The following is a 103974-nucleotide window of genomic DNA, read 5'->3' on the forward strand; positions in this document are numbered from 1 at the left end:
CCAAACTTTACAGAAGCTCACCTGCGAACCTTGCAGAACTAGCACTCCTGAAAGAAAGGATATTGCGGAGACACGGCTTCTGCAAGGTTCGCAGGAGAGCTTCTGTAAAGTTTGGAAGGTGGGAGACGAGTTACTGCCAGAAGTAAAGCTGTGAGTACCGGGCGTGAGTCGTGCTTCGGTAGCTCAGTTGGAAGAGCACTTGCCCGCGAAAGGCAAAGGTCCCGAGTTCGAGTCTCGGTCGGGCACACAGTTTTAATCTGCCAGGAAGTTTCATATCAGCGCACACTCCGCTGCAGAGTGAAAATCTCATTCTGGAACTACTTGGCTACCAGCAGAATACAGGCCATAACCATTGTAATAAGGTAAAATGTCCTTGAAGTGATACTGACAGACACGCCTGCCATGGATGCTCACCGAAATCAAGCACCCCAATGGTGAGGGGGAAGGCGACTCATCGAAATCGAGCATCCTGATGGGAGCAGAAGTTATTGCATCCACGTCTTTGTTCCTGGATCACGCTAAATGTAGTTTTCAACTCGACGTTGAAAGGGCTAACCATATTATACCGCACAATAAAATCTGCAACACTAAAGCAAATTTTGTACATCAGCTTCGACCGTTAGAACACAGAGGTTTACTTTTACATTGTACATGGAATGTAGAATCAGATGAGCCGGTTCTTAATTCAAAAACAGTCACACCTGATATTTGTCTACTACAGCGCCATCTCCCATGATTGGGAAACAATGGTTTGAGTAAACCCTACGTATTTTTTGGCATAGAATCCGAATATGTAATAAAAATTGGAGTTTCCTACTTGAAAATATAAACCTGATCCCGCCCATGCAGGAGGGGTGGTTAGGAGGTGGCCATTTGTAGCACAGGCATGTGTCCCATTTACTACACTACTGGCCATTAAAATTGCTACACCACGGAGATGACGCGCTACAGACGCGAAATGTAACCGACAGGAAGAAGATGCTGTAATATGCAAATGATTAGCTTTTCAGAGCATTCACACAATCTTGGCGCCGGTGGCGACACCTACAACGTGCTGACATGAGCAAATTTTCCAAGCGATTCCTCATACACAAATAGCAGTTGACCGGCGTTGCCTGGTTAAACGTTGTTGTGATGCCTCTTGTAAGGAGGAGAAATGCGTACCATCACGTTTCCGACTTTGATAAAGGTCGGATTGTAGCCTATCGCGATTGCGGTTTATCGTATCGCGGCATTGCTGCTCGCGTTGGTCGAGATCCAAAGACTGTTAGCAAAATATGGTATCGGTGGGTTCAGGAGGGTAATACGGAACGCCGTGCTGGATCCCAACGGCCTCGTATCTCTAGCAATCGAGATGACAGACATCTTATCCGCATGACTGTAACGGATAGTGCAGCCACGTCTCGATCCCTGAGTCAACAGATGGGGTCGTTTGCAAGACAACAACCAACTGCACGAACAGTTCGACGACGTTTGCAGCAGCATGGATTATCAGCTCAGAGACAATGGCTGCGGTTGCCCTTGACGCTGCATCATAGACAGGAGCGCCTGCGATGGTGTACTCAACGACGAACCTGGGTGCACAAATGGCAAAACGCCATTTTTTTCGGATGAATCCAGGTTCTGTTTACAGCATCATGACGGTCGCATCCGTGTTTGGCGACATCGCGGTGAGCGCACATTGGAAGCGTGTGTTCGTCATCGCCATACTGGCGTGTCAACCGGCGTGATGGTATGGGGTGCCACTGGTTACACGTCTAGGTCACCTCTTGTTCGCACTGACGGCACTTACGTTTCAGATGTGTTACGACCCGTGGCTCTACCCTTCATTCGATCCCAGCGAAACCCTACATTTCAGCAGGATAATGCACGACCGCATGTTGCAGGTCCTGTACGGGCCTTTCTGGATACAGAAAATGTTCGACTGCTGCCCTGGCCAGCACATTCTCCAGATCTCTCACCAATTGGAAATGTCTGGTCAATGGTGGCCGAGCAACTGGCTCGTCACAATACGCCAGCCACTACTCTTGATGAACTGTGGTATCGTGTGGATGTTGCATGGGCAGCTGTACCTGTACACGCCATCCAAGCTCTGTTTTGACTCAATGCCCAGGCGTAACAAGTCCGTTATTACGGCGAGAGGTGGTTGTTCTGGGTACTGATTTCTCAGGATCTATGAACCCAAATTGCGTGAAAATGTAATCACATGTCTTCTTGGTGTAGCAATTTTAATGACCGGTAGTGTAATATTAATACTTCACTTAAAACATTTTTTTCGTATGATGCTTCGTTTCCGAGGTATTTAATTGTGTGAAATTAAAACAAATAACCATCGTAAGGTATAAAAATGGAATTCTGAAACATCGCTACACTTATCCCAGCGGACAAAAAAGCCCTACCAGAAAGTCTTTGGCTTTACGTGCCCAGTTTTTAAAGGTGTTACTGGCTTCCTTCCCTGTATATACAGCATAAGAAACGGCAACCATTTTTATCTCCGACACTAACACGTGCACAGCTGTTCTAGCCCACGGTGTTACGAGACGGAATACGCTTAGTTTGTGTTTGACTGTCAAAGAAGACAGCGTGGCGAGTCGGCATGTGTGTGCGCAGCTGCTTTGCGTGACCTTAATTCAGCTGCTCCGACAGGTCGCCGCCCCGTGATGGCTCCCCAAACTTCATGTTGCATTCCACTCACTCTGCTAATCGTTCGCCACTTTCTGATAATCTCTGTTGAACCATCGTGAATACGAGACAGCGGCTGGTCAGATATTTACCAAAGAAAAATTACCAAACAGCCGTATGTTTTCAGAAGATAATATTTTATTTAGACGACCAGTGTCGGCATCTCGTGAATGCCATCTTCAGGCCACTACGCATATCATGTATAGAAAATCAGGTAAATCTATGGATGCGTGACTGGAGCCATCACTACCTGGATTCAGTGAATTTTTTTGTGGAATGTATACTTCAAAGACTTGACAACGGATACTGATGGCTCCAGTTATGCATGGATCGATGTATCTGATTGTCTATACATGGAGTGCATAGGGGCCTGAAGATGGCATTCATGCCATGCAGAAACTGATCTTCTAAATAAAATAACAATTTCTGAAAACATACGGCGGTTTGGTGATTCTTCTTTGGTAAAAGTTTTCTGGTAATGAAACCTTCTCTAGCATTTGTTCTAACACTCTATTCTCCCGAAAAACGTTCTGACTGGTGGTCTTTCTCTCTGTTCTTAACTTGTTGTGTGATTCAGGTTAATACAAAAATGTAGTGATACAGAAGTTGCACAGTACCACAGGGAACGCTTGCACAGTGCGCCATACTGTCTATAATTGATCTAATGAGTTTATTATAAAGATATGTTTGTTTAATGCAAATTACAAAGTGTTCTATTTGTTTTTACTTGATACAGGTACGTCGGGGAGTTCTGCTAAGTGCTGAAAGCTGTACTTGGCGCGCCGCGTGTTAATGCGTCGCCGAACACAGGAGCCAGCTGGTCGACCGCAGGCCACTGCAAAAAGACACCTAATGGCTGTACAACATTTCCTGTGGCGATTATGATCGGATAATGAGATAATATAGCAAATATTCACTGTATTGTGTGTATGTAAAATTGTGTTCGACGTCTTCTCGCCGCGCGGGATTAGCCGAGCGGTCTGGGGCGCTGCAGTCATGGACTGTGTGGCTGATCCCGGTGGAGGTTCGAGTCCTCCCTCGGGCACGGGTGTGTGTGTTTGTCCTTAAGATAATTTAGGTTAAGTAGTGTGTAAGCTTAGGGACTGATGACCTTAGCAATTAAGTCCCATAAGATTTCACACACATTTGAACATTTGATGTCTTCTCCCCCATTTTAGAATCAAAATCATTATTATGAAATTAGTTATGACTTTTATTACTGGCCTACCACTGTATAGCATTGGTGACAACAAACGATTTGAACGAGTTTTATGTGAAACAACTAACATTAATTGAATGATACATGATACTTGACTGCTAGCATAAGAAACAATGAGTCACCGATTTTGTTGAGTGCTTGTTTAAACTGCATCGTTGGTTGCCTGAGAGACGACGAAAATCAGTTTGTGACCATAGACGTAAATTAAAGTAAACTTATTACATATACGGGTCACTGTCTTTTCGCGACGATGTCGCAGCTTGTGAATTGTATAACAATATCTAAAGGTGTCTGTCATAAATAATTTTCATTTCCTTACAATATTCTTCCTCAAATGAAAAGAATTCCGGATATTGGTCAAACTGACGATATGCAGTCACCTAGTATGAGACAAAGTTGTGGTAGTGACGCGGCGTCACACGGTCAAAACTATATTCTTTGCCCGTTTCGTAAGCAAAATGTACATGTTAGCTCCTTATCTGTATAAATCGTTACAGTCGTATCCGCTTTTAAACGTTACCAGAGTAAAGGTGTAACAAGACAAAAAATCTCACAGTTTGAATTGGGCTCCAGGACCAATGTCAGGACCATTGTCCGTATGGAGGGAAGAGCGCCTAACGTTTTCCACATGCTCTGCGCAAAAGGTTCTAACATATTCATCTTGATCCCTCTTAACTATGGTGTGCGATGTGAAGTAAGCAGCCTTTTTTTAAAAAAAAAATACTTAGAGCTCATCATGGCAGAGCTGTTGTAAATCTTCCATCATTTTGTATTGTACACATACTACCCAATTCAATGTCTTGTTGTTTTACCTGACATTAGTAACAGGAATATCGTTATCTCTCTTGAACACTCTTCCAATGAAGTCTAGCATTGACGTTTCCGCGATTCTCTATGCGGTTCTCAATTTCCTCTTCGCAAATTCACTAGCGCGGGTAAAAGTCAAACAGGAATGTAACAAATGGTCTAAAAGTCTTTCGTTCAAGTCCACTGACGTTTTGACTCCAAGACAATCAATTTTTTTTCCAAACGACGTTTATCCCAGTTTTATACAACAGCAAATTTTAGCTATTGTTCACTAGCTCACGGAGGTATACATGCTCTTCAATTGTCACTTTGTGCCGATTGTCACATTTCCACTCCCCTCAGACTTACTGAGCTTCAGTTTCGACTCTAAGATGTTTATCTTAATCTCAGGTTCTCCTACTTTTTAGGCCTGAAAGTACAGATTGCAGTTCCTTAAATAAAAAGAAATACAAACAAAATGAGACACTGAAACTGAGTAGTACGTATAGCGTGAGAGGTGGTACCTAGATCTGCAGTCAAGAAGATGAACCAGACCTGTATCGAACCTCACACTGGTTTAACAAGGATACCACCTAGCTGAGATTTCGAACCGTTTATCGAGACACATTTTGGCGAATAGTTTGCTGCATCTCAGAAACGTAACGCGCAAGCATTAAAAAAGGTGTTACTCTACAAAGTGGTCAAGGCCAGGACAAGAAATGAATTTCCATTAGTTAAAAGTATGTGAGGCAAAACTTTATTATAAAGTTTACATCACTTCTTTTTCTTTTCCTGTTTCAATTTCTTCTTTTCCTCTCGCCTCCTTTCCTTCTCCACTTCACGCTGGAAGATCTTATACGCGAGGAACACTGTAAGAAAAGAAAGGTGAATAATTATATTACATCAACTACAACAAAGGGTGTAAACAAAAGGAATGCTCATACTAAACCAATTGAAATTTTTTCAAAACTAGGCTGGCTAAACCAGCAGCAGAATTGTGTAATGTCAAGTGCCACACCACATTTAAAAAGAATGTGTCCTTCAGAGAAGTTTTCAGCTGTAAACTGCTGTAAACATTTGGAAACCGGTGATTCGAAGATGCAAATCTGGCAATATATTCGGTCCCAGCGGAGGTTCAAGTCCTCCCTCGGGCATGGGTGTGTGTGTTTGTCCTTAGGATAATTTAGGTTACGTAGTGTGTAAGCTTAGGGACTGATGACCTTAGCAGTTAAGTCCCATAAGATTTCACACACATCTGAATATTTGACAATATATTCGAAGTACCAATCGTGATTCCCTCCCCCCCCCCCCTTTGTTTGTTTTCAAAGCAAATCACCCAGGAAATTAACATTTTTGTAGGATAATTAATTCTCATATACAGGGTGTATCATAATTAGTGGCGTAAATGCATACAGTTGAAAGTACACAATACTAGAAGCAAGTAAGTCTCCGTAAACACACGGTCGAAGCAGCATACTTTAAGAGCTATGAGCACTTTTTCATCTTCGCTACTTTGAAACACAGCTCTTCTAATGAACAAATGCTAATAAATTTTAAGTTTTAAGGTATGCATTTTAGAGCACATGTCTACTGGACTTTTTTTCTTGTTTTGGTCCATACTGACACTTCCCAAAGTATGGAAAGCAAAGAGCTTGCAGTAGAAGAGAGATGTTTCACAGCATCGAAGATGAAAAAATTGCTCGTAGCTCTTAAGGAATGAATTTTCGACCCTATGTTTACTCAGAATTTTTTTGCTTCTAGTATCGTGTACTTTCAACTGTATGCGTTTACACCATTAATTATGATGCACCCTATAAACCCTGTGGCAACGGCCTTGCCGCAGTGGATAATCCGGTTCCCGTGGGATCACCGAAGTTAAGCGCTGTCGGGAGTGGCCGGCACTTGGATGGGTGACCAACCAGTGGTCATGCGCTGTTGCCATTTTTCGGTGTGCACTCAGCCTCATGATACAAATTGAGGAGCTACTCGACCGATTAGCAGCGGCTCCGGTCAAAGAAAACCATCATAACGACTGGGAGAGCGGTGTGCTGACCACACGCCCCTCCTATCCACATCCTCCACTGAGGATGACACGGCGGTTGAATGGTCCCGATGGACGACTTCTGGCCTGAAGACGGAGTGCTATATACCATGGCGTTCCACATGTAAGTGCGGACAACTGTCTGACAAAGGAAGTACATCAGATCGAATGGCGAAAACACAATACAACTGATTTTAAAATATCTGTTCCACTAACAATCAAGGTAATTTACTTTTTTAAACTCTACAGCTGTGTACAAACCAGGTTTGAAGGTCAACGAATCCACAGATTACACAAACCCAAGCTCCTGAATAAAGTGTACCATGTTGCAAACAATTATGACCAGCAGATTCTACAGAGTCATACATGAGGTATTATTTGGCACAAAGCTGAACATTTGCTCGATATAATATAGGGTACGTTAATAAGAAGTACTGTCGGAATTATATTTCCCTAAACAGAAGTTGCTGTTTTGTTGTACGTTCTTCCCTTATTCGTTACCGAAATGTACAAGTGGTCGATGATGTACTCACTGAGGCTTTTGATATTGGAGTACCTCTGTGCTTATACACCAAAAATGATATGGCAATACCACATGTTTTCCTTGTCAAGGGTGCATAGTGTTCCACTCCGCTGCGTTATAAACACTTCACTGAAACTCCGCATTTGCATTTCCATGACGAATAAGGGAAAAACATACGATAAAACAGCATCTTCCGTTTTGGAAAATATGAGTCATACGTAATTTGTGTGTAAACACATCTTGTTTCAAACAAATCTTCACTTTTTTCCAAATAATATGCCATGTACGACTCTTGTGAGTCTGCTGGCCATAATTGTCTGCTATTGTTCTTAAGTAACTCGTATTTCTGTAGACTTCAGACCCGATAATCTTCGAACATCTATTGCTCTCAGATACAAGTTTACAGAGAAATGATCTTGATGCGTAACAGAACAGGTACATCTCCGTATTTCAAACTACTTCTCTTGTGAGAATGAGAAAGCCGAACAATATAATTGGTTTCCAGTGCCATTTATGTGTTTTCAAATCACTAATTTATGGTAATATTGGTCACTGCAGCTAAAAAAAAGCACCCAAGAATTGTATGGATTCAGATGTCTCAGATATTAAAATTAATCTCGTAAACTTCGGGTTTCAGTAGTGAACAGATTTATAATTGCCTTTTGGGCATGTCACCAAGTTTTGTGAATTGACGTATTCAGGCATATATGTTTGAGTAGTAGCAGAAAGCGACTGAAAGACAGGGGCGACCTTTTGAAGATAACGAAAGAACGTAGCGTAGCGAAGAACTTATCAGATCAAAGGAAAAGACAGATTTCGAAGTGCCAAGACAAAAGGACGATCATTCATACTGCAACGCTTAACTGGTAGGAAGCGATAAATGCTGGTTGTGAAGAACAGTGTTTAATAAATTCGGTAACGAACAAAGCAGACGATTAGCTACTCAATTTAGAAGGTTTCGTGCAATGTGAAATCGAACATATGCGAGGCCATAAAGTGGTACAGACAATTAAAAATGTTTACTTACAACAGATGGGAGTAACAGCACCTAGAGTCCACGGTTTAGAAGAGAGTGACGGCGGCAATACTATAAAAAAACTGTGGGTGTAATCAGCGAATGCTCTAGGATTTTTGGCGAGTAGTTTATGGAATCCTCAGACCCCAAGATCGCACCACACAATCAGTCAAAAGCACCTGAAAAGGGGATCCCGAATCCCTATTCGCCCCTCAGCCCTGTTCTGACAAGGTTGCTGGTAGAATGAGAGTGACTTCTTACTCCGGTAGTCCTCGGCTGCAATAGCTGATGATTTTTCTTCGAAATCTAAGCAATGGCTGAGATACAGAAACTTCGGATTGGTGGTCAAAGAAACTACCCCCCCCCCCCTTACCAGGACCCCAGTTCCGAGAGATTCGCTTCAGTTTACTTCCAAAAATGAGGCAGTCGTCGGCGATGTCATTATAGAAAAGATATACGCTCCGAGTGGACGTACACGTGGAAGGAAAGGTCTTGTACTGTTTCACAAGAACCGTACTGGAATTCGCTTCACTCAACATTGGGAAACCATTGAAAACCTAAATCTGGTGGGTTGGACGGGGATTTGAATCTTGCTTCTCACGAAAACAGTCCAATAACTTATCCATTACGCCTCTTCCGCCGTCGGAAACACACGTAACACGGATGCGGTGACGAAATAAGGTGCTGGAACAGTGTGAAAGCACGAATTGTAGAATGCTGTCACAGACGGAAGTGCTTGTCTGGTTGGTAGAGGAAGTACACTTACACAAATTTGAGAAACTTTTACGTTTACATCTGCACTCCGTAAGCCATGTTACTGCGTGTGGCAGATGGTACTTAGCGTACCAAAGCTATTTCTCACCTTTCTTGGTACAGTTGCGAATGGCTTGTGGGAAGAACAGTTGTTGGGAAGTCTCCGAATAAACTCAGATCTCTGATTTTACATTCATGGTCTTTTCTCGAGAAGTAATCAGGAAGATATTGGTTGACTTTTCCAGAAAAGTAAGCTCTTGTAACGTTAAAAATAAACAATACTGTGACGCAATACGCCTCTCTTGCGGCTTCTGCCTCTGGAGTTGGCTGATCATCTCTGCGACGCTTTCGCGCTTACGAAATGAACTGTAACCAAACGCGCTGCTCTCCTTTGTATTTTCTGTTTCGTCTATCAATCTGGTACTGATTCCAGATCGACTGGTGTCTATATTACCTGAGATTAGTTTTTTGTGGTCGTTCCGCATTAAATCGGTCCATGAGCAACCTACTTGATATTTTATGGATTTGACTGCTTCCAATGACTGTTCTGCAAAAGTATAATTAATCGACAATGCATCTTTCTTCCTTTTTATCCGCAACACGTAAAGTTTGTTAATGTAGAGGGACAAATCCCAATCCCTGCAGCTTCGGTCTTCTGCAGGTCTTCTTTGCATTTCTGTACAAATTCCTATCGTGGTTACTTCTCTGTATTCAACATCACCCGCAAAAGCCTCAGGGAACTTGTGACGTTGTCCACTAAGTCATTTATACATATGGTGACAAGTAACAGTCCTATAATGCTCCATTGGGGTACGCCCCAAGTTACTTTCACGTCGGAAGATTCCCTCCGTTGAGAATGACATGCTGTTTCCTAGGACATTTTCAATCCAGTCACACGACTGACTGCTAATCCGTATGATATTATTTTGTTCGTTAAGCAGCAGTGCGGAATAGTATCGAACGCTTTCCGGAAGTCAGGCAACACGGAATCAACCTCGGTGCTGGCTGCTTTCTGAGGGTAATGGACGGACAGAGCGAGCTGAGTTTCCACAGTCGTTGTTTCTGGAACCCATGTTCATTTCCACAGAAGAGTTTTTAAGTCTCCAGAAACGTACATGGTAAGAAGAGCTAATACCCATGCAAAAAAGGGTGTGAACAGATGTGAAGTAATGCACTCAGCCTCGTGATGCCAATTGAGGAGCTACTCGACCGAATAGTAGCGGCTTCGGTCAAGAATACCATCATAACGACCGAGAGAGCGGTGTGCTGACCCCACGCCCCTCCTATCCGCATCCTCCGCTGAGGATGACACGGCGGTCCGATGGTCCCGGTAGGCCACTCGCGGCCTGAAGACGGAGTACCTGTAAGTAAGTGAGGAGAGCTGGAAACTCAAACACATTCTACGAATGTCCGAAAGAACAGACAACAAGCAGCATCCGCAGATGTGAAACATATTTCTTAAACTGAAGAAGGACGAGGGAGAAAGAAATGGAAAGGGATAGGATTACTGATGTCAGATGTATTGGGACTTTAAACGGAATCAGTTGCGACGAGTGAAAATGTGTACCGGACTGGGATCCGAATCCGGGATCTCCCACTGCACTATGGAGTCTGCAGCTGCGATAGATTACATGTAAATTGAAGTAGGAGGGGGAGAAAAAAAAGGAAATGGGAGGGATTATTAGTGTCAGATGCTCTGGGACTTTGCCGCGGAATCAGCGACGTAGAGTGAAACTGTGCGCCGGACCGAGATCCGAACAGATGATTACACGCGTAAAGCTGAAATACTAAACACCTTTTTCCAAAGCTGTTTCACAGAGGAAGACCGCATTGCAGTTCCTTCGCTAAATCCTCGCACAAACGAAAAAATGGCTGACATCGAAATGAGTGTCCAAGGAATAGAAAAGCAACTGAAATCACTCAACAGAGGAAAGTCCACTGGACCTGACGGGATACCAGTTCGATTCTAGACAGTGTACGCGAAAGAACTTGCCCCCCTTCTAACAGCCGTGTACCGCAAATCTCTAGAGGAACGGAAGGTTCCAAATGGTTGGAAAAGAGCACAGGTAGTCCCAGTCTTCAAGAAAGGTCGTCGAGCAGATGCGCAAAACTATAGACCTATATCTCTGACGTCGATCTGTTGTAGAATTTTAGAACATGTTTCTTGCTCGCGTATCATGTCGTTTCTGGAAACCCAGAACCTACTCTGTAGGAATCAACATTGATTCCGGAAACAGCGATCGTGTGAGACCCAACTCGCTTTATTTGTTCATGAGACCCAGAAAATATTAGGTACAGATTCCCAGGTAGATGCCATTTTCCTTGACTTTCGGAAGGCGTTCGATACAGTTCCGCACAGTCGCCTGATAAACAAAGTAAGAGCCTACGGAATATCAGACCAGTTGTGTGGCCGGATTGAAAAGTTTTTAGCAAACAGAGCACAGCATGTTGTTCTCAATGGAGAGACGTCTACATACGTTAAAGTACCCTCTGGCGTGCCACGGGGGAGCGTTATGGGACCATTGCTTTTCACAATATATATAAATGACCTAGTAGATAGTGTCGGAAGTTCCATGCGGCTTTTCGCGGGTGATGCTGTAGTATACAGAGAAGTTGCAGCATTAGAAAATTGTAGTGAAATGCAGGAAGATCTTCAGCAGATAGGCACTTGGTGCAGGGAGTGGCAACTGACCCTTAACATAGACAAATGTAATGTATTGCGAATAGATAGAAAGAAGGATCCTTTATTGTATGATTATATGATAGCGGAACAAACACTGGTAGCAGTTACTTCTGTAAAATATCTGGGAGTATGCGTGCGGAACGATTTGAAGTGGAATGATCATATAAAATTAATTGTTGGTACGGCGGGTCCCAGGTTGAGATTCATTGGGAGAGTCCTCAGAAAATGTAGTCCATCAACAAAGCAGGTGGCTTACAAAACACTCGTTCAACCTATACTTGAGTATTGCTCATCAGTGTGGGATCCGTAGCAGGTCGGGTTGACGGAGGAGATAGAGAAGATCCAAAGAAGAGCGGCGCGTTTCGTCACAGGGTTATTTGGTAAGCGTGATAGCGTTACGGAGATGTTTAGCAAACTCAAGTGGCAGACTCTTCAAGAGAGGCGCTCTGCATCGCGGTGTAGCTTGCTGTCCAGGTTTCGAGAGTGTTGTGACTTGGCAAGACAGCCAAGCCACTAAGAGGTAGCCGAAAGGCACGCGTTTAAACTCACGCAGGCTGGCGTGAGGTCTGGAACAGTTAAAGGAGTTGAGTCTAGTAAAAAAAGTACGCGCTTCTGGAATACTTAACTTTAATCCATAATTGGTGAACATCGGTCTGACGGTACATGCATCACAAGATAAATAGCAATTGATAATGGCGCCTTGCTAGGTCGTAGCAAATGACGTAGCTGAAGGCTATGCTAACTATCGTCTCGGCAAACTAGAGCGTAATTTGTCTGTGAACCATCGCTAGCAAAGTCGGCTGTACAACTGGGGCGAGTGCTAGGAAGTCTCTCTATACCTGCCGTGTGGCGGCGCTCGGTCTGCAATCACTGATAGTGGCGACACGCGGGTCCGACTTATACTAACGGACCGCGGCCGATTTAAAGGCTACCACCTAGCAAGTGTGGTGTCTGGCGGTGACACCACAGAGAGGGTGCGTTTCTGGATGAGGTATCGAATATATTGCTTCTCCCTACTTATACCTCCCGAGGAGATCACGAATGTAAAAGTAGAGAGATTCGACCGCGCACGGAGGCTTTCCGGCGGTCGTTCTTCCCGCGAACCATACGCGACTGGAACAGGAAAGGGAGGTAATGACAGTGGCACGTAAAGTGCCCTCCGCCACACACCATTGGGTGGCTTGCGGAGTATAAATGTAGATGTAGAACTTCCTGGGCAGTTGCGTTAACCACTGCACCACCCGGGCAAAGTGTTTACCAGAACGCGCTCACTGTTTCGGCATCCCTCTCGGTCGACCCACAGTCCCACCTAGTGCCACCTATCGGCAGTCCCTGTCCATGTCCTCTGCAGCATAACGGCGCACAGCATTTCGCGGCCAGGAGTCGAACGGCGTTCAGCTCACTGCCGATAGCTGGCGGCACCACCGCCGCTTAAGAGCGTAGGCGCAACCATCCCTAAGCCGCTTCTGCTGTAACCCCAGCAAGGCTGGGCGGCGAACATACGGAAAATACACTCATGCTCATAAGGATAATGCTGATGCATGGTGAAAAAACGCTCTGGTGGGCTGTTCGCGGGTTTAAATCACCTCGGGGTATGACCATGCAGTGCATTTGACCTGCAGTCGTCGCACGGTGGCGCTGGCAGCAGTCCACAAACACAGAGGTTTGTTGGTGCAGCGAGTTAGTGTGAAGACGTTTTCAGACGTGCTAGTTGTGACTGTGTGTTGAAAATGGCTCAAAGAACACACATTGATGACGTTATGGGGTAGAATACTAGGGCGACTGGAGGCTGGTCAAATACAGCACGGGCCCTCTGTGTGCCACAAAGTGTGATCTCAAGATTATGTCAAGCAGACAGAAAACGTGTCCAGCCGCTACAGTAGGGACGTCCACAGTGTACAACACCGCAAGAAGACCGATATCTCACCATCAGTGCCCGCAGACGGCCACCGAGTACTGCAGGTAGCCTTGCTCGGGACCTTACCGCAGCCACTGGAACAGTTGTCTCCAGACACACAGTCTACAGACTACTGAACAGACATGGTTTATTGGCCCGGAGACCTACAAGGTGCATTCCACTGACCCCTGGTCGCAGGAGAGCCCGTAAAGCCTGGTGTCAAGAACACAGTACATAGTCATTGGAACAGTGGTCCCAGGTTATGTTCAGGGACGAGTGCAGGTATAGTCTGAACAGTGATTCTCGCCGGATTTTCATCTGACTTGAACCAAGAACCAGATACCAACCCCTTAATGTCCTTGAAAGGGACATTTATGGAGGTCGCGGTTTGATGGTGTGGGATGGGATTATGATTGGTGCACGTATACCCCTACATGCCTTTGACAGAGGAACTGTAACAGGTCAGATGTATCGGGACGTCATTTTGCACCAGTATGTCCGCCTTTTCAGGGGTGCAATGGGTCCCACCTTCCTCGTGACGGATGATAACGCCGGCCCCACCGAGCTGCCATCGTGGAGGAGTACCTTGAAACAGAAGATATCAGGCGAATGGAGTGGCCTGCCTGCTCTCCAGACCTAAACCCCATCCAGCATGTCTGGGATACTCTCGGTCGACGTATCGCTGCACGTCTTCAAACCCCTACGGCACTTCAGGAACTCCGACAGGCAATGGTGCAAGAATGGGAGGCTATACCCCAGCAGTTGCTCGACCACCTGATCCAGAATATGCCAACCCTTTGTGCGGCCTGTGTACGTGTGCATGGTGACCATTTCCAATATTGATGTCGGGGTACATGCGCAGGAAACAGTGGCGTTTTGTAGCACATGTGTTTCGGGACGGTTTTCTCAACTTATCACCAATACCGTGGACTTACAGATCTGTGTCGTGACTGTTCCCTATGTGCCTATGCTATTAGCGCCAGTTTTGTGTAGTGCCACGTTGTGTGGCACCACATTCCGCAATTAGCCTTAATTTCTGAGCATGAGTGTAGCAAGTTACCGACTACGGGCCAATCATGCCATGCCACGCCACCGCGGGCTCAACGTCGACTTGTGTACTCCTGCGTCCCTGGACTAAAAAGCGCACGCCCCGCTGCGAACGGCAGTGTGAATTTAGGCTGCGCGAAGTGTTTGGACTCGCCGCTTGTAACTACGGACATATACAGACTTAAGTGTCAGTGTTGCATGACAGTGATAAGCAGTCAGTGTACATTTCCGTCTGACAGTTTTTGTATCCGAACGAATAGAAAAATTGGTAGAAGCCGACCTCGGGGAAGATCAGTTTGGATTCCGTAGAAATGTTGGAACACGTGAGGCAATACTGACCGTACGACTTATCTCAGAAGAAAGATTAAGGAAAGGCTAACCTACGTTTCTAGCATTTGTAGACTTAGAGAAAGCTTTTGATAATGTTGACTGGAATACTCTCTTTAAAATTCTGAAGGTGGCAGGGGTAAAATACAGGGAGCGAAAGGCTATTTACAATTTGTACAGAAACCAGATGGCAGAGTCGAGGGACATGAAAGGGAAGCAGTGGTTGGGAAGGGAGTGAGACAGGGTTGTAGCCTCTCCCCGATGCTATTCAATCTGTATATTGAGCAAGCAGTACAGGAAACAAAAGAAAAATTCGGAGTAGGTACTAAAATCCATGGAGAAGAAATAAAAACTTTGAGGTTCACCGATGACATTGTAATTCTGTCAGAGACAGCAAAGGACTTAGAAGAGCAGTTGAACGGAATGGACAGTGTCTCGAAAGGAGGATATAAGATGAACATCAACAAAAGCAAAACGAGGATAATGGAATGTAGTCGAATTAAGTCGGGTGATGCTGAGGGAATTAGATTAGGAAATGAGACACTTAAAGTAGTAAAGGAGTTTTGCTATTTGGGGAGCAAAATAACTGATGATGGTCGAAGTAGAGAGGATATAAAATGTAGACTGGCAGTGGCAAGGTAAGCGTTTCTGAAGAAGAGAAGTATAGATTTAAGTGTCAGGAAGTCGTTTCTGAAAGTATTTGTATGGAGTGTAGCCATGTATGGAAGTGAAACATGGATGATAAATAGTTTAGACAAGAAGAGAATAGAAGCTTTCGAAATGTGGTGCTACAGAAGAATGCTGAAGGTTAGATGGGTAGATCACATAACTTATGAGGAGGTATTGAATAGAATTGGGGAGAAGAGGAGTTTGTGGCACAACTTGACCAGAAGAAGGGATCAGTTGGTTGGACATGTTCTGAGGCATCAAGGGATCACCAATTTAGTACTGGAGGGCAGCGTGGAGGGTAAAAATCGTAGAGGGAGACCAAGAGATGAATACACTAAGCAGATTCAGAAGGATGTAGGCTGCAGTAGGTACTGGGTGATGAAGAAGCTTGTATAGGATGTAGTAGCATGGAGAGCTGCATCAAACCAGTCTCAGGAGTGAAGACCACAACAACAACAACAGTTTTTGTATTTATATCTTGTGTGAACTTCAATTGAGAGATTAAACTTGGTTTTCCGCTCACGCCTCCAGCCTTCGTTGTTCCGCACTTTCCGGATACATCCTCCAAGCTCACTATTTGAGATTCCCACAGGATGTCAGATGTAATTGTACATCCGCACTGAAGAAAGTGAATTCATTGCCCATTGAAGTGAATCAATTAGATGAATGCGTAGTGTCTGTTCTTTGGGACATGTAAGAAACAACAGACACCACGAAGAAATAGCAGCTGTTACACATTATATGTAAACTGAATGAGTGTGGGTCGCACTGCCTAGTAAGTGGGAGATCCGGTTTCGGATGCCGATTTGGTGAAGATTTTCACTCGTCGCCGCTGATTCCCAGTAAAGTCTCGATGCAGTTGACATCAGTAGTCCCTTTCCTTCCCTTTCCTTTCTCCCCCGACCACCTCTACTTTCAATTTACATCAGATACATTCTATTACCATGTACGGGAGAGCCGATCACAGTGAGCAGGCTGTGGTATTACTATTTTTTTAAACTGGACAGCAATAGACGGAAAGGCCTAGAAATGGGTATTATGATCTACAACCACTGAAGTAGAATATGGAATACAATGAGATTTTCACTCTGCAGCGGAGTGTGCGCTGATATGAAACTTCCTGGCAGATTAAAACTGTGTGTCGGACCGAGACTCGAACTCGGGAGCTTTGCCTTCCGCGGCCAGGGGCTCTACCAACTGAGCTACCCAGTCACGACTCACGCCCCGTCCTCACATCTCGCAGGAGAGCTTCTGTAAAGTTTGGAAGGTAGGAGACGAGGTATTGGCAGATTTGGTGAAGGACGGGCCGTGAGTCGTGCTTGGATAGCTCAGTTGGGCACAGTCTGCCGCCGGCAGTGCTGCGAGGCGGTCACGCGCCAGAGCGCTGCGGGCGAGGCGCGCACGGTGTGTTTGTGTTTACTTCGGCCGCTGTAAGTGCCGTTTTCCTTCTAGACCACCATGGCGCACAACTATCGGAAGAAGACATTACGTTTCAACTTTTGTTCCGACTTCGCCCGACCCAAGGCCCTGGAGGTAGAACGGTTTATACGCGATGAAGTTAAAATACCACCAACGGATCTAATTGGTATCCACTTGTCCATAGTTAGCAGTACAGTCTACGTCAAAATGATCAACGATGCGGCGTGCGACAAGGTGCTTCAAGAGGCAAAACGTGGACTGCGCTTCTGTCATTCCGACGGCAACGTCGGAGCCGTTACCGTCGATCACGCAGGTCTCGGCACACGGACGATAAGGATCTTCGAACTGCCGTTCGAACTACCTGCAGACGTCGTCATCGAGGCGCTCCGTCCCTATGGCAACGTTCTGGAACATGTTGCCGAACGATGGGTCCAATTTCAGACCTATCCAGTTTTAAACGGTGTTAGACAGGTCCGCATCGAGTTGCAGAAACACGTGCCTTCCTATCTACGTATCGGAGGCTGCCGTGCCATTATAATGTACGACGGCCAACCTCGGACCTGTTCCGGTTGCGGGAAAGAAGGTCACCTACGGTCTGAATGCATTCAACGCCGTGTCGCGCAGCTCCCGTTGTCGGAAGCGTCCGTCACACCCACGATGACCGCCCTACCGGTCACTTACGCAGCGGCTCTTGCCACGTCTACAGTTTCGTCCAGTCCGTCGCCCGGTCCTTCCGATCGGCACGTCCCACCGTCCCAGTCACCAACGGACGGTACAGACGTCCCACCTGACAACCTTGCCGCCGAACAGGCTCCCGCACCGGACGCTGAGGAGACCAGTACATCTTCACAACACCTGTTTGACAATTTCATTGTACCCACCGACGCCTTCGAACCAGGTCGACGCTCCTCCTTGCCGTCGTCCGACACTGAGGAACACGTGCGCAAACAACGCTCGCCACGTAGGCGCAAACGCCGTCGCCGTTCACCCACGGGCTCTCAGAGCGTTGCCACCCGCGACGACGAAGACGACACCCAAGCAGCCGACATTTCCACGCAGAGGTCGGCGGACAACTTTCACGATGCACAAGACATTTCGCAGGACGGGACCACTATGGAGGTCGCCACGCACAATGTAACAATCGGTGCGCCGGTTGAGACGCCTGTCTCCCCGCCGACAGCTCCAGATCTCTCTCGCCACGACGCAATTCCCATGGACATTGGACAGACCCACGGCACAGGAGCATGGGCCGACGACATTGAGGAAGGTACGCCCCCTCCTCCGGATGAGTTACCTCCGCCGGACGAGGCTGCCTGTTAACATCAAAAGCGAGGCATTGCAGCTGATGGGACGGGACTTCCTGTCGGTGCCTTCCTCTTACTTCCCTTGGTGATGGTAGATGCGCGTCCACCACCACTGAAACAAACATACCGGTTTGCCACACTGAACATCAACATGATCGGCACTGCACCCAAGCTGCAACTCCTATGTGACATGCTTCGGGCCTCTGACGTTGACGTCGCCCTTCTTCAGGAAGTACGCGTTGCCACACTACCACCAGTCTACGGCTACGACTCATACACGTCCACATGTGATCAATCAGGGCGTGGAGTGGCTTTCTACATACGCGAAGGAATCCCACTCACGGACACGACAATCCTTCCCTGTGGAAGAGGCATGGCTGTTACCATCTTCGACACGCGCGTCATCAATATCTACGCTCCGTCTGGCTCCACGAACCGTCGGCAGCGGTCCACTTTCTTCGGACATGACGTGGCGCCCCTGTTTTCTGGACGCTATGATCGCCTTATCATGGGAGGCGATTTCAACTGTGTTCTCCATCCGCAGGACCAAGTACCTGGTTATTCGCCATGCCCGGCGCTGCTCACCTTAATCGAAGATTTTCATCTAGTGGACGTTTGGGAGAAAATTCATGGCAATACCCCCGGTTTTACCCATTATACAGCACATTCTGCGAGCAGACTGGACCGGTTTTATGTCTCTGCTCACCTCGGCAATGAAGTCGCCCAAGCTGAACGATGGCCCCTTGCATTTTCGGACCATTGCGCCGTCATTTGCTCCCTGGCTCTGCCACCTCAGTCAGTGTGGCGCAGCAGAGGTTACTGGAAGCTTAATACCTCCCTCCTTAATGACCCACACTGCCGACAATGTATTGCCACTACATGGGCGTCTTGCGAAAGACGCCTTCCGCAGTACACATCCACGTTCCATTGGTGGCTCAAATGTGCCAAACCTGCGATCAGAAAGGCCTTCATACAATGTGGCAAGGAAGCAGCAGCATGGCATCGAGACACCACAAATTTTCACTACGCCGTCCTCCGTGAGCTCGATGCGCTCCCTCCATCACCTGACACCCACAGGGAACGACAACGTACTAAAGCTCGTCTCCTCTCTCTCCAACGTGCACAACTGCATGGTGTCGTGGTGCGTTCCCGACGACAAGACCTCCTCCACGACGAAACCCCATCCACAATCCATGCCGCATCCGACCATAGTCGTCGACGTCGGCTTTTCGTCCCCAACATCACGACCTCCGATAGTGTTCACCACACAACACAGGCGGCGGTCGTGTCCGCCTTTGCTGAACATTATCGCCAATTTTATGATGATGAACCGATGGCGACGCCGATTCCTGATGACCTCCGTCCTTCCCCTGATCGGACCCTCACCGTAGCGGAGTCAACGTCCATGATGTCTGCAATCACCGCAGATGAGGTGGTAGATGCGATCAACAAAGGGGCCAAGAACAAATCACCCGGACCAGATGGTCTCCCAGTGGAGTTTTACCGGGCGTTCACCACGTTAATGCTTCCCCGCTGGACGGAAATGATTCAGGAACTCTTTACTCCGTCCTTCCCAATTCCACCTGAATTCGTCACTGGCATTCTTCTACCTGTGCCCAAACCGAAGGGAGGGTCTCATGTCTCTGCATATCGCCCCCTTACACTACTGAATGCAGACTATAAAATCTATGCACGCCTCTTAGCAGCGCGCATACGCACCGTCTTACCTACGGTCCTTTCACCTGAGCAGACTGCACGTGGTTGTGGGGCCACCTTACAAACAGCCCTAGGAGAATGTCGTGACCTCATTGCACTGGCGTCGGTTTGTCACCTTCGTGCAGCATTGGTATCCGTCGATTTCACGAGTGCCTTTGATCGCGTTCGACACCCATTCCTCCTCATGGTGGCGACACGTATGGGGTTCCCATTGCTTTTTGTCGATGCCATTCGCCGGTTACTCCTTCCCGCGGTCTCGATGGTACAAGTCAATGGGAGGCTTGTAGGACCGATTCCTATACGCCGCTCTGTGCGTCAAGGATGCCCTATGTCTACTTTACTGTATGCCATTGCACTTGAGCCCCTCATCACTGGACTTACCTCTAGACTGCAGGGCCTCACTTTGCGTGACCACACCTTTCACTGTAGGGCTTATGCGGACGATCTCCTCTTTCTCACCTGCTCCTCCACGGAACTCAATGACGCCATCCAATGGATCCACCAGTATGGACGTCTTTCTGGTAGCATTCTTAATGTCCGTAAATCGACTATGATGCACATTGGGCGCGGCCTCCCGGCTATGGTGCCGACCCCACTCCCAGTTAGTACCACCCTTCGTTACTTGGGTATCGAATTTACGAGCTCCACACACCGCACAGTGGCCCTGGCTTACCGGCGGCTTTTGCAGTCGATTCGGCACCATGTCCGTGGTCAAGTGCACCGTAACTTAAACCAACTGCAACGTGTGTCCTATGTCAACATCTATGTCGCCCCTAAACTGGTACACGTCGCCCAGATCCTCCCAATGCCGTTACTCCTTGGCCGCCGCATCCAATCAGCCTTTGGATATTTCGTGTCAGCAGGGGCACTTTTCAAAGTCCGCTACAACACTCTAACACTGCCTCCTGCAAAAGGTGGCCTCGGACTCATCAACGTGCGGGCACGCTCTTCAGCACTCTTTGTCCACACTCTGTTGCGGCACTGGCAGGGGCCGGTCCCGTCTTTAACACGCAGTCTCTTAGATATCCTCCGACCAGCTTCTCTCGATCCACCGATCAATGTGGCACCTATTTCTCCATTATTGTACTACGTCGCCAATTGTTTCGTAGAACTCAGCTACGTTCGGGCCGATCTTCCAGTCACCCGTCCTCCCCGTACAAAAGATTATTATCGTTTGTTTATGCTGTCCAACCCTTGCGACCCCATGGTGCTACAGCATCCTGACATTAACTGGCGCACGGTTTGGGGGTGTGTGCATGCACCCTTTTTACCGTCGTCTGTGTCTGCACTCTGGTATGTTTTAGTCTATGGAAAATTCCCGACTAATAGTCGACTTTATCGCATAGGACTGGCCACCTCCCCATTCTGCCCTGACTGTCAGCTTGAAGACACCGACGAGCACCGTCTTACGTGCCCCCTGAAACAAAACGTATGGCTCCTCATCCAACGAATCGTGGGCTTTTACCTCCGTGCCCCGCCAACGACGGTAACCCCGGATTTCCTGTTGTTGCCCCAGACATTTCACTACCCTCTTGCTAAGCACCATACCCTACTCTGGTTTCGAGGACAGGCTTTAGAATATCTCTTTCGAAGTGGTCCGCATACAGTCCTTGACTTCTGGTACAAAGTTGTGACCGCGCATAGCACCCTCACCCGAAGACCATCTTACCGACAAACTTTTGCCGGTTATCTCCGCAGCGTCTTCCTTGACCCCCCTCAAAGTTGGGGTGTACCATGCCTACCTGTCACATGATGCAACACCCTTATCCACGTTCTCATGCATCGACCAAACACAAACAAAATTTTTTTTTTTATGGAAGAAGACAGAATATGTTATATTTTGTTGTATTTAATGTATTTCTTTTTTAATATTTTTTTGTTTAACTAACAATCATTTGTATATTTTTAAATGGTACCTTGAAGAACTCTTGCATAGTGAATATATATGTACTTTTAGTTTGTTCAATACAAATTTTTAAACAAAAAAAAAAAAAAAAAAAAAAGAAGGAAAACAGGATATGTTCTAATTTGTTGTATTTCATGTTATTCTAATAATTTGTTTACCTAACACTCCTTTGTATATGTTTAACTGGTACCTTGAAGAACTTTTGCTTTGTGTATATATATATGTACTCTCCGTTTGTTCAATAATAAAGATTAAAAAAAAAAAAAAAGTTGGTAGAGCACTTGGCCGCGAAAGGCAAAGGTCCCGAGTTCGAGTCTCGGTCCGGCACACAGTTTTAATCTCCCAGGAAGTTTCATATCAGCGCACACTCCGCTGCAGAGTGAAAATCTCATTCTGGAATTAATATTGTGAACAAACACTGGAATAAAAAAACATCTGAAAGAAAGCCATGTTTCAGCAATTTTGAGAATTTAACTTATATGGGAGTGAAACAGTGGATGAAAGTTTTTTAAAAATAAATCGTTATTAAAGAGATAGTAAAGCATTTTTGAAAAAAAAAAAAAAAAAAAAAAAAAAAAAAAAAAAAAAAGGTTGGTAGAGCGCTTGCCCGCGAAAGCCAAAGGTCCCGAGTTCGAGTCTCGGTCCGGCACCTGGTTTTAATCTGCCAGGAAGTTTCGGAATGTGGAATAGTTTAAGCACCTATGTATCAAATTATATATTTTACAAAATTCAGTTTTCACAAAGTGGAAGAATGGCCCCTTCATCTGACTCAAAAATAAAGGGTAAAAAACTAAAAAAGAACTGAACAAACTTTATTGTGAAACATGATTAGAATTAAATTATTTACACTTTTCACAAACAAAAGCCGAACTGCGTTCCTCAATTTTAGCACAGAGTTCGTCGCCCAGAGGGAGCACAGGTGGCACTTAATGCACTGCTGGTCTGGCCTTGCAGTTGAAAATTTTTCTTCGCATTACATGCACTTTATGCGTTCACCTTCATTGTTAGCGCCAAAAAGAGCTCGACTAGGGTTGTTTTCTGCTATCTCTAATTTTTTTGTTGTCTTTCTTCTCTCCCTACTTCCTTCTTTTTATTTTATTTTTCTTCTCTTTCTTTATTTGCCGCTTTTAGGTCACTGTTGTAAGGATTTCGACTTAGTATCGCCACAGACACCATCTTTTCGGCCGCTGTTGTTACGTTTTGCCCCTACACAAAATCGCCAGAAGCCACCGATGAGATGGCCACTTTGCCTGCATTGACGCTATTACACAAAAGCTGCAGTACCTTTTAATAGCATGACCGAACTTTCAATAACTACAATAAGATTATGGAGTTAAGATACGATAGTTTCAACACAATTTCATTAAAAAGACATAGGTCACATTCTCTCTCCACACTAAATACTCAAACTGACCATTTACCTTAAATCGGAACAACTGAAATCCACAAAAATTATTATAACCCCGAATAGCGGCGCAGCGAACAGGTTAGACTTCATGGGGTGATTGGACCCTACACGGATAATTAGTGAACGAATTTCTAGCTCCATGCCAGCACATCATAAGCTTCCGGGACCCCAGTAGCCACTTTGCCTGCCATGACCACAATGCCTGATGCTCCCCTAATTTCGGATTTGTGGTTGATGGCAGGAAAATAAGTCCAAAATGGAATTAAAGAACTTCTGAAGGTATGCTCTACAGTACAGAAGTAAACATCAAACAATACTGAGTTTCGTTTAGTTCTGCGTCGCATATCATAAAAGTTTATCTCGTTATCCAATTTACAATTTAGTTCTGTGTGCTTGACAGTGGGTACTTTTTATAATATGCGACTGGCCAACAAGAGTTAGGTTTCCAGTGATTTCCCTAAATCGCTACAGGTAAATGTCGGTTGAAAGGGCATGACCGATTTCTATCGCCATCCGAACTTGTCCTCCGTCTCTAATGACCTGGATGTCGCCGGGACGTTAAACGAAATCTTCCTTCCTTCCTTTTTATAACACCTTAGAGCTTCTTCTTATTCCATCGTGGAGTAAGGAAAGAGTAATTATTTACATGCATTTGTCTATGCCCGTATTAGTCTAATTTTATTTTCACTCTCCCCATGGAGACGAAAGGGAATGAATATTGTTTTTAGATTCTGTTCTGTTGGCCTGTTCTCGAAACATATTAACTTGACAATACTTAAACCGAGTTATAAACTGGTATGCAAGTGCAAGTTCTAATGCTGTAATATTCCTTGTCTCTTTCTTCTTTACCTACTACCATCTCCCTTTACCTTAACTTTTTAGCCTCAATTTAGTTTCAAAGACTAATAATGGTCATAAGAGACTCATGACTAACTGTTGGACGATTTTCCCTCGTCTCCACTTTATTTGTGCTGTAAAGGCACTAAGTATATTATGACATATGGTGTATTGGTATCTAGTCAGAACAGTTTGCTAATATGCCGTAACTTAAGCAGCTCGTGAGAATAAGTGAAGTCACTTTCCACTTTTCGTGAAGAAAATTCAGGTATCGGCAATTCTCATACTCAAAGACGTCATTCTCGACCGTAAAAACGATCGAATTATGATGATCATAATTATTCACAAATCTAAACGGACTGATACCATCATAGTCAAGAGCGGGGCATATTAAGTGGCACTAGCAAAGGGGACAGAATTGGATGACAATCAAGTAAGACGAAGACCTTTGTCCACCATACATTACATGTGTGTTTTAGTGTGTTTGATAAGATGATCAGAACATTCATAGCTGGATGATGAGCTATTCCGAAACCAGGTGCTGTATTATCTGAACACTGCCGTAAAGTGTGTCGAATTCAAGTAAGCCATAACGATTAAATATAACAATCGCTGTCTCAGATCCGCAGAAATGGATAATAACATTAAATTTCATCTGGCATTGTGTCAGCGTACAGCAGACCCACTTGAAAATACCGTATACCGCAATCAATGGAGGAATGAGTTGTTAGTTAGTTACATGTTCCATACATCATTTGAACAATTTTTTATCCAGACGATGTGGAACGAGTCGGTTTACGGGATATGTATACATGATTAGTTTTAACGTTAATGACCATACTGTTTTTAGTCTTACGAATGAAGCTACAAATTACACTTAAAAGTAGTTTTTTTTCTTTTTCGTCTATGAAATAGAAGTTTTTCAGAAGAAATGATTTTAGGTTACATTTAAAACTTGCTTTGCTTCCTGGCAAGTATTTTATGTTGTTGGACAAATGATTAAAAAATCTTGTTGATGCAAATAGAACTCCTATCTAAGCAATTGCAAGGTTTAATAATGGGTACGTAAAGGTCATTTTTATCTAGTGTTGTAGGTGTGGACATTACTATTCTTCTCAAATTATGATGGATAATTTATGAGGCATTCCATTAGCACACACACACACACACACACACACACACACACACATATATATATATATATATATATATATATATATATATATATATATATGTTCAGTTTAAACACCTAACACCCTGAAGAGGTACCTACAGTCTAACTGTGGGTAAACACAACATATTACCCTCACTAATCGCTTCAGTGCAATTAATACTTTCTTTCTAATTGTAAGTGATGGGTTACACTAGAAAATTATTCTAACACAAATTATCGATTGGAAATAGGAAAAATATGTGAGGACGTTGATGCATTTATTTCCAACACTAGCAATTGTACGAATAGCAAAACTATTTGAACCTAATTATCTGAGCAGCAGAGTGATATGTTTCTTCCAGTTCAAGTTTTCATCAATAAGTACACGCAAAAATTTGGAGTATTCTACCTGTTTATTGACTCCTTTTCATGTGCTGCATCAGTTGTTGGTATGACTATTTGTTGTACAGAACTGAATATAGTGTTATGATATCGAAAACTGCCATTTTGAGACCATAGCTATGTACAAATTGTAAACTGATTCTTTCAAAGAAAAACACAGCAACCATCCGCTATTAATAATGCTGTTTATTGCAGTTTGTTTGAAGTTTACATAGGTTTTTTGCTCTTTTTGTTGTATAAAAAGACCTACGTAAAATTCAAACAAATGTGCATCTTGTGAATAGCCTTCTGGAGATGAACCTGTCGAAAGGTGCTAGTCATTGAAATAAACAGTATTATTAATAGAGGCTGGTTGCTGTCTTTTTCATTAAAAAAATTAACCTATACTACGACAGTATGCATTCTCAAAATTTAGGAAGTATCGATTGTCAGGGAAATATTTAATAATTCCTTGCTAAACATCATAAACAATTTCTTCTGTTGCTTTCTGTCTAATGGTATTTATTAAACCACTAGTATCGCTATATAAAATACCAACACGGTTCCATGAATGTTAAGAGGAAGGTCATCACACACACTGAATAGCCAAAGAAACTGGTACACCTGCCTAATACCGCGTAGGGCCCCCTGAGCACGCAGAAGTACCGCAACAGGACGTGGCGTGGACTTAACTACAGCCTGAAGTAGTGCTGGAGGAAATTGACACCATGAATCCTGCAGAGCTATCCATAAATACGTAAGAGTACGGAAGGTGGCGATCTCTTCTGAACAGCACGTTGTAAGACATTCCAGATATGCTCAATAATGCTCATGTCCCGGGAATTTGATAGCCAGCGGAAGCTTTTAAACTCAGAAGTATGTTCCTGGAGGCACTCTGTAGCAATTCTGGACATGTTGTGGTGTCGCATTGTCCTGCTGGAATTACCAAAGTCCGTCGGAATGCATAATGGACATGAATGGATGCAGGTGATCAGACAGGGTACTTACGTACCTATCACCTGCCAGAGTCGTATCCAGACGTATCAGGGGTCCCATATCACTCCAACTGCACACGCTCTACACCATTACAGAGTCTCCACCAGCTTGAACGGTCCCCTGCTGACATGTAGGGCCCATGGATTCGTGAGGTTGTCTCCATACCCGTACACGCCCATCCGCACGATACAATTTGAAACGAGACTCGTCCAACCAGGCAACATATTTCCAGTCATCATCAAGGGTACATGAGTGGGCTATCGGTTCCGAAAGCCCATATCGATGATGTTTCATTGAATGGTTCGCACGCTGACACTTGTTGATGGCCCAGCATTGAAATCTGCAGCAGTCTGCGGAAGGGTTGCATTTTTGCCACGTTGAACGATTGTCTTCAGTCGTCTTTGGTCCGGTTCTTAGAGGCTCTTTCTCCTGCCGCAGCGATGTCGGAGATTTGATGTTTCATCGGATTCCTGATATTCACGATACACTCGTGAAATGGTCGTGCAGGAAAATCCCCACTTCATCGCTACCTCGGAGATGCTGTGAACTATCGTTCGTGCGCCGACTATAACACTACGTTCAAACTCACTTAAATCTTGATAACCTCATTGTAGCAGCACTAACCGATTTATCAACTGCGCGAGACACTTGTTATCTTATATAGTCGTTGCCGACAGCAGCGCCGTATTCTACCTTTGTACATATCTCAGAATACGCAGGCCTGTACCAGTTTCTCTGGCGCTTCACGTGTACAGAGAATAGGAGTGGACACAAAATTACATCCTGTGGGACTCCCTGATTTCTCCCTAGTCGCTAAAATTTTTTTCTCCTTCCAACATTGTCTGAATTATTTAGCACAATTCTATGTATTCTGTTTGTTAAGTATGAGTCAAACCAACTGTTTGTGAAGCAATTAATTCTATAAAACTTAGCCGCGCGGGGTAGCCGTGCGGTCTATGGCTCCTTGCGACGGTTCGCGCGGCTCTCCCCGTCGGAGGTTCGAGTCCTCCCTTGGGCGTGGGTGTGTGTGTGTGTTGTCCTTACTGTAAGTTAGTTTAAGTTAGATAAAGTAGAGTGTAAGCCTAGGGATCGATGACCTCAGCAGTTTGGTCCCACAGAACTTACCACAAAATTCCATAAAATTTAAGGTTTTCTAAGAGAGTGACATGGTCTACGCAATGAAACGCCTTGAAAAGACGAGCAACCCTTCTAGAATTCAAATTTTGATGTGCTGAGTAAATTGTTTGTTCTTAATCGTTAGCCTCCTCTTGAGTATACAACCTTTTCGAATATTTTGGAAAAAGGTGTCGGTCAGGATGTCATATCCCTGTCTGGCAAACATGTTGACATTTCAGTAGATACTTGGTTCAGATCCAGCTGGCTATTACTACAAAGTTTATCAACCAAAGTGCGTTCGTTCTGCGCATCTGACGTCACAAAACACACTCAGCCAATGAACAGAGAACGACGTTGCCAGAGCTCCACTGCAGTGCAGATCACGGACGAGTGTCTTCAGTTTTAGAAACGTTCAGTCATAAATAAAGTAATTGAACAAAAGCAATGTCTTGATAGCAGACTTACTTTTATAGAAAGTTTGGAAAAAGCATTCTTTATACCAATTGCTTCATAGTCTATTAATTAACTAAACCAAACAAGCAATAAGCCTAATTCAGGCGATAGCAAGGAAAGGTGTTTTTATCATTCCCACTAACCGCCTTTTCGCAATAAAGAACAGCGGTAATTGTTTATTTCCTATTGTACTTCGACGAAACGTCAGTAATTCATAGTCATACCAACAGTGTTTGTAGGTATTTTGCGTGACATTATAAAGTCCTCCGGGAGATCTATTGGATAACGAGCTGCGTTAGCGTAATGGTTAAAATGTTTGGCTATTAAGCAAAAGGTTCTGAATTCAAACCTTGTATGGTGCTTAATATTTTCTTTATTTGAAAACAATATCGAAGTGTCTTACTTCATGAATTTTATTCGTTTGAATGTAATTTTTTGAAATTTCTAATGGCAACTAAAATCGGTCATACGGAAAGTATACGCTATGGACTTTTACCTCTGCAAACTCTTGAAAATTTCGTGCAATGGTTTACTACATCTAATGCTGCACAATAACTGCGTTGAACATCGAAACAAAATTAAGTTATTTATGGGGGGAAGGTATCAGTCAAGAAGATTTGTAAAAATCAAATTTTTGGGCCAAATAGTTTTTGTGAAATCGAATGATAAAGTGTGTCAAAGACGTCGAAACACCATGTTTCTGCACAGGCGAGCAGTGCAGTGATGACAAAATCGATCACAGCGCGGAATGCTGGGAGCACGTCTTTGTAGCAGCGAAAGGGTTAATGCGGCCGTGATGGCTTTACTTCATAAACTGTGCGCTCCCCCCTAAACGTAAGTTTGCGAACTATACTATAGCGCTGCTTCTCTTGGTGCGTGCAGCTGGCAACGCAGCAATCTCCCGCGTCTGGGCGGGCATGCGCGAACCGCCAAGATACGAGTAAAAGAATTGAACTATAATACTTCTGGATACACAACTGCGTCATTCTGTTGGAAGTCACATTTTTACATGTCAAGTATAAATAAGATCACAGAAGCGTGGGCGAAAATGGAAGAGCTACTTACGGAAGATCATGACGACGATGGTGATGGCGACGATGACGAGGGTGTAGGGGGAGAGCAGGATGGCCCAGACGCCCTCTGGCTGCGCCTGCTGGTCCAGCAGCGACTTGAGCAGTTTGGCGCGCTTCTCGGCCGGCATGTCGGCCACCTTGGTGATGAGGTGCTTGAGCCGCTCCGCCAGCTGCTCCTTGTCCAGGTTCAGTCCTTCCAGCCCTTCCCTCGTCGCCTCTCCCAGCTCGTCCAGCGGCACGTCGGCCATCTCGTCCATGGTTCGGAGCCGCTGAAGCACAGACAGCCGCCCATTGCACCACACCGGCCACTAGGACTGTCGATATTTTTAAAAATATCTGGATTCCGACGTATCAGTTTTAAAAGAATATCATTATTGGCTCTCGATACATCTAGAAAAAAAGTCGATATATGGGCGTATAAAATAACGAAGTACCTACCTATAAAAATATACTGCCGGTTTTAGAGCTGGCCATTAAAATTGCTACACCAAGAAGGAATGCAGATGATAAACGGGTGTTTATTGGACAAATATATTATACTAAAACTGACATGTTATTACATTTTCACGCAGAATCAGTACCCAGAACAACCACCCCTGGCCTTAAAAGGGACTCGATACGCCTGGGCATTGAGTCAGAGCTTGCATGGCGTGTACAGGTACAGTTGCCCATGCAGCTTCTACACGATACCACAGTTCATCAAGAGTAGTGACTGGCGTATTGTGACGAGCCAGTTGCTCGGCCACCATTTACAAGACGTTTTCAATTGGTGAGAGATCTGGAGAATGGGCTGGCCAGGGCAGCAGTCGAACATTTTCTGTATCCAGAAAGGGCCGTACAGGACCTGCAACATGCGGTCGTCCATTATCCTGCTCAAATGTAGGGTTTCACAGGGATCGAATGAAGGGTAGAGCCACGGGTCGTAACACATCTGACATGTAACGTCCACTGTTGAAATTGGCGTCAATGCGAACAAGAGGTGACCGAGACGTGTAACCAATGGCACCCCATACCATCAAGTCGGGTGATACGCCAGTATGTCGATGACGAATACACGCTTCCAATGTGTGTTCACCGCGATGTCGCCAAACATGGATGCGACCACCATGATGGTGTAAACAGAACCTGGATTCATCCGAAAAAATGGCATTTTGCCATTCGTGCACCCAGGTTCGTCGTTGAGTGCACCATCGCAGACGCTCCTGTCTGTGATACAGCGTCGAGGGTAACCGCAGCCATGGTCTCCGAGCTGATAGTCCATGCTGCTGCAAACGCCGTCGAACTGTTCGTGCAGATGGTTGTTGTCTTGCAAACGACCCCATATGTTGACTCAGGGATCGAGACGTGGCTGCACTATCCGTTACATCCATGCGGATAAGGTGCCTGTCATCTCGACTGCTAGTCATACGAGGCCGTTGGGATCCAGCACGGCGTTCCGTATTACCCTCCTGAACCCACCGATTCCATATTCTGCTAACAGTCGTTGGATCTCGACCAACGCGAGCAGCAATGTCGTGATACGATAAACCGCAATCGCGATAGGCTACAATCCGACCTTTATCAAAGTCGGAAACGTGATGGTACGCATTGTCCTACTTACGCGAGGCATCACAACAACGTTTCACCAGGCAACGCCGGTCAACTGCTGTTTGTGTATGAGAAATCGGTTGGAAACTTTCCTCATGTCAGCACGTTGTAGGTGTCGCCACAGGCGCCAACCTTGTGTGAATGCTCTGAAAAGCTAATCATTTGCATATCACAGCATTTTCTTCCTGTCGGTTAAATTTCTCGTCTGTAGCACGTCATCTTCGTGGTGTAGCAATTTTAATGGCCAGTAGTGTAAGTATTGATTCATTACTAGATATTCTGCACAAGCTAGCAACCCGCCAACCCCCTTTCGAGCAAGAACCGAGAGGGAAACGATGTGCGTTCGTCCTTGACGATAACCACTTTGCTAACAATGGTATAACTGCATGTAAGTGGCACAATAAAAAGGTGTCCGATGGGTCCATCGTTCGGTATCGTCACATATTGAATTTGTCTGGAACACTTCGTGCTGACTTGCCTGTTTTTTTTCTCATTTCTCCAATATCAACTACTTAGTAGCTGCAGTGTCAAAATTGCTTTGGTGAAGCTAAACGTTGCAGTTTCTGTAGGGTAGCGCCCAGCGACGATTACGTCAGCATTTCCCCTCACACGTATATGGCCACCGCAAAGACCAAGCTCATCAGTGGGATTTTTACTCATCGTTTGCCGCATCTGTTTTTAAATAATGCCAATGTGAAGAAATGGCATCCCAGTTGCGTTGAAAACTGTTTTGTTTTCCATTTACACCGCCACCCCCCGCCCCTCCAACCCCTAGTGCAATCGGACTTCTTCTGTTGTACCACACACAGTTGCTTCACAAAGTCAAAGACAAAGACTGGACGTCATGAAATCTCAAAAAGTCGTTGGTCTCCTCCACACAGTAAAACTAAAATTATGTTCTACTACAATTTCAAAAGAACAACTTCAAATATTTGTCGAAAACTGTGAAAAACTATAATATAAAATAACAATATCGGCACTCCATATTACCACTTTGATATCAATATATCGACATATCGGGGGGAAAATGACGCCGGTACGTATAGATACTTTCTGGAAGAATATCGCTACGCCCAGCGACAGTTTGTAAGCGTATTATACCTACTGAGGCCAAGTTTATTGGACACTTTAAGTGCTGACATGTGGGGTTCCTGATTCGAACTCGTCGACATTATCGAGTCGTTAGAACCAGATAGAAGGTGAATGTTGTTCGAATTTTGAGGACCGATGTTATGTAATCAATAAATATGAACTGACAAGTGAAGCCATTAAAATGTGATGATAGGAAGAATATCAACTATACGAGGCCTGTTGAAAAAATCGCAATTTTGCGCCAATGGTGTGTTGGAGCGAAATGCTATTGTCATCCCTGCGCACACGCCTGTCTTCAATGTGTGACTACCGGCTGTTTCATTCTTGTATGTCTGTTAGTTATTGTATTGTATTGAGTAGAATGTTGTGTCGCACAGTTTGCGTATCTCTAGATGGTAGAGTTAGAGGAGCACCGTGTCTGCATTAAATTTTGCTTGAAGCATAAGAAAGCCTTTCCAGACGTATACCAATTGATGCAGGAAGCCAATGTTGATTACTCTGTGTTACGAAAGATTCACACGGTTCAAACATGGACGGACGGAAGTTAAAGATTACCCTCGTTCAGGACGCCATTCGACATCTACCGACGACGTTCATGTCAGGAACGTCAACGACATTACGCGTGCCTATCGAGGACTGATTGTCAGAGAGATTGCAAAAGAATGTAACATTTCAGTTGTCTCACGCCACGAAATCCTGACACAGCATCTGGAATGGATCATCTTGACGCCAAGTTCGAACCATGGCTCATGAGTCGAGACCAGAAAGACCTTTGTCTCGCAATATGTGAAGAGATTTTGGGTCGCGCGAATGAGAACGAGATGTTCCTTAAGAGAATCATAACTGGTGATGAGGCGTAGATCTACGGTTATGATGCTGAGACCAAGATTCAATCTTCACAATGGGTCGGGAAAGGTTCTCCAAGACCAAAAAAAAGCTCATCAGGTCAGGTCAAGCCATGCTAAAAGTTTTCTTAGAAGAATTAGTTCATCATGAATTCGTATCACAGGGACAAATTGTTAATCGACATGTTGCGACGCCTACTAGAAAATGTGAGGAGGAAACGGCCCGAAATGTGGCGAGACAATTCATGGCTCTTGCATCACGATAACGCACCCGCAGTTTCATCCCGTTGGTGCGTGACTATTGCACAAAAAACGAAATCACTGTGATGTCTCATCCTCTGTACTCTTCGGACCTAGCCCCTGCGGACTTTTATTTATTTCCAAAGTCGGAAATCCCGTCAAAGGACGAAGATTTGGAGCGACAGACGAGATAAAAGAAAATTCTCAGACAGCGCTTCGCCCGGTTTAGCAAGAGTCCCACCAAGACTGATTCCGGAAGTGAAAACGGCGTTGGGAGCAATATATCATTTGTGGAGGATAGTATTTCGACGTAGACCATGCACAATAAGTAAAAGGTAAGCGTAGAAAAATTTTGTGAACAAAGCTCCGGATTTTTTTGAACAGACCTCGTACCTGATAATAAAAGACAGCTAGTTGTTTACAGGATCGTTACAACAGCAACAGCCAATCACAAATGAGCTTGATAAGTCCGGATATATTGCCCACTGTTGTCATATCTGTGGTGTCACCGCCAGACACCACACTTGCTGGGTGGTAGCCTTTAAATCGGCCGCGGTCCGTTAGTATACGTCGGACCCGCGTGTCGCCACTATCAGTGATTGCAGACCGAGCGCCGCCACACGGCAGGTCTAGTCTAGAGAGACTCCCTAGCACTCGCCCCAGTTGTACAGCCGACTGCTAGAGATGGTTCACTGTATACAGGCGCTCTCAATTACAGAGACGACAGTTTAGCATAGCCTTCAGCTACGTCATTTGCTGCGACCTAGCAAGGCGCCATATTCAGTTACTATGATTGTATTCTGAATAGATAATATTGTGAATCATGTACCGTCAAGAGGGACATTCATCATTAATGGATTAAAGTTAAGTGTGAAACTAATTACGTCCGCTTTCTGAATTCTAATTCCTTGTCATGTTCCAGACCTCACGTCAGTATAGTCCTTCCCTCCTCAGGCCAGCCTCCGCTAGTAACACGGTGTTGGCTCTTCTGCCAACACAACAATATCTTGTCACATCGCTTTGCTTTCTCAGCAGCCAGTTGCAACAGTCAGCTGGAGACGACGCTTGCGGCTGGTAACGTAACAATTGTAATTCCTTTACGTTGTTTGCATTGTTTCGCGAGCAGCGTGTTTGTGTGTGCCACAGATAAGACCATTACCACATTGCTAAGTAAACCCAAAGCTGCATGTTTACGGGCAGCGTGTGAATGCATCTAAAATGGGACCGCCCAGCTGTTTCAACTGCAGCCATATTGTATGCCCAGACAACTGTCAACCGACAACATCACCCTCTGTTGTTCAACTATCGATCACTTTGTTATTTTGATCGAGGTATAGTCATATTAACTAGTAATGTACATGAAAAGATGGTAATAAGAAATAAAAGAAGTAATGTTCTGGTTTAAAGGGATTCACAAGCGATAAAATCAACATCTATATATTAATGATGAGAAACAGTAGCGTAATTGTCATACAGAATGATTCTTCCAAATATTCGTTCTTTTTCGTGGGGAACAATCTAGAATTTCGCCGACCACAGTGAAAACGGTCCTGTAACAATAATGATCTTGTGGTGTCACCGCCAGACACCACACTTGCTAGGTGGTAGCTTAAATCGGCCGCGGTCCATTTAGTACATGTCGGACCCGCGTGTCGCCACTGTGTGATCGCAGACCGAGCGCCACCACAAGGCAGGTCTCGAGATACGGGCTAGCACTCGACCCCAGTTGTACGACGACATTGCTAGCGACTACACTCACGAAGCCTTTCTCTCATTTGCCGAGAGACAGTTAGAATAGCCTTCAGCTAAGTCCATGGCTACGACCTAGCAAGGCGCCATTAACCGTATCTGAAGATAGTCTTATCTGTATTATCAAGAACGATGTACCACAAGGACCATATAAAGTTAGCCGGCCGCGGTGGTCTAGCGGTTCTGGCGCTGCAGTCCGGAACCGCGGGACTGCTACGGTCGCAGGTTCGAATCCTGCCTCGGGCATGGGTGTGTGTGATGTCCTTAGGTTAGTTAGGTTTAAGTAGTTCTAAGTTCTAGGGGACTTATGACCTAAGATGTTGAGTTCCATAGTGCTCCGAGCCATTTGAACCATATAAAGTTAAGTATTCGAGGAGCTGCATACTTTTCTTATTAGCATTCACTCCTTATCCTGTTCCAGAATTCACGCCCGTCTGCGTTAGATAGCTTCCTTTTCGGCCTCCTCTATCTACAAGGTGTTGGCACATTTACCATCACATCAGATCTACATCTACATCTACATAGATAACCCACAAACCACCTTACGGTACGTGGCGGAGGGTACCCTGTACCACTACTTGTTTCCTTTCCCGTTCCACTCGTAAAAAGAGCGAGGGAAAAACGACTGTCTGAGCCCTCATTTCTCGTGTCTTATCTTCCTGTTCTTTACGCGCAATGCATGTTGGCGCCAGTAGAATCGTTCGACAGTCAGCTTCAAACGCCGGTTCTCAAAATTTTCTAAATAGTGTTTCTCGAAAAGAACGTCGCCTCCCCTCCAAGGATTCCCATTTGAGTTCCATCTCCGTAACACGTGTTGTTCGAACCTACCGGTAACAAATCTAGCAGCCCGCCTCTGAACTGCTTCGATGTCTTCCTTCAATACGACCTGGTACGGATCTCAAAAGACTCGAGCAGTACTCCTTTACAGGTGAACTACTCTTTCCTAAAATTCTCCCAATGAACTGAAGTCGACCATTCGCTTTCCCTACCACAGTTCTCACATGGTCGTACCACCTCAAATCGCTTTGGAATGTCACGCCCAGATGTTTAAACGACTTGGCCGTGAGACTAGGGCGCTAGTAATACTGTACTGTAGTAATACTGTATTCGAACATTACTCATCCGCATTAACCAGTTAGGGCCAGCTGCCACTCATCACACCAACTGAAAATTTTGTCTCAGTCGTCCTGTATCTTCCTACAATCACTCGACTTCGACACCTTACCGTACACCACGGAATAAGCAGCGAACAACCGCATATTGTTGCCCTCCCTGTCCGCCATATCATTTATGTATGTGGAGAACAACAGCGGTCCTATCACACTTCCCTGGGGCACTCCTGAGGAGACCCTTGTCTCTGATGAACACTCGCCGTCGAGCACAATATGCTGGGTTCTATTACTTAAGAAGTCTTCGAGCCACTCAAAAACCTGTGAACTTATTTCAGATGCTCGCACTTCGTTTTCAGCTTACGTTGGGGCACCGTGCCAAATGCTTCCCAGAAATCTAGAAATATGGAATCTGCGAGCGAGCGAGCGAGAATGCGGACTGGAACTGTCAGGTTTGAAATGTTTGACGAATAAATGGTGAGTATATTCACGTACTTTGTTCGTTCTCAGTTATACAAACCATGCGCATAGTAGTGTCTAACTGAATTAAAATTAATAGCAATCAAACTTTATTTAAATCGAGTAGAAAAATGGGATGGGTAAAATGTGCACGAAATAACTTGGTCTGTATCTGCAGAGATAGCAAGGCATGGGAGGGGTCAGGAGGGGTCAGTGGCCCAGTGGCAGTGATGGTGGAGGTGGAAAGGGGGGAGGGTGTTCCATTGTGGATGGCCATGGAGCTGCAGACGAGGTGCAGTTCTACAGCTGAAGTCTGTGCACAAACTCATTTCTCGCATAACTTGTGAGCTACAGCTAACAAATCAGGAAATGATCATATTAAAAGATTATATCAGTACAGTCTACTATCAGACAAATAAAGATCCTCAAGCTCAACAATGTCTCACTTGAGTACCGAATATAAATAGTCAAATAAACAGAGGATTAACCAAAGCAAGAAGAGTCCGACCATGCGCTGCAAAAGGGGAGTCTTCTCAAAAAAGTGAGGCCTTAGGAAGTACAGTTACTCACAGAGTTTCAGTGTGGGCTGTAATTATCGTATGGCAGCGAAACTTGGTAGATACGCTAATGCGTAAATGCGGAGCCATCTTATGCTGGAAAAACATTAGTTCCATTTGTGATCGCCAGGTGCAATCTGGTGCCGTACGCTGTTCGTATGACAGTATACATCCACGCTGTCACTTGACAAGCCATAATGTGAGTAAACAATATGGCTATCGAGAAGAGAGACCATGCGTTGTCAGCGAAGCCGTTGTTTGAATGTGAACGGCAGCAATTACAGTGCTGCAGTGAGAGAGCGTCGCTGACTGAAAGGCTGGAGGACAGGCGTGAGGTCATTAAATGGCTTAAAGAAAATGATAACGAAATTCCAAATCAAGGCTGAACTTGGTGCGGCATCTGGAAGGGGTAGGAGTCCTATCCGAGTGGAAGCTATTAACAAGGTTGCTGTTGATGGAAATGACCATTCAGCACAGGCTCAGGTAGTGCTTGTGCTCGTGTAGTGTCACGAGAATTGTCCATCCCTTGATCAACAGTACAGAAAGTTTTGCTGCCTATTTTACGAGATCCAGATGGTGCAGTAGCTGAAACCTCATGATCCGCAGCAGCGTTCTGAATTTGCTCTTCAGTTTCTGGCATGGATCGAAGCTGACGAAATGTGGCTGGGCAATATTCTATGGAGTGACAAGACACAGTTTATACCACAGGGTACAGCGAAAACACAGAACTGCCGAATTTTGGGATACTGTTAAACCATGTGTTGTGCACGAGGAGTCATTGCACTTGCCATATGTGACTGTGTGGTGTGCATCCAAAGGAAGGAAGAAAAAAAAATTCCCTAATTCTCGGTCTGTTCTTCTTTGAAGGGAATACACGCAGGGCCTCTCTGGTGTTTGGTGACATCTGCCAGTTATAGAGACCTCCCTGCACCTTTGGAACAGGGCACCTGTGTGGAAACCTCTGTTTTCATACAAGGTGGGGCAACAGTTTCATGTCGCTCGCCCAGTGAAAGGTTTGCTTAATGTAGCTTTCCACAAATGTATTATCTCCAGAGGCTTCTAGGTGCATGGCCTTCAAGATTACCTGATTTGAATCCACGTGGGTTTTGGCTCTAGTGATATGTAAAACAGCGCGTTTACAAGGAATACGTTCGGTTCCTACTCGATCTGAAGGACAGTATACAGGGACACATGCTCAGATTCCATCAGAACTACTGCCAGCAACTGTTGATCACGTCGTTTTACGAATTCAGCATCTCGTTGACGTCTCTGGTGCTCAGAATCAACAAACTGTGTAAGTGGCAGTTGATAATTATGTCAAAATTATGCCTTTATCTCTTGTTTGACCTTTTCTGCCCACATTCCGCTCCTAATCCACTACACATGGAAACATTTATATGTGTCTTTCTTGCTTTCATGGCACCAGATTTACATCTGGTGGCCAAAACTGGGACTAATTTTTTTCCATCGTAAATCGATTCCGCATTAACGCATTAGAACATCTACCAAGTTTCGCTGTCATACGATAATTACAACGCACACTGGACCTCTGTGAGTAGCTACAATTTAATTACAGCCAACCGGTACCTGCACTATGTTTCTCCCCTCCTTTCTTATTCTCTTTATTGTGCGACTTAAATAGGTAGCTGCTCTTGCAATCCTCTCAAGCACTAATTTTAATGAGATTTTTGTTATGCTGTCTGCCTCTTCTGCCCAAAACTTAATGCTATTGCATACAGTCCCATGTCCCTTACTGGAAAAAGTTTCCCTGTATTTACGATGCGTGAAGACTGTGATGCCACACTATGTGAGAAAGAGGTGCTAACGATTGCGGTGGAAGCCCGCAGGTCGTCGGCGACAGTCAACTGTGCGGCCGCCCCTTCGGAACAACAGGATGGACTCGCCCAGCGCTCAACACGACACTGCGTTTCTGTGCAACTGCCACGGTATTTTGTGTGAGAGCACTATTAGGCACACAGCCACAGCTCTTAAACCTTCGTCCGCAGCTCGTGCGGTAGCGTTCTCGCTTCCCGCGCCCGGGTTCCCGGGTTCGATTCCCGGCGGGGTCAGGGATTTTTCTCTGCCTCGTGATGACTGGGTGTTGTGTGATGTCCTTAGGTTAGTTAGGTTTAAGTAGTTTTAAGTTCTAGGGGACTGATGACCATAGATGTTAAGTCCCATAGTGCTCAGAGCCATTTGAACCATTTTGAATCTTAAACCTTCCATGTTTAATCCAATAAAAAAGATTCCTGTTGCTTTAATTAAAACTGCGACTGGCAATGTGAATTGCGGTGGATGCTTACAAGTTTTGATACATACTACTGCAACACTGCCAACCACAGGAAAGTGTTACTCCTGGATTTAATACTTATCAGCTGCCACCAGTTATTACTATGCAAAAATCTTAATTATCCTCTAATAACTGGCTATAGAAAGGGTGACCCAAACCATTAGAGTCAAAATTACACTGCCAGTAAAAGGTAGAGGATTCAAAACAGAGTACTTTGAGACAGGGTAGCAGTGGTCGTCAATGAATACACTATCTGATCAAATGTCTCAAGATACCTATTAGTGATCATCAATATGTGGTGTCACCACCCTTTGCCTTTATGACAGCTTGAACTATGCTGGAAAAACTTTCAATGAGGTAGCCATTGTGCTTGCTGTAATGATGGTAGCATTCAGATGATGTCTGTTCACGAATAACAGCCCATTCTTCATCAAGAGCCGAAACTAGAAAAAGTAGTGATCCAGCAGCGGCAGACTAAAACTGCGTGCAGAACCGAGACTCGAACTCAGGACCGCTGCCTTTCGCGGGCAAGTCCTCTACCGTCTTTTTTTTCATTTTGTTCGTTGTTGATCGTTATGTTTGATCGTTGCGGACGACACATGACATCCGTTCAAGTTCGTCTGTTGATCCTTCCTCTCAGTTTTTTTATTACAGAGGCCAACCAGTTCTCTGACCGAACACGCTGAGCTACCGTGCCGCCATCCGAGCTACCCAAGCGCGGCTCACGGCCCGTCCTCACAGCTTTAATTCTAGCAATACCTCGTCTCAGGCTTTCCAAACTTCACAGAAGCTCTCCTGCGAACCCTGCAGAACTTGCGCTCCTGTAAGAAAGGATATTGCGGAGGCATGGCTTAGACACGGCCTGGGGGATGTTTCCAGAATGAAAACTCTCACTCTGTAGCGGAGTGTGCGTTGATATGAAACTTCCTGGCAGATTAACACTGTGTGGACGGCTTCTGAGTCGTGCTTAGTTGGCTTAGACGGTAGAGAACTTGATTGCAAAAGCCAACTGTCCCGAGTTCGAGTCTCGATTTGCCACACAGTTTTAATCTGCCAGGAAGTTTCATACCAGCGCAAACTCGGCAGCAGAGTGAAAATTTCATTCTGGAAACATCCACCCCCTGTGGCTAAGCCATGTCTCCCCAATACACTTTCTTTCAGGAGCGCTAGCTCTGCAAGGTTCGTAGAGAGTTTCCGTGAAGTCTGGAAGGCAGAAGACGAGGCACTGGCAGAATTAAAGCTGTGAGGACGGGTCGTGAGTCGTCCTTGGATAGCTCAGTCGGTAGAGCACTTGCCCGCGAGAGGTAAAAGTCCCAAGTTCGAGTCTTGATCCGGAACACAGTTTTAATCTGCCAGGAAGTTTCAAACGCTGGCGTCTGAAGCAAAGCCAACGTTCTAACCCCTTCCAAGGGCGGCCCAGTGGGTTCAGGCCGGGACTCTGGCTAGGCCAGTACATTTCGGGAATGTTATTATCCACAAACCAGTGTCTCACAGATGCTGCTTTATGACAGGGTGCATTATCATGCTGATATAATCAATCATGCTCCGCGAAATTGTTCCTGTACTGTACTCAGTACACAGTACTGTAAAATGTGATCGTACCCTTCCGCATTTAGCGTTTCTTAAGCGCAGAAAGGGGACCACACCGCAAACACGAAAAATATACGTACAGTAACGCCATATCCTCCACACTTCTTATTTCACTATTGGCGTTACGTATAATGGCACGTAGCTTCCTCCAGGCATTCGCCAAACCCATATTCTCCCATCCAACAGCCACAGTCTACAGCGTGATTAATCGCTCCGAATCACTTTCCAGTCATCCACTGTCCAACGGCGTCATTCTTTACAGCACAAGTATCGCTTAGCACTGACTACATAAGCTATGTGATCAAAAATATCCGAATACCCCCAAAAACATATGTTTTCCATATTAGGTGCATTGTGCTGACACCTACTGCTAGGAACTCCATATCAGAGACTTCACTAGTCATTAGACAACGTGAGAGAGCAGAACGAGGCGGTCCGTGGAACTCACGGACTTCGAACATGGTCAGGTGATTGGGTATCACTTGCGTCATACATCTGCAAGCGAGATTTCACCACTCCTAAACATCCCTACGTCCACTATTTCCGATGTGGTAGTGAAGTGGAAACTTGAAGGGACACGTACTGCACAAAAGCTTACAGGCCGACCTCGTCTGGTGACTGACAGAGACCGCCGTCAGTTGAACACGGTCTATCCAGACCATCATACAGGAATTCCAAACTGCATCAGGATCCACTGCAAGTACTATGACAGTTAGGCGGGAGGTGAGAAAACTTGGATTTCATGGTCGAGCGGCCGCTCATAAGCTACACATTACGCCGGTAAATGCCAAACGACACCTCGCTAGGTGTAAGGAGCGTAAACATTGGACGTTTTAACAGTGGATAAACGTTGTCTGTAGTGACGAATCATGGTACACAATGTGGCGATTCGATGAGAGGGTGTGGGTATGGCGAATGCCAGGTGAACGTCATCTGCCAGCGTGTGTAGTGCCAACAGTAAAATTCGGAGTCTGTGGTGTTATGGTGTGGTCGTGGTTTTCATGGAGGGGGCTTGCACCTTTTATTATTTTGCGTGGCACTATCACAGCAAAGGCCTACATTGATGTTTTAAGCACCTTTTTGCTCACCACTGTTGAAGAACTATTCGAAGATGGCGATTGCATTTTTCAACACAATCGAGCACCTGCCTGTGGCGGAGTGGTTACATGACAATAACATCCCTGTAATGGATTGGCATGCACAGAATCCTGACCTGAATCCTATAGAACACCTTTGGGATGTTTTGGAACGCTGACTTCATGCCAGGCCTCACCGACCGACATCAGTACCTCTTCTCAGTGCAGCACTCCGTGAAGAATGGTGTGCCATTCCCCAAGATACCTTCCAGCACCTGATCGAACGTATGCCTGCGAGAGTGGAAGCTGTCATCAAGGCTAAGGGTGGGCCAACACGACACTGAATTTTAGCATTACCGATGTGGGGCGCCACGAACTTGTAAGTCATTTTCAGCCAGGTGTGTGTGTGTGTGTGTGTGTGTGTGTGTGTGTGTGTGTGCGTGTGAGTGTGTGAGCGTATGGCATTGGTGGCAGGGAGACCCCTCGCGGGGCGGTTCGGCCGCCGCTCCACAAGTTCTTTAACGCCACTACGGCGACTTGCGAGTGAATGAGGATGAAATGATGATGAAAGTCACACAACATCCAGTCATCTCGAGGCAGAGAAAATCCCTGCCCCAGCCGGGAATCGAACCCGGGACCCCGTGCGCCGGAAGCTGCGGACTTCAGCCAGGTGTCCGGATACTTTTGATCACATGGTGTATATCTATTGCTTATGCGAATATGCTCGACCATTGCGCCCACTCATTTTAACTTCCCAGATACAGTCATTATGTAAGCTGGACTGCTTGCAGCACTTTTGAACTCACGAGTGATTCCTCCCGCTGATTTCCTGTTCAAATGTGTGTGAATTCCTAAGGGACCACACTGCTGAGGTCATCGGTCCCTAGATTTACACACTACTTAAAGTAACTTACACTAACTTATGCTAAGAACAACACACACACACACACACACCCATGCTCGAGAGAGGACTCGAACCTCCGGCGGTAGGGGCCACGCAATCCGTGCATGTCGCCTCAAACCGCGCGGTTACTCCGCGCGGCGCTGATTTCATGCGAGCTTTCATAACCTCCCTCATTATGCAGTGAGTTGCAGATTATTTCAAACATTCCCGGATCATCTCGTAGATGTTAACAAGGCTGTCCGGACCATTGCTCCATTTCTTCAGCCGTATCAGTCGGACTGCTGTACACCTCAATTTTGAGATGACCGCGACAAAAAATGGCAAGGATTAGTGTTAAAAAGAGTAAATCTCCATTTGACTGTGTGTTACTATATTTATCTTTTATATTATCTAGATTTCGGCTTTTATGCCCTTATCAGGTACAATACTAAAAGTTGTTAGATCATCATGAAGTCATATCTGTTAAGGCAGTCAAAAACAGGTGCACAAGAATAACACGTGTCAAATTCTTTGATAGTCACATCTTAAAGACATGTGTTAGTCTTGTTTACCTACTTCGGACTGCCTTAACAGATACGACGTAATGATGGTCTAATAACTTTTAGCGTTGTACTTGATAATGCTATAAAATCCGAAATCTAGACAGTACAAAATATAAAAATAGTAATACACAGTCAAATGACAGTTTACTCTTTTAAACAATATTGCATGACTGTGGCTCGACGTCAGCGGAAACTTCGTAAGGATTGATGTCAGGTGACATTGGAGCCCAAGGTACAACCTCTCTCTCTGACATAGCTATCTTATACCACACTGGTGCGTCAGATGTCGGCTTAATATCGATACCAAATGTTCCTGTGTTCCATCATGCATGTACCACATTCACATTCATCAAATTTCGCAAGGTAATGTAGACCACGGGTGACATGTGCGCACAATTAGTTGGAGACTTAATTGGAAGCTTACATTCCAAATATACTTGTACTAACTAGGACAATATTTCATACTGAAGTCAGTAGCGGTCACGTAATCATTTATTCGCAATTATCCCGCAAACGGCTTGTTTGCTATCGCAAATGTTACCAAAACATTTTTGTTTCTAGGAGTATTACCGTATATTTGCATCCGTGTCAGTTTCCGCTACTAATTATGGTACACGATGTATACAAAATTTGCACTTGGGGGCCCGTGGGGTTCGTCTCATCTTGACTCCCAAAGCGGTCGCTTGGCCCTTAAACCGAATCTGCACACGCACAGACACGCACGCATTGTGGAATAGTGGTAATCAGCTTAACAGTCGCACTCGAAATTCACCTTTATCGACTACCGCGTAATGAAAATCAAATACAAGTTCCTACCTAAGAAATGAGCAGGGTTTTCCGGTCTGGTCGTAGCTACGCGCGCGCAGGAGCTTGAAGCAGACACTGGACAGACTACTGTGGCGACACTGCAGGACGGGACATTTCAATATGGAATCCGCTGCATATGCAACAGCCACGTGGACCGTCTAGCGCGGGACCCGTATGTACCAGCTCCACCTTGACTTCCTTTCATGTCTGTCCGTTCAACAATTCATACAGAGGTGCACGTAAAGTGGGGAACAACTTTCTACTCTTATTTCGGAAATTATTCGAAGGCATTTCATACTCTTATGCAAGGTGTTTCAAAAATAGAGTGGTGATTTCAGATACGTGTTTCCCATATACGAAAGTCCATTGCAACATGTGTCCGGAAATATTTGGTTTACAAGTTAAGGCCTTCAAAACAGTGATATTCACCGGCACGTTTTCCTTGCCGCGCGTAGCTGCCGTGACACAAGATACTAACAGCACAGTTGATTCCGAGGCGGAAGATAAATTCAGTGTTCTGTTCGACGTTCGACATGTATTAAAATCAGGAACCAGTGCTCTCTATGCAAGGTAAAGATAATTGCAGAATGTGGTGCCACACAACGTGGCACTGCACAAAATTGGCGCTAATAGCATAGGCACATAGGGAACAGACACGACACAGATCTGTAAGTCCACAGAATTGCTGATTATTTGACAAAACAGTCTCGAAACACATGTGCTACAAAACGCCACTGTTTCCTGCGCATGTACCCCGACGCCAATATGGGATATGATCACTATGCACACATACACAGGCCGCACAACGGGTTGGCATACTCTGGATGAGGTGGTCAAGCAGCTGCTGGGGTATAGCCTCCCATTCTTGCACCAGTGCCTGTCGGAGCTCCTGAAGTGTCGTAGGGGTTTGAAGATGTGCAGCGATACGTCGACCGAGAGCATCCCAGACGTGCTCGATGGGGTTTAGGTCTGGAGAACAGGCAGGCCACTCCATTCGCCTGATATCTTCTGTTTCAGGGTACTCTTCCACGATGGCAGCTCGGTGGGGCCGTGCGTTATCATCCATCAGGAGGAAGGTGGGACCCACTGCACCCCTGAAAAGGCGGACATACTGGTGCAAAATGACGTCCCGATACACCTATTACAGTTCCTCTGTCAAAGACATACAGGGGTGTACGTGCACCAATCATAATCCCATCCCACGCCATCAAACCACGACCTCCATACAGGTTTCTTTCAAGGACATTAAGGGGTTGGTATCTGGTTCCTGGTTCACGCCAGATGAAAACCCAGCGAGAATCACTTTTCAGACTATACCTGGACTCGTTCGTGAACATAACCTGAGACTACTGTTCCAATGACCATGTACTGTGTTCTTGACACCAGGCTTTACGGGCTCTCCTGTGACCAGCGGTCAGTGGAATGCACCTTGCAGGTCTCTGGGTGAATAAACCATGTCAGTACAGTCGTCTGTAGACTGTGTGTCTGGAGACAACTGTTCCAATGGCTGCCGTAAGGTCCCGAGCAAGGCTACCTGCAGTACTCCGTAGCCGTCTGCGGACACTGATGGTGAGATATCGGTCTTCTTGTGGTGTTGTACACTGTGGACGTCCCGTACTGTAGCGCCCGGATACGCTTCCTGTCTGCTGGAATCGTTGCCTTAATCTTGAGATCACACTTTGTGGTACATGGAGGGCTTGTGCTACGACCTGCTGTATTTGACCAGCCTCCGGTCGCCCTAGTATTCTACCACTCACAACGTCATCAGTGTGTGTTATTTGAGCCATTTTCAACACAGTCACCATTAGCACCTCTGAAAACGTCTGCACACTTGACTCGCTGCACCTTGCTCTGACATGCACCAACAAACATCTACGTATGTGGACTGCTGCCAGCGCCACCGTGCGACGACCGCAGGTCAAATGCACCGCAGGGTCATACCCCGAGGTGATTTAAACCCGCAAACCGCCCACCAGAGCGTTGTTTCACCATGTATCAGCATTATCCTTAATTTATGAACATGAGTGTAGTTTGTACCAGGAGAGGTATCCACAGAGAAAATGTCCAGGTGGGAAGACATCTGAGCGTCTCAATCGCCGTGTGTCCGCTCATCCGAAATTTACATCTTCTGGTTTGGGGACGGGACGACCGAGATCCACAACACCAGATGTACTGAAAGCGATTATGGATTTTGTGCACCCGACTTCGTCTATCAACATATATAGGTCAAGTTAATGTTGCTCATACAACTGTCTGGAGACTAGCGAGGGCAACAGTTCTACATGGCGGTTATAATTAAACTTTCAATATTTGAGATGTTAGTGTCGTGACTTGCCGTTAGGCGCCGGAACTGGTACGGTGACGTAGTACTGGAAAAATCAGTGTGCATTACAGTTGCAGCCACTCAATATGGGTCAGTCGAGGCAAGATACGCAGTGCTTTACTCGTAAAGCTGTTTCATCAAAACAACAGCAGTAGTGTTGCTGCAGTTGCCGAGTATCGACGCATTAAAGGATTACGGAGAGGTCCTCTTTCAGCACCGTTGTCTAAGAACACGATCCGGAAGTTCAAATTAACTGGCGTTTTCCGCATAGCTCCTGGGAGAAGCCGACGGCCAATTGTACCACAAATTGTTGAAGAAGTTACTGTTGCCATGGCTGCGAATACTTAAAGTAATGTGTTTATCTTCAAGCAATGCACGAGCTTTGTCACGACAGCTGACCATTCCAAGGTCCATCGTTCCAAATGTAATGTTTCAGGCAGCTGTAGAGCAATATCTAGAACAGTTTCAAGCTATTGTGGATGCAGATGGTCGTCACATTGAGCAACGTTTGTAACCTGGAACGTAAACATGGAACGCGATTAACGAATGTTTTCCTCTGATATGGAAATGGTTTATTTGTTATTTCTCTCCCGCACGTCCTTACAAATGTTTCCACGAAGTTTCATTGCCCTACGATCACTCGTTTCTCATGGGAGCTTTCTCAAGCAGCGAAAATGTAATTACAACCACCCTGTATTCTTATCATTTGCAACATCTAGAGGCTCTTTCACCAGCAGAGTACCCGGCACGAGTTATGTTCTGACAGTGGTTCTGCCAGCAGTGTGCTACAAATCCGAAATTTGCTGCTTAGAATTATTCGCAGATGAAGCACAGCTCATGCGATATGGTATTACGAACTTTCATAATCGGCATATATGGGCCTGATATGGAATGGAATCTAATGTTGGTGTGTTGTGCAGAAATATGCAGCACTTTTAGGATTGAGGATCGTGTTGATAGAGCCACGATATGAGAGATGTATTCGAGTAGGAGGTGGACATTTTGAAGATCTTTTGTAAACCACCTGTGGGAAGAAAACTGATCTGGTGAATATCACTGTTTTGAAGGCGATAACCCGAAAACCAAGAATTTCCAGACGTGAGGTAATCAACTTTTTTTATTTTCTATATATGTGGAACACATACCCGAAATTTGTGCTCTCTAATTCTGAAACGTCCTACATGAGAGGTAGCATATAATAATAATAATAATAATAATAATTATTATTATTATTATTATTATTATTATTATTATTATTTATTCCTGGTATATGTATCAGTCACTTTATAGTGATATTACTTATGGTTCAAACTTTTCATTAATGATGAGAGCCATAATTTAGCCACTGAAAATAACAAAGAGAATTTCTTGCAGAAGACGAAAATGTAACCCCCAACGAAGTTTACAGTTGCTCAACGTTTTGACGTTACATTGAGCATAAAAAAGACAAATACCACAAATTTCAGTGTGAAAAGGAAAAAATGACACGCTTTTGTGTGTACCTCTGTAGATGGCGTAATTAAATCAAAATTTCTGGGAAAGAATATTGATTATCAGTGGTATGAACACACATAGATAGTTGTCAATAGTACGTCATCAACACTTTATGCTCTTAGGGTTCTGTCATCAGTGTTTAACAGTCTGTTGGTTACATAATGTTCGTACATAAACTCAATTCTTAGCTGTGGTATTCTTTTGTGGGAAACAAATGCCGAAAATATGAACTCAGAAGCAGTTCGTAAGAGCAATAGCCAAAAGTAGTAATCTGTTTTATTGTAAAGATCGGTTTAAAACATTTGAGATTTTAACAGCGCCATGTGAGCACATTTCCCAATCAGTTGAGCTCGTAAAAAAACAGACAATTACTGTATAAACAGCCCTGTAGGTGGCCACGCAACAAGATCTATGCTGAAATTACATTTACTAAGATAGAATCTCGAGACAGCACCCTCTATCATGGAAAAAAAAATTAACAAAGCATGGAATGTGAACATTTTGGCTGTGATAGGAAATCTGTAAAAGGAAATTCAAAGGCTTATTCTTGATTCAGTAGGAGTCACTGAGGTGAAATGGAAAGCACATAAAGACTTCTGCTGAGACTAATATAGGGTAACATGAATAGCAGCAGAAAATGGTACAACGGCAGCAAGATTCGTTATGAATAAGAAGGTAGAGCGGAGAGTATGGATAGGGATGTTCCAATCAGCTGATCGACGAAAGAAGGAAGTACCAAAATGTTTACGGAAAGATAAGAATACGGCAATATAAGACACTTAGGAATGAAAGAGATAGTATCTGCAAGGAATCAAAGGCGAAATGGCTCCAGAAACCCGGCGAAGAGATCGAAAAAGAAACAGCCGTCGAAAGAACTGATTCAGCATATAGAAAATTCAAAGCAAGCTTTAGTGAAATTAAATGCAAGGGAGGCAACATTAAAAGTGCAATACTAATTCGATTGTTAAACTCAGAGGAGAGAGCGAATAGATGGAAAGAGTGGGTAGCATGCCTCTGCTATGTGGAAGACTTGTCTGATGACGTGTTAGAAGATGAAATAGACGTTTTTAGAAGATGAAATAGACGTCCACTATTAAAGCCAATTTGACAGAGACTTGGAAGCCTTGCAGAGTTTCTAAAATCATTGGGAAAGCGGCAACCAAATGACTCTTCAAGTTGGTGTGCAGAATCTTTTGAGGAATGAGACATGCCATCAGACTTTCGGAAAAATATCATCCACACGATCCCGAAAACAGCAAAGGCACATGAGTGTGCGAACTATCACACAGTTAGGCTAACAATTCGTACATTCAAGTTTCTGACAAGAATAACACACAGAAGAATGTGAAAAACTGAGGATCTGTTAGACGACGATCAGTGTGGCTTCAAGAAAGAGAAAGGCACCGCGGAGGCAGTTAAGACGTTGTGCTTGATAGTGAATACAAGACTGAAGAAAAATCAAGACACATGGATAAGATTAATCGACCTCAAAAAGTGTTCGATAAAGCGAAATGGTCCAAGGTGTTGGAAATTCTGAGAAAAATAGGAGTAAGGTGTAGGGAAGACAGGTGATATACGAAGGCAGTTCAATAAGTAATGCAACACATTTTTTTTCTGAAACAGGGGTTGTTTTATTCAGCATTGAAATACACCAGGTTATTTCCCAATCTTTTAGCTACACAACACTATTTTTCAACGTAATCTCCATTCAATGCTACGGCCTTACGCCACCTTGAAATGAGGGCCTGTATGCCTGCACGGTACCATTCCACGGAGCCAACGTCGTACTGCATCAATAACTTCTTCATCATCCGCGTAGTGCCTCCCACGGATTGCGTCCTTCATTGGGCCAAACATATGGAAATCCGACGGTGCGAGATCGGGGCTGTAGGGTGCATGAGGAAGAACAGTCCACTGAAGTTTTGTGAGCTCCTCTCGGGTGCGAAGACTTGTGTGAGGTCTTGCGTTGTCATGAAGAAGGAGAAGTTCGTTCAGATTTTTGTGCCTACGAACACGCTGAAGTCGTTTCTTCAATTTCTGAAGAGTAGCACAATACACTTCAAAGTTGATCGTTTGACCATGGGGAACGACATCGAACAGAATAACCCCTTCAGCGTCCCAGAAGACTGTAACCATGACTTTACCGGCTGAGGGTATGGCTTTAAACTTTTTCTTGGTAGGGGAGTGGGTGTGGCGCCACTCCATTGATTGCCGTTTTGTTTTAGGTTCGAAGTGATGAACCCATGTTTCATCGCCTGTAACAATCTTTGACAAGAAATTGTCACCCTCAGCCACATGACGAGCAAGCAATTCCGCACAGATGGTTCTCCTTTGCTCTTTATGGTGTTCGGTTAGACAACAAGGGACCCAGCGGGAACAAACCTTTGAGTATCCCAACTGGTGAACAATTGTGACAGCACTACCACCAGAGATGTCAAGTTGAGCACTGAGTTGTTTGATGGTGATCCGTCGATCATCTCGAACGAGTGTGTTCGCACGCTCCGCCATTGCAGGAGTCACAGCTGTGCACGGCCGGCCCGCACGCGGGAGATCAGACAGTCTTGCTTGACCTTGCGGCGATGATGACACACGCTTTGCCCAACGACTCACCGTGCTTTTGTCCACTGCCAGATCACCGTAGGCATTCTGCAAGCGCCTATGAATATCTGAGATGCCCTGGTTTTCCGCCAAAAGAAACTCGATCACTGCCTGTTGTTTGCAACGCACATCCGTTACAGACGCCATTTTAACAGCTCCGTGCAGCGCTGCCACCTGTCGGAAGTCAATGAAACTATACGAGACGAAGCGGGAATGTTTGAAAATATTCCACAAGAAATTTCCGGTTTTTTCAACCAAAATTGGCCGAGAAAAAAAATGTGTTGCATTACTTATTGAACTGCCCTCGTACAATATGTACAGGAACCAAGAGGAACCAATAAGGATGGAAGACCAAAATTTTGTTGGCGCAAACCTACATTGGGAGAAACGATAACCATCATAAAATAATCAGAACTCGCACTGAAGTATATAGATGTTCGTTTTTTCCGCGTGCCGTTCGACAGTCGAATAATATAGAATTAGTCTAAAGGTGGTTCGATGAACCTTCTGCCAGGCACGTAAGTGAGATTTGCAGAGTACTCATGTAGATGTAGATGTGCAGAGATGTGGCGAAACCTTATGACTGCCTGTTTAATAGCTTGTCTGTCCGTCTTTGGAACGATATGCATCACTCATTCTTCCTATCAGGGATCCAACAATTTGTTGGTAGTTTTTTGGGGATATGCGGCATTGGATGTCTGCACGCAGGTCATGCAAAATGGTTCAAATGGCTCTGAGCACTATGGGACTTAACATCTCAGGTCATCGGTCCCCTAGAACTTAGGACTACTTCAACCTAACTAACCTAAGGACATCACACACATCCATGCCCGAGGCAGGATTCGAACCTGCGACCGTAGCAGTCGCGCGGTTCCGGACTGAAGCGCGTAGAACCGCTCGTCCACCGCGGCCGGCCAGGTCATGCAATTCGCGTAAATAACTGGCCGCTGATTTGCGTACGCGGTGATGGCGCCCGTTAACGACTTAGTAGGGTTTAATGGGATTTACATCAGAGCAATTTGGTCAACGAGACATCAACGTGAGTTCACCATTACGCTCCTCAAACAACTGTAACACGGTTCTGGCTCCGAGACAATCACGATTATACTGCTGAAAGTTGACATCGCCGTCGGGGACACATCAAGCATGAAGGGATGCAGGCGGTTCACAGCTGTTAACGTGTCTTCGATTCCTAGCGTAGGTTCAATGCAAGCGCAGGAGAATGTCTCATAGCAAGTGCTCCCACCAACCTGCGTCCGTGGCGCGCTGCACGTTTCAAGCCACCGTTCACCTCGATGACGACGTTTGTGGAGGCGACCATCGACCTAGGGTAGCATAAATGTGATTCACCCGAAGTGCCGACACGTTTCTAATGTTCGTCGATCGAATCCCGATGGTCTTGCGCCCACTACAGTTGAAACTGACGATGTCGTTGGGTCAACGTGTGAACACGTAGGGGTGGTCTGCTGCGGAGCTCCATGTTCAACAATGTAGGATGAACGGTGTGCTCCAAAACACTTGTGCGTGCTCCAGCATTGTGCTCTTTCGGCAGAGATGTCATAGGTCACCATCTATCCTACTTTACTGAGTAGACAAGCATCCGAACCTCACGTTCAGTGAAGAGTCGTGAACGTCCAACTATTTAGCACCTAGTGGTAGTTTCACTGTTCTTCTACGGGGTGTTCAAAAGGTCTCTCCGCAGTGCCTATGGTTGTTAGACGCGCGTGCCGTATGTCGCAGTGAATATACCGAAATGAAACTCAGTGAAATACAAGTTCTTAATTTATTGAATATTCATTTTTACTTACAAATTTTCACATTAAATTTTGAAAGCCCCCCCCCCCCCTGTTGTTGAATACATAATTCAATTCTTCGAATCACGTTTCCAAACACAAGCTGTAACATTTCTTCTGCAACAGAAGCAGTGAAAGTGGATATTGCAGTTTTCAATTCATCAATGGATTCAGGACGGTTTTTATAGACAGCTGCTTTCGCTGCACCCCGGATGAAAAAGGGCAAGTGGTGTTACGTCAGGCGATCGTGGAGGCCATCACCAAAAACGTCAGCAAGCAGTGACATTGAAACGCGAGCTGTATGCGCGGTTGCACCATCTTTTTGAAAATAACCGTTCAGTATTTCACTTAACACAAGTTCTGCTATGAATGGGTACAGAATATCAGTGCAGTATCGTTGTGCGTTTATTGTTTCGTTGAAAACTATGGGACCCACAATCCGACGTCTAGAAATTGCAATCCAAACTCCTATTGTCACAGAATGAAGTGGTTCCTCATGAATTCACAATGGATTTGCAGTACTCCACATGCGAGAATTTTGCGAGTCCGTGTACCCGGATAAATGAAACCACGCCTCATCAGTGAAAAATGTTTCATTAAGAATATCCTTCCATTTTGTTGAACGAAATTTTTGAACCATTGACAATAATGCAGTCTCTTGCCATGATCAGTATTTTTAAGTTTTTGCACGGCTGTCACTTTGTATGGGAAAAGTTCTAATTTTTTCCTTACAGCTGTGTGAGCCGTTCCGACGCTAACATCGATTTCCTGGGCGAGTTTTCTTACTGACTTGTTCGGATTCATGGACATTTTATCGGAAATATCGAGCAGTTCACCCTCAGACAAAACGCTAGGACGACCACTCCTCGGTGCATCTGTCACTGAACTTGTTAATCAAATCTCGCACAGCATCGCGATGTGGGAATGTTGTCTCCGGGAAAACTGAATTAAATGTTTGACGAACTGAAACTGTATTTACAGCCAGCTTCGAGCACTTGTTCGACTAAAGGCACACGTTCTTCAGTGGTTAGCATTTTAACAGTGACAAAAACGAAACAAACGAACAAAGGAACTAAACTTAAACGTTCACGTCAACACGTAACGACACACACCAACGATACTACTGACGCTGGCTGAGATAAACGAAACAGTGGAATGTTGAGAGAGTCCACTTGAAGGGAAGTAGCCCAGACAGGCCAACAATTATAGGGCCGCGCGGCTAACAGTCACACGCCACTGCGCTGAGACTTTTTGAACACCCCGTATCTCTTTCCGTAGATGCTCACGACAGTAGCATGTGAACATTCGACCAGCTTCATCGTTTTCGAGATATTCGATCACAGGCTCTGCGTAATAAGAATCTGAAGAATCTGCCCTTTGTCAAAATCGCTTATCTCAATGGATTTCCCCGTTTGCAGCCCCTGTCTTCGCTAGACTGACCCTCCGTCTGTCTCTGCTCCGCTTATATATTTTTGCTACGGCGGCACGTGCCCGCAACGTCACCAGGCGGCATCCACCGTCATAGTGAGCAGTGGTCATAATGTTTTGGCTCATCAGTGTATAAGCGCTCGGATTGAAATGGGTGTAAGACAGGGATACACTGTTCGAAGAAGTAACGACGGAAATAAAAGAAGGTTCAAATGGCTCTGAGCACTATGGGACTTAACATCTAAGGTCATCAGTCCCCTAGAACTTAGAACTACTTAAACCTAACTAACCTAAGGACATCACACACATCCATGCCCGAGGCAGGATTCGAACCTGCGATCGTAGCAGTCGCGCGGCTCCGGACTGAGCGCCTAGAACCGCTAGACCACCGCGGCCGGCAGTAAAAGAAGGGTTCAGGAGCGAGATCACAATACATGGTGAAAGGGTATAACTGATAAGACAGGCAGAAATGAGATCAAAGTAGAATTTTACTATTTCATTGGTTAGTCAGTCCTTTTCCCATAGTCACCATCCCCTTGGAGTCCCCTTGACGATCCAAATTGGGCTAATCCGAAATCTTTTTTGGGACCTTAATGCAGAAGTTTTTAGTTAGTTAGTTAGTTACGTGTTCCATTGCTCAACAACACTGAAAACCGTTATGATGTGGAACGTGTCAAATGCACAAGAAATGCGCACAGGAAACAAGTTTTTTTTGTTTACATTATAGTGTTATACCTAAATATTTCTATTATCTATCCCATTCCCTTAAATGGCACAAAATGCATATATTATATCTCCAGATTTATTTATTCATATTCAAGAATTCATCTGTGGTACAGAAGGAGTTGTCAAGGATGTATGATTTCAATTTGTTTTTGAAACTATTACTGCTGTCTGTCAGACATTTTATTTCATCTGGTAATTTATCAAAAAGTTTTATAGCAGCATATTTTACCCCATTCTGTGCCAAAGATAGTTTAAGTAAAGGATAGTGTAGGTCTTTCTTTTTTGTGGTATTGTAATCATGGATGTCGCTGTTGATTTTAAACTGGTCCATGTTGTTGAGAAAAAAATTCATTACTACGTAAATGTACTGTGAAGCAGTTGTAAGAATTCCTAACATTCTAAACAGAGACCTACAAGATGTGCGACTATACACCCCACACATTATTCTAACTACTTTCTTTTGAGCAGTGAATACCTTTTGCCTAAGTGTTGAGTTGCCCCAGAATATTATTCCATATGACATCAGAGAGTGGAAGTATGCAAAGTATGTTAGCTTACTAATTTATACATCCTCAAAATTGGCTATTATTCTGATTGCAAAAGTTTCTGTACTTAGTCGCTTTAGGAGATCCAAAATATGAATTTTCCAATTAAGATTCTCATCAATATGTACACTCAAAAACTTAGTATGCTCTTATTCTTTTTGCAGCAGAAAATTGGATGTACTGTGTTTTTTCGAAGTTCAGAGAAAGCCCATTCGCAGAAAACCAATTAATAACTTTTCCAAAGAACTTATTTATATCACTTTCTATCGGAATTTCTTTTATTGGATTAATAATTATGCTTGTATCATCAGCAGTGTCAGTTCAGCATCTTGTTTCACATAAGAAGGGAGGTCATTCACATATATCAGGAACAGGAGGAGATCCATGATCGAACCTAGTGGAACACCTAATGTAATTTCACCCCAGTTAGATGAAGTGTCAAACTCCTTTGAATCACTTGAAGCATACGAAGAGACTTTTTGCTTCGTGTTCTGTACATATGACTTAAACCACTCATATGCTGTTCCATTTATACCATAGAATTGTAATTTCCTTAACATAATGTCATGGTCCACACAATCAAATGCTTTGGATAAGTCACAGAATATTCCTACTGTTGACATTTTACTACTTAAAGACTCTATTACGTGGACAGTGAAATTATGCATTGCTGTCTCAGTGGAACAGCATTTCTGAAATCCGAACTGGGATTTATTAAGTATCCCATTACTGTTGAGATGGCTAACCACTCTTATTTGAAAATGCTGTAAGCCAGGATATTGGCCGGTAATTATTGACATCTGTCTCCTGCACCCTCATGTCGTTGATCACAGCTGATTTTGCCATATTTTAGGGTCAGTTTCCCACTCTAACGGGAAAGAGGGTAACTCCTTAATCCAGGACTCTTAAGCAGCCTTTGCTGATGATTATTATTCAAAATTCAATCAGTGTATGAGTCTGAAGTCAGGATTCAGGACGATTTGACTACTACTCAAATGCGCTACCGTTAGACCATGAGCATTTTCGATTTAGCGATTCGAAATGACATCTTCGTGCGTTTAAATTCAGCATCTCCCACTATAAAGGAAATAAAACTGGAAAGTATTCACTAAAGATATTTTTACTGATATATCAGTAATGTTATGTTGATACTGAACGTTCAAAAGTCTAAAAAATAAAATAGCCTGAGAAAACCCTGTTGGCTGTCAACAAAAATAGCCATAAAAATGATATTTATTAATACTCTTCAAAGTGGAGTAAGCGGGAATAAAGTTTAAAACACGTTTATTCAACTTTGTTGCCAACTACAACAGCCCCAACACTGCTTGCTTGCCGAACTTCGCCTCTAACTGTGTTAACGGATTAATTGCATTGCTTTCGCACCATCGTTTTTTAATGTTCTCTGAAATACTTAATGCTGAAGAAAATAGGTTTTCAGTGCTACTTTTTTCGGTTATTTGCGTAAAGCGCACGCCACTGACCGCAATCAAACCTCCCACAACAAGTCTCAAATTAACCGATAGAGCCGATTGCTTGGGACTATTCAAGACAATAATCGTCTCCCCAGTTTGAGACGTTATTGGAGAATTCGTTACTGTAGAATTCGTAACTCTAAACTACGCTGTGTTCAAGCAGACCCCAACTCTTGGAGAGTTAATTTTTTCGACATTGAAAACTCATGCGTTTTGTTTCTCTGTTCTAGACAAATGACAAAATACTGCGCATTAAGTTGTGTCAACGACCGTGCCTAGATTGATACACAGGTTTGCGACAGATCACCGAAGTTAAGCACAGTTGGGCCTGGCGAGTACTTGGATGGGTGACCTATCGGTACGCTGCGCGCTGTTGACAATTTTCCCCACTCCTTTACGGCGGAGGGGACAGGACGGGTGGTGGCGTAAAGTCCTCGATCATCAGTCTTTGCGTCAACGCCCTGGATGAAATTCCAAGTCTCTGTGCAGTGTCTCATGAAATGAGGGCATGCGACAGTGTAGATGGTGATCTGTCTCTCGGATGAGGACGTCGACTTTGGTGTTCAAATGGCTCTGAGCACTATGGGACTTAACATCTGAGGTCATCAGTCCCCTAGAGCTTAGGACTACTTAAACCTACCTAACCTAAGGGCATCACACACATCCATACCCGAGGCAGGATTCGAACCTGCGACCGTAGCGCACTTTGGTGTTCTTCGAGAGGAGCAGGCTATGAGCCGGCTTCGGGTTTCACCCTCTCCTTTCTCATCATCGTCTCCAGCACAAACATGACGATATACACACACCCAACACAGTCGCCTACACGTAACAAATACCTTTACGCACACAGTTTTTATACTTCGCTAAGGAAAGGACCCTGCGAGCGCTAAGGGTACGAAATATCTTTCCAGTTAGACGGCTCGGTGTCTCCCAGTCATTCGTGCTATACGACTTTACTTTACTGATTAAGTTGTATTACAAGGGGAGGGGGATGGATACCCTGGTAGGAATTACGGACGGGTGTCGGGCAGTGTACTGCAACCGTGTTTATTTCATGCGCCAGTGTGGTGGAGCGATCTCTATGAGCAGCTAGATAAGGGCTATATGTGGGAAAGAGTAGGAAGAGAGGAAAAATATTGGAGATTCTATTTCGGCAACGCTCTGCGAAGGTTTGCATCCGCTTCGACCCTTCACCGTCTCAAGGAAATTGTGTAATTTCACGTGAGCGACTGGATAAGCAAACAAAATCAAGTTATATAGCTACTGCTATGAGCACAGCATTTCTGTCTACTTTTTTTATCTGAATCAAAGAGAGTCATTATCGGAAATACGAGAGAATCCCGTAGGGTGCCTAGGAACACGTGATGCTCGATGGCTCGTGTTTCAATCTAGTGACCGATTTTAGAATCACGTGGAGGAACACGTACTAGACGTCGCCGTAAGCAGTTTCCGGCATTTTCTACTGATTTGTTGTTGTAAGACATGAAGTTGTATTTTGTGCATCATTCGTAAATATTTTTGGTTCTACATTTTTAACTGCTATATAATATATCTAAGCTATTTGGAATGTATCGTTTCTAGCGAAGCAGGGAAAGTAGGAAGGGGGAAGGAGTATATAGAGGATCTATACAAGGGCGACGTACTTGAGGACAATATTATGGAAATGGAAGAGGATGTAGATGAAGATGAATGGGAGATATGATACTGTGTGAAGAATTTGATAGAGCACTGAAAGGCCTAAGTCGAAGCAAGGCCCCGGGAGTAGACAACATTCCATCAGAACTATCGATAGCCTTGGGAGAGCCAGACCTAACAAAACTCTACCATCTGGTGAGCAAGATGTACGAGACAGGCGAAATACCCTCAGACTTAATATAATAATTCCAATCCCAAAGAAAGCAGGTGTTGACAGATGTGAAAATTAACCGACCTATCAGTTTAATAAGTCACGGCTGCAAAATGCTAACACGAATTCTTTACAGACGAATGGAAAAACTGGTAGAAGTCTACCTCGGGGAAGATCAGTTTGGATTCCGTAGAAATGTTGGAACACGTATGGCAATACTGACCCTCGACTTATCTTAGAAGATTAAGGAAAGGCAAACCTACGATTCAGAGAAAGCTTTTGACAATGTAGACTGGAGTACTCTCAGATTCTGACGGCGGCAGGGGTTAAATTCAGGGAGGTAAAGGCTATCTGCAATTTGCACAGGAACCAGATGGCAGTTATAAGAGTCGAGGGACATGAAAGGGAAGCAGCGGTTGGGAAGGGAGTGAGACAGGGTTGCAGCCTATCCCCGATGTTATTCGATCTGTATATTGAGCAAGCAGCAAAGGAATCAATAGAAAATTCGGAGTAGGAATTAAAATCCTTGGAGAAAAAATAAAAACTTTGAGGTTCGCCGATGACATTGTAACTCTGTCAGAGACAGCAAAAGACCTAGAAGAGCAGTTGAACGGAATGGACAGTGTCTTGAAAGGAGGATATAAGATTAACATCAACAGAAGCAAAACGAGGATAATGGAATGTAGTCGAATTAAATCGGGTGATGCTGAGGAATTAGATTACGAATGAGACACTTAAAGTAGTAAATGAGTTTTACTATTTGAGGAGCAAAATAACTGATGCTGGTCGAAGTAGAGAGGATATAAAATGTAGACTGGCAATGGCAAGGAAAGCGCTTCTGAAGAAGAGAAATTTGTTAACATCGAGTTTAGATGTCAGGAAGTCGTTTCTGAAAATATTTGTATGGAGTGTAGCCATGTATGGAAGTGAAACATGGACGATAGGGTCCGCAGCTCGTGGTCGTGCGGTAGCGTTCTCGCTTCCCACGCCCGGGTTCCCGGGTTCGATTCCCGGCGGGGTCAGGGATTTTCTCTGCCTCGTGATGACTGGGTGTCGTGTGCTGTCCTTAGGTTAGTTAGGTTTAAGTAGTTCTAAGTTCTGGGGGACTGATGACCACAGAAGTTGAGTCCCATAGTGCTCAGAGCCATTTGAACCATCTGAGCCATGGACGATAAATAGTTTATACAAGAAGAGGATAGAAGCTTTAGAAATGTAGTGCTATAGAAAAATGCTGTAGATGGGTAGATCATATAACGAATGAGGAGGTACTCAATAGAATTGGGGAGAAGAGAAATTTGTGGCTCCATTTGACTAGAAGAAGGGATCGGTTGGTAGGACACATTCTGAGGCCTCAAGGGATCACCAATTGAGTATTGGAGGGCAGCGTGGAGTGTAAAAATCGTAGAGGGACCAAGGGATGCATACACATAACAGTTTCAGAAAGATGTAGTTTGCTGTAGGTACTGGGAGATGAAGAAGCTTGCACAGGATAGGGTAGCATGGAGAGCTGCATCAAACCAGTCTCTGGACTGAAGACCACAACAACAACAACAGCGACATCGTTAATTCTTGTTACAGAATTTTACCGTGAGTAAAATTCTGTACAAACTAGCTATATAGTGTGTGAAGTCAGTTACGCAACAACTTGTTCTTTGAAACGAAAGAAAGTCTTCTACCATGGAACGTGATGTTCACAAGCGACCTAAATTTCTTTAAAGCCTTAACCATTTTACTTGTCTTGGAAATGGATATTTGCGTTAGTTTTTATAGGTAAGTGTTTTTGACTTGTAACTGGTTTTTGATAATACATCTGCTTACACTGCGCTGACAGAAGTCTTGAGATTCCTCCTAACATCATGCCGGACCTCCTTTGCCCAGAATAGTGCAGGAACTCGACGTGGCATGAAAGTCTTTGGAAGTCCCCTGCAGAAATACTGAGCCATTCTGCCTCTGCAGCTGTCCATAATTGCAAAAGTGTTGCCGGTGCAGGATTTCGTGCACGAACTAAACTCTCGATTATGTCCCATAAATATTCGATGGGATTCATGTCGGGTGATCTGGATGGCCAAATCATCCGCTGGAATTGTCCAGAATGTTCTTCAAACCAACCGCGATCAATTGTGGCCTGGTGACATGGCGTACTGTCATCCGTAAAAATTCCATCGCTGTTTGGGAACATAAAGTCCATAAATGGCTGCAAATGGTTTCCAAACAGCCTCAGTCGAAGATCGGTTCAGCTGGACAAGAGGACCAAGCCCATTCCATGTAAACACTGCCCACACCGTTACAGAGCCACCTCCAGCTTGCACAGTGCCTTATTGACAACTTGGGTCCATGGCATCGTGTGGTCTGCGCCATATGCAAACCATCAGCTCTCGCCATTTAACCAGGCCACGGTTTTCCAGAGTGCCTTGACAGTCGCTGCAGGCGATATCGTGCTGTTAGAAAAGGTACTCCGGCCGGTCATCTGCTGCCACAGCCCATTAACGCCAAATTTCGCCGCACTGTCATAAGGAATGCGTTCGTCGAAAGTTCTACATTGATTTCTGCGGTTATTTCTTATGGTTTTGTTTGTCTGTTAGCTACATCGCTACTTTCGGTCGTTAAGTGGAGATCGTCGGCCATTTTGTTCTCCGTGGTGAGAAGTAATGACTGAAATTTCATATTCTCGGCAGTCTCTTGAAACTGTGGATCTCGGAATACTGAATTTCCTAACGATTTCCGAAATGAAATCTCCCAAGCGTCTGTCTTCAACTACCATTCAGCGTTCAAAATCTGCTAATTCTCGCCGTGCGGACATAATCATCCGAGCGCAAATGACAACTGCGCCAATGCACTGCTCTTTTATACCTTATGCACGCGGTACTACCGCCATTGTATGCGTACATACTTTTGTCACCTCAGTGTAATACGCTTTAACTTCGTGATAATGTAACATATTAAATACAGTATTGACAAACTGCTCTCGATTGCAGTGGTTTTAAAAATTCAGTGGAATATTTCATCCAAGGTGCATGACCGTGTTGCACCTTGGAAAATTGTTACACATTTGGAAAACCTTACTTTTACGTAGTAACTATTGTAATTTCAGAAAAAAAACTACAGCACACAAAAAGTGAATTCTACCATTTAAAATGGAATAAGAGAATGTATTAAATATCTGTTACAGAGTTGGCTAGAGGCGGACGGCTATATCCATTATTACTAAATAACAAAGATTTGCCCACAGCGTTGCTAATCCCACCATTCTACCAACTCCTCGTTACAGCCGCCATTGCTTTCAAAATTTCCCGTTTCCCTGTGTCACACTGTAGCTAGTATTCTACGGAGTTGTAAACAAGTCTTGTCAGTGTTTAGCGTCCACTCAAGGTTTCCGAGCACTGACATAGACTAACGATGTAAGTCTGTTCCCGGGTTCGATTCCCGGCGGGGTCAGGGATTTTCTCTGTCTCGTGATGGCTGGGTGTTGTGTGCTGTCCTTAGGTTAGTTAGGTTTAAGTAGTTCTAAGTTCTAGGGGACTGATGACCTAAGATGTTAAGTCCCATAGTGCTCAGAGCCATTTGAACCATTTGATGTAAGCGCGGTTAAAGGCGCTTCAGTCTGGAACCGCGCGACCGCTACGGTCGCAGGTTCGAATCCTGCCTCGGGCATGGACGTGTGTGTTGTCCTTAGGTTAGTTAGGTTTAAGTAGTTCTAAGTTCTAGGGGACTTATGACCACAGCAGTTGAGTCCCATAGTGCTCAGAGCCATTTGCAGAATCGTTGTTAGCTGGTGAAATTTTGCCAGCTACTGTTGCTGGCTCATGTTAGACAGCGAAACAGGCGTAGCAAGAGAGAGGAATGTTTAAGTACTATTATCGTGACGCAGTGTGAACATTTGGGGAACTGCGCCAAAGATAGAGATTTCAACAGTGTGCGAGTGCTAGCTAAGGAGAGCAACATTTGTAGAAGGAAAGATCGAGAAACGTCTGAGATTTCTAAGAATTAATGTAATTTCATTAGAGAAGACAGATAGGAGTACAAACTACGGCCAGGATGCTACCTATGCGCCATTCCCCTCTCTTTCTGTTTCTGTTTCGCTATCTATCCAATGACGATGGCTCATCAATAATAGTTTGAAAAATTTCACCCAATAACACTAGTTTCTCAGAATAAGCACGGTAAAACTCGCTTTCGTAAGTGAACGCAACACTGATCTTAACTGTGTTCAGCTAACTGCAAACACTAGATTCCGAGGAGCAGAGTGGCCCAAATTGTGATGCGGTCTAACAACCTAGAGGATTTTACTTTCATAGACTAATATTTTTTAAAAAAACGGACGGCATTTCAAGACTGTCACGAGTGGAATTGTGCAATACGAATGCAGCAAGAGAACCGGTTGTGGATCTCGCTGTGACGACACGTCACGGCCGTTGAATGCAGAGTAATGCGCTGTCGCAGCTGTTGTGTCGTCAGCGAAGTCGCAAACAAAGCGTGTACAGACAAAACACGAACGTCTCGCTCTGCTGTTCTCGGCCGCGTCGATGCGGGTTTGTCGCTACTGGCAACTACTTTCCGTTTGGTCAAATATACAGGTTTCAGCGCACAAATTACGGACTAAATTCTACAAAATTTAGCGTTACTTATTTGCCCGTAGCTGGTATTCGACCCTACTGGATGCTATAACAAGCCGTTTTACATACATTGCGATTTTCAAGCAATTGTATACTGCCGTTACCTAAAGTCATTTTGATGCAATCGGACGTGTTTTACGTTAAAATTTTGGATTAAAACAGCCTAGTTATTCTTTTATTAACGTAGTTTTTGTTCTTTATGTCGACTTGCTGAAATGCTTAAAAATTACCATGTATTACTTTTTATGTTTAGGGCCTATACATTTGATACTGAGTCTGGATTGTTGGACGGAAGTATGAATGAAGTTCACAAATTATACAAAACTTAAAGGAAATCAGAAACAGGGTAGGCATAGGATAAGTCCGTGTCATCTTTGTTATGTTGACGTGTTAGCCACACTACAGGGAACAGACTACACATGGAAACTACGTAGATCTAAAAGACATTATTGTTTGCGAAAACTTCAACAATATGAAGAAAAATAGCAAATTATATAAAAAAATGGTTCAAATGGCTCTGAACACTATGGGACCTAACGTCTAGGTCATCAGTCCCCTATACTTAGAACTACTTAAACCTAACTAACCTAAGGACATCACAGACATCCATGCCCGAGGCAGGATTCGAACCTGCGACCGTAGCAGCAGCGCGTTTCCGGACTGAAGCGCCTAGCACCGCTCGGCCACAACGGCCGGCAAATTATATAAAACTTAAAGAAAATTCGAAGCAGTGTAGAAGAAGTAAGTGAGTACAATGAAAGAGTGGCAGCTTCTGCGGACGTTGATAAGCCTCTTGTGAGAGGTCGTGTAAGGCAATTACGAGCATATAAGGGACAATGGAGGAGTCATTAATTTTTAAGTAGCATTTCCCATTTGTGATAAACATCGAATAAGAGGACGGTCGCTAAATCTCGTCGACTACGAATGACGACATTATAGCATGTTAAAGAAAATACGAACCTAGCGGCATTTAAACTTTGGTGCTATAACATGACACTAAAATAGTGAGCAGATAATCTACGAAGTGATGAGATTATACAACGAATGAGAATGGAAGAAGTCAGGCAAAATTTCTTAAGTTAGAGAACTCGACGACGAGTGTTCATTAGAGACAAGGGCATCATCAGGAGTGCCCCAGGGAAGTGTGATAGGATAGCTGGTTTTTACATATAGATACATGATGTGATGGACAGGGGAAGCAGCAGCCTGCAGCTTTTTGCCGAAAAAGCTGTAGTGTTCAGAAATATGTCCTCGTTGAGTGACTGTGGGAGGCTACAAGACGACTTAGACGAAATTTCTAGTTGGTGTGACGAATGGCAGCTGGTTCTAAATGTAGAAAGTTGATGCAGATGAATAGGAGAAACAAACCATAGTGTTCGAATACAGTATTGGTAGTATGTTGCTTGACACAGACACGTCGATTAAATATCTAGGTGTAGCGTCGTAAATCGGTATGAAATAGAATGAGCATATAAGGACTGTAGTAGGGAAGGCGAATGGTCAACTTCGGTTTATTGGGGGAATTTTAAGAAAGTGTGGTTCATATGTAAAGGACACTGCGTACAGGACACTAGCGCGATCCACTGTTGAGTACTGTTCGACTGTTTGGGATCCGCACCAGGTTAGATTGAAAGAAGACATCGAAGCAATTCATAAGTGGGCAGCTAGATCTGTTAGTAGTAAATTCGAAAACATGCAAGTAGTATGGAGATGCTTCGAGAACTCAAATGGGAATCACTGAAATGAAGGCGACGTTAGAGCAAACAAAATCAAGTTATGTAGCTACTGCTATGAGCACAGCATTTCTGTCTACTTTTTTTATCTGAATCAAAGAGAGTCATTATCGGAAATACGAGAGAATCCCGTAGGGTGCCTAGGAACACGTGATGCTCGATGGCTCGTGTTTCAATCTAGTGACCGATTTTAGAATCACGTGGAAGAACACGTACTAGACGTCGCCGTAAGCAGTTTCCGGCATTTTCTACTGATTTGTTGTTGTAAGACATGAAGTTGTATTTTGTGCATCATTCGTAAATATTTTTGGTTCTACATTTTTAACTGCTATATAATATATCTAAGCTATTTGGAATGTATCGTTTCTAGCGAAGCAGGGAAAGTAGGAAGGGGGAAGGAGTATATAGAGGATCTATACAAGGGCGACGTACTTGAGGACAATATTATGGAAATGGAAGAGGATGTAGATGAAGATGAAATGGGAGATATGATACAGTGTGAAGAATTTGATAGAGCACTGAAAGGCCTCAGACTTAATATAATAATTCCAATCCCAAAGAAAGCAGGTGTTGACAGATGTGAAAATTAACCGACCTATCAGTTTAATAAGTCACGGCTGCAAAATGCTAACACGAATTCTTTACAGACGAATGGAAAAACTGGTAGAAGTCGACCTCGGGGAAGATCAGTTTGGATTTCGTAGAAATGTTGGAACACATGAGGCAATACTGACCCTCGACTTATCTTAGAAGATTAAGGAAAGGCAAACCTACGATTCAGAGAAAGCTTTTGACAATGTAGACTGGAGTACTCTCAGATTCTGAAGGCGGCAGGGGTTAAATTCAGGGAGGTAAAGGCTATCTGCAATTTGCACAGAAACCAGATGGCAGTTATAAGAGTCGAGGGACATGAAAGGGAAGCAGCGGTTGGGAAGGGACTGAGACAGGGTTGCAGCCTATCCCCGATGTTATTCGATCTGTATATTGAGCAAGCAGCAAAGGAATCAATAGAAAATTCGGAGTAGGAATTAAAATCCTTGGAGAAAAAATAAAAACTTTGAGGTTCGCCGATGACATTGTAATTCTGTCAGAGACAGCAAAAGACCTAGAAGAGCAGTTGAACGGAATGGACAGTGTCTTGAAAGGAGGATATAAGATGAACATCAACAGAAGCAAAACGAGGATAATGGAATGTAGTCGAATTAAATCGGGTGATGCTGAGGAATTAGATTACGAATGAGACACTTAAAGTAGTAAATGAGTTTTACTATTTGGGGAGCAAAATAACTGATACTGGTCGAAGTAGAGAGGATATAAAATGTAGACTGGCAATGGCAAGGAAAGCGTTTCTGAAGAAGAGAAATTTGTTAACATCGAGTTTAGATGTCAGGAAGTCGTTTCTGAAAGTATTTGTATGGAGTGTAGCCATGTATGGAAGTGAAACATGGACGATAGGGTCCGCAGCTCGTGGTCGTGCGGTAGCGTTCTCACTTCCCACGCCCGGGTTACCGGGTTCGATTCCCGGCGGGGTCAGGGATTTTCTCTGCCTCGTGATGACTGGGTGTCGTGTGCTGTCCTTAGGTTAGTTAGGTTTAAGTAGTTCTAAGTTCTAGGGGACTGATGACCACAGAAGTTAAGTCCCATAGTGCTCAGAGCCATTTGAACCATTTGAGCTATGGACGATAAATAGTTTATACAAGAAGAGGATAGAAGCTTTAGAAATGTAGTGCTATAGAAGAATGCTGTAGATGGGTAGATCATATAACGAATGAGGAGGTACTCAATAGAATTGGGGAGAAGAGAAATTTGTGGCTCCATTTGACTAGAAGAAGGGATCGGTTGGTAGGACACATTCTGAGGCCTCAAAGGATCACCAATTGAGTATTGGAGGGCAGCGTGGAGTGTGAAAATCGTAGAAATTGAGAAAATTTAGAAAACCGGTATTTGAGGCTGACTGCAGAACGATTCTATTGCCGCCAACATACATTTTGCGTAAGGACTATGGAGACAACATTAGAGAGATCAGGACCCTTACGGAGGCACATAGACAGTCGTTTCCCTTGCGCTGTGTGCGAGTACCCAGCGCCACGCACCGTACGGTGTTTGCGGAGTATGTACGTAGATATAGATGTTGATACAAGTGCGCGAGAAGGGCAGCGATAACACACTTGAAAAAGAGGAAGACTAGGATTTAAAGTTATGTCCGTGAGGAAGGCGTTAGAGACGAACCACCATCTCGGATAGGAAAGAGTTTTGGATGAAATTGGTTGTTCCCTTTTGGAAGGAACAATCTCGGAATTCGCCTCGATCGTTTTAAAGAAACGAAGGAAAGCCCAAATCTCGACGACCTGTCGGAGATTTGTTCCACTCTTCACTTCAGCGCCTTAATCACAGCTATCTCCATTCTGTTGCACTGGGGAGAAGAGGCATCCGTCCATCCACACACATTTGGGTATTTCGTGAGTCCCCAAATCTTTTAAGGCAAATTTCGCTATGATTGCTTTGCACTTATGTCCAAAAGTTAAGGTAGTGAGCAGGATTAAAGTGTGTAATACAGATTATTAACATATTGGGTGTATTTATCTACAGACGAAAGGTACATGGGGGGATGTGATCGCTACCAAACATGAACTCTTCATCGAGACCACCCCATGTAACATTTTGTTCATAAAAAATGTATCAAATGTACACTGGCATAGTAAATGTCGTGGGATATTGGGCGCAGGTGTGTTGTATGCGCACCACACGCCCCCTGTGGCAGCTGCAGTTGTATAGTAGAACTTTCGAGAAGTTGTTGTGCGACTGATTCGTGTAACATGCAACGTAATCGTGAGCTGACGCTATTCAAACGGTGGTACGGTTGTCGGTGGCCGACGGATGAGAATTTCGACTTCCGCAGTGGTGCAAAAATTCAGCTTCACACGTTCAACAGTGTCCAGGGTGAATGGTTGAATGAGGGAGTCACAGTCCGCGACAGACGAACTACTGGACGTCCTGCCACCCTTGATGACGCTGACCGGTGACTTCTGAGACGGCTCGTTAATATTGGTAAGGACAACAGTGCAACAAATCACAGCTCAGTTCAACACAGGGCGTGCTAGCATGGGGTATGGGAGCTGGCGCCGCACACAGATGGCACTGTCAAACCAACGTCATCAGGCACAACGATTTGCATTTGTCGTCAATCACGAGGGATGGACACCGGAACGAAGGCAGAACGTGATGTGGTCGGACGAATCAAAATTTCAACTGCTCTATGGCGATGGGAGGCACGGTGTGTGGTACAGACCACATGAATCGATGTATCCCGTCTGCCAAGTAGGTGCGGTCCAAGGCGGTAGTGTCTAGGGTGCATTTCCCGGATATGGAATGGGCCCCCTACTTGTTCTAGTAGGCACTTTGAATGGTCCGCGGTATGTTGAGCTGCTTGGGGATAATATCCACCTATTTTCGCTCTCTCCTTACGGTCTTCTTACGGTCTGCGGTGTTTCAAGATAATAACGCGCCGCCACACCGCCCCACGTCGCCCAGCAATTGTTCCAGGAACATGCACGGGAGGTCCAAAGACTGAGATGGTTACGCCGGAGCCCAGATTTGAACCCCATCAAGCATATCTGGGAAGCCATAGAACGCAAGCTCCTTGCGATGGATCCTGCATCCACTAATACTGAATTGAATTGGCTGCCGCTCTGCAAACAATTTGCTGCCAGCTGCTTCCAGAGGGCTGCCGGGAACTAGTAGAATCACTGCAGTCCTCAGGACCAGAGGAGGCACCAAGCGATATTAGATGCCTATGCGATGACATTTGCTAAGTCAGTGTATATTTCGCTTTTTTTAATGGAACTTCAGCAAGTTCTGCTGCTAATATTGTATATTTCAGAAGCGAGATAGGAGGAGCAGAAATTACGGCAGTTGTAAGTGAAAAAGCGAAATTTATACCGTTGTCCTTATAATTAACGTAGGTATGAAAAGAGACATACATACACTACCTGACAAAAACAATGAAGCACTCAGAAGACATTATCAGGTGTCAACGTAACTTCGTACATGTACACACCTTCGGCGGGTATGTAAATTATTAGAAATGCAAACCTCTGAGACAGGTAGAACGGCCACCAGAGTTAATTGGTGTTGTTCGTATTTAGTGTTGTTACCAGGCCTGGAGGATATGTAAAGGGCATGAAGAGCATCAGACATTGAGTCATCACTGTAAAGCACACGGAGATGCAGCGCACTCGTGTGAGACAGCGTTATCAGCAGCTGGCACACACTGAAAGGGACCTCCTTGTAGGTCTCAGTTTGGTCGGCTGGTCGAATCGTGCAATACCCAGATTTGTGGGGTATTCGGGAGTGACAGTGATCCGATGGACTGTACGGGGACGTGGAGGGCAGGCGTACTCATACTCAAGGTTCCGCTGGACCACACCTGACCACCATAAGGCAGGATCGCCGTATTGTACACCAAGCACATCGTAACCCGTCACTTCTGCCTCTCCCATCAGAGAAAAATTAATGGACTGCCTGCTACAAACTGAGAGGGGTGTTCGATAAATAATGCAACATATTTTTTTTGTGAAATGAGGTTGATTTTATTCAGGATTTCAATACACCATTCTTCTGGCTACAAGACCCTATTTTTCAACATGACCTCCGTCCAATGCGACGACTCCTCGCCACCTTACTGGAAAGGCCTGTAGGCCCGCATGGTACAACTCTATTAGTCGAAGTAGGAGCCTGCATGTTGCTCTCCGTCCAATGCGACGACTCCTCGCCACTTTATTGGAAGGGCCTGTACGCCCGCATGGTACAACTCTACTAGTCTAAGTAGGATCCAGCATGTTGCTGCATCAATAACCTCTCCATCATCCACGTGCTGCTTCCCGGAGTGCACCCTGACAGATGGAAGTCGTTAGATGCGATATCTGTGCTGTAGAGTGGATGAGGAAGAATGGCCCGGTAAGTTTTATGAGCTCCTCTCCGATGCGCAGGTCCGTTCATCACATCGAATGAAAGTGCTCTCATGTTCCAACATTGCATGCAGGAACGCGGGCGGTCGGGCAGGTTCGCGACCTTGTTGCGATGATGACAGAAGCCTCCCAAACGAGTCACCGTGGTTTTGTTCACTACCAGGTCTCCGCAACATTCTGGAACCTACTATGAATATCTTCGATGCCTTGGTTTTTCACCAAAAGAAACTTGACTGGCAGTTCTCTGCCAGTTACATACTAAAGACTCGATTCTGAAGGCTACGTATAGCGCTGCCACCTGTCGGAACTTCATGAAATTATAGGGGCTGAAGCGGGATTATTCCACGATCTCTCACAACAAATTCCGCTTTATTTCAACGCAAACTGTCCGAGAAAAAAATGTGTTGCATTAGTTGTAGAACGCCCCTCTTATGTGATCCGGTACCATTGGTCGCAGAGCAGTTGCAGCCATGCTGAAATGTTATTCGCCTTTACGCCTCTCAGTGTTAAGCATACATTTCCTTCCGATTCACATCCATGTGAGATAGCCAGCTCTTATTTTCACTGGCTGGCTCTTAGCACTATGGGACTTAACATCCTTGGTCATCAGTCCCCTAGAACTTAGAACTACTTAAACCTAACTAACCTAAGGACGTCACACAACACCCAGTCGTCACGAGGCAGAGAAAATCCCTGACCCCGCCAGGAATCGAACCCGGGAACCCGGGCGCGGGAAGCGAGAACGCTACCACACGACCACGAGCTGCGGACTCTTATTTTCAGGTGCACGTGTTATTTATTGATTTCGACTCGCTATCGCCCCCATGAAGTGCGTATCGACCGGCTGGCGAAGTAATAACGCAGATAACAGCTTCTGAAGAGTATTTTTGTCGTAGATATCTACATGTCTGGCGATTAGCGAAGCTACTACTTGTGCCAGCCCTGGAGGCTCGCCTTTGATAACTGTTATAGTTTTCAGCGTCTTTAACATGTGTTTTTAATGTAGCTTATATCCGAAAGACTTCTCAAGCCGGTCTAAGAAGCGAGCTCTACGCTCCCGCATACATTGAGCGACTAATTTAGGTATGAGGGAACATTTTCTCAATATAGTGTCCATTATGATATATTTAGTTTCGGAGGTTCTACCGTAATGATGTTTGAAACCTTGGAAGAACAGAATGAAATTAAAGAATGGGAATACTGATGTGTTTCGTTTACAAGTAAGACAGTAAGATATTAAATGTAGATGTTAAAAATTAGGCCCAACCAGTTATTTACACGTCCAAAACTGTTTATTTTTGTTTTACGACATGTTCCGACTGTCTACATGTTCACGATCATGTGGACTGAACAAATTGTGATACAAAGAGGAAATTTTTTTTTGCACTATTTATGGGCGACCAGGCTAGTTGTTCATCCAAAAACGTGCGAATATATAAGTTCCAGTTGTTCAGTCTATTTACCTGCAGCTGTTCACATATAAGTATTGTGATGTGATAGTCGATGCCATATGTTAGTCCAATAACCGAAGCAATAAGTTGTAACTAATTCCGAAAAGCAACCAGCAACGACTAAACGACAGACCCATAAACTCCTGCATAAAAATTGCTTCCGCTGAGTAGCATCAGTTCAGTAAACCTAAGGTGGAGACGCAAATTTGATTTGACATTAGTTAGTTTCATATTCTGCGGATCATTTATACGATAAACCTTAATGGTGTCTTGAGGGTATTTTTGTTCTGTCGTTGCAACTACAAAAATGCGTAGTTTTTTTTAACCAGACGCGTTTCGCTTTATTGATGTTTTTGTAGTTGCAACGACAGAACAAAAATACTCTCAAGAGTTGTAAAGCAACTACGGACAACATGGGCACACAAATGAAGAACTTAATGGTGTCATTTTGCACTAAATTGTAAATATGGCTACATGTTGGACATTTGTAACTTTTTTTATATGTGCAGATGTGAGTTAGTAATTCCTACCCACCACATTTTACACATTACAATAACAGAAATTTTTCCACGGAGTAGGAGTTGTCAAGGAGAAATTTGTCCAGTTTGTTTTCAAATTTTTCTTTGTTGTCTGTCACACATTTTATTTCACTGATCAAAAATTTTAGTAGAAGCATTGCACACCCCTTGCAGTTTTAAAAACAATTTTACTGTGGAGAAATGGATGTCATTTTTTCTGGTGTTGTAATTATGTACATCGTCGTTCCCTTTGAACTCCAGTGGATAATATCAGTGAACTTCATGACGGAATTAATATAGTCTGAAGCAGTAGTCAGTATGCTAAATTCCTTAAAAAGATGTCTACAAGATGATCGTGGGTGAGCACCACATATTACTCTTATAGCAAGATTTTGATCAATGAAGACTTCCTTCTTTAAAGATTACTGAATGAAAATAAGCAAACTATGTCAACTTGCTGATCTGTTTCTCCCTTATTCTTCTAGGAGTTCCAAACTTTACTTTTCCGAGTTTAAATTCCTATCAATGTGGACAGGTGAAAATTTGGATTTTCGACCTTACTTATTATTTCCTCACCATCTGTGATAATTATGTTTGATGTAGTACCTCTAAATGTGCAGAACTGAATACGGTGTGTCTTTTTAAAACTGAAAGTGAGATCATTCTCAGAAAACCAGTCAGTGACACTCTTAAGAATATTTTTTACCATTTCTTCTGTTGTTGCATGTATGATTTGATTATAATACTAATGTCATCCGCCAAAAGAACTGATTCTGTTTTTTGTATTTTAGACGGAAGGTCGTTTACATACAGGGTGTCGCAAGCCTTTTGGGTCAAAGTGAAACAGTGGGTCCACAACCGATTATACTGAGATACGGAACCAATGGCCGGCCGCTGTGGCCGAGCGATTCTAGGCGCTTCAGTCCAGAACCGCGCTGCTGCTACGGTCGCAGGTTCGAATCCTGCCGCGGGAATGGGTGTGTGTGATGTCCTTAGGTCAATTAGGTTTAAGTAGTTCTAAGTCTAGGGGACTAATGACCTCACATGTTAAGTCCCATAATGCTTAGAGCCATTTGAACCATTTGGAACCAATGTTCGTAAATGTATATTTATTGTGTTATAGTCATACACAGTATACACCGCATATCAACATCTTAGCTCATAGTACTCGTTCAAAGTGACGACTGCCAGTCTCAGTGCATGCACGGCAGAGGCGCATAAAGTTCAGGCGTAATCTGAAAGATTGCTGGTGTCAGGCAGCTTAGCCCCTAGAGGACAGGTCTTCATCGCGGCTTCCTTTGACCAAGTCTTGACGTAACCCCAGAGGAAAAAGTCCAGAGGTGTGAGATCTGGCGAACGCGGTGGCCTTGGGACAGGACCTCCCCTTCCAGTTCAACGATTGGCGTAGATGTTGTTCCGGTGCACGTGGACGTTAATATCGAAGTTGGCTTCCTTTCGAGGAAAATAAGGGGCACAATTTCCTAGAACTGTGGCAGCATATCTCCCAGTGACACCAGCTAAAGTGCATCAGTCAAACGGGGAGGCAATAAATAAGGTGCTATTGGGTGATCTTGGACAACTCTCGCCCATACGTTGACAGAGAATCGTTGCTGGTGGCCACCGATGTGGTTTGCGTGGGGATTGTCCTCACTTTACACATGGCTGTTGCGGCCACTAAAACGCCATGGCCTCATCCGTGAACAGCACAACAATACAAACTGTACGAGGCTCGGCTCTTCAGCACTGCAGTAGATAATCCATTTACAGAAGTGAACGCGGGTCGCAAAATTCGTTGGTCCAAATGTTTGCACACGTTCTTTGTGATAAGGATGTAATACCTGTTCCAGCAGTACTCTCCAAATAGTATCCTTCGAAGTGTGTGTGTGACAGGCGTGTTGATGGGTACGTATTGCTGTGTGGTAGATCCAACACCATTCTCAAACTCTCGTGTTTGGACATGTCTTTGGCAGGAATCCTCGCCGGCTCTCTGTGGTGTTAACGACACTGCCCCTCGTAAGTTGGTAACCACGGAGATAAACTTCTTCGAATTATGATTACGCCTATTTGGATAGCATTCTCTGTACATCCGTGCTGATTTACAGACACTACATCCTGCCAGACCATAGATTAGATGTATGTCTGCCAGCTCTCCTAACGGGTATAGTTCTGTCTTTGACTACGTGCCATGACCTTTCCACAGTAACACACCTCACCATGGACACGTCAAAAGTTGTCTGATGCAATGGACATCTGGCACCAGGGATGGTGGCGTGCATGCAGCGCAAGTTAATGCGCCGGTCCGGTGCATACGGTTGTCACATGGCACTCGCGCTATTAACCAAGTTGTGTACAGTACGTCTGTTTGGTGGTCAGAAGTGTATGCTGTTTATCACCCGCTGCCTGTTCCAGTGTACATCAGACACCCGGGATCTTTACGAGAGCGTTTCAGAACTGCATGCACCATTGCAGTACATGCATTGATACTGGCGGTCGTCGCTTTGAACAGTTACTCAATGTAAAATATGTGTTAACTGCTGTGGTCATCAGTCCCTAAGCTTCCACACTACTTAACCTAAATTATCCTAAGGACAAACACACACACCCATGCCCGAGGGAGGATTCGAACCTCCGCCGGGACCAGCCGCACAGTCCATGACTGCAGCGCCTTAGACCGCTCGGCTAATCCGGCGCGGCGAAAAGTTACTATGAGCTACGTTGTTGAGTCTTGGGGATGCTCATATGTGATTTATCTACAGTCTGTAGACTTTCCCCTGACTGCATCGGTTGGATTACTAAGTACCACTTCCTGAATTCTTCTGATAAGACATTTTCCATTGGTTGGCTGTAGTATCAATTCCATAAAACCTAGTGTATGTAGGAGGATATTATAAATCACAGATAGGTGTCCTAGATAGGTCACAGAAATTACCAGCCGGAGCTATTCTGTTATTTAATCCTTGTAAAACGTGGTGACTGGACTGATATTTTGGGCGTACTATTCTAGAATACATCACCTTCTTAAAAATTTTGGAAAATTTTGTCAGTAATGAAACAGGACGTAGTCGTCTGTCGGAAACAGCGAAAAATCCATATGAGCTATTATTTTGTTGAGAGAACATATAATTTTCTTAATTTCAGACGGAGAAGTGGGTGATACATTCATATAACAGAATTTTATGAGGGCCGCTTTTTTAACATACTGCTGCGATTTTTTCTTTTGAACTATTTGTCCCCCTATTTTCTACTATATTTAACAAATGATCATTTAACGTATTTACTATCTGTGACTCATCATTTATAACCCTTCCATTTAATTCAATAGCTTTTTAAAGGAACACACCGCCATTTGACTGTTTTACTGTTTTTTAAGTACAACCCAGGCTTCTGTCTTTTATGCCATTTCCAAGTATTTGATGTTATGTCTATAACATATATTGCAGGAAACTTAACAAGTTGTCAATAGTGATGTTACCCTGTTCTTTTTCAGGTTGTCCTGTCTCCAGTATCACAAAATTCAATATATCCTTAAGTCTGTTGTCGGAATTCCTGATTTCTGACATTGATTTTTTAATAGCTTTTCTTATTATTTTGGAGCAGTTTTTGTACTGTGCAACTACTGCACTGGATCTCTACTTGACTTTTCAACAGATACATTTCCCTTTTCCTTTCACAAGATGTATACTTAAATCAATCTAATGACCCAAGGTTGCCGGCCGGAGTGACCGTGCGGTTCTAGGCGCTACAGTCTGGAGGCGAGCGACCGCTACGGTCGCAGGTTCGAATCCTGTCTCGGGCATGGATGTGTGTGATGTCCTTAGATTAGTTAGGTTTAATTAGTTCTAAGTTCTAGGCGACTGATGACCTCAGAAGTAAAGTCGCATAGTGCTCAGAACCATTTGACCCAAGGTTTTTTACATATCTTTTTAATGTCCTTTGTGATTAGCGTATGTGGAATGCTGTTTTCAAATAATGACGTGAGTTTATCGTGAACAGAATAAATTTGAATATTGTTTTGTTGTATTAAGTGATACGAAAGGTAATCCACAGCCGGCCGCGGTGGTCTCGCGGTTCTAGGCGCTCAGTCCGGAACCGCGCGACTGCTACGGTCGCAGGTTCGAATCCTGCCTCGGGTATGGATGTGTGTGATGTCCTTAGATTAGTTAGGTTTAAGTAGTTCTAAGTTCTAGGGGACTGATGACCTAAGATGTTAAGTACCATAGTGCTCAGAGCCATTTAAAGGTAATCCACACTTTCCTAAGAATAATCTAGGTAATCTACACGCTCATAGGAGTACTCTAGGGAATCTACACTTTCCTAGAGTTCTTCCAATAAACCGAGGTCAACCATTCGCTGTTCCTGCAATTGACCATAAGTGCTCGTTCCATTTCATGTCTCTTTGCAATGTTACGCCCAGGCATTTAATTGCTGTGGCTGTGAGAAGCTCCGCATCACTAATACTGTATCCAAACTTTACGGGTTTGAGTTACCTACTCATCCGCATTAAAAGGACATTGTATGTCCTATGCCGCCAATGTTAAATTATCGAATTTTGTGGTCCATTATCTTGAAAACTTTTTAAGACACCAACTTACAATTTTTCATAATTATTGAATGCACCCTTCTAGATTCACTGAACTAGAATTATTACTAAAATTGTATTGTGGGGCATGTTACCTTTTGTTTCAAACACTTAATGTTTTGGCAGAATTTTGTGAATAAAAACAAAACAACTCAAGATATTTTAATTGTTCTAATTCCATATGTGTTGAATCTCACACTTGGCATGCTGTGAAAAATTCATGTTCCTAGCATCAGTACTTTTTTAGAAAACGGGTCATTAATTGCAACAAATGTAGTTCACGGATATTGACATTTAAAACTTTTTTATTACAAATTCTTATATAGACTTACATTTCTGCGTCTTTTATGCACTAGAATTGCCCTGGCCCATAGTCTGTGCCTTCTTCAGTGTCACAACAGCCCAGTGCTTGCCTCCTCCTTTTCTTTCTTGCTTCTTTTGTCATTTACTGAGCAGCTGACTGCTTCACGTAAACAAAGCTCGTCCAGTTCCCGCAGTTCTTTAGCTGTGTTCTATCCAAATCTTACCCCTAACTTCTCCAGAACCTTAATTCTTTCATAGTTCCCACCATTAAAAGTTATTACAGCATCAGACACTGCTAACTTTAGAGTCATAAGGCCAACAAATACATTTTTAGGCACACGGCACCACACAACATTATTGAAGGACTCCTTCACATTCTGGGTCTTCCCACGTAAACACTTCTTTAGTAGCTGAGGATTTGCCAAATCTTTGTAAATAGGTTTGATTGGCTTCATTACTCCCAAAGGAAGAGAATGTTTGTGTGTAAATTCATGCAGGGTACCAGAAAATTCAGCTTGCATATATTTACACCAAGCATTTTGTGGAGGTGGACACAAAGCATGACATGACTTTTCATCGGTTGATATTCGATGAGAGAAAGTGCTCCACACAGCTCTTTTCATCTTCTCTTAATTGTCACAGTTATCTCTAATGGCCTTCCCATAATATTCCTGTAATTCATCAATTACTTTGTTCCGTTAGTCTTCCAGCACATTTTATTGTCTTGCCATCAGACAGTTTTTTTTTTTTTTTGTTTTTTTTTTTTTTTGTTACCCAGCTGGGTTTTTAGGTTACGCAGAGGTGTTCCCATCCTTATCTTGACATTTTCTACGCACTCAACACAAAACAAAGCAATTCACAGCCTTCTAGACTGTGTAGCTCCCAAGATAAGACTGCTCAACTGTGGCAGTATATGCGTAGCTGCGAAATTTGACAGTAACACGTCAACATAATACATTAAAATCAGACATTTGAAAGTCTCACAAATGTCTGATTTTAATGTATTATATACCAAAATTTTCGAGAAAGTCCAAAGTGCATTATGGAGTAGGAAAGAGAAAATGTCAAATTTCACATACAATGTTCCCTTAACTTATATTTTCCCACTCTTAGAGCAAGCTGGCATTCCTTTCACAAGATAGAAGTTCTGTGTCGTCCTACAGTCACTCAACGACGACACTTTCCCGTACACTATAGCGTAATTAGCAAACAATCGCAGGTTGCTTCTCTCTCTATCCGCCAGATCGTTCATGCAGAGTGTCAGAGGTATGTGTCCAGATATTTCTGTTGGAGACTGAGAGACCAACATTAGATCAGTATTTAATTCAACGGCAGACTAATAAACATAGCTGTTAAGAGTAGTATGTTTTTAGGTTAAATACTTCCAAGTACATGTGACAGGAGCAATCCATTAATGCTTATTTTCACCTGGGCAACAGGTCAGGTGTTGAAGAGTGGACGCGTCGACGCAAAATGGTTAGCCTGTACTGACAGGCGTAGTCCACTTAGTGGTGCAGTTAGAACCATGCAGAAACACGAGGTAATAAATTATGTTACATAATATGGAAAGACTGTTCATCGCTTAGAAAGAACAATCAGTGCACTGATGTGTTTATATATTAAGGTTCCACATACAAAAATATCCGAACGTATACCCTGTTTGTATAGAGTACAAGAGCAGTTCTATGGCACCTGGAACACACTTGATGCAATGTCTGCAATGAGCACCCACCGTCCTCGACAACGTACTGGTTTCTTTTGCGTGAAAAATCTTCGAGCTACTCACATATCTGAGAATCTAATCCGTATGCTCAGACCTTCTTTAACAATCTGCAGTGTTACACTGTGTCAAACTCTTTCTCCAAATCTATGTGGATGCAATCTGCCTGTTGTCTTTCATCCATGGTCCACAGGATGTCGTGAGAGATAAGGGCAAGCTGTTTCTCACGAGCTATGCTCTTTAAGTACATATTGACTTGACACTTTCTAAAAAGGGAATGTATGTATATATAACGAAGCTACTGTGAACATCCCTAGTTCCTTAAATAAATGTTTGCAAAATGACATTGGGTGGGCTCCAGTTATTATTTCAACTACACGCTTCTGTAGAATGGATACGTTTCTCATTTATGATGAATTACCTCAAAGTATGATGCCATATGAAACCAGCGTATAAAAGTAGGCGTAGTAAACTAATTTACTGATATGTTTATCAGCAAAATTTGCAATCGCCCTAATAGCATATGTAGTTGAACTCAAACGTTTCAGCAGATCATCAATGTGCTTCTTTCATTCAGGCTCTCATCAGAGACAGCATGACAATGCACAGTGTTATAAGGCATCATCTTTGAGGCAATGGCACGTGCACAATAGCATTCCTGAAATGGATTGGCCTGCCTAAAATCCCGACTTGAAACCAACAGAACATCATTGGTTTGAGTTCGCAAGTGGACTTCGCTCCAGTCCCCAGACTCCAAAATCACTACTTTCTCCGGTTTCGGCTCTTGGGGAAGAATGGGCTGCCACTCCTCGGCAAACATTTAGACACCTCACAGAAAGTGGCCCCAGCAGAGCTGAAGACGTCATTAAGGCGCAGGGTGGACACTTCTCATATCAATGCCCGTTAATAGGTCTTCAGATACTTTTGATCAGATATTGTATGCGAGACGCAGAATTTGAACATACGTTTGTTAATTATAATGAGTTATGTGTAACACATAAATGGTTTACTTCAGAACGAACGTCCTACCTGTGCAGCGTATAAAAACCATAAAACACATTTTCAAAGAAGTAGGAAAACTAAACTGTCGTATTGGGGTCTTCAGCCTTTAATGTCGTTGAAGTCTTTCGTATCATTTATGGGATTCTTGAAATGTTCAGCACTAGCTCATGAGACAATCTCCAAAGCTCCTTCCAGTGCTTATCAGAATCAATCGGCTGCTGTTTATCTTCCATATTCAAGTGGCTGTCATTTTTCAATATCTCTCGATAATTGGCTTTCATGATCTCGAATAATATTTAACCATAATTCATATCTGCGTCTCTTACACATTTAATTCATAGACAAAATACAGTTTACCGGGACTGTTCGAAGAAAATCCGGGTGCTATGCACAGTTTTGATATTTTGTGAATAAAACCATCTGGATCGGGATAAAACCATCTGGATCGCTTGATATATTACATTATTTGTAACGTTGTTTCGGTAGCCGACTTCATCATCAAGTAAGACATCATTCTCGCAGTCAATAAAAGCTATGCCTTGGCGGGGCATCGACACTTAATAAATAAAATAATATATTAAACGATCTTGACGGTTTTACTCACAAAATATAAACAGTCTCATTCAGAAAATTTGTTTCCTTTAGTAAGAAACTGTGCTGATTTATCGGGTAGTCTACACAAGGTTTAACTAATATAAGAACGTAGGCTTCCGCGGCCGGTGTCGTAATGATTAAAATTCTTCTGGGTATTATGCAGCGTCATTGGTAAAAACTAACAACAATAATGAACTAAAGCCGACGTTTCGACCGAATTGCCCTGAGGGAGGCCGTTGCAATTCGGCCGAAACGTCGGTTTTAGTTTATTATTGTTGCTAGTTTTTAGCAATGACGCGGCATAGTACCCAGAAGAATTTTAACCGCTAAGGTGTAACTACTCGTAAATTCCCTTTACAGACGTTGACGACTTGTAAAGGGGAAAATAAAATTGAGGATGTATTAGATGAAGACCAATTTGGCTTTAGGAAAGGTAAAGGCACCAGAGAGGCAGTTCTGACGCGGTTGATAATGGGAACAAGACTAATGAAAAATCAAGACACATTCATAGGATTTATCGACCTAGAAAAAGGGTTCGATAATGTCAAATGATGCAAGATGTTCGAAATTCTGAGAAAAATAGGGATAAGCTATAGGGAAAGAAGTATATATACAACTTGTACAAAGGACAAGACGCAACAATAAGAGTGGAAGACCAAGAACGAAGTGCTCGGATTAAAAAGGGTGCAAGACAGGAATGCATTCTTTCGCCCCTACTGTTCAATCTATATGTCGGAGAAGCAGTGATGGAAATAAAATCAAGGTTCGAGAGTGGAATAAAAATTCAAGGTGAAAGGATAGTAATGATAAGATTCGCTGATGACATTGCTATCCTGAGTGAAATTGAATTGACGGGATCTGCTGAAGGCGCTGAACAGTCTAATGAGTACAGAATATGGACTGAGAGTAAATCGAAGATAGACTAAAGTGATGAGAAGTAGCAGAAATGGGAACAGCGAGAAACTTAACATCAGAACTGGTAATCACGAGGCACATGAAGTTAAGCGGTTCTGCTACCTAGACAGCAAGATAAACCACGACGAATGGAGCAAAGGGGACATTAAAAGCAGACTAGACAAAGAGGGCATTCCTGGCCAAGAGAAGTCTACTAGTATCAAACATTGCTCTCAATTTGAAGGAAGAATTTCTGAGAATGTACGTTTGGAACACAGAACTCTATGGTAGTGCAACAGGAACTGCTGGAAAACAGGAACAGAGGAGAATAGATGCATCTGAGATGTGGTGCTACAGAAGAATGTTGAAACTCAGATGGACTGATAACGTAAGGAACGAGGAGGTTCTCCGCAGAATCGGCGAGGAAAGGAATATATGGGAAAAATTGACAAGAAGAAGGGACAGGATGGTAGGACATCCGTTAAGACATCGGGGAATAACTTCCATGGTATTGAAGGGAGCTGTAGCTGGTAAAAAACTGTAGAGGAAGACAGAGATTGGAATACATGCAGCAGATGATTTCCAGTGCTACTCTGAGATGAAGAGGTTGCCACAGGAGAGTGATTGGTGGCAGGCCTCATCAAACTAGTCAGTAGCCTGATAACACAAAAAAAGTAAAAAGTGGGGACCATGATGGTTGTTTAGCATAGGAACTCATACCTGTAAACGTGCTGTTTCCCCGCTACAATCAGAATACTACAACACACGTTCAAACCTCTCGCATTTTCGGCGCCACTGGCCTGGATATTACGTACAACATTCACCAGTCACCTGATGTCCCATGCTCATTGACGGTTTGCTCATATACTATTCAGTTGAGTTTGTGATTTGTCGAGAGGGGTTTGCACCTGCTGTTGTGCTTGCACTAATGTAGAGTATTAACTGTTAACTACAGTATAGAATGCAAGCTGTATGTGCGTTTCATTTTTTGTATGTTGCTATTGACAATAGTGAACTGCTCCTTTGTGGTAAACGCCTACACGATGTTATTGAACTCCAAAGCTCGGTGCAATGGGAGGGCTGCTCGTCAGTTGTATGTGGAGGGTTTTCCACGCCACCAGACACCTTCGCACTCTTTCTTTGCTATGGTGTACCAGCGGGCCTCACATACTTCACCATCGGCAGGCTGTAGTGGAACATGGTGCGATGGCGGGTACCAGATACGTTGCAGGTAGACTGAATGTGGATAACCATACTGCCTGGTGTGTTCTGTACGATCAGCAGTTACACCTGTACCGCCCCCCAGAAGGTAAAGGCAATGCAGCCTCAGGATTCTGTGACACGAACCCACTTCTGCAGGTGGTTCTTGCACCAACGTGTGGACGAGCCCGACGTCACACGACGGATTCTTTTCACGGATGAAGCCTCCAGGAAAGGAAGTCCTCCATTCCCACAACAGCCATGTGTGGTCCGATGGAAATCCGCATGTTGTGCGCCCCCAGGGTTTCAGGAACGGTACGTTGTGAACATTTGGACAGGGTTGCTGGATGAACGTGTGATTGGGCCGCGTCTTATTCCACAACATATCGCCAGTGCCGCATACTTGCGGTTCCTTTATGGCGTGTTACATGGACTCTTGGGAAATGTGTCACTGCTCATAACATGTAGTTCCAGCACGATGGCGCAACATCTCATCTTTCAATTGCAGAAGGAGATCATCTGGACCAACGATTTGGGTAACAGCAGATAGGTTTTGGCTGCCCGATTGCTTGGCCTTCACGTTCTCTCGACTTGAACTCGCCAGACAACTCCTATCTACTGGGCACGTGAAATCCTTGAGCCGCGTGGGGTAGCTGCGCGGTCTAGGGCTTCTTATCACGGTCCGCGCGCCTCCCCCCGTCGGAGGTTCGAGTCCTCCCTCGGACATGGGTGTGTGTGTTGTCCTTAGCGTAAGTTAGTTTAAGTTAGATTGAGTAGTGGGTAAGCTTAGGGACCGATGATCTCAGTAGTGTGGTCCCATAAGACCTTACCACAAATTTACAAAAATCCTTGATTTACGAGGCCATTGCGGCATCCGAGGAAGACTTACTGGCGCGGGTTATAGCTGCGGTGGATGCTGGACAACCAGGAATGGCCGTCTGTACCGGATCATGGTAGGGAGGTACAGTATCTGTGCTGACGTCGATGGTCGTCACATCGATTCCTACTTGTAAATGAACCCAGACGACAAGTAGCAGGAGTCAGAGAGCGACGTGTGTTGTGGTATTTTGCGTGTAGCGGGAAAACGGTACGTGTGCCAACATGAGTTCCCACACTAAACTTAACCGTCTTGGTCCTCGCAAAAGGTCGTTAAAATTCGTAAAGGGAATTTTGTTACAGCCTTTGAGTTTGCCAGTATTATGTCACAAAATAAAATATTCTCGTTTGTCTATCAGCAGTTAACACTGAAGCTTTGTTCTGTTTTCTTTCTCGTTTAGTCCATTTGCCTAGAACGGAGTCACCGTTCTCAAACTAACGTGAAAAAGCTTTATACACTCCTGGAAATTGAAATAAGAACACCGTGAATTCATTGTCCCAGGAAGGGGAAACTTTATTGACACATTCCTGGGGTCAGATACATCACATGATCACACTGACAGAACCACAGGCACATAGACACAGGCAACAGAGCATGCACAATGTCGGCACTAGTACAGTGTACATCCACCTTTCGCAGCAATGCAGGCTGCTATTCTCCCATGGAGACGATCGCAGAGATGCTGGATGTAGTCCTGTGGAACAGCTTGCCATGCCATTTCCACCTGGCGCCTCAGTTGGACCAGCGTTCGTGCTGGACGTGCAGACCGCGTGAGACGACGCTTCATCCAGTCCCAAACATGCTCAATGGGGGACGGATCCGGAGATCTTGCAGGCCAGGGTAGTTGACTTACACCTTCTAGAGCACGTTGGGTGGCACGGGATACATGCGGACGTGCATTGTCCTGTTGGAACAGCAAGTTCCCTTGCCGGTCTAGGAATGGTAGAACGATGGGTTCGATGACGGTTTGGATGTACCGTGCACTATTCAGTGTCCCCTCGACGATCACCAGTGGTGTACGGCCAGTGTAGGAGATCGCTCCCCACACCATGATGCCGGGTGTTGGCCCTGTGTGGCTCGGTCGTATGCAGTCCTGATTGTGGCGCTCACCTGCACGGCGCCAAACACGCATACGACCATCATTGGCACCAAGGCAGAAGCGACTCTCATCGCTGAAGACGACACGTCTCCATTCGTCCCTCCATTCACGCCTGTCGCGACACCACTGGAGGCGGGCTGCACGATGTTGGGGCGTGAGCGGAAAACGGCCTAACGGTGTGCGGGACCGTAGCCCAGCTTCATGGAGACGGTTGCGAATGGTCCTCGCCGATACCCCAGGAGCAACAGTGTCCCTAATTTGCTGGGAAGTGGCGGTGCGGTCCCCTACGGCACTGCGTAGGATCCTACGGTCTTGGCGTGCATCCGTGCGTCGCTGCGGTCCGGTCCCAGGTCGACGGGCACGTGCACCTTCCGCCGACCACTGGCGACAACATCGATGTACTGTGGAGACCTCACGCCCCACGTGTTGAGCAATTCGGCGGTACGTCCACCCGGCCTCCCGCATGCCCACTATACGCCCTCGCTCAAAGTCCGTCAACTGCACATACGGTTCACGTCCACGCTGTCGCGGCATGCTACCAGTGTTAAAGACTGCGATGGAGCTCCGTATGCCACGGCAAACTGGCTGACACTGACGGCGGCGGTGCACAAATGCTGCGCAGCTAGCGCCATTCGACGGCCAACACCGCGGTTCCTGGTGTGTCCGCTGTGCCGTGCGTGTGACCATTGCTTGCACAACCCTCTCGCAGTGTCCGGAGCAAGTATGGTGGGTCTGACACACCGGTGTCAATGTGTTCTTTTTTCCATTTCCAGGAGTGTAGAAACCCGCGATAATTTTGATTTTTGGATTTGCCTAACGAAAGACGCGTCAATCCCATCACATCTAAACACACTTTGACTGCAACGGAAACTCCAGGTAGGAATATCAGCAATGTGGGAAAAGACAGATTGCTACTTACTTTAAAGAAGGCACGTCAAGTTGCAGACAGGCACGATTAAAAGACACTGACACACAGCTTTCGGCCACAGCAAGCACACCTCACGCACACACGACCGCCAACTCCAGCATCTCGGGCCAGAATGCTGGAGTTGTGAGTGAGGTGTGCCTCCTTGTGTGTGTGTGTGTGTGTGTGTGTGTGTGTGTGTGTGTGTGTGTGTGTCCTCTTTACTGACGGAGGCTGTGGCCGAGAGCTATATGTGATTGTCTTTTAATCGTGCCTGTCTGCAACTTGACGTGTATTCTTTACGGTAAGTAGCAATCTATCTTTTTCTACATTGTTCATACTTACATTGGAATGACCAAAAACAGATACCAAATACACTGACGGAAAAAATGCAAGAAAGAGTTGTGAGACATAATCGAAAATTGGTAGGCGTGTTTCTACTCTGAAAGATGTTGTCCTTTCAGATTTCGCACCAGTCGTAAAAGAGTGCAGCACTGTGAGGATGCAAATCAGGTTTGCTTTAAATGCACGCTGTAACGGTCGTGAAAGTTAGTTACCTTTGACATCGGAAGTGGTGAGTTCAAGTTAGTCAAGAATGCCCTTAAAAACGACAAGGACGCCATTATCAACACCTCACTGAGTTTGAACGAGATTGTCTAATAGGGCTACGAGAAAGTGGATGTTCCTTCTCTGATACTGCAGAAATACTTGGCAGGAATATAGCCATCGTACATGATTGCTGGCAGCGGTGGTCACGAGCATGTACGGTCTCAAGAAGACCGTGCTTTGGACGGCCACACGGCAGTTCCGATAGGGAAGACCATTGCGTTCGGCGTATGGCTCTGTCGCATCGTACTGCATCTGCAGCAGCAATTTGAGCAGCAGTTGGCACCACAGTTACACGTAATATAGTTGAACAAAAAAGTCACTCGTCTTATTCATACGATCATCATCACTTTTCCAATATTTAATTCAACACTTTTAACGTGCGACTCAATACAGGGCAATAGGTAGCATAGCATAATTTTGGAGTACGAAATGTGTTTATTCGTTGTGTACTGTGACAAAGAAATGTATTTTTCTGATGATACATTCGACAATACGCACTGGGAGCAACCACCAATCGTTCATCACTGCGCTGGGACATACCTGCTTGCAGTGTTTTATCGAGCTATGCTGCAACACAAGCCTCACGTAAGGGCGTTAATATCAACATAGTCTTTTGTTTTTTCTATGCGGAACAGACTACTTGTTAGTAGCGAGTTGCATCCATTTTGAGCCACACTACAAAGCTGCATATTTCACGCGTAACTCAGTAATCGTGTGAAAAAAAATCTTCAGATAGTCTCTTTTTGCTTTAAATTCTGCCTGTTAGTAATGGTACTATTACAGAATTTTTCAGGCAATTCCGACAAACAGAATGTTACACAGTGAAGTTAAGAAGGAGTTTCCAGGAAAATAATGCCAAATTTCCGCTATTTCAGTACTGTATATCTAGTTTTTGATATTCCATGTGACAGATAAACGGGAACTGTTGCAGAAACATACATAATTTTGATTTTCGTGGGAAAAAGGAAGGAAGGAAGTAGATATTGAACAGACTGTTAAGTTCGTACAACATCTGGCTCTTTATATTAGTAATTAAAGTTTTATCTGTATTACTATTTGAAACGTACTATTTCTGTAGGTTTGCTTAGACGTGGAGAAATAGATTAGAAATATATTGCAACATTAGCACTGGTCAGCGGACTTGGTCGGCTGACAAGTGGCTTAAGAGTTGCCGACCCTTAGGCTGCCTCCTGTTCGTAGTATCGCACTTGGAGCCTCCGGATTCTAGACGGAGGAATGAGATTGCGCTATCGGTGGAAATCTTTTATTTATTCTATAAATCAATATACTCGTGAACACAGAAATGTTTATGTTTAACGTTAAAGTAGCCCATCTATTCTTCTTATTTGAGTAAAACTGCGTGGAACTCCTTTATATTATATTGTAAACATAAATGGCATATAGACATCTCAGAGGTAGCATATAGAATGAAGTTCGGCAACTAGCAAGATAGATCCTTAAGCAAGGACACGATAGATTCATCCAGCATTCTAGTTAAGACAGGCAAGCTCTGTCTCTAATCTCGGTGGAGACGGGATGCTACACGCTTACCTACCTCCATCCGAAAAACCAGCGCTCTTTAAGCTAAAAATGTGATATATCACGCCAGAATAAGACAAAACAGTTGAGTAATTCTACAATGTTGTATTTAAATATAGCAAAGTCACCTCCCGCAACTAAAAGATTCTTAAATTTGACGGATTATTGACAACAGAGGCTACCCGTTCAATCTTAACAAAGCAGAACAACTTGTTTTCTCTGTAGATAACATTAAAAATATTTTCTTCTACCAGTATCGTTGTTCAAAACGACAGTAAATTGGTTTTTCTTATTACGCAAATATGTATTCCATAATCCGTAGGGACCAGTGCACTTATTTACGTTCCTCTTCTCTAGCTTACTTTTTTTTTCCTTCTTCCGTTTAACCAACCAATATTAATTGTTCACTGTGAGAAGAATTACGCTGAAATGGCTGACAGGAGTAGCTGTTTCGCTAAATGTCGAAAGAATCTGTATGACTTCAGGCCTATATTTAATTGTTTCCATTAGCGATCTTGCAACACTAAGTGCAAAGAGGATCTTCATTGAACAGAACAATAAATTTAAATCATTTCAAATTTAATCACATCTCAGATTCCTGTGATCTCTAACCGTATACGCTGCGTGTGCTCTTGTTTATTAGTACATAGCCGCAATGAACATACTGTCGTCTGCTAACTAAGGTTGCCTAGGTTGGCTGCGCCGAAACTCTGACGGGATCGACCAAGGACAGTCCACGTCTGTCGATACAGCTGCTGCCGTACTTCATCGCGCCGTAACTCTTCTTATTGTGTGTAAATGGGATGCATGTAGTTAACATACATGTGGAGGTAAATGGGATTCAATAATAGCTTCCGCACCCTTGTGACAGTGTGAAGCTATTACAGAACAAAGTCCATTCAACACCCCCATCCTAAAAAATTCAATTTTTTACTGGAGTCTTCGTTATGTATTTGAACTTCAGGTTCAAGCTCATTCCTTCCTCATCTCCAATGTCTCGATGTAGTTCAGACAATAAACGATAACTCATCTTTTGTCCTTCCAATTTAGATACCTGGTTCGGGATACAATATTAGTTTGTTCAGTTTGTTCGTAAATGGCATTCCAGCTGCGAGTAAAATATGTAATATTAATTCTCTTATATAAACTACGTTCATTTTATTTAATAACCACACATAATGCTAGCACATTCATGCTAAAAAATTTCAGTCCTGTTTAGGCATACAGAAGCTTAAACTAGAAATAGTACTTTCAAAAACTGTAATCAAAATATAGCTTTGACCATAGATATAGTTTTCGCGTGTAAACAAAGATGTCAGGCATCAACATGGCGGATACTGCGCTGTTTTTCTGCCAGATGCAAGTGGAAGAGTGCTTGTGCCACACCTAAATACGCGAAAATCGGAGTAACAACAAGCATAGTAGAAGCTAAGTACACCTAACCAGCAGTATAGCGTAAATATACAATCGAGAAGTGTAGTAGCTGAGTAAAATTGTTATTTTGCACAGGGAAGCTGCAGTATCCAATTTGTTATCGATGTTTTAACGATATACTTACTGAAGAGTCAAAAATGTATTACGCTAACTGAAGACTGGTGAAAGCCCGAAACGGGTATTATCTTAAAAATACATTAAAAATGACTGGTTGCTGTAATTCTTAAAACAATATGAACTTATCACAAATGATGCATGCGAATGTTACTATGACACCACATATGTCAGTTTAAGAAGTACTAGCTCGAAATGTAATCGGTGTCGTTGACGGGATCTCAGTGGTATTCCACCATTTTCAGGGAATGAACGAAGAACTGTAATCAAGGTAGATAGAGAGTGGTGTTAATCTGTGTTGTCCCGATTAAGAGTCTATCGTCTTAACCCTCCATACAGGCTCGCTGCGATAACACCATCAGTCGACATTTTAAACAGCTTAGTACATATACACAAAAAAATAAAGAAACAAGAAATGAAAGAGAGAGAGAGAGAAGTGTGCTCCAGAGAAGTGTGATAGGACCCGACCTTGTTTTCTATATGCATAAACGGCCTAGGGTGAGTAGCAATCTACGGCTGTTGATGACGTAGTGTATGGGAAAGTGTCGTGTTGTCTTTGAGTGACTATAAAAGAATACACGATGATTTAGATAGAATTTATGTTTGGTGTGACAGATGGCAGCTTGCTCTAAAATGAATAGTAAAATCAATGCTGTAATATTCGAATGCAGTACTAGAGGTGTATTGCTTGACACTGCTTTATGCTCGTAAATAAATGTTTAACCGCAGGTAAGACAGCGGGGTGCAGCTAGTAGTACCACTGGAGAAACGAGAAGCAGCTGTGTGAACACCTAGAGTTCAGATGGGAAGTAAGTATTAAACACAAAAGGGAGTGCTGTAAAATGCAGGGAATATAAAGGACTGTACAGGGGAATTTAAATTGAACACAATACTACAGAAAAGGAAAAAAGAGATACAATATTCAATACTGCGAGAGTAAAGGCTGCTGCCTCAAATCTATTGAGATCCTTGGGGAGAGCCTATTAAATATCTGAGCGTAACGTTACAAAACGACATCAAAAGGAACGAGCACGTAAGGTCTGTTGTACTAAAGGTGAATGGTCGACTTAGTTTTATTGAGAGAATTCTACGAATGCATAGTTCATAAATAAAGGAGACCGCGTACAGAACACTTGCGCGACCTGTTCTTGACTACTGCTCGAGTTTTTGGAATCACCACCAGGTCAAATTAAACGAGGACATCGATGTAGTTCAGAAGCGAGCTATTAAGTTTGTTACCTTAAGTTCGGTCAGTATGCGAGTATTAATCTAATGCTACATGAAACTGGAATCGCTGGAGGGAAGATTAAATTAAGATGGCATAAGTGTGAAGAGCACTAAGCAGAATAGCCACAGGTTATTGTTAATACAATATGATTGCCTTTTTTCTCATGTGAACGTTAGTTCCACGTCACTGAAGGTTCTCCTTGTTGATAATATGTATGGAACACAATGAATGTATAAATGAATGAAAATGTTCTTTTCGGGAATCGATATTGAAAAGGGAACCGTCATTTGCTACAGATTACAGAAAGATCTTACTGTCACCAATATAAATTTGCTTAAGGGTCGAAAAGAGAAATTAGGACTCATATGGAAGCATATAGAGGTCGTTTTTCCCTCCCTCCATTTGCAAGTGGAACGAGAAAGGGAATGGCTATCGATGCTACAAGTTACCGTCCGCCAAGCGCTGTATGGTGGCTTGCGAAGTATGTACGAATGTGTAAATGTAAATGCAAACGACGGAATATACATTTATCCTGGATGCAATGATGTAGAATTTCCGCGCGCTGTATCCCGTTGCCAAAGGTTGTAGTTTCCGACCAAAATCACATGAAAACACTCCTTGATCAGCGTTGCAGAGCATTTACTGTCAGCTGTCAGACAATTGCAGATTGCTTGTAAGTGATTCAAAGTAACACGAGGCGCCATGGTCATTCGGCGCGGTCGACTTACCTAGTAGTTGGGTCGCAGCTGCCGGTACAGCACACCACGTCGCGAGTACTGCGTAGCCACCGGCCGGCACGTTCGGGAACGCCTCGTCAACACGCAATCTATCGGCAATACAGTCGCTGACGGCGCGCTCCTTATCTGCTGGCAGTCGCAGGCGAACGCGTCTCTACGAGGCGATACGTGTCTGCCGCCGTCTCCAGCGCTGGCCGGACCACGTCAGCACTCCCGTGGCGCTGCCGGTAACAAATGGCGTCCCAAATTACTGAGTCCTACTCCTAGTTTGGATTATTCTGTCTGGGAAGTTCTCAGGGTAGGAGGGTAAAATACAGGGTACCAAATGTTATCTGCAACTTATACAGAAACACAGGTAGTTACGAAAGACATTAAAAGGAATATTAACTGAGAATGGAGTAAAAAAAGGGTTGTGTAGCCTATCTACTATGTAATTCGGTCTGTACATTCAGCAAGCAGTAAAGGAAATCAAAGAGGGATTTGGAAAGGAAATTAAAATTCAGTGAGAAGAACTGAAAAACTTTGAACTTTGCCAGTTAGGCTATGCTCGGGGATTACATTTAGAAATTTATACAGTCAAATAGTATTTATACGTTTCCCATCTCTGTAAGATTTTCGCCCTGTACGTTACACACTGAAGAGCCAAAGAATCTGGTACACCTGCCTAATATCGTGTAGGGCCCCCGCGAGCTCGCAGAAGTGCCGCAACACGACGTGGCATGGACTCAACTAGTCAAAAGTAGTGCTGGAGGGAATTGACACCACGAATCCTGCAGGGCTGTCCGTAAATCCGTAAGAGTACGAGGGGATGGAGATCTCTTCTGGACAGCACGTTGCAAGGCATCCAAGTTAAGCTCAATAATGTTCATGTCTCTGGGGAGTTTGGTGGCCAGCGGAAGTGTTTAAATACAGAAGAGCCATTATGTAGCAATTCTGGACGTGTGGGGTGTCGCATTGTCCTACTAGAATTCACAAGTCCGTCGGAATGTACAATGGACATGAATGGATACAGGTGATCAGAGGGAATGCTTACGTACGTGTCAGCTGTCAGAGTCGCATCTAGACATATTACTCCAACTGCACACGCTCCACACCATTACAGAACCGCCACCAGCTCGAACAGTCCCCTGCTGACATGCAGGGTCCATGGATTTATGAGGTTGTATCCATACTCGTACGAGTCCATCTGCTCGATACAGTGAAAAGAGATTCGTCTGACCAGGCAACATGTTTCCAGTGATCAACAGTCGGATGTCGGTGTTTACGGACCCAGGCGAGGCGTAAAGCTTTGTGTCGCGCAGTCATCAAGGGTACGCTAGTGGGACTTCGGCTCCGAAAGCCGATATTGATGATGTTTCGTTGATTGGTTCGCACGCTGACAATTGTTGATGGCCCAGCACTGAAATCTGAAGCAGTTTGCGACAGGCTTGCACTTCTGTCACGTTGAACGATTCTCTTCAGTCGTCAGGATCTTTTCACGGCAGCAGCGATGTCGAAGATTTTGCGTTTTACCGCATTCCTAATATTCAAGGCACACTTGTGAAATGGTCGTACAGGAAAATCTGCACTTCATCGCTACCTTGGAGATGCTATGTCCCACCGCTCGTGCGCCGACTGTAACACCACGTTCAAACTCACTTAAATCTTAATAACACCGTGCGAAGAGCCGCAGTGGCTAGCACACTGGACTCGCATTCGGGAGGAGGACGGTTCAATCCCGCGTCCGGTCATCCTGATTTAGGTTTCCCGTGATTTTCCTAAATCGCTCCAGGCAAATTCCGGGAAGGTTCCTTTGAAAGGGCACGGCCGACTTCCTTCCCCGTCCTTCCCTAATCCGATGAGACCGATGACCTCGCTGCCTGGTCTCCTCCCCCAAACAATCCAGTCCTTAATAACATGCTATTGTGTTACCAGTAACAGATCTAACAACTGCGCCAGACACTTGTTGTCTTACATAGGCGGTACCGACCGCAGCGCCGTATTCTGGCTGTTTACGTATATCTGTATTTGAATAAGCATGCATATACCAGTTTCTTCGGCGCTTCAGCGTAGTTGCAGTGGACGAGGGAGTGAGCAGGTGCAGAGAGTAATGGCTTAAACTAGGACTGTTTTGCAAGCGGTGGGTTTAGTTAATTTTTTAGTGTAGTTTCCAACTTTAGTGCACGCGAAAATAATCAGTTCGTCACAAAACAAAAGATATTTTTCCGTTCTGGAGAAAATAAACGTAATTGAAGCAGTGCAAAGAAGGCCTAGTGAATCTAAAGTAAGCCTCCCGAAGCCCATATTGCACCTTAACTACCACACTGGCCAGTGAAAGACAGATAAGATGTGCTTCGAAAGCGTGGTCAAGCGGTGAGAAACGGACGCGTACCCAGAGTCGAAAGTTTACGGACGTAGAAAAGTGTCTTCAAGCTTGGTGAAGCAGCAGCGTGCAGCTAATGTGCCTGTTTCAGACACAATACTGAAAGAGAAGGTTTTAGAATTCGCAAAAAAAGTTAAATGAAAACTTTCATTCTTCTCCTAGATGGTTACACCGCTACAAAGTAACATGTGACATTGCAGTTGGTGGGTAACTAACAGCGTGGATAACACCACAGTGGAAAGTTGGAAACAGCGTGATTTCCAAAGTCTAACTGAAAAATACGCTCTGAAAGGTATTTACAACACAGACGTAAGAGGAAATCTTTTTAACTTACGGTCGGGCAAAACGCTGGCATTTAAATGGAACTGATTTTGATGATTTTGTTGACTGTGATGCTGAAAGTGCCGCGTGTTGTGTGCAAAATGATGATGGAATAATTTAAAAAAAAAATGGTGCAACTATCAGCTGAAAAAATGTTATTCTGGGGAATCCAAAGAATCGAATGGTGAATCTGCAGACCCCCTCAGTATGTCAGAGCCATTTACTGCCCTGGAAGTAATTCACCGTTAGATCAGATCCACAAACATTAGTGACGACAAGAAGTGCATGGTAACTGCATATGAGGACCTGATCTAAGATTGCAGCGTTGCTTCCAAAAAAATCCCACAACTGATTCATTCTTCAGGCATAATTAATTTTAGTTGTCCATAAATTAGGCATAAACTTACTTGAACTATTGTATCTACTACTATTCAGCACGTTTGCATGCATTTAAAGTTAGTACAAATATATTAAGAAGTTTCATTTTAATGTTAATCTAACTTGTACATTTACTTCATCATTCACTTTCAAAAACGTATGAACAAGGTTCTGCTGTATTACTAAATGGCTATCTTGGTTCGTGCTTCATGTTTCATGGTTTCCAGTCACAGGTTGCCTACCTAACGGCTTCTAAGGGCAAAAAAGATTTGATTTTCAATATTTTGCGTAATTATTGACCAGGATTGAACATTTAAAACGCTCTCATAATCTGCTCATTAAGAGCTATAATCTCATATTAAAACTTTAACAGATTTAGGCAGATATTACTGTTAGAAACTCTGTATAATTCTTGATACAGCGCACTTACCGTGCACAGATGTCTAGATCATATTCTTCCATTTTTGGAGGACGAGAGCACTTAGTGACTGGCAAAAAACTTTACACATAATGTCAAATACTTCAGAAACTTTATCTCGGTGAAACAGCTCACAAAATGGTGCAAGGAGTAAATTTAACCATTGATTACTACATTTTCGTTGTTCTTGCAGTTATACTTCGGAATAAGGCATGTCGTTTTAATTTATTACTTCTTTGCTTCTTCCTCTACTTGCTACATATGTTGCTGAGAATGTGCTACACCACGAAGATGACGTGCTACAGAAGCGAAATTTAACCGACAGGAAGAAGATGCTGCGATATGCAAATGGTTAGCTTTTCAAGGTATTCACACAAGGTTGGCGCCGGTGGCGACACCTACAACGTACTGATATGAGGAAACTTTCCAACCAATGTTTCATACACAAACACAGTTGACCAGCGTTGCCTGGTGAAACGTTGTTGTGATGCTTCGTGTAAGGAGGAGAAATGCGTACCATCACGATTCCGACTTTGATAAAGGTCGGATTGTAGCCTATCGCGATTGCGGTTCATCGCATCGCGACATTGCTGCTCGCGTTGGTCGAGATCCAATGACTGTTAGCAGAATATGTAATAGGTGGGTTCAGGAAGGTAATACGGAACGCCGTGCTGTATCCCAACAGCCTCGTATCACTAGCAGTCGAGATGACAGGCATCTTATCCGCATGGCTGTAACGGATCGTGCAGCCACGTCTCGATCCCTGAGTCAACAGATTGGGACGTTTGCAAGAAAACAACCATCTGCACGAACAGTTCGACGACGTTTGCAGCAGAATGGGCTATCAGCTCGGAGACTATGCTGCGGTTACCTTTGACGTTGCATCACAGACAGGAGCGCCTGCGATGGTGTACTCAACGACGAACCTGGGTGCACGAATGGCAAAACGTCATTTTTCGGATGAATCCAGGTTCTGTTTACAGCATCATGATGGTCGCATCCGTGTTTGGCGACATCGCGGTGAACGCACATTGGAAGCGTGTATTCGTCGTCGCCATACTGGCGTATCATCCGGCGTGGTGGTATGGGGTGCCATTGGTTACACGTCTCGGTCACCTCTTGTTCGCATTGACGGCACTTTGAACAGCGGACGTTACATTTCAGATGTGTTACGACTGGTAGCTCTACCCTTTATTCGATCCCTGCGAAACCCTACATTTTAGCAGGATAATGCACGACCGCATGTTGCAGACCTGTACGGGCCTTTCTGGATACATTTGTTCGACTGCTGCCCTGGCCAGCACATTCTCCAGATCTCTCACCAATTGAAAACGTCTGGTCAATGGTGGCCGTACAACTGGCTCGTCACAATACGCCAGTCACTACTCTTGATGAACTGTGGTATCGTGTTGAAGCTGCATGGGCAGCTGTACCTGTACAATCCATCCAAGCTCTGTTTGACTCAATGCCCGGGCGTATCGAGGCCGTTATTACGGCCAGAGGTGGTTGTTCTGGGTACTGACTTCTCAGGATGTATGCAGCAAAATTGCGTGAAAATGTAATCAATCACATGTCAGTTCTAGGCTAATATATTTGTCCAATGAATACCCGTTTATCATCTGCATTTCTTCTTGGTGTAGCAATTTTAATATCCAGTAGTGTATATCATTGAATGAACGTGCAAAATTATACTATTGTGTGTCAGTTAGTTCAGGAGATATGGCGTCGTAAACGTCGAGTTGCGCGAAAAACTAAATTTTGCTGAAAACGGAGCGCAAATCGCCGAGATATACTCATCCAGTATGTGATAATGAGAGCACTTAGCGACTTTCAACAAACTTTAGAATTAGTTTCAAACCTTTCCTAAACTTTTTCTCGCTTGCATGCTTTACGTAATATATCTGACATATTAACTCATTTGTAAGATTATCAGAAATTTGAAGCTATTTCAAAAATGATATCTCGACACTTTAAAGAAACGAGGCTTTCGTGGTGACCCACCAAAAGTAGTGGATGAGTTCTGCTACTTGGGCAGCAAAATAATTGATGACGCTTGAAGTACAGAGGACATAAAATGTTCACTGGAAGAATCAAGAAAAACGTTTCTGAGAAAAATATTTTAATATCTAATACAAATTTAAGTGTTAAGAAGTCTTTTGTGAAAGGTTTACGGCTGGAGCATAGGCTTGTGTAGAAGTGGAACATGGGCAGTCAGCAGTACAGGGGACGAGAAAATAGAAGCTATCTAAACTGGGTGCTACAGAAGAATGCAGAAGATTAGATACGTAGATTGGATAATTCATGAAGAGGTACTATATCTGATGGGCGAGAAAAATATGGCACATCTTGTCAAAAAGCAGGGATCGGCAGATGGGACACTTAGTGAAGTATTGAGGAATAAGTGGGGGCATTTGACCCGCACCCCCCTCCCCGCCACTGGAATCCAGAACATGGAGTATTTATTCAAATATTGATTGGAAAAACTATCAGTTTTCTGGGTCATAATAAGTTATTAATGCCACCTATGAAATTTAGTTCGTACGACATGAGATGTCTCGAAACTGAACAATTCATTTGGAACAAGTAGTAGAGGATACAGCATTCAGTCGCTAATGATGTTTATTGCATGTCTAGATTTCGGTCACTTTGTGGCCATCTTCAGTGCAGTGAATGTAAGTGAAAACGTCAAAACCGCTTGTAATTGCATATAGTTCCAATTGAACTGTTCATGTCAAAGGCTGAGTTCACACCGTAGCCGCTGTTTAAAGTTGTAAAATAGTAATTTCAGTGTGAAGTCAGTGTCTGACATGAATAGTCGCGTCGGTTGGAATGGCCTCCTTGGTCAGCGACGTGAAAACGTCTCTTCAGAGACGGCAGTCGGCGGGAGAGAATGGCTCTGAGCACTATGGGACTTAACTTCTTAGGTCATCAGTCCCCTAGAACTTAGAACTACTTAAACCTAACTAACCTAAGGACATCACACACATCCATGCCCGAGGCAGGATTCGAACCTGCGACCGTAGCGGTCGTGCGGCTCCAGACTGTAGCGCCTAGAACCCTCGGCCACCCCGGCCGGCCGGCGGGAGACAGCCTGGTATAGCAGCGGCGAGCTGCATGGCATCGGCGGTGCTGTGGACCGCCTGAATTTGTCTCTTGAGTCAGCACCGTTTTAAGAAGAAGCATTACGATTGCTCGTGAGGTCTGTTGTGACTATCTGATGAAGATTTGTGGCCTGTAGGGAGACAGGCGGCGACTGTCGAGTTAAAACCGATGTGCGTCGGTCATTTGGGAAAGTGGTTCAACGTAAGCTGCGGGCAGTTGTATCTCAACAGTGTCTTTTTTGTTTTTGGGTCATCAGTCTTCTGACTGGTTTGATGCGGCCCGCCACGAATCCCTGTCCTGTGTCAACCTCTTCATTTTAGGGTAGCATTTGCAAACTATGTCCTCAATAATTTGCTGGATGTGTTCCAATCTTTGTCTTCCCCTACAGTTTTTGCCCTCTACAGTTCCCTCTAGTACCATGGAAGTTATTCCCTCATGTCTTAACAGATGTCCTATCATCCTGTCCCTTCTTCTAGTCAGTATTTTCCACATATCCCTTTGCTCTCCTCATTCCTTACCTTATCAGCAAGACTGTCTATATGTTGTTTATGAGTGGCAGACGTTGGTCCAACCTCGTTTCTTGGTAGCAACAGTAACTGTAGCTGAACTCGGAATAGTGTTTGTGCTGCGATTAAATATTTGGGTTCAAATTCAAATGGCTCTGAGCACTATGGGACTTAACATCTATGGTCATGAGTCTCCTAGAACGTAGAACTACTTAAACCTAACTAACCTAAGGACATCACACAACACCCAGTCATCACGAGGCAGAGAAAAAATATTTGGGCTTGTTCATTGTATCTTAAGTTACGCTAACAATACTGGTACGCACCTGATGCCTAGAATTAACTGATTGTGATAGAGATTGACCAGCAGTTATGTTTCGGAACATTGGTACTTGCCTTGATAACTGAATTTTTACACTGACAATTTTTGAGTAGGCACCTTCAATGCCGATTTGAGGTTAACTGATGTTAGGTGGTGACCAGCAACGTGTTTTGAATTAAATCTGCTGATGTTCTTGATTCCGAACGATTTAGTTAATGCCATTTCGTGTTAACTGAGGCTGGGACTTGGCCAGTAGTTATTTGAGACTGATCTGTATTTTTTCTTGAAATTTTCTTACTAATAATGTCGCTACTGTCTGAACAAGAGGACGGTTATATTGTGTGTCATTGTGAGTGGACTGGGCCCCACCCTCTGGAGTGGAATACTTTTCTTTCGAAGGCCTTTTGGAAAATAAAGATGTTTTTGAAAATGTGTGCACGTCTCTCAACCCAGCACCGCCACTCTGCAAAGATAAGTTCCTCTACAGTTTTAACTTACATTAACTGCAATGAAGATGGCCACACAGTGACCGAAATCTAGATATGCAATGAACATCATTTGCGGCTGATTGCTGTACCCTCTACTACTTGAAATGAATACAGTCGTTGGGCACAACTGTTTCCCTATGGTATCAAATCTGATACAGCTCATTTCTGTCAAAAATGGCATTTTTAAGGCCTAGCTCGTCTGCAACTAGTTTACTACTCGCAGATTGTTTCTTCGGGAGTCTTCAGCTAATTTACTTCTAGTTTATGTCTGGCTTACCTGCACCAGTAATTACCCAATCCTTACCTTTTCTTTACTTTCAGAAGAGTGGGGCATACATTGTACACTCAGTTTTCCGTTGTGAATATTTTAAATCTTTTACACTCTAAGACAAAAAAAGCCGTCGGATCACGAAGGATTTATCTAAAGGGGACGGAAATCGATAGATGTCTTTTACATATACAGACAAACTTACGATAACAATTTTCGAAAAATTGGTTGATTTATTCAAGACACAGAATTTCACAAATGGAGCAACTCAGTAAAGCGTTGGTCCACATCTAGCCCTTATACAAGCAGTTATTTGACTTGACACTGATTGACAGAGTCCTCCTGAAGGATGTCGTTCCTAATTCCGTCCAGTTAGGGCTTAGATCGTCAAAATCCCGAGATGGTTGGAGGGCCCCGCCTGTAATGCTCCAAACATTCTCAGTTGGGGAGAGATCCAGCGACTATGCTGGCCAAGGAAGGGCTTGGCAAGCACGGAGACAAGCATTAGAGACCCCCCGCCGTGTGTGGACGAGCATTATCTTGCTGAAATGTAAGCCCAGGATGGTTTGCAATAAAGGGAAAGAAAATGGGTTGTAGAACATGATCGATATACTGCTGTGCTGTAAGGGTACCGTGGATGACTACCGAGGGGTCCGGTGTGGAAAGAAATGGCACCGCAGACTATCATGCATGCAACCGGTGGTGGAGTGTTCGTCGCTGTTAGTAGCAGTTTATCCTGTAGTGAAGTAGAAGTGGATAGTTCCTGTGAATTATTATGGGTGGAGGTTACACTCAACAACCGAACTAGGTTAATAATTGGCTCCTTTTACCGACCTCCCGACTCAGCAGCATTAGTGGCAGAACAACGGAGAGAAAATTTGGAATACATTTCACATAAATTTTCTCAGCATGTTATAGTCTTAGGTGGAGATTTCAATTTACCAGATATAGACTGGGACACTCAGATGTTTAGGACGGGTGGTAGGGACAGAGCATCGAGTGACATTATACTGAGTGCACTATCCGAAAATTACCTCAAGCAATTAAACAGAGAACCGACTCGTGGAGATAACATCTTGGACCTACTGATAACCAACAGACCCGAACTTTTCGACTCTGTATGTACAGAACAGGGAATCAGTGATCATAAGGCCGTTGCAGCATCCCTGAATGTGGAAGTTAATAGGAATATAATAAAAGGGAGGAAGGTTTATCTGTTTAGCAAGAGTAATAGAAGGCAGATTTCAGACTACCTAACAGATCAAAACGAAAATTTCTGTTCCGACACTGACAATGTTGAGTGTTTATGGAAAAAGTTCAAGGCAATCGTAAAATGCGTTTTAGACAGGTACGTGCCGAGTAAAACTGTGAGGGACGGGAAAAACCCACCGTGGTACAACAACAAAGTTAGGAAACTACTGCGAAAGCAAAGAGAGCTCCGCTCCAAGTTTAAACGCAGCCAAAAGCTAAACGATGTCAAAGTTAGCGTAAGGAGGGCTATGCGTGAAGCGTTCAGTGAATTCGAAAGTAAAATTCTATGTACCGACTTGACAGAAAATCCTAGGAAGTTCTGGTCTTACGTTAAATCAGTAAGTGGCTCGAAACAGCATATCCAGACACTACAGGGTGATGATGGCATTGAAACAGAGGATGACACGCGTAAAGCTGAAATACTAAACACCTTTTTCCAAAGCTGTTTCACAGAGGAAGACCGCACTGCAGTTCCTTCTCTAAATCCTCGCACAAACGAAAAAATGGCTGACATCGAAATAAGTGTCCAAGGAATAGAAAAACAACTGAAATCACTCAACAGAGGAAAGTCCACTGGACCTGACGGGATACCAATTCGATTCTACACAGTGTACGCGAAAGAACTTGCCCCCCTTCTAACAGCCGTGTACCGCAAGTCTCTAGAGGAACGGAGGGTTCCAAATGATTGGAAATGAGCACAGGTAGTCCCAGTCTTCAAGAAGGGTCGTCGAGCAGATGCGCAAAACTATAGACCTATATCTCTGACGTCGATCTGTTGTAGAATTTTAGAACATGTTTTTTGCTCGAGTATCATGTCGTTTTTGGAAACCCAGAATCTACTATGTAGGAATCAACATGGATTCCGGAAACAGCGATCGTGTGAGACCCAACTCGCTTTATTTGTTCATGAGACCCAGAAAATATTAGATACAGGCTCCCAGGTAGATGCTATTTTTCTTGACTTCCGGAAGGCGTTCGATACAGTTCCGCACTGTCGCCTGATAAACAAAGTAAGAGCCTACGGAATATCAGACCAGCTGTATGGCTGGATTGAAGAGTTTTTAGCAAACAGAACACAGCAAGTTGTTATCAATGGAGAGACGTCTACAGACGTTAAAGTAACCTCTGGCGTGCCACAGGGGAGTGTTATGGGACCATTGCTTTTCACAATATATATAAATGACCTAGTAGATAGTGTCGGAAGTTCCATGCGGCTTTTCGCGGATGATGCTGTAGTATACAGAGAAGTTGCAGCATTAGAAAATTGTAGCGAAATGCAGGAAGATCTGCAGCGGATAGGCACTTGGTGCAGGGAGTGGCAACTGACCCTTAACATAGACAAATGTAATGTATTGCGAATACATAGAAAGAAGGATCCTTTATTGTATGATTATATGATAGCGGAACAAACACTGGTAGCAGTTACTTCTGTAAAATATCTGGGAGTATGCTTGCGGAACGATTTGAAGTGGAATGATCATATAAAATTAATCGTTGGTAAGGCGGGTACAAGGTTGAGATTCATTGGGAGAGTGCTTAGAAAATGTAGTCCATCAACAAAGGAGGTGGCTTACAAAACACTCGTTCGACCTATACTTGAGTATTGCTCATCAGTGTGGGATCCGTACCAGATCGGTTTGACGGAGGAGATAGAGAAGATCCAAAGAAGAGCGGCGCGTTTCGTCACAGGGTTATTTGGTAACCGTGATAGCGTTACGGAGATGTTTAATAAACTCAAGTGGCAGACTCTGCAAGACAGGCGCTCTGCATCGCGGTATAGCTTGCTCGCCAGGTTTCGAGAGGGTGCGTTTCTCGATGAGGTATCGAATATATTGCTTCCCCCTACTTATACCTCCCGAGGAGATCACGAATGTAAAATTAGAGAGATTAGAGCGCGCACGGAGGCTTTCAGACAGTCGTTCTTCCCGCGAACCATACGCGACTGGAACAGGAAAGGGAGGTAATGACAGTGGCACGTAAAGTGCCCTCAGCCACACACCGTTGGGTGGCTTGCGGAGTATAAATGTAGATGTAAATGTAGATCATTTCTGGTTGTCGAGCCGTATGGCATGCTACAGGTTGGTATCCCACTGCTGTCCAAGGCACCTCCAGACACGTCTTTCCTTGTCATTGGGACTCGCTTCGAAGCGAGACTCATCACCGAAGGAAATTCTACTCCACTCAATGAGACTCCAGGCCGAAGACGTGTCTGGAGGTGCCCTGATCAGCTGTGTGTTACCAGTCTGACTGTCACCAGCCATACTCTCCCGACAACCAGGAGTGATGGTCTGGGATGCCATTTCTTTTCATAGCAGGAGCTTTTTGGTTGTCATCCGCTGCACTCTTACAGCACAGCAGTATGTGTACGATACTCTACGCCCCATTTTGTAGCGGTTCATCGCAACACATTCTGGCTTATATTTCAGAAAGATAATGCCGTGCCACATATGACGAGAGTTTCTAATGCTTGTCTTGGTGCTCGCGAAACCCTACATTGGCCAGCAAGGTCTCCAGATCTCTCCCCAACTGAGGACGTTTGCAGCATTACGGGCAGGGCCCTCCTGCGAGCTATGTACTTTTACGATCTAACGCGCCACTTGGGCAGAACTTGGCACGATATCCCTCAGGAGGGCATCGAGCAACTTTGTCAATCAATGGCAAGCAAAGCAACTCCTTGCGTAAGGACCAGATGTGGACCAAGGTTTTATTGACTTGCTCCATTTGTGAAGCTCTTTTTCTTGGATAAATTATCCAGTTTTTTCTGAAATTGTACTCATTTATTTGTCTGTACGTGTACGTCACATCTATCGATTTCCGTCCATTCGGATAATTCCTCTGTCCAGAGTCCTTTTTTTGTCGCAGAGTGTGTTTGCAATTTAAGAATTACTAGTGTCATTGTCGACTTCTTTTCCGCCAGTCAGTGCACTTACATGCTTGGCTTAGAGAGCTCCTCGTGGTGTGTTCAATTATATGTTGCCGTATTATTAGAGGTGATCAAAAAGTTTCCTTTCGAGAGCCATACGGTCCAGAATCGGTATGCTAGTCAGACAAAAACGCCGTGAGCATTGAGGCAGTTATTCCACCGATGCACCAGGTTGAATATATCTGTTTGGTAAAACACCGTCTCCTGCTGCATGAAGAAGCGCGTAACTACCTCCTGCACGTTCTTGTCCGACAGGAATCGTCGGCCCTTCAAGGTATTTTTTAAGGAATCGAAGACGTGATAATTGCATAAGGAGAGAACAGAACTCTAGGTCGGGTGATCGAGTATCTAACACTTGAACTGGCGCAACTTGTGCGTTACAACAACTGCGATATGGGGAAGTGCATAAGATCAAGGAGCAGCAGCACCCTTTATATGGAACTTGGTGTTCCATTGCACAATGGTGGTCTCCGTCAGATATGCTGCCCCAAACGTACTCCTCATTCTCCGATAGGTGTCTGTAGTTCACGTTTCCACATTTACCACACGCACGTCGGAAAGACACTAATGCCACAGTAATCCCTTGCCTACATGTCAGTGCTTATATACCCACATTCGAGACGTGGTGTGCTGCACATGCACTGCAACAATGTCATCGGACGAAAAATTTTTGATCGCCCTTATACTATATAACATACTAGCTTAGTGCCTGTTGCTTCGCTCGCGTAGACTGTATGGCCTGCAACGATTTTTTTTTATTTTCTTTAGTCGAATTTTTATGTTGTTCACAAACTGCAAGATCGTCTAAAATTTTCACACTAATTAAGTCCATAGAAGCATGGTCTCTTCCGAATGTGCTGGAGTCCAAGGTCTCTGTTAACCATTCCTTTTGCGTTCTTGTAGTGACATTTCCATTGAAACTTTCATCCCCTAATACATACACTACTGGCCATTAAAATTGCTACACCAAGAAGAAATGCAGATGATAAACGGGTATTCATTGGACAAATATATTATACTAGAACTGACATTTGATTACATTTT

The 103974-nt window shown here is 44.2% G+C and overlaps 1 protein-coding gene across 2 annotated transcripts; it reads right to left on the reverse strand.

The window, feature by feature from the left end:
* Positions 1–5417: 5417 nt before the first annotated feature.
* On the reverse strand, positions 5418–90739 carry LOC124777638. 2 transcript variants are annotated; one of them, XM_047253113.1, is made up of 3 exons: positions 90583–90739; positions 29397–29673; positions 5418–5556 (listed from the first exon to the last, which is right to left on the reverse strand). In XM_047253113.1, exons 2-3 carry the CDS (start codon positions 29659–29661, stop codon positions 5462–5464), a joined length of 360 nt encoding a protein of 119 aa, XP_047109069.1. In that variant the 5' UTR covers positions 29662–29673; positions 90583–90739; the 3' UTR covers positions 5418–5461. The 2 variants fall into 2 exon arrangements, with proteins under 2 accessions (XP_047109069.1, XP_047109070.1); XM_047253114.1 differs by lacking the exon at positions 90583–90739 and adding an exon at positions 44261–44341.
* Positions 90740–103974: the final 13235 nt, after the last annotated feature.

Source organism: Schistocerca piceifrons, chromosome 2, assembly GCF_021461385.2.
Source record: "Schistocerca piceifrons isolate TAMUIC-IGC-003096 chromosome 2, iqSchPice1.1, whole genome shotgun sequence".
In the NCBI taxonomy this organism is placed as follows: Eukaryota; Metazoa; Arthropoda; class Insecta; order Orthoptera; family Acrididae; genus Schistocerca; species Schistocerca piceifrons.

What these genes read in the sequence shown, in the direction of transcription:
- LOC124777638 (XM_047253113.1), bottom strand. Translation starts at nt 29,661, where the DNA reads ATGGACGAGATGGCCGACGTGCCGCTGGACGAGCTGGGAGAGGCGACG. An exon ending in CATCGTCGTCATGATCTTCC is followed by an intron (nt 5,557 to 29,396) that starts GTAAGTAGCTCT and finishes CTTTTCTTACAG; the next exon opens with TGTTCCTCGCGTATAAGATC.